At 39.5% G+C, this 144,179-nt stretch overlaps 2 protein-coding genes across 5 annotated transcripts in view; one reads left to right on the forward strand and one right to left on the reverse strand.

Moving 5' to 3' along the window:
• Nucleotides 1-12,949: 12,949 nt before the first annotated feature.
• LOC137618082 (long-chain specific acyl-CoA dehydrogenase, mitochondrial-like) lies at nucleotides 12,950-67,971 on the reverse strand. 3 transcript variants are annotated; one of them, XM_068348055.1, is made up of 10 exons: nucleotides 67,913-67,927; nucleotides 54,348-54,563; nucleotides 47,733-47,912; nucleotides 39,995-40,132; nucleotides 27,913-28,077; nucleotides 26,580-26,811; nucleotides 25,459-25,560; nucleotides 24,589-24,702; nucleotides 18,704-18,831; nucleotides 12,950-13,553 (listed from the first exon to the last, which is right to left on the reverse strand). In XM_068348055.1, the coding sequence occupies exons 2-10, from the start codon at nucleotides 54,443-54,445 to the stop codon at nucleotides 13,367-13,369; spliced, it is 1,344 nt and encodes a 447-aa protein (XP_068204156.1). In that variant the 5' UTR covers nucleotides 54,446-54,563; nucleotides 67,913-67,927; the 3' UTR covers nucleotides 12,950-13,366. The 3 variants fall into 3 exon arrangements, with proteins under 3 accessions (XP_068204156.1, XP_068204158.1, XP_068204157.1); XM_068348057.1 differs by lacking the exon at nucleotides 54,348-54,563 and having other exon boundaries at nucleotides 67,913-67,971; XM_068348056.1 differs by lacking the exons at nucleotides 54,348-54,563; nucleotides 67,913-67,927 and adding an exon at nucleotides 53,015-53,067.
• Nucleotides 67,972-83,741: 15,770 nt separating this feature from the next.
• The window catches only part of LOC137618083 (uncharacterized), an 82,840-nt gene continuing 22,402 nt past the window's right edge, over nucleotides 83,742-144,179 (forward strand). Inside the window, exons 1-7 of one of the 2 annotated variants that reach the window (XM_068348059.1) lie at nucleotides 83,742-83,942; nucleotides 99,868-99,992; nucleotides 120,632-120,813; nucleotides 130,016-130,208; nucleotides 131,833-133,073; nucleotides 133,316-133,535; nucleotides 140,544-140,730. In XM_068348059.1, the coding sequence (XP_068204160.1) occupies nucleotides 99,912-99,992; nucleotides 120,632-120,813; nucleotides 130,016-130,208; nucleotides 131,833-133,073; nucleotides 133,316-133,535; nucleotides 140,544-140,730 (2,104 nt within the window). In that variant the 5' untranslated portion in view covers nucleotides 83,742-83,942; nucleotides 99,868-99,911. Of the gene's footprint in view, nucleotides 83,943-99,867; nucleotides 99,993-120,631; nucleotides 120,814-130,012; nucleotides 130,209-131,832; nucleotides 133,074-133,315; nucleotides 133,536-140,543; nucleotides 140,731-144,179 lie in introns of both variants that reach the window. The other variant, XM_068348058.1, reaches the window with a different exon arrangement.

The following is a 144,179-nucleotide window of genomic DNA, read 5'->3' on the forward strand; positions in this document are numbered from 1 at the left end:
CCTCCCCCGGGGGGGAGAGGTGGAGCTGCCTCGCTAGGGGAGGCAACGCCATCTCTCGAACCCCGAGTTTGGGAAACAGAACCACGGTCTACGCTACCACTCGACGGTCTCTCGAAAGAGGCCGCTCGAGCGGAAGCTTCGGAGGAGGTTTGGGCAACGGAAGAAGTGTCCTTGGGATTTTCTCCTTTCAAAGAAACCTTCGAAGGAGAAATATCCCACTTAGACTTCTTACGTCGCCGAGAAAACCTCTCCCACTGGGAGGTAGACCACTCCCTACACTCACCACACTTATTACCACTATCACACCGTTGGCCTCTACAGTAAGGGCAAAGTGTGTGAGGGTCCGTCTCGACTGCTGACATGAATGTTCCGCAGGGGCGGTCGGGTAATCCAGGACAGGTGCGCATAATCGCAGAGGCCAACTTCACACTCAAACCTGTCAAAGAAAAAGCAAAAAGGCATTAACGGCTGCCAAGAGCGAGGCGAGGATGAGAGAGGACACGTCCGTCTACCATCCGAGCCGAGAGCAAAGTGAGCTCAAGCACAGGTGTGTGTGAGGGGGGGGGGGGGTGTTTAGCAAGCTACCCTCCCTACCCCCGCTAACTAGCGATGGGGTAGTAAATCCTCGTTAAAATTCTAATGGCTCGTCATTTCAGCTACGCCGAAAGTAATACCCCTATTAAATAGCGTGGTTTGTATGTCAATTACGGAACAAACTCATATTTTGAGTTACTCATATACAGAGGTAATACTGTATTACCATATCTTTCAACATGATTTTTATGTTATCGAATTTTACAGAAACATAGATAGTATGATGTATTTAGAGTATATTCTAATAACAGACTATCATTGCTTAGTAATACTATACTGTACTGCACTCCTCTTTAAGTAGGTTTGACATTGGTCAGTAACTTTAGGATGCTTGAATATTAAATAAATAAAATTCATGCTCTGTCTTTTTCCCTGACCTTAGGTTAGTCGCTATGTCATACACTTAACCAAAAATCAATCAGTCCTTTGGGTTAAGTTTTATCAACGACAGCCAAGTTTTCCATCATAATTTCACCTTGTTAGATGTTCAAAATCTCCAGGTAAAAACAACATGGACTTGTATATCCCATGTACAGTATTATTAAATTCATATTAACAATTAATTTAATTCCTCATCAAAGGATTCAGGTAATGGAAGTTCGGAGGAAAGGAAGCGTCATGAAGCTGGACACCAAAGCTAAACAATGTAAACAGGACAATTTTAAAATATAAATGCACTTGGCAGTAATGGATGCTGAAAAATCACTTTCATAATGCATAAATATTTTGTGAGTTAATTCTATTGAAGTTTATATAGCTAGTTAAAACAATGTAATTTTAGCTTTCCTCTACAATAAATAAATTTGTATGGATTTCAAATAATATTCCCTATAGCAGACAGAACTGAAGGTTCCAATGAACTTCATCCCATATCATAACACTTTAATTTTGTTTTATATCCATACCTTTGGGAAGCAGCTTCCACACACTACTGTATAAACATCCCTGAACTTTACTATAATATTTGTTTACCTTTAAAATCATATATTTCAGTTAACCATATAATTCTAGAAATATCACCTAATGGTCTATTAAAGCTCCTTTGAAATATTATTACTGTTATAATAAAAACAAGAAAACCGAAATCTTGGTTTATCTAGGTTTTTAATATATGAAAAAGGAATTCTATGCACCCGAGAAATTAATGGATTACTGTGTAATGATAATGATTGTCAGGGAAAAGTGTTGGAATGCTAAAAAAAAAAAAAAAAATAATGTTGTAAGTGAGGAGGAATTACCAAATTCTTTACTCGGTGATTGATACATACACAACTACTAAGAGCATTGAAACAAATATTTGACACTGCAGTACTAACGAATATTCAATAACCTACCAGAAAACATCTTCCCATCAAATCAACAAAAATACACAACAGTATTTACAAGCATTACTGCACTACAGTTATGTACCAAAAGGGGACAAAATTCCATTAGTAGTGTACAAGGGTTCCATACTGGGGTGTGCAGCCTAATGAAGGTTTGCCAAGAGTGATTCTAGGGGTTCATAAGACTGTTCTCTCATGAATTAGAATTTAATGGCAGAAGTAGGTCTAGTATTTTACATAGAGCTAGCCTTAAATCAACCAGATCTCTCACTAATGGTGCAACTTACAACAAACTTGGGGAGAGAATGAAGCTCAGCTCATTCAAATGTGAAGATGAAAGGAGATTATGGTGTCCATTGTGTGTACTGGAAAAGTTTACTTTGAAAATTTTAGAACAAGTCAAACATTGTAATCATCACATAAGTATACAATGTAAATAGTACTGTGCGAGGCAGTCAATATTCTGATAATCAATAGGAAAGCTAATTTACAGATTGGTGACTGATAAATTCTTTGTATTGCTTATCAAGAAGTTGGTACAGGTCTCTTGAACTTTCTAAAGAATTTTTCCTATTATAATCAAATTGGCATAACACCAATCATTATTCTAATACAACAAGCATTTTTGTTTCTTTTAGTCTGATTTCATTCATTAATTGTGAAAATCATTAATCGCAATAAAAATATATACTTTTACAAAAAGGGTTCTCATCCTATTGCAACGGCCAGACTTTTAATGACGACTAAGTGGTGTGTGTAGCAAGAGGATTGTTGGAGGCAGCATGAAGAAAGATAGTGAATGGTGGAATCAAGGAATGAAGATAAAAGTTGACGAGAAAAAGAGGGCATTTGAAGAATGGCGGCAGAGTAATAGTGTAAAGAAGTATGAAAAATATAGAGAGAAAAATGTGGAGGTAAAATGTAAGGTAGCCGAGGCAAAGTGGGCGGCTGACTGGGGGTGGGGTTAGGGATTGGGTCATTCATATGAAGAAAATAAGAAGTTTTGGAAACAAATGAAGTGAGTAAGGAAGGGTGGTTCGAGAATTGAAGACAGTGAAAGATGGAAAAGGAAGGTTGTTAAAAGGAGAGAAGGCAAGCATAAGGTGGGTGGAATATTTTGAAAGTTTACTGATGTTGAGGATAATAGGGAGGCAGATATAATTGCAGTTGGAGGTGTTGAGGTGCCGGTGATTGGAGATGAGAATGAGAGATATATTACAAGAAAGGAAGTGAGGAGAGCACTAGATGAAAAGAGAGTAGGAAAAGAACCTGGTATGGATGGTGCGAGAACTGAGATGTTAAAAGAAGGGGGTGTGACTGTACTTATATGGTTGGAGAGATGGATTACATGTGTTTCATGTTGTCAATAGCACCAGTAAACTGGGTGTGTGCATGTATTGTACCACTATATAAAGGTAAGAGAGATGTGTATGAGTATTGTAATTCAAGGGATACTAGTTTGTTGAGTGTGGTTGGGAAAGGGTATGGTAGTATTAATTAATAGGATTAAGGATAAAAAAGAGAATGTAATTTTAGAAGTACAGGGTGGTTTTAGAAGAGGTAGGGATGTATGAATCAGATTTTTACAGTTAGGCAGATATGCGAGAAATATTTAGCATAAGGCAAGGCGGTGTATGTTGCGTTTATGGATCTGGAGAAAGCGAATGATAGAGTTGTTAAGGAAGCGATGCGGAATGTGATGAGGTTATAAGGAATTGGTGTTAGGTTGTTGCAAGCAGTGAAGAATTTCTACACAGGTAGTAAAGCGTGTGTTAGAACAGGAAATGAAGTGAGTTAGTGGTTTCTGGTGAGAGTGGGGCTGAGACAGGGATGTGTGATGTTGCCATGGTTGTTCAATTTGTTTGATGATGGAGTGGTGAGAGAGGTGAATGCTCGAGTGCTTAGTCAAGGATTGAAACCGATAGATGAGAGAGGTGAATGCTCGAGTGCTTAGTCAAGGATTGAAACCGATAGATGAGAGTCATCACAAATGGGAAGTAGATCAGTTATTGTTTGCAGATGATACTGCACTAGTTGTAGACTCGGTAGAAAAGCTTGGTCGATTAGTGACAGACTTTGGAAGGGTATATGAGAGAAGGAAGTTGAGAGTTAATGTGGGTAAGAGTAAAGCTATGAGATGTACAAGAAGGGAGGGGGGCTGCGAGGTTGAATGTCAGGTTGAATGGAGTTACTTGAGGAAGTAAATCAGTTTAAGTACTTAGGGGTCTGTTGTTGAAGCAGATGTGCATTAGAGAGTGAATGAAGGATGCAAAGTGTTGGGGGCAGTGAAGGGAGTGGTGAAGAATAGAGGGTTGGGCATGAATGTAAAGAGAGTTTTGTATGAAAAAGTGATTGTACCAACTGTGAAAGTGACTGAGAGACAGAAATTGAATGCGTTTGAGATGAAGTGTCTAAGGAGTATGGCTGGTGTATCTCGAGTAGATAGGGTTAGGAACGAAGTAGTGAGGGTGAGAATGGGTGTAAGAAATGATTTAGCAGCTAGAGTGGATATGAATGTGTTGAAGTGGTTTGGTCATGTTGAGAGAATGGAAAGTGGCTGTCTGCTAAAGAGGATGATGAATGCAAGAGTTGATGGGAAAAGTAGAGGAAGGCCAAGGTTTGGGTGGATGGATGGAGTGAAGAAAGCTCTGGGTGATAGGAGGATAGATGTGCTAGAGCCAAGAGTGTGTGCTAGAAATAGGAATGAAAGGCGAGCAATTGTGACAGTTCTGTTAGGCCCTGCTGTTTCCTCCAGTCACCTTGGTGACCGTGGAGGTAGCAGCAGTAGGGGATTTAGCGTATGAAACTTCATTTGTGGTGGATAATGGGACAGTGTGGGCAGTGGCACTCTAGCAGTACCAGCCAAACTAGAGAATCCCTTGTCAGGCTGGGAGGAGCGGAGAGAGGAAAGGTCCCCTTTGGTTTCTTTTTTTGATGTCCTCTACCCTCCAAAATTGGGTGATGAGCCTTGGTAAATAGATAGATAGAAGCTTATACTGAAGAGGAATAAGTTTTCATTTTATCATTATACTACTAATCATTAATCACTTGAAATTAGAACTAATTTATGTGAACGATTTATATTGGGAGTAATTGGTGAATGCTTTATATAGGGAAACCTTCGATTTTGATATCATGGAAATACTGTCCTAATCAAGGTAATGATTACAAATGGCAAATGTTACATATATTTGAAATAGATGCATAATATTGTATTGAAAAATGTTATTTTCATTAGTAAAATAAATTTTTGAATATACTTACCCGATAATCATGTAGCTGTCAACTCCGTTGCCCGACAGAATTCTACGGAAGGGATACGCCAGCGATCGCTATACAAGAGGGGGGTGTACTCACAAGCGCCACCTGTGGCCAGGTACTGCAGTACTTCTTGTTGACACCACTTCAATTTTTCCTCGGTCCACTGGTTCTATGGGGAGGAAGGGTGGGTCAATTAAATCATGATTATCGGGTAAGTATATTCAAAAATTTATTTTACTAATGAAAATAACATTTTTCAATATTAAACTTACCCGATAATCATGTAGCTGATTCACACCCAGGGAGGTGGGTGAAAACCAGTGTACATGTATATCAAGAAGCTAAGTATCCCGTATTTCATATTATCAGTTATTCAAAATAACAATGAAATTACAAGTACCTGGTAAGGAAGTCGACTTGAGCCATTACTCTGCCTTAAATAAGTTCGTCTTCCTTACTGAGCGCAGCGTTCCTCTTAGGAGGCTGAACAACTCTAAGGTGCTGAAGTATCAAGGGCTGCAACCCATACTAAAGGACCTCATCACAACCTTTAACCTCGGCGCTTCTCAAGAAAGAATTGACCACCCGCCAAATCAACAAGGATGTGGAAGGCTTCTTAGCCGACCGTACAACCCATAAAAAGTATTCAAGAGAAAGGTTAAAAGGTTATGGGATTATGGGAATGTAGTGGCTGAGCCCTCGCCTACTACTGCATTCGTTGCTACGAATGGTCCCAGGGTGTAGCAGTACTCGTAAAGAGACTGGACATCTTTGAGATAGAATGATGCGAACACTGACTTGCTTCTCCAATAGGTTGCATCCATAACACTCTGCAGAGAATGGTTCTGTTTGAAGGCCACTGAAGTAGCCACAGCTCCCACTTCATGTGTCCTTACCTTCAGCAAAGCAAGGTCTTCTTCCTTCAGATGAGAATGTGCTTCCCTAATCAGAAGCCTGAATAGTAAGAAACTGAGTTCTTAGAACTTGGGAAAGAAGGTTTCTTGATAGCACACCATAAGGCTTCTGATTGTCCTCGTAAAGGTTAAGACCTTTTTAGATAGTACCTAAGAGCTCTAACTGGGCAAAGTACTCTCTCCAGTTCATTCCCCACCAAGTTGGACAGGCTTGGGATCTCGAACGACTTAGGCCAAGGACGTGAAGGAAGCTCGTTTAGCAAAAACCGAGCTGCAAGGAACATGTAGCCGTTTCAGATGTGAAAACAATGATCCTGCTGAAGGCGTGGATCTCACTTACTCTTTTAGCTGTTGTCAAGCACACGAGGAAAAGAGTTTTTAATGTGAGGTCCTAAAAAGAGGCTGATTGGAGAGGTTCAAATCTTGATGACATAAGGAACCTTAGGACCACGTCTAGATTCCAGCCTGGAGTGGACAACCGACGTTCCTTTGAGGTCTCAAAAGACCTAGGGAGGTCCTGTAGATCTTTGTTGGTGGAAAGATCCAAGCCTCTGTGGCGGAAAACCGCTGCCAACATACTTCTGTAACCCTTGATCGTAGGAGCTGAAAGGGATCTTACTTTCCTTAGATGTAACAGGAAGTCAGCAATCTGGGTTACAGTGGTACTGGTTGAGGAAACTGCATTGGTCTTGTACCAGCTACGGAAGACTTCCCCTTGAGACTGATAGATTCTGAGAGTGGATGTTCTCCTTGCTCTGGCTGCCTCCTTCGAAAAGCCCCTAGCTCTTGAGAGTCTTTCGAAAGTCTGAAGGCAGTCAGACGAAGAGCGTGGAGGTTTGGGTGTACCTTCTTTACGTGAGGTTGACGTAGAAGGTTCACTCCTAGAGGAAGAGTTCTGGGAATGTCGACCAGCCATTGCAGTACCTCTATGAACCATTCTCTCGCGGGCCAGAGCGGAGCCAATCCACGTCAGCCGTGTCCCTTTGCGAGAGGAGAACTTCTGAAGTACCCTGTTGACAATCTAAAACGGCGGGAATGCATACAGGTCGAGATGGGACCAATCCAGCAGAAAAGCATCCACGTGAACTGCTGCTGGGTCTGGAATCGGAGAACAATACAACAGGAGTCTCTAGGTTATCGAGGTAGCGAACAGATCTAAGGTTGGCTGACCCCACAGGGCCCAAAGTCTGCTGCAAACACTCTTGTGAAGGGTCCACTCTGTGGGGATGACCTGACCCTTCCGGCTGAGGCGATCTGCCATGACATTCATACCGCCCTGAATGAACCTCGTTACCAGCGTGAGCTTTCGATCTTTTGACCAGATGAGGAGGTCCCTTGCGATCTAGAACAACTTCCACGAAAGAGTCCCTCCCTGCTTGAAGATGTAAGCCAGGGCTGTGGTGTTGTCAGAGTCCACCTCCACCACCTTGTTAAGCTGGAGGGACTTGAAGTTTATCAAGGCCAGAAGAACCGCCAACAACTCCTTGCAATAGATGTGAAGTGTCCTTTGCTCCTGATTCCATGTTCCCGAGCATTCCTGTCCGTCCAAAGTCGCACCCCAGCCCGTGTCTGATGCGTCCGAGAGGAGACGGCGGTCGGGTTTCTGAACAGCCAAAAGTAGACTTCCTTGAGAAGAAAGCTGTTCTTACACCACGCGAGAGAAGACCTCCTCTCTTCGGAAACAAGAACTGAGACCGTCTCTAGCGTCATGTCCTTTATCCAGTGAGCAGCTAGATGATACTGAAGGGGGGGGGGAGGTGGAGTCTCCCTAACACGATGAACAGGGCCAGCGATGAAAGTGTCCCTGTTAGACTCATCCACTACCTGACTGAGCATCGGTTCCTTCTCAGCATGCTCTGGATGCATTCTAGGGCTTGGAAGATCCTTGGGGCCGACGGAAAAGCCCGAAAAGCTCGACTCTGAAGATCCATACCCAGGTAGACAATGGTCTGGGATGGGACGAGCTGAGACTCCTCAAAATTGACCAGGAGGCCCAGTTCCTTGGTCAGATCCATAGTCCATCTGAGAATCTCCAGACAGCGACGACTTGTGGGAGCTCTTAAAAGCCAGTCGTCTGACGGAGCCGGACACAAGATCATGGTACTGCTGCACAGTCTGTGAACTGTCAACCATGGGGAAGCGAGGAAGTACAGTGACAACCCGAAGCTGTCTAGACTGTCTGGGTCGTATAGACAACTCCTTATCGGGTTGCTGAGGTTGCCGCACTGCGTCACAACAAGTCACTTCTGCTGGTTGTTGAACGTCTTCCCAGTGACACACTGACTCCGTAAACAAAAAAATCCTCTAACAAGGACTAAGCTTGGACTGCATGTCTTGCAACACAGCTCAAGGTCTATGGGAGCAGGTGTGGTAACAGACGGGGTTAGCGACTGAGTGGAACCATTACCTTCCCTGGAAGCATGTTATGCTTAAATAAAAGTCCATAGGAGGCTACGCAGCAAAAGGCTCCTCTCCAAATGACAGAGTCCTCAAGGGAATATCAGAAGGAGGGAGAAAAGCACTTTCTCATCTACAGGGACCATATCCGAGAAAAGCTAAGTTCTCTCAGTGAGGGTTTCACTGGTGCAAAAGCAGCAGACTAGAAGGCAACGTTATGAAACTGCTTGACAGTCTAGTGAGTTGGCAACAACCAAAGATGTGTGACTGAGAAGCATGCGGTAAGGTATGCAGAGCATGCTGTATGTAGAGCATGCTGTATGCAGAGCATGCTGTATGTAGAGCATGCTGTAAGAGAAGCAGAGCATGTTGCATGGCGTGTAACATTTCTCAGAAATTCCATGACCAGTGCTAGATTGAGTAATATCGCATTACTGTCCATTGAAAGTGCACGTGCCGAGGGAATTGATTTAGACTGTTTTGTTGATGAATTTGATAGCAGGCATGATAATCGTAGAATTAAGCTGCACTAAATATACGATCTATAATCTACTTCACCTCAGGACAGGGAAACTCGCCCTGTTGGCAACACTGCATTACTTCATGCATGCTTGCATGGGGTTTTAATATCAACATAATATTTACATTACATTCATAACTCATGATTCATTTTTGTTTTGAAGATATTTTGCCATATTTGCGATTTGTTAAAAATATATTGCAAGGAATACATATATATATTTTTTTTTTTTTTTTTTTTTATAGTAATACGAATAACCTCCATTATCATAATGTTTGTGTAGGCATACATGTATATGATTACAAATGCAAGTTATGAAAGTAATGAGGTGTTATTATTGTCATTTGTTATTTCAAAGTTGAATGGGAAGAGGCTCAAGTTGAGGAGAAAGTGGCAGATGCATGCGTTGAGGTGGCTGACTCCTAGCATGAGTTTCTTGTCTCAAGAGTTGCGCTTGCTGTAAGGGTAGCGGATGCGCAGTAGCAGGTTCCTGAGGAACGAGTTGAGGTTCCTGAGGTGTGAGCTGCGAGAGTTGAGGTAGCGGCTGCGCAGAACGCAGTTCTTGTCTCGCGAGTTGAGGTTCCTGAGGTGCTAGCCTAAGGAGTTGAGGCTCTCGCCTTGAGGAGGGTTGAGGTCGCTGCAGCGAGTGCTGAGGTGGCTGCCTCATGGATGGAAGAGGTTGTCGTACCTCAAGAGATTGATGCCTCGCTGGTGGAACTGCAGGCGGAAGCGGAGGAAGTAAGGCATAAGACTCCTGCTCCCATTGCTGAGGTTGCCTTAAGGAAGGCGGAGGTTGCTGCACACCGCTGGTAACTGGCAACTCAGTACGCGGTAAGGTATCCTGAGGAACCTCAACTTCGTACGCCTGGCAGACTGGACTGCGGTGAGGCGGAGCGATCGCAGGAGGAGGTGTAACCTTCTCAGCCTGACACTCACGCATTAAGACCGCAAGCTGTGACTGTATGGACTGCAGCAAAGTCATCTTGGGGTCGACAGACGCTAAGGTCTGCTGAGGCAAAGCCTTAACAGAAGATGAGGTCTGTTGCGGCATCACCTTACCTCTCTTAGGAGGTGTGCAGTCACCTGATGACTGCGGAGAGTCAGAGCTAATCCAATGACTGCAACCAGGTTGTAGAACTCTTGAGATCTGGACTTTGCGTTTGAGAGGTCTTGAGACCTGAGTCCAGCGTTTTCTCCTTGACATTTCTTCTGCAGACGAGTAAAAGACGGGCTCAATCGTCTGCGGGTGGGAGTGACGGTCTCTGTAAGACACGCCCGCAACCACCGAGGATACTTCTGTGCGCCGATCAAGGCCTGCCGAACCCTTTTGCCCTTCGACATTGCTTCTCCCCTGGGCTTGGGAGCTTGCAAGAGGTCCCGGACTGGGAGGACGACTGGCACGCACAGAAGTACCCTCACGCACAACACTGACACACTTTGCGCTAATCACTTATCACTTTTGATTTTCTGTTTGCACTTATTTCACTGAACTCGAAACTTTAAGTGGTTTGTACCTGAAACACGCAATTCTATCCTTCCTTAAAAGTTAGTAATTGCGAAAACAGAATTACAATGTAACAGAAAAATCTAATGAAAGATAAATAATTCAGTGGCTGGAAAGAGACTAAACACTAGATCAAATAAACTACGTTTAAAATCTCTCACCGCATAAAGCTTGAGAACAAGAATAAAACTCATGAAACGTTTACCTTCTTCCCCTAAAGAGACTAGGGAGAAGAGCAAAAACGATAACAACGTTACTCGCTTGAACGAAACGTTTATCCAGCTCTCTCTCCCTCCGTCTCTATCTCTCTCTCTCTCTCTCTCATGACTTAGAACCTGAGAGAAGAGCCCAATCATATATATCGTTAAAACATATTATTGTTAAAGGAAAAAAACTGAAATATTTCCCAAATAAAAAGTTCCTTTATTAGAATTAAAACCATTAAGCTAAGAAAGAATGAACAAAACGCTAAAAACGGTTACTCTTACTGCAACGTGACACCGTGAAAATTCTCTCTCTATCGTAACGATAGAGCGCAAGTTGAACGTTCTGAACGTCAACAACTGCGGAGACAAAACAAAACGTTAGTTCAACTTTGAAAACAGTACGAGACTATCAAAGAAATTCTTTCAAAAACATTAAAATAGCATAATATGTTAACAGGTAAAACCGAAATGACGGGCTCAATGTTAATTAACTTCGGTACCAAGAAAAGACCGCCTACTATTAGGAAAGGTCGAATATAAACAAATATAAAAATTAATTTTAATAAGTTTATAATAAAAGGAAGTTAATCGAAGAGGCCTATAAAAGGCGGAGAGATAAAAAATAAATCTATAACTTTTGTTAAGCAAAATTAAGAAAGAGAGTCTATACTCTCTTAGACACCAACACTTCCGTCTAAGGGAAGGGTCGGCCATTAAAAGGTGAAAGAGAGTTCATACTCTCTTCGTCACCATAATTAATCAAATTAATTCCAAAAGCTAGCTAAGCTAATAATAAAACTTCCTGAATAGCGAAAGCTGAAATCTTAGAGCAATACTTCACCAAAAACCGTGAACAAGACTCCAAAATTATAAGCGTATCCATGAACGTCTTGCCGGAAGCACGACAGAGGAAAAATTGAAGTGGTGTCAACAAGAAGTACTGCAGTACCTGGCCACAGGTGGCGCTTGTGAGTACACCCCCCTCTTGTATAGCGATCGCTGGCGTATCCCTTCCGTAGAATTCTGTCGGGCAACGGAGTTGACAGCTACATGATTATCGGGTAAGTTTAATATTGAAAATATGAATTTGAACTAGAAGCACCCATTTCAACCCTTTGAGCCCCAAAGGATTTGGTCCTGAAGCCCTCTGAACTTTTCTTGAACATTTTACTCAAGTCATCTCAATACAGTACAGTACCATTATATACAAGATGGGACTTTACATCATTCCTCATCATATAGCTAATAAAATTTAATTTTCATTGATACAATGTTGCATACAGTAGTTTATAAAACTTTCATATCGGTAATAAGAGAAAAAACTGATAATTACTGTACGTAGATTGTCATTTGGAGCCGAAGGGAGTAGTTTTCACCTATTGTAAATTATGTCTTCTGGCACTCAAAGGGATAAAGTGTGTCAATAAAAGTATTATACAATGATTGATGGTTAGCAATAACTAACAGACATTAGTATGTTCAGTACAGTACTGTGCAGTATACAACATACCCCTTTTTAAAGAAAATATATATTTCTTTATAGTTTAATGCTGCAACAGCAACATGATTATCTTATATAACATCAAAAAGGAATTTACATCTCTTTGAGCTTTGACAGTTCAAAGAACAGTGAAGGGGCTTATTGTACAGTAATTACCTCTTTTACCATTAGTTCATTCTTATGACTACAGTAATGTAAATGAATAATGCATGTACAACATTTTATATTCTGTTGGGTCTATCATGTTCAAGGTCTCTTTCTATAATATAGTTTAAGACCATGCCACTCAGCCTTCGTGGCTGAGTGGCATGGTCACTGGCATACAGGTATCCTGGACTAGGGTTCAAATCCCGGCCGGTCTGATACTATAGTCTAGAGTGATTTCGCCTGGGGCTCTGATCCCGAGGTCGTTAAGAGAATCCAGACTTTAATGTATTAATATATATGGCTTATTTGATATATATATATTTTTTTTTTTTTTTTTTTTTTTGTGGAGACCATTGTTGCCTCAAATACCCCGCTCTTTGCTAATCATTTGGCAAAATGAGTATTTCTTTGGGTTTCTCCCCACCTAAGCTAAGTTTTTCAACTTTAACTTGCTCCAAATTTTCAGATTTCATTCAAAAGAATTATTCAAGCAAGTTCCATGTCTTGAGATTAACTCAGTGGTCTTATTCTACTGCTTCATTGTAGCTATTTAAAACAACTACATTAATAAAAATTTGGCTTTTAATTAAATATATATTTATTTTGTATTTACAGTAATCAAATAAACTTAATAATAAATTGCATTGCATTTTTTATTACATGTAAAATTACTAGCTTTAAAAAAACTGAAATAATTAATACTGTAATAATGTTAACCAACATGTCTTATCTGCTTACAGATCATAGATTATACATCAAAAACCAATTTAAGAAATACTATAGTACTGATTCAATTAGCATAAGTACATCTAAGTAAAATAATAAAAAGTACTAAAAAAATGGCTTCAGTAATTTGTTGCTTAAACCATATCCCACCAAAATATAAGGAGGGACCCTATTTTGAAGAAAATGTGCAAGGTTTACCAAAACATGCTGTTTCCATAAAAATTGATTGAAATTTGACACCACCAAGTGGATAAAAGTTGCATGGTTAAAATTAAACTCTCTTGTCTGAAACAATCTGGCGAGATATAAGTTCCTTCATAATTTCATTGGAGCCACCATAAATGGTCTGGACCTTAGCATCAACGTAGGCCTTGCAAATTGGATACTCCCACATGTATCCCCAGCCTCCATGGAGTTGCACACACTGATAACCAACACGGTTTTGAAGGTCAGTGAGCCTGGAAAGGAAGGATCATAGCATATAGAAAATTTACTTTTGAAATTTCATTTCTTATACAAAAACCCTCCCGTAAGCATGCTCTTTTTAAGCTCACCTTTCATACCTTCTACTTGGTGTTTTCCCTTCTCTTTAGGATTAATTATAAATGATATTGTAATTAAAAATTGTTTAAACTACTTCCCTGATGGCTGATTTAATAACATGACTTTAAGGGTTTATTAAGAGAGTGCTATCACTATTGTGACCACACTCCTAAAACATGTTCCTCATATGTATGAAAGAATGGTTGGTAATCAAGCACTACAAAAGTTTGGAGTGTGCCATGGCTCATCCAATAACTTTTGGTTATCTCAAACACTTGATTTCTCTGTATGATAGGGACGAACTGCTAGCAATCAAGATATAATTTGATTTCAATCTACATTCATCCGGCATGCCATATATACTAAGACAAATTGCCCCCAAATAACCACATATCCAGTCAGGAACCCTAAAAAGACAGAATGTCATTTCATAAACCTACGTTACAGCAATACTATTATGAAGTAGATTAATGATACCAATAAATCACTTTCAACACTTCATCGGCTTTCTTTGAATTTATCATTTGATGTGAGGTGAAAACTAGAGGAAGGTCAAGTTAAAGAAGTTCGACACTACGGTGGAAAAACAACCAAATGCAGAAGTAAAATGTGAAAAGAGATGCATCTTACAGCTGAAAGGATGATGCTAAGATCTTTGTATTTATTGTGCAAAACAAGGTATAGCAAGATGGTACCTAAAAAGAGTTGATAGGCTGCTCAACTTGTATATCATCAATGTAAAACTCAAAACTTTCTTAAAAGATACCTTCAATAGTACTTCTATAGCAATGACTTTCAAGTTTATAGGGATTTCCTAACAAATATTGTACTACGAACAGTTGCGATACAATACATTCAGCTGTAAAGTTCAAATGGCACCTCTAGAACGCCTTCTCGTAGCATGACATTGCGTGGCCAATGCTGTAAACCTCAATGTTCTATGACAAGAAATCTGGTAAACGATTATATATAAAAATGAGGGGGAGCTGAATGTGTATGAATGTATCTCTGTAAATGGGTCTATCTGAAACATGGAATTCCTTGAGCCTTCAGAACCTTTGTATGCATCCACTCACAGGGAAGGTTGCATATGTAACAATAATAGGCAAGGCTTGCAGTTAGCCACAACAGGCCGAGAGAAGCAGTACTTGCAATTACCTACAATAAGTGGATGGAAACAAGACTTGCAGTTCCCTACAATAGGTGGAGAGAAGCAAGTCTTGCATTTATCCAAAATAGCAAGCAAGCAAGCAAGCCTTCAGTTACTGACAATGGGTGGAGGTAAGCAAGGTTTGCAGTTGCCTACAACATATGGAGGGAAGAAAGGGTTTCACTCACCTACAATAGTTATAAGGGAAAAAGACTTACAGTTACCTACAATAAGTGGAGAGAAGACAGGCTTGTAGTTACCTACAATAAGTGGTGGAAAAAAAGGCTTGCCATTATCCACAATATGTGGAGGAAAGCAAGGTTTGCAGTTACCTATAACAGGTGGATGGAAGCAAGGTTTACAGTTAACTACACTAAGTTGAGGGATGTAAGGCTTACAACTACATACAATTGGGAGGTCTGCAAGATTTACAGTTATCTAAAATATGTGGAAGGAAGCAAGGCTTGCAGTTACCTCCTACCACCCTTACTTCCTTGATGAAAGAAGTCTATTAAACTTGCATTGCTGACCAGGAAGTGCATTATTTAAATCTTTTATGGGAAACATGAGGGGCAATCCTGTCAGTGGCATCATTGACTTTACTCTCACAATCTTACTCAAATACTTTGAGTACTGTGATTAAAAGATACTTTTTCCAGAAATCAGGCCTTGAAGTGAAAAGCATGTTTTATCAATTCTCATTAAATAGTTTGAGAAGCCTCCTAGGTCTGATTTATAGTTTATTCTCATAGGGCTCCTAATGGAGGTGAAAATTGGAGTAATATAAAGTTATATGTGCAGTAGAACTGGGTGGGACGAGACCATAGGCAGCAGACAAAATAAGAGCTTGTAAAACAATACAACTAGGATTGTGTTGTAATCAATGTTATGCTTCTCTACACTATGAAACCTTGCTGGAGATAACTAACAATCGCTTAGGCATGTTGTTTATCGTCATGTTCCTGCGGTATAATGCTGAAGAAAAGGGAACTTTCTGAAAACATAGTGCATAGCCAAAAAGGCCAGAGATTGCATTCTTGTGGTCTGCTTAATCTACATACATATACCAAGGCACTTCCCCCAGTTTTGGGGGGTAGCCAACATCAAACAAAAGAAACAAAAAAAAAAGGGGACCTCTCCTCTATGTTCCTCCCAGCCTGACAAGGGACTCAACCGAGTTCGGCTGGTACTGCTAGGGTGCCACAGCCCACCCTCCCCCATTATCCACCACAGATGAAGCTTCATAATGCTGAATCCCCTACTGCTGCTACCTATCTATTAATATAAAAATACAGGTGGGGGTATCCTGCGATATTGCAATACAAACGGACTGCAGTCCTCTATCCAAAATCTCCAAAACATATAGAGTTAGAAGGCTCTGAGATCTTGAGAGTGTATTCCTACTTGAAAAAAAGTTTCAAAGGGCAACTCGTTTTAACTAGCTTTCAACCTTCTGAATCTGAAATACTCACCAACTTTTAGCTAGGAGATGGGAAACTATCTCGATTTCTATTACAGTCTTGCTTAATAGTCCTTACATAAACAGTAAGCCTCTTTAAATTAAAGGTTTGAGAAATTGTTGATAAGTATGGACGTCACTACCTTCTCTGTTACCGAGAGGTCAGGTATCTAACTCTTGGAAGGAAAACTCTGTGAATACTAATTTCAATTTATTAACCATCCTTTTCCAAGTCTATTGGCAATGGCAGTGGTTCTCTCAACAAATTGCAACACTTGATAACAAAGTAACCCATCAACCCCTATCTCAACATTGACGACTGAGATTTGAAATTGTTCCTTTTTACGGGTGATAATTCAGTGATAAAGTATTGGTATCTTGAAAATATTAAAACATATACCAATTGTATGAAATGGAAAGAAATTGCTAAGGTATTTGTAATTCAAAATATCCCATTAACAGATAAAACCTTGTACTACACAGTATTACTTCATACAGCAAATTTATTGGCTCTATCAAAAAAGGGAAGATTTTTTAGTGGTTATATATCATTTAGTGCCTACAACAGTGTTATTGGGGGAATGAACTTATGAATGAGGATATTACACATTATCTTATACTGAAAAATGCTGATTCTTTTGAATCGGTTATTTTCAACCATGTAATATTACTAATATTTATATTTTGAGTTGATGGCACTTTCTATTGCGTAATGATTGACATTCATAAAATCAGCGCTGAAGTAAGTTTCTTAGGTACATAAGCTGCTGTTAGATTGAAACAGTTGAAAGAGCATAGGTAAAAATAAGTTGTGCTGGGAATATGGAAATTGAAATATGGAAAGACCAATTAACACAATGTAATGTGTTACAAATGGTATTTAAAAAATATTAAACTTGATCAAGAAATTTATAATTATTTATTAGAACAACAATTTAACCTTTTGAACACCATTGGATGTATGCAGTCTGAATATTTCTACAACCTTCAGCAACATTGGACATATTTTATGTCTAATTATTATCAGTTCTTTGTCTGTTACTTAAGGGTATGAAAATTTTACGAAATCTGCAAAAATGGAATTTTAAAAATAGATTTTATTACTTCAGTGGTTCCCTGGCATTCACTGTGTTTCCTTTGGAGCTACCAAAAAGGATGTGTGTTTATCGTTAGTTTCATTTTATCATTCTATAATGCTCTCCATGAGTTTTATCTTTTAATTATTGTTATGTTTCCATGTCATAAAGTGTGTTTTTATGTCCTGAATTATGAATTTACAACTGCATTATCACAGGTACACGATTTCGTGCTTACATACAACATAAAATTTAAAAAAAATAATTTGTACTTTTCCTAGGTATACAAAACTTAAGTCATTTAAAATGGGCAAAAAGTACAGTACAGTACTGTATTTAGATGGGCTATGATCTATTTTAAAACTTGATTTATAACATTTCTTAAAATTGGATTCCGTTGTAAACCAAGGATCTACTGTGCATCATTGGAAAGGAGATTTATTCAGTTATACGATAAAAAAAAAAGGAAAAAGAAAAAAAGATGTAAAGTTCTGTCGATGATAGCGTTTGCGTTAAGATGCCTTAAATAAAATGTACCCCACAAAAAGGTTTGGGGGTTGAGTGGCAAATATTTTTGGCAAGAAGGCGAGATTAAAAGGGTTAACCTATTAGTACTTAAATTAGTTTTAAATGGCTAAACAACACCCAGCTTTTCATGGTTTTCTATAAAAGCTAGACAAATTTCCCGTTAAAACTGCAAAATAATATAAATTCCATGTTCTGAATTTTACAGGATCAAATTTGCCAAATACACCTTTTCCCTTTACAGTACAGTATATCTAAATTCATAAAATTCACTGCACAACTTTCGTTGCTATGAATTCAACCACATATTCTCGTCTGTCTCCTTTTCAACCATATAACCTTCAGTTATCTCTTACTTCCTCAAGAAAGTGTACCATACACCTTCCCAAGAAAGCTATCTAATGACATACCCACACCATTTTTCCTTTCACCACTAAATAGGAGAATTATGTTTTTAATTGGATAAACAGCTACTTTGACTATTTCATCACCAATTTATACTTTTGGTTCAAGAAGATCACACACTTTTAATTCTTCCAAGTTTGGCAGTTTTTCTCTAATATAACAGTAATTAAAGAATCCATTAAATATGGAGCACATTTAAACATTCTGACGACAAATGAAAGAGCTCCTGCAAATCCATACGGAACACACAAAAATATATTTAACACTCCAGTTAATGTATTATTTTTTGGGAGGTTAATGCCTTCTTTTATTATGGCCATTATTTTAATGAAATCAAATCAAGTAATTTATTCGTTTAATCCAAAAAACTATAGAAGGTATTTTCTGCTGTTCAACAAAAACAATCCTATGTAAGAAAATGAATATAAAAAAGTTGCTCAAGTTACTTACCAATATTTATTCATGGATGCCATACCACCATCAAGCTTTCCACTTGTATGCAAGTCTATGCATTGGTCAGTAAACGCACGGCCGACACAGATGTCAGTTTTCAATTCAGCAAGCTTGTGCTGAATAGTCTGCAAATAAATAATTCAATGAGTCCACATTCACAATATCTTAAATAAAAAAGAGGTTATTTCACATCCTGAATGTATATTAAAACATTTCAAGTTGACACAAAAAACTCAATATTCAAATCGGAACAAATCTGTGAAGTGGTCATCACAAATTCTAAACACTTTCTTCTCAAATTAGAATTAGAACAAGCACTCCATAGAAAGCATACGGTTTATCACAAAGATCAGCAATGAATTTCTGTATGCACATTTTGGCACAAGTTTCATTCAAATTGGATAGAAATTGGCACGATTTGGAACAAGGAAATTTTTTATCTTTTCGTTTCCTTGACCTCGACCTTGACCTTAGAACCAATCACTCACAAAATTTAATCAAATTGTCCTTGGATCATGGCCAATCATCCCACCAAATTTCATGAGATTCAGTCAAGACACACAAACACACGCTTATCAAAACATAACCTTTGCAATGAAGTTGGCAAGGGTGAAAAAAAGGAAAAATATTATTTGTATTCCTTTTTTAGCTATCCTTATATTCAACTATCTCATAGGTACAGAACTCTACTAGCTTTCCCTTAGCAAGCCAATAATTATTCATTTTTCATTATACTCCAGCTTTTAGTGAATATTGATACCATACCTAAATAGGCTTAGTCTCTGACTGGTAGAGTTTTTCGTATTTTGCTCCTCCATTTGGAAAAATATCTCACTTTTCCGATTTGGGAAGATATCCAGTTCTCGAGCAATGAATCTAGATGTTAATAAGTTGAAAAAGATCAAGCCATAAACAGTTAAGTAGTTTAGTTCCTTTAGCTTGTGTATGTTTAATTTATCCTGTATTCAGTAATCTGAGGAGTAAGACTTCAATTCCTGATTTTACTCCCTTCTTGTTTTTTTTATGATTCTGTGATGATAGTTGCATTACTTAGTTGTTATAGTTTGGTAAACAAGGTGAGAATTTTTAAAAGTTTGATTCTATCTGCTGCTCTGTTAACTTGAAATTATATATACTTTACAGAATAGATATGAGTGACTTGGATTTCACATGGCAACAAAGATGAGGAGGCCTAAAAGACTGATACAGTAGTAATACTTTTTTTCCCTACATTTGAAAATGTAAAAAAAAAATAATAGTATAATAATACAGCGATATCTAGAGAATTCAGTAATCTTCAACCGCCTTAACAACCTTCACATGTCTTTGGGGTGTTTGGAAAACTAACATATGGCAAAAATATAATATGCAATGACTGACCTAGGTTAGACAACCCGAAAACCTTACCCTGGTCTAGTAATTTCCTCTTCTGAATAGAAAATCATTCAGTTTTAAAAACAAACTGGAGAAACATAAAAATAATGCATAGCCTGATCTTTTGAGAAAAATATGGTCTTTCTTCTTTAATTGCACAAAAAATTTGTTTATTGAAAGTCTTTTAAAATTTTTGTTGCTCAATCTATTCTGAAGAATTTTTTTAATTCTTTCATTCTATCTTGATTCAAGTTTTGTTCTGTCTGGTCTTCAACTGCTGACTTTTATCTTAATTTGTTGGCTAAAAGTTTGCAGTCTATTAAATTTCTTATTCCTGATCTTGAAATTAATCTCTGGCACCATCGTTCAGTTAGTTCTTTATGCACATTTCAAAAGATTTTCCATAATTCTGACTATGCTCTACATTCAGATCTTCCCAGACTGAACCATCCTATACTAGGTGTCAGTTAGTTCTAAGAGTTTTGCCTTCCTTACCATAAGGTTCAATACTTTACTGTATTCTGGAAGTTTTAATCCAGTTGTGACCAGATTATGGAATAATTTTCCTAATTAGGCAATTGAATCAGTGGACCTTCATAAGTTCAAACGAACAGTGAATGTTTTTTTTTCTTTGTTGAACAGGTTGACATCTTTACAGTGTAATTTATATTACATCTATTCTAATGCTATTACTGATCTTGAGATATTTTATATATTTTCATTCATTACTTCTAATATATAGTTTATGTCCCTATTTCCTTTCCTCACTAAGCTATTTTTTCCTGTTGGAGCCATTGGACTTGTAGCATCCTTTTCTTCAGGCTATGGTTGTAGACCAGCTAGTAATAATAATAATAAATAAATAAATAAATAAAATTAGAGGAATAGGTATTAATGAGTAAATCAAAAAGGTTTGCTAATATTAAAAAAAATCTGACGTGTTTGTTATCTTTTAGTGAATCTGGACGCTTGTTTCACAAATTAACCTAACACAATTTTCTCATTGTGACTAAACGTATCACATTTGGTAATCTATTGTAGCACCAACATTTCACAATTGTTTTATATATTTATCCCTAAATTTGAATAAGTCGGTGAGTTTGTCATGAACAGAAAATTATCCAATGAACTAGAACTTTATCATTACTTGTCTTAAACAAAGGATACTAATACCGTATTTCCCGTGTGATAAGACGCTACAAGTGGTAAGATGCATCCTTGAATTAGCAAAGCAGTTGGAAAAAAAAAAAAATGAGGATTTTAAAAACTTCTTGGCAGAAATCCTGGTCAGCGACTCTAGCGTGATTATTGTCTGGCACAGTAACTTTTCTTATTTTGGGTGTATTATGAAATGTTCAAGATAATATTTATTAGGTATATGCCGATTATCCCAATTCTATTACATATTCTTATAAGAAACAACTAAACCACTCGTAGTTTCCACCAAAACTACACGTTTACTCATGGTGCTTGGGGTTTCAAGGGTTGTTTGCCTGATGAAAGCAGTGTCGCCAAAGGTTCTTTATAAAATTTGGGTAAAGATGTAAAATTCTAGTAATAGTAATAGTGAGAGAGAGAGAGAGAGAGAGAGAGAGAGAGAGAGAGAGAGAGAGAGAGAGAGAGAGAGAGAGAGAGAGAGAGAGAGAGAGAGAGAGAGATTAAACAAAAATGTGTTGTGTACATATGATTGTGTACACATTTTTTTTTAATCTCTCTCTCTCTTGGAAAAAAAATAATAGACGTCTCTAACACTATAACAGCGAAGAAGAACAAGAGAGAGAGAGAGAGAGAGAGAGAGAGAGAGAGAGAGAGAGAGAGAGAGAGAGAGAGAGATTTTATTTAAAGAACATGTTAATGCTATGTTTAGAGAGAAATAGAAAAAGAGAGAGGACTTTTTTAAAAGAGCTTGTTAATGCTATCTTGGTTTTCTTTGCTTCACTTTTTTCTTTCTTTCTGTTCATCCCGCTGGCCCTTCTCACAAATGATCGTTGCCAACAATCTCTCTGTCCTTTATCCCTATCAACAAAAGGCGTTCTATCTCTTCCAGGGTATTGCTATGATGTCTTGTAATAATGGTGATCCCCTTTGATGGTTTATCTGCTTTAATGGCTGCCTTCTGCTTGATGATCGTAGAGATCATAGGCCTATTCCGGCCATAATGTTTAGCCATATCACTCACATGCACACTGCTCTCATGTTTTTCTATAATTTCTTGCTTCAATTCTAATGAAAGAATTGCCTTATTCCTTTTCTCACCACTACCTGTACTGAAACTTAGCTTCTTAGGCACCATGATTATAGGTAAAATCAAAAAGGAAATGTGATGAAAGGAAGAAAATAAGTACTGTTAATAACAGACCAAACAGAGAACAACCACACGATACACACAAGAACAGAGAACAGAGCAGTCGACGCTCAATGGCGTCCCTCTTACGTGCTGCCATCTACCGGCGTAAACAAGATCTACATCGGATGTTGGAGCATTACTTCGGGTGTTGAGACAAAAATTTGATGGAATTTTACTTCCGATGTTGGAACAATCTTATGTAAAGACAATCGTATGTAGAGGTTCCACTGTAATATGTCATAGCGTCTTCTACTATGAGACCACTAGTTGGCATGTTACTTGTGGGGGGGGGGGGGGGGGGTGTTAGCGAGTCATCAGCTGATCACCAAAATAAACAAATAATTTGCTACTGTACTTCGTTAAATATAGTGCAACATAAAAATGAATGAATTCATATCATATGAATGATAATTGTAGGTTTATATTCTATCTCTCGTGAGTTTGAGTGCTTGTATGTCAATAGTTTGGTGTCTGAGGTGTGTCAAACTCCCTTATACAACTTTTTCTTAGTGCTAAGACGCAGGGTGATTTTGGGGGGCATTTTTCGTGAAAAAAGGTGCGTCTTATGACACGGAAAATACGGTAATTATTGTCCTTTACCACCCATGAAAAGTGATATTAAGATATAAATCTAATACACATTACATTAGTTTGGGACTGATAAATAATTCAATATCTGTTTAATGGTTAATTTTTTATACAGCATAGTTTTTATCAAATACTTTAACCATCTGTCTTGCATAGCTAATATAACCAAGGTTAAGGAACCTTTTATTAAAGCATTGTGTCTATAGGTGCAGTTAAAGGTAAGGGTAAGAAGTGGTATATGAGGTATTGTAGTGCACACAATGTTCTATAGCAATACTGGACATGAAATGTTACTGGCATTTATTACCAATTAATTATGAACTATCAAATTAGAAGATAATTAAAAATTTGTTTCATGCCTAGTAACACTAGTTACCAACTTCCCATAACCTCCTTATGCTTTAAGAATATTTCTTATATGCTGCCAAGCAAAAATTTTTTTCACTTATTTGTAAACAGATATTCTGTATATATGGGCTATTATATGCTTGTCCATTCATATCTACAGTACTCTATTCCTCTACTGCAGTGTAATTTAATGCAGTTTAATACTGTACTTTTACATTTGCTCTAGATTTTTTTAAATAATATTTTCCAATACAAATGAAGAATGATGATTTGCTAATGTTGACAAAGGTGTTTACATGCAAAGTAGGTTAATGCTACAGACAAACCGTGTTCTTACATAGGCTATGCATATGATTACATGAAATAAAGACTAAATGTACAGAAACGGTATATATACTGAAATTCATAATGGCGGCTGAAAGCAGACGGACAAAAGTTATATCAATGAAGGTTACACCTGACTTAACGATGCCTATTTTAATGGTTTTCTTTAGTAGGTATAATATACTCACGGTAGTATAATAAAGCAAGTACATTTTGTAATATTTTTCAGACTTCAGATTACTGTATATTACCTTCAATAAACTATTTACCCTTAATATAACATAATACATACATATATCAAGGCACTTCCCCCAATTTTGGGGGGTAGCCGACATCAACAAATGAAACAAAACAAAAAAGGGGACCTCTACTCTCTACGTTCCTCCAGCCTAACAAGGGACTCAACCGAGTTCAGCTGGTACTGCTAGGGTGCCACAGCCCACCCTCCCACATTATACACCACAGATGAAGCTTCATAATGCTGAATCCCCTACTGCTGCTACCTCCGCGGTCATCTAAGGCATCGGAGGCAGCAGCAGGGCCTACCGGAACTGCGTCACAATCGCTCGCCATTTATTCCTATTTCTAGCACGCTCTCTTGCCTCTCTCACATCTATCCTCCTATCACCCAGAGCTTCCTTCACTCCATCCATCCACCCAAACCTTGGCCTTCCTCTTGTACTTCTCCCATCAACTTTTGCATTCATCACCTAACTCTTGCATTCATCACCTATAACATAAAAAAAAAAAAAAAAAAAAAAAAAAAAAAAAAAAAAAAAAAAAAAAAAAAAAAAAACCACTACGAGGTTTATGTAACTACAGTACTCAATGATGTGTCTCATAAAAGTGTGGTTCATGTAATTCGATATCACTAAAATTCATAATGGTAAAGGCAACTTACTTGAAGATTTGACAATGTCTTTCCAAAAGCTTTCCTTGCACGGAGATAAGCACGAGTTTCCTCAAATTGCCATTCACAATTGGCACAAGACATGATGCCGATTAGTAGACGTTCCTGAAAGACAAAAATACTGAAAACAAGACACTTTAAGGTCAATTGCTACGACTACAAAATACTTATACATTCATATCCATACAGAATACTTTTTGGCATTAGGCTACTTTGCCCTACATGACTTAGCTCTATAGAAGAAAATACTGCAACCATTAGCTCTATAGATGAAACTACTGTAACCAATGTTTACTGACACAATTTTCTTTAACAACTGAATCAAGAACAAAACTTGCACAGATCACTTCCACAAAATAAGTTGTATCTACATAGAAAAAAAATAACCATAATAAACAGCAAGGGGCTCAACTATCACTCTTGATTGACTTATCTAAAACTGATGTCCTGACAGCCATTTATTCTAGATCTATTGTGTGGATGGTATAAAATCACAAACTTTGTCTTTCTGGTACTCCATGCCCTCACACAGGAAACTTAATTAGTCGGCACAGTACGCTATCAAAAATATGTTGTATGATCTCATTACTTTTTGGTATTATTTCCTATAATTACTGTGTTAAAAAATTGTCCTGGATTACTATTGCATGAAGCCAAATTGACAATTATAAACTTTTACAATTTCCTTATCCTTTCCACAAACACCTTTACTTACTGTACAATAACATAACATGTTTGAAAAGTGTTATAATTTGATCATAGACAGCCGAGCACCTATGTCTATGTATAACTAATATGTAAGGCTAAACTTGTTTACTGTACAGTATAAAATTTGAAAAGTAAACCTTTCCAGTACACTACCTGAGGCAATTCATTCATTAAATAGTAGAATCCATGATTTTCTTTTCCTAACAAGGCAGAAGAAGGAAGTCGCACATCATCAAAGAAGAGTTCAGCTGTATCCTGCAAAAGAGTCAGTTTTAAATCATATCCCCATAACCATAATACTGCTTCAAGTTATCCTTATGACAAAACTTTTTATATGCAGAAAGCAGGCAATGGGAAAGAACAAAAAACAGTTTTAATCAATCTTAACTCAAAATAAAGGAACAGTATAATGATTTAAATATCTCTAATTACATGATATAATGAGTTGGTAGACATGCACTAAACTACAGCATGGATTTTCTTTAATCAATACTTATAACGCCCCCAATATATGAACATAAAAATTAACGTAAAGCAAAGAATGAGGCACAAAATGTGCTCAAGTTTGTAAGCAAATACAATTTGTGAAATTCTACATATTAGATAGAGGAAATATGGGTGTGTGATTTAGTGTCCAATCCTTTAAAAAGTACAACCCATGTGGTATAATTACGTGCATAATAGGATTATGTATTCATTGCCTAACACTCATTGATACAAAAAAAAATTGTGTGAATGAAATGTGTAAAGTGTGCAACATGAAAGGAAGAACAGCAATAATCTTTAAATATATATCTTTTAACAACGCCCATCTGTACCGTATGAATTAAAGAGTAAATTTTACAGGTAACAGTTCCTTCTTTTTGTATGAATACTGTTAAAGTTGTACAGTGCCATGCATCCCTCTCTCAAATGTATACTGTATTATACAACGTACACCACTTGTGGTCGCATTTCATTAAACAATAGTTACTATCACTGATAGTTTACAAAGTTGCAAAAGCTATTCTAATTATCTCATACCTAAAAATTGATAACAAACTACTGTACCTTCTTCTTATTTTTGAATCCCACATTCAAGAAAAATTCAATAGTCTTTTTTATATAATCATGATTATGACTACGTTCAAAATATAATGTAAAGTACTAAACACGTGTAAATTGACCCTAAAAATATTTCTTCTTGTAGTGCTTTGCAATAAAATCGGCCCACTGCTCACTACTCATGAGCAACCACGTACAAACAATCAACAGAATTAAGATGCAAAACTAACCTGTGCTTTCATGCCCATTTTTTCCAGTTTTCTTCCTTTTCTGAATCCTGGCATTCCTTCCTCAACAAGAAACAGGGATATTCCATGAGCTGCTGTCTTTGCGCTAGGATTGGTGACAGCAACAACAAGAACAACATCACTCATGTAACCATTAGTTATGAAAGTTTTGGAACCATTAAGAATCCAGTCATCCCCATCCTTCCGTGCATTTGTCCTTACACCCTGCAAATCACTGCAACCAGAAAATATTAAAATAATGTCAATTTGTTCAGGCAGTCATTATAAGATAAAACAAGGGAAACTTGTCCACACCTGAATTTCACAGAAAAAAAAATCATTATGTCTAACAAAATACCAACTTTCAAAGGATAATTTGATTGCATCTCATATTTTCTCCCCCTAAATTCAAAAAATCCCCTAGCAGTGTCACACTTCCTGGTGATAATAATTTTTCTCATGTCAAGACAAATATGAAATAAGTATTTGGAAACTGCAATCTAACCAGCCACAGATCCCCTTCGCCCTTCTTCTCTCTCCAACATTTTAAATAACTTTTTGCCAGTCACAAGGTTCATCTATTCTCAAAATTTTGTAAAATGAAGCCTACATTATAAAACTTTCAAGACATCAAATAGTTACCAAGAATTCAACATAGTTTCTGGCTTAAACTAGACTGCTTTACACACCTTTCAAGTCAAGAGATTCATCAAAAAAAGTATCAAATCAAACCAGGTAGAAATCTGACAAACTGAGGTCATTCAAATTTAATTGCATGCACATTTGTTGTTTCAAGATCCAATTCACACACTTCAATATCTTTCATCCTCATCTCTTACGCCTATTGACGCAAAGGGGGACTGTTAGATTTTGCCTGTCTTCTCTATCTTGAGCTTTCAATTCAATACTTCTCCACTCATCATCTCCCACTTCACACTTAATGGTTTTCAGCCATGTAGGCCTGGGTCTTTCAACTCTTCTAGTTCCATGTGGAGCCTAGTTATAAGTTTGGCGAACTAATCTCTCTTGGGGAGTGCGAAGAGCATGCCCAAACCATCTCAATCTACCCCTCACCATGATCTCATCCATACATAGCACTCGAGTAATTAAATGTTATAAATAACCAGGAACTAAATTGTAAGCAAGTCTTTTATATACTGTAATTATACAAAGGAAAAACTATAAACTCATTGGATTTTTTTTAGTTTCTATGCTATCCAGTCATTAGAATAAAGTCTTTAGTTTTGTCAGAATGAACCGAAACCAATAAATAATGCCTACTTTTAGATTAAAAGTAACAGTTTCTAATGATTTAAATTAATATTGTGAAACTCACCTTCCTGCACCAGGCTCAGTCATAGCAATGGCACCAATCTTGCGGCCAGCCACCATGTCAGGAATTAGCCTATCAATTTGGTCTTTAGTGCCATAATGTGTTATGTATGGCATAACAATTTGTGAATGAAGGGCAAAGCCTGGACCAGAGCAATTAACGTATGACCTGGAAGAAGAATTTTGTGGATGAGAAAAAAATTAATGGTCTACACAGATCCTTTTTAATTTAAGTATCCCTATACTTTTCTGAAAACATAAACATAAAAGTTATCCAGTATCCTTTGAAGTTAATTCTTATTATAAACAGTACAGTACAGTACTGTATTTCATAATCTTATCCTGATTAAGTCTGCCAAGAAAAATCTTTAGGAGGAAGGTCTCCCCTACATAATTGCTAGAAATCATAATCATAAGTTTAGTAAAATTTCATTTATTTTCATTATCAGTGTGATGGACTTAATAATCAACACTGAAATATAAAGAAATTACACAAAAACAACTTTTACTTTTTTCAATAAAAGGACGATGAAACATATGGAAACACAAAAGGGAATTTATCATAAAGTATGAAATTGTCAATAAAGAGGAAACAAAAAGTGAAAACTACATTATGCTTTTTGGATGTGAAATGTGGACAATTGTCAAGATGCTGGTAGAAACTAATAGTTAAAACTTGGGAGTAGAATGTCACGGGTGCTCTAAATGGACGAGTTTCTGAAAAAATGCACAAAGGAAAATGCTGGAAACCATCATAAAAATCAACTTTTAATTTGTGTGTGGGGGTTGGGGAGACAGAAATATAGTGACGAAAAAAAAAAGGCATTGAACTAATGGGGTGACATGTAAAAAAAAAAAAAAAGTATGTGATCACCAATATCCTCAAAGTCAGGATAAATAAAAGACGACTCTGACCTTGGGTCTTTCACCCTTTAAGACTCATAATAACCACATATAAAAACTATGTTCCTGAAAAATCCAGGCTCAACTTCTAAGTAGGCTGGGAATATAAAGCACAAACCTCCCTTTGGGATTCAGGGTGCTGCTTCAGTTAAGTAGTTGGCCATCCCTTCAATTGGCATTGGCCAGGAGCAGCTCAATTCAATTGGTTTACTAACTGAAACAATTTTCCCCAAAAACTGAACAGCCAAATTTGCTATGAATTTTAGAGTGACCACAGTTGAAACACGTCATATATCATACTTTTCTCAAGGGATTTTGTATAAATGAGAAAAAGTATTCTAGTGCTGTATATTCTATAAACGCAGGCAAATGCTGAAAATTATCTGTCAAGTACAGTAAAACTGTAATTGCAGGGGACCTGCTAACCCACCAGAATATGGCAGAAGAGCTTGACTCTTGAAGAAGCAAATCTAGATACTGTTCGAAAGTAAGGAAGGACACGTTGCAAGAAAAGCGGCTTATAATGGAAAAATTCTCAATTGCCCTAGTCCATGGTCTTACAGAAACTGACCTTCTTGTAAACATAGATTCTGTGAAAAGGATCATGAAGACAAATTATGCCCTCATGATAATGAGGCTCCTTTTAATTGAGATTGAAGACATCAATGGGATGGGCAATTCTTTTCTTAACAATCTAAAGGACCCATTATAGAGCCTGTATCATAATCCATCTTAGCAACTAGCCGTGGTTGATATGACTGTAATGGAAGTTTGCAAAATAAAGAAAATTGATACCCCCATTTAATTTCTTAATCAATGTTTTGATTTAATGCTCTTCTTACCACTGTTTGAGATCATTCGTAGCTGTTGTTGTGGTTAAGGTAATGGCCTAAAAATTCTCAAAATACTTATTACAAGATTTTCACTGAAATTTACATTTAAAATTAATGGCAATGATGTTTTACTAGTTTATTCCAGATAGCTAACAATTTAAAAGTAGCAAAAATATTAACATGAGCGGCCTCCATGTTGATGAAATGCATTTCAAGCAAATATGTGACCACAACTGTTTCATAGTTGTTTTGACTAAACTACAATGTGCCCTGATATTCCTAACCCTACTACAGTAAGACAGCAAATTATCTAGTTATAACTTTTGTTCAGTTTCAAACAGATGCTTTAGACTTCTCACAAAATTTCCTGGAGTGTTGACTTAAGATTTACGAAGAAATGTGTTACTTGTTTCCATTGGAATTGATGTTCTGGTTACTATACTCTATTATAAGCTTATCAAGTTGTGAACCAATATTGTTTGCTTTTTAAAAAAGGAAAAAAGTATACTGTTTTGTACTAAAGGCCTTAGCTAAAAATTACAGCTGGTAATCACTTTGACCCTAAGGTAAAGAAAAAATTATTTATGGTTGATGAACATGAACCGTACTGTTCATAAAAAAAACATTCATAGAAATATCAGCTAAAGATGCAACAACCTGTCCACACCAAAATGTTGATTAAAACTGTAACTCATAGTTTCGTGTTGTTTTCTAACACCAACATTTAACATAACCTACATAAAATTACCTTCAGGATGGAGTTGTAGCATTAAATATCATGAGACCGTCAATCCACACAAGCAATTTCCTAGCATCTATCCATCTGAGGGATGCATAATTTCATAGCCTCAAATATATATCTAAGGTTCACTAACAAGACATACCTCAATAGGCTTGTCCAAGCACCAGAAGTTTCATGAGATCTTTGTGCCTGTTGCTGCACAGGCACAACACCAAGGGATAAGAATTCGGTCACCCAGGACAGACTTATTTTGGCCTCTTCAGGCCAAATATTTCAATAAATGTGCTTACTCAGGCTCACTTCTATTTATTCTCTAAAATGTGACCCTTAAAAGAAAAACTTCATAAGCTCTCCTATCAGTAAGATACACTTCCTTGCAAAGCTCCCAAGTCATCCAAGGCTGCCACCTTCTCAAGTAATTACTTAAGTAAATGCATGGGTGCCCCTGTGGTACTAGGACATACCAACCCATTTGGCAAGAGCAGCAACAAGTAACTCCAGCAGCTTGTTCATTTTGTGTAATTATAAAAATGTCTAAGTGGTTTGCTTGAAGTTTGTATAGTAGATCAGGATAGTAAAGTATTGTACGTTTTTTTCCAAAGTCTTCAAAACTGCACATTTGCTCAGTATGCAGAATTAGATGACTTTTTCAAAAAAATTTTAACCCTCACACTATGAGCAACATATTCCAAGGCACTGTGTTTGATTGAGGAGTGTTATGATGATGGTAGGGACATATAAAAAAAGATATTTTCAAAATAAAATAAATTTTTGAATATACTTCCCCGCTGGTTATATAATGGCTAAAGTCCCTGGACGCCTCGGCAGGAAATTCAAAATCTCGCGCGGCTTAGCGCAGATATGCCAGGTGTACCCTAGCGCCCTTGCGGTACTACAGGTAGAACTATACCCAACCAATTCAGATTTTCCATGCCTCACGGTCTATAGAGGGGAAGAGGGTGGGTTTTAAACTTATATAACCAGCGGGTAAGTATATTCAAAAATTTATTTTATGAAAATATCATTTTTAAATATAAAACTTACCCGCTGGTTATATAATGGCAGATTGACACCCATTGGTGGCGGGTCAGAGACAGCTGCATAATTGGAAATTCACTTAAGAGTTACATAAACAACTTAAGCAGTTCTCACCTGATAAGGAAGCTGACAGCAATGCTCTGCCTCATTCTGTCTGCTATCCTTAGGAGATCCAGCGGTCCACCCAGGGGGCTGATGATCTCTAGGAGCTGTCAAACGGTTCAATAACCTATAACATGGCAGGACCTCAACTAATACCCTTGTTCCGGGCACTCTCTAGGAACAAAATGACCACCTGACTAGATCAAAGATTGCGGAAGAGTGCCGACCAATCTTCACGTACAATCATAAAAAATATATATAACAGTTCCAAGAGAAGAACAAGGGTACTAGGAAATTAGGGAAATGTAGTGGTGGATGTTTCACCTACTACTTCACTCATTACGAGTGATCCCAAAACGTAGACGTCCTCATAAAGAGACTGGATACGGTATAAGTAATGCAAGGCAAATACAGGATTACCCCTTCACAAGGCTGTATACGCGATGCTTTGCAGAGAACAGTTTAGTTTAAAAGTTACAGAAGTTCCTACAGCTCTAACTTCATGAGTCTTTTACTCTTTCGACATCTTATGAGCTGTCACACAACCGTGTGAAAGAACCTTTGTAATTAAAGCCTATACGAGATGATAGTGTGTTTTAGACATAGATAGCGCAGGCTTCTTGACCGTGCACCAAAGAGTCATGAATAGACTCTTAACTTCTTTGGTCCTGTCCCGATAAAACTTCATCATTTTAACTGGGCAAAAAACTCTTCTCAGCCCTTCACAAACCAAATTCGAGAGAATAGTGATCCCGAACGATTTAGGCCATGGATGAGAAGGACGTTTGTTAATGACCAAGAATCCAGGTTGCAAGGCGCCTATGGCTTAACCATTGTGAAGTCCATGTTCTTGCTAAAAGAATGAACTTCACTGACTCTCAACTATGGTAGACTTACTTAGAAAGTCTCCAAAGTTAGGCCTTAAAAAAGAAACCAATTGGAAAGGCTCGGATCTGTCACTACCGCGAAATTCCAGAAACGAACCCTAAATTTCAGGCTGGCGCATCTTGCTGACGCTTCCAAGTCATCTCAAATGATCGGAGAAGATCTATAAGGTCTCTATTTGATAGATCCAATCTTCTGCGTCTGAAGACGGCTGCCCGCATACTACTGTACCCTTTGATGGTCGAGGAGGAAAAAATGTGTTTTCTTCTAAGGTCTAATTAGAAATAGGCCACTTGTGTTGGAGTTACTAAATGAAGAGCCGGCTTTAGCTCTACACCACTCCATAAAACACCCTAATTGGGTTGGAAAACCTTGAGGCAAATGTCCTTTGTACAAGCGCTAGCCTAAGTTGTCTCCTTCGAACAACCCTCTAGATCTTAGGGGTTTTCCAAAATACTGGAGGCAGCTAGACCTAAAGCTTGATGGTTTAAAATAAAGCGTTCGTGATCCTGACACGGGGAAAAGGACTAATGACATGCTTCCAGCATGCACCCAGCATGGTCCCAGCATGAGTCCAGTATGCTTCCAGCATGCTGCCTACGCTCAACATGACGTAAGAGAGAATCAGGATCTAGAACAGCCTCCAAAAACGCGTCCATATCGGTCGTAAGTAACTAATATTAAAGCTAGGCTTGTTGAAAAGAAGCATCAACAACGTGAACCTCATGCTGTGAGGTTAAGACCTGATCGTGTGTAACCCGCGAGTGTTCAACAAACTTAAAGCCAAAGCTTGACGCGAGGGAGCGTTAGCTGCGAGGCCAGAGAGACGCAAAGGAGAGACAATAGTCTGTTTATACTGCTGTGAGAAAAAAGACTTGACTGTATGCGTCTAGCATGCGACCATAATGTCGCATGTGCTTGCATTGCTGTAAGGTGTCAGCGTGCTGTACGCGTTCACCTTGTCGTGTGGATACAGCGCTCTGTATGTGTCCCGCTTGTTGTAAATCTACAGCGTGCTGCGTGGAGGCGACAGCATAGTGTCCGGTCAGTGGCGGAAAGACGTAACTGTTTGCCGAGAGTTGTCCGCGTGTAGCATGCGTCCGCAAGAGAGATAGTCACGTGTCCCACAGACCGCGAAGATGGGACAACTTGTTGAAAGGATCAACTTTGACTGTTAGCGTCCAACATACGACCAGACTGGCGTCTGCGTCTGTGACTGCATGAGGGAGAGACCAGCGAGACGTCTGCCGTAAGAGAGAGACCAGACTGCTACAAGCACCCATTCTAACGCTTCTCGTAACACGAGCATATCTCTGCGAGGAAGCATTACTGAGCATAGGAGAACTATGCTTTCTGACACTAATCGGAAAACCATTTCTTTGGTCTATGGTAGTCCTTAGACTCTTTTAGGAGAAAATCGTAAATGCTAAACACACATGAAATTGACCTCTTTTAGCTCAGACCAAACCTACACTCGCGGGATAGCGTGTGCGCCAACTCAAAACGTGAGCGAAGGCCGGGAGAGAACATCAACTGCAGTCCTGTGAGCGACCTGGGAGAGTCCCTATAACATTTCAAGCGCTCCTTGTGCGCGAACTGAACGTACCCAATGCTGTGAGATACCGTCAAAAGTAGTCGCTAGACCTCAGAAGAAAGTACTAGACATATCCCCAAACTGGGGGAGGAGAAGAAGCGTGAACAGAAGCAAACTGAGCACCTTCTCTCCGGAAGAACTGTGTGTCTTACACGATTCTGGTGCTGACACGTCGCCTTCTTCCGAAAAGAAAAAACTTCCGGCGAATATCAGTTACTGCAGGATAAGTTATTAGAAAACATACGACTCCTGAAAGGTCTTGGACATATTGATTGGTGACTACCAAGTCTAGATTTTGCGTCCTTCGACGAGGACAAAGTCTTTCCTCCCTGAAAGTGCGTCAGATTCCAGAGGAAGAGCTAGGATTGAATGTGACTTGTCTGACTTCCGCTTCTCTCGCGGAAGAAAAAACACACTCGATTGCTTCCTGTTTAAGCATCACAACACGCCTGCTGTGAGGGATAAGTTCTGTTCGCGTGCATACATGACTATTAACTTCCTAGTCTGGTAGACAGGGAAAACGTAGAACGTCATTCTCGTCAGGGAACTGCGTTCTAATAAGCAGAAAAAAGTTACAAGATCCATGATACCATAGCAATGACGAACTGATCGCTTCAAGACATTCCAACTTCGCTCTTTTCAAGATACTATGTCACATGGTTGTGATGTCATAGCTCGACAATCGTAGGCGAAGAAAAGAGCATAACTTCATCATTCCAAAGTGGAGAGGGAACGTCTTGGACTGCATCAACAGTATCGCTCGGCGGAACAAACGTTTATTGCACAAGGTCCGCTAAGTAACTCAGCCTACCGACCTTCCTTCTCCCAGGGGTTGGAACGTAAGGAAGAGGTATAAGGCTAGGGGCAAGGTGAACACGAACAAACAACTCCTCCAGAGCACTGCGCTATGTTTACGAGTCACTAACTAGAGAGGTTTAAAACATAATACATTAAATCATAAAAGATCTGCCCGTGGTGGGAGATATCCTTTTACGTTCTACTCTCATAAAGGCCTTAATGCCCTTCCTGCTGTTGCAGCTGCAGGCGCTGCATCAATCTCTACAGTAAGGTTCGTTCTTTTTCTAAGAATGATTTAATGTTAATTTATTTATTTATTTTCCTATTAATTTACTGGGCCATCATTCCCTAAAGGAGCCCTTTGGGTTAAAGCAGCCTGCTTTCCCAACTAGGGTTGTAGCCTGGCTAGTAAAAAAACTAAAATAAAATAAATAGAGACACCATCAACTCAACTAGTGAAAACTCTGAAGTCGGAAAGAGGAGCAGCAGGTAAAAAATATAAGGGAAACTATTCAGAAAAATTCTCATGAGTTTCTGACAATTATTCCCTTCCTCTTCCAATCTCTATCCTAGGAAGAGAAGTCTTGATTCTTAGGAATCCACTCCTTATGATTCTGAATTCAGACCTCAATGCTTAGAGGTTTTAATTCTAGTTCTCCCAACCAAGAGTTAGCCCAGCAGGCCTTGGTCTGAGAATATAATATCTTTCTAGTCAAGATTTATTTCTTAATATAACGCCTGGAGCAACAATAACTCAACAACACTAGACGGTCATGGTCAGGTAGACATCAAAGTCTATTGTCATAGACCACACTGACGCTGAAGCGTCCACACTGGCGCTGAAAGCGTCCACACTGGCGCTGAAAGCGTCCACACTGGCGCTGAAACGTCCACATTGACGCTGAAACGTCCACATTGACGTGGCGCTTCGCGCCATTCCGTTGACGTTCTGTTCCCGTTGCCGCACCGTTCCGATGACGCTTCGCCGGCTCTGCTGCCTGGCGAACGTCGGTGCGTCTGGATAGACTGATACTAGGCGCTATGAGCGGTCGGTTTGCGTTGAGCAGGTAATCGAAGCATTGCATCCACTTTCTCCCATCGTTGAACATTACGGTTGGTAGGCCGCCTGTGCGACAACGAGTCCTCACCGTTAAAGACACGTCGCCTGTGCGACCGTGTCAAAGACCGGAATCGAGACACCCAACCGCACTGTTAACGGCAGGCTGAAGTGACTGCATAAACGAAGATAGTTGCTGTTTCATGCCTAACAGCAATTTCAAGGATTAACCTAAGGCGAAACGTATTCAGCATTATCTTCGTCGATCCATAGCGCTTGCCACTGTCGAGAGACGACACCCATCAGGTGGAGGCGGCGGCACTAAGTCTGCGCCGCATGAAACGTAACACGCAGAACGAATCTAATTTTGTTTTCAGCTTAGCGCCTGAAGCGCGCGTATGATGTTTGAAAACACTAATACCTCGCTTTAACTATAGCGAGGGTGAGCGTTATGGTGATCGACAGAAAACGCTCGAGAGGACTTCTGATCGCGTCTTAAAAGACTGTAACGCCTGGTTACCCTCTTGATTCCTTTCGCCGTTCGACTTAACTTCTCCCCTGGGTCCGGGAGCTCGACAGAGGTCTAAGGCTAGGATAACGACAGGTCCGAATAGAAGCACTCTCCACTAAATAAAATTCACTGCATAATTCATCACTAAAAAATTTGCACTTTACTCTTTGGTACAGAGATAGTTTCATAATTACCTGAAAACCAAAGTATACGCTCTCTCAAACTAAATGAACTCCGTAGGGAGAGACTTATAATTCTGTCACTGGTTTGAATGGGAATGCAAAAGTACCAAATCCCATATAAATGCAACAAAATATTAAATATCAAATATTACCTTAATAGATATAATATTTACAGTATAAATTAAAATAAACCCTTAAATTAAGGGGTTCCAATATAAGACGAATCATCACTCGCACCATTGGAACCTCTAAAAATAATATACGAACAATTTTAGTATTCCATAAACCACCACGGCCACAACGATACATAGAATCGTGCGCTACATCGATTGTAAAGAATACTGCATCGCATAAAATAAACTGAACTGCAACATCCTTTAATCTCTGACTAAGGAAAAATACTGAAAGGACCAATTAATTGCAAAATAAAATGTTCCTTTTATATATTACAACTTAAAATTTGAGAAGTAAGAAGAATGTACTACAGTATTAAAAAAATCCCTACAATATACTGTAATATCGTAACGATACCGACTACTACGTAACAAAAATAAAGTGAACGCTAGTTAATCTTTGCAAACAGATCGAAGATTATCTAAAGAAAACTATTAAAAGGATAAAATTTTCTCAAAATAATTCTTTTAATTTAATTTATAACTTAATACTTTAAAAGTATATTCACTTATTATTCTTTGTAAAAAAGCAAGACAGACTTTTAGCCTAGGGAAGAGGCTGTGACGTCATCAATGGACGAAATGTTTACAATACGCCCTTATGCTTTTGTGAGGTTTAAAATAGGTTGAATAACCTTCTAATCCCATCTTTTAAGTTATAAATACGTGATCACAAATCAAATAAAACAAATAAGCGAAAGCCCACACTCAAAAACGTTAATACATCACCAAATAACGTACAAAGAGAGTAAGAAAACGAGAGAATTTCCAATAGTACAGCCAGCTATGGCCGGCACGGAAAATCTGAATTGGTTGGGTATAGTTCTACCTGTAGTACCGCGAGGGCGCTAGGGTACACCTGGCATATCTGCGCTAAGCCGCGCGAGATTTTGAATTTCCTGCAGAGGCGTCCAGGGACTTTAGCCATTATATAACCAGTGGTTAAGTTTTATATTTAAAAATGTGATGTAAGTTGATCATAATCATGTAGTGGCTAGGAACAAAGACAAGGAAATTAAGCATAGAAAAGAGCTAGGATTGCACTCTCTAGTATAGAAGAGAACTAGTAACTCTGTAGGAACGACTGGTACTGTTGGAGTAGTAAGATGATATGGAAGAAGGCCAGCACCTAAGGTTGAGATGTCCCTACCTTTACTGACAGACAATTCTATAGAACCTTCATTGATAAGTTATATCGGCAAATGTAGGGAATAGAGTTTACAAAGAGAATTAAGGACAAGACCTTTCAGGTTGGGATTTAATGGATTGTAACGATTGTTAGGTTCTAATGAATTAAAGTGTTTTGCTTCTTGTTGTTCTAGTGGCTGTGGAAAAAACTTTTTTTATTGAGAGTTTGTAGATGCAGGTGCCAAACTTGGCAGTATCAATGATACAATTGATACTATTTTTGCCGTCGACAGACCTGACCCCATTTTACCATTAAACACATTTGGAGGTGGCCATAACACAAGGCCACGTTATAAGACAAGAAAAAATTCCCGACAGGCAGTCCTAAGATCTGCAGACTCATATTTGTTGATGTAAATAGATTACTTTACCAATTGTTAGGACTGAAGATGTGACCGTTAAAGAAAATGGGCTTTGACTTTAGTGTGGTGGCCACAAAGTGCCTATGAATTTAGTGATCACTCAAGGGATGGCTAAACCAGCTTACTATTAGTACTTTTTTAGCCTATTCAATTGACAGGGAAAAGTATTGCAAACTTCAGAAGAGACAAACTGTGAGTCAGCTTATTTGAATCCCTAAATATACAGTAATTATCAACAACCAGAAGTCAAACTTTGGTAACAGCAAGAAAGAGGACTTACTTTAGAATTGCCACAGATACAACATAACAGAGTAAAGGATTCAACATTAGTTCTTCAATTGAAAAGCTCATCCAATAAATGGTGCCCTAAATAAAATGACTGTCAGCTACCATTTCAAATTGGTGAAATTAATCAACAGTAGAAAGTCTTTCCAACCAACTCACTCATGGATTCAGACAATAGAGAAAAATGTTTCATATGTCCCATAAAAAATGGTGTCAACAATGACATGCTTCAGTAGCGAGAGTAATAAAATCTTACATTAGAAAATAACATTAAAATGGGGTTCAATAGCATCAGCTATACATTTAAAAACTGTAGATGTATTCAGTACTTGTCATGAATTAACTTTTGTATTCCACATATTTGAAAGTTTTGAATTGCTCAAAGAGAATAGTTAAAGTAAAAGTTACCAATTTAGAATTACAGTAGTATTTAATCTTTTCTTTTTAAGTAGTATTTGTTACCAAGGTAAACTTGTGCACTCTGCTGCTTCTCATGAAGCTATACTCTCATCTATCCAACCAAGAAAGGATCAACCAATAAAAGTGAGTATTCAAGAGGTTTTGGAAGGGAAAAACTTTGCTGTTAGTCTACATAAATAGGAATAAAATCTATTTCACTCCCTCTCACAAAGCAGACACCTTGTATCAAGACCAGTCATAAACATGACTTCTGTGAACTTAAGATGTGGCATTGAACTGTGTACTGAATGTCGCAGTGTGTCACAAGATGTTCTTTGTATTACAAACTATACATGGAGTGAGATTTTCAATACCAAATATTTGTGAAAAGTGGTCCTTTCGTGGAAGATGGGTGGGTGTTGTAAAGAGCTAAAGCAATGAGAGAATAAATCCAGTTTGAATGAAATTTAGAATGCTAGTAAAACTATTGGTAAATAAAAATGCTCCATGATTAGAGACAGCAAAACTTTGTAATAAACATATATGGGTAATGTGAAAGGAAAATTAATACAGTATCTTAAAAGTTGTGATTTTATAATGTTAATGTTCATGGTTGGAGTATGGAAAGATGATCACACCATGAATGATGAAAGGTTGGCGAGTGATAGAGTTCTGATATTTGAAAAAAAGGCTGATATTTCAATGACTGAGATGGTATGGACATGTGATGAGAAGTCATGAACAGCTGTTGATCAGGAAGGCAATAGATATAGAAATACTAGTATAAACTGTAGGGAGGCCCAAGAAATCTTGGGAAAAATAACAGATGAAAACCTAAAACTGATGGAATTTCATGAAGACAGAGCACAGGACATAAGAGAATGGAGAGAACTAATTTTTTGTCCAACCTCATTAAGGGAAAAACTGATGTGAAAATATTTATGATGATGAAGAGGAAGATGAACTCAAATTGAGAATATTAGAATTTCTTATAATCAAACTTAAATAATTGGAATTCAAAAATATATATTTACTGTTCTTCCATGATTATAGCAGCATCCTTAAAGTCTCCTCCAATGCCTCCCACGTCGTCAGGTGTATCTGTTCCCAAGAGTCCTTGTTCACCTGCTTTTAGCCAACACTCTCGACTGATTTGGCCATCTTTCTCCCATCTAAAAATAGAGAAAAAGAAAATTATCAATAACCATAACTTTTGATATATAATCAATTAAAATCACAAATTTTAAGTAATTTGTATTTTTCCTAACAATACTTACCTCGAACTACTTTCTTAGGAGTATCTGGGATCTCCTCCCAACCGACCAGAGTTTTGTGTAGTTTACCCTAGTCCCGTTTTCTATGAGGGGTAACCTCAGGTGGAGTGGAACACGCCCTGAGGCTATCCCCAGGTCAGAGAGCATGCTTGCTCAGGTCTTGATCTCCAGGAAGTTCTTGATAGCTTAGGTATCTATGAAGTCCAGCAAGGCACTCGGGGTAGGATGGGCGGGCCATTACCCGAAAGTAGTTCGAGGTAAGTATTGTTAGGAAAAATTCAAATTACTTATAATTTGTGATTTGTTCCAACACAGAGTACTTACCTCGAACTACTTTCTTAGGAGACTTATACCTTAGGAGGTGGGAGTGTCCTTCAGGACCTAGAGACCGTGACGAGAATAGAAGAGGAACCTAGGTAGGAGACTAGGTTCTGCTGACCTCAAAGAAAACACAAGAAAATAGGGAAAACTACGCAAAAAAAAAAAAAAAAACCCATCTTAGTGTCTAAGTAACTCACTTCTGCAAGAATCCTAGGAGACATGTTCTTCCAATGATAGTGTATCCCATGGCAGTTTCAGGGGGCTACCCGAGTCATTTCCGGTAAGGGAATAGGGGAAGGAAGAACAAGGGGGCTCAGGAAGGAACCTGTGTCTCTTGGACTCGCTACCCGCAGTTACCACTGGGGCTACACCATTAAACCGTTTGGAGCGCGGAAATGATGGGACCGAGCGAGAACCCGCCCAGGGACTCTCTCGAGTAGTCCTTCAAGCAGTGAGCCGTAAAGGTCGACTGGTTAGACCAAGTACCTGCCCTCAGGATTTGGCCCACTGCCATGTTCTTCTCAAACGCCAAAGAAGTATTTTGACTCCTAATGCTGTGGGGTCTCGGCTTTCCTGGAAAGGGGACCCCTACACTACTGTAGGGCCTGACGATCACTTGCCTTATCCAGAAGAAGAAAGTGTTCTTGGAGACTGGCTCCTTCACAGTCCCGAGGAAAATGAACAGACTCTTGATCTCGGGATGAAGTCTAGCTGTCCTTTCTAAATACTGCCATACGTACTGCAAGTCCCTCGGGTTGTCCGAGCGAGGGATAGCTGGCACTGAGAACAATTCCACTTTGGGGTCCCAAACAGCTGGATTCTGAGTCTTGGCTACGAAGGAGGGTAAGAATCTGAATGTAGTTTCTCGCCAGCCCTTCTAGTGTGAGATCTCGTACGACAGGCCAAGAATCTCACCTACTCTTTGCTGATGCTAGAGCTAAACGAAAGACTGCCTTGAGGGTGAGTTCCTTGTCTAGACTGTCTTTTAGAGGCTCGAAGGGAGGTTCCAAAAGCATCTTCAAGTACCCTAGCCACATCCCCCTGGGGGGCACTAACGGCTTGGGGGAAAAACGACTGCTCGAAGCTCTTGAAGAGCGTCGAGATCTACCTGGAGGCACCCAGGTCTATGTCCTTCAGGAGGAAGACTTGGGATGGACATGTGCCCACTTCATCCCGGAGATAGACCAGGAAGTCTGCTATCTCGTGAATGGAGGCCCCTAACGGCCTGATGTTCTTCGAGGAGCACCCCTTAGAAAAGGTAGCCCACTACGCCTGGTACACCTCGAGGAGCACCCCTTAGAAAAGGTAGCCCACTACGCCTGGTACACCTCGAGGAGCACCCCTTAGAAAAGGTAGCCCACTACGCCTGGTACACCTCGAGGAGCACCCCTTAGAAAAGGTAGCCCACTACACCTGGTACACCTCGAGGAGCACCCCTTAGAAAAGGTAGCCCACTACGCCTGGTACACCTCGACTGACGAACGCCTCAGGTACCCTGACATCCTTGATGCCGTCCTCGACGGAAATCTTTCCTTTTTCAGGAGACGCTCGATAACCTCCACGCGTGAAGGAGGGACCAAGGGTTTTCTTGGAACCTCTGGAAGTGAGGCTGCCGGAGAAGGTCTGGTCAGTCTGGAAGTGGCTCAGGTGTAAGGCATGGCAGTTCCTTTAGATCCGCGAACCACTCTCTCTCTGGCCACCAGGGCGCTACCAAAGTCACCCACAGGTTGGCCGTCCGTCTCGTTGGAAGGCGTCCTCGAATGCTGCTGCTGGATCTGGCACAGGAAAACAAAACACGGGGAGCTGTGCGTTTAGTCTCGTGGCGAAGAGGTCTATCACCGGCGAGCCCCACTTTAGAGAGAGGGTTTTGACTACTTCTGGGTGTAGGGACCACTCGGGCCCTACCACTCGACCCTTCCTGTTGAGGCCGTCGGCCAGGACGTTCCTCTTCCCCGGAGAGAACCTGGCTGAAAAATGAATTTGTTCCACTTCAGCCCATTCTAGGAACTCCATCGTGAGACTGCACCGTTCCTTTGACTTCAGTCCTCCTTGCTCTTTCACATAGGCCACCACCGTGGCGTTGTCGCACCCCGGATCCACGGAGCTTCCCCAGGGTAGATGGACATCTCTAGGCACGCTCTTTGTACGGTCCTCATCTCCAGCACGTATATGTGCAGGTTCGTCTCCTCGACTTCCCATTTACCTTTTGCCGTTTTGTCGAGAAGATGGGCACCCCAGCTCTCCTTGGATACGTCCGTGAACAGGAGCATCTCCGGAGGGTCGGCAGCAAAGGGCATTCCCTTGAGGGTGTTCATTCCGATTGCTACCACCCCAGGACTTCCTTCGTCTCCAGGGACACCAGGACTATCTTGTGCGGGGAGTCCTATCAGTCTTTGCCAGACCTTGGCTCTCCTGGGCTGGCCCGACAGGAAGGGCCAGAGTATCTGTTTCAGGGTGTCCAGTTTCTCCGCGGAGGGGAAGGCCCTCGCCATCCGGGAGTCTAGAACCAACCCTAGGTAGGTCATCCTGGTGGAGGAAATCAGCCGGGACTTCTCCAGGTTGATGATGATACTCAAGACGTTGTAGAACTGCAGGAGCATCTCGCCTTGCTCCCTCAGTACTTCCTCTGAGACTGAAAGCAACAACCAGTCATCTAGGTACCGAATCTGGCAGACGTCCTGTTCGTGCGCCCAGCCTGAAACTGTTGCGAAGACCTTCGTGAAGCCCTGAGGACTGTCGACAGTCTGAAGCATAGGGTTTTGAACTGCCACGTTTTGGTACTCCATTTTACCCTTAGGAACCTCCTGTTGGAGGGATGAACAGTGACCTGGAAGTAGACGTCTTTGAGGCCTATGGACCTCATGAAGTCCTCCTCCTTCAAGGTCGCTAGGACCGACTTCGGAGTGTCCATCTTGAAGTCGGTGTTGCACACGAATTGTTGAGAGCTGAAAGGTCTATGACTGGTCTCCAGAACCCTGTCGCCTTCTCCACCAGGAAGAGCCTGTTGTAGAACCCTAGACTCGGTTTTTCGACTGGTTCTACTGCCCCTTTCGCCAGCATTGCCGAGCATTCTTCCTGCAATACTGCTACTCTCAAGGGGTCGTTGGGTGCCAACCACTCCGCCTGTTGATCTGGGATCCGAGGTGGGGGTCCGCTAGGAAGGGCAGCTTGTACCCCTCCTTTAGTACTGCTACGGTCCACGGATCCGCTCCGTGGTCCCGCCATGCTTGCCAAGATCGTTTGAGGCATCCCCCCACCTGAGGCGCCAGCAGGAGTAGGGGGCCTCCCCTCCTGACTCCTTCGAGAGCCGCGGCCTGAACGCCCTCTCCTGGAGCCCGAGTAGGAGGGTCTGAAGGTTAACTGAGGAGTCGAAGCTCCCCTACGGGGGGCAAGGCAAGGGAAAGATTACGTGTGCCAACTTCTACATCCGACGGGCGGACGGAGCCGAAGAGGCACTGGGCAAAGGTGCGGGGGTCTCTCTCCAGCGGCCACTGAGGCAGGCACTGGAGAGGCAATAGCCCCGTTCAACCCGCTAGGGGGAAAACCACTTTGCCTTCGTCACGGATGGAGCCGTCAGGAATGGGGTTATCAGTCATGGGTCTACCCCCTCCCGGGGAAATCCGCGGGGTTTAAGTACCCTGCCATGTCAGCGGCCTCTTTCGATGCTTGGATGGGGCTGGCTCCATCACGGATGGAGCCGCCAGGACGGAGGTAGCCGTCATGGGTGTGTCAGCGGCCACCTCCAATGCTTGGATGGGGTTGGCCGGGACGATGGAGCGGCTATCTCCATCACGGATGAAGCCACTGGGACGGAGGTAGCCGTCATGGGTCTACCCCCTCCCGGGGAATCCGTGGGGTGTGCGTACTGTAATGTAAAAGTGAAATATATAAAGAATAAGTTAATAAGGTTCAGTGACTTGGGACGAGAATAAAAAACTAGATCGCGAAGAACTACGTTTTCTCTCTCTCTCTCCCTGTACAGTGACTTGGGACGAGAATAAAAAACTAGATCGTGAAAAACTACGTTTTCTATCTCTCTCCCTGTACAGTGACTTGAGACGAGAATAAAAAACTAGATCGCGAAGAACTACGTTTTCTATCTCGCTCCCTGTACAGTGACTTGGGACGAGAATAAATATCTGGATCGCGAGGAACTACGCGCTCTCTCTCTCTCTCTCTCTCTCTCTGTAAGTTACGAGAGTAATGGCTCAAGCCACTCACTCTCCGATAAATAAAAGGCTATTTTACTAAAGAAAAATACTAAAAGGACTAATTACAGGTAATTGCAAAATAACATGTTCCTTTTATCTAGTACAAGTTAAAAACTTCAGTTTGTAAGAAGAATGTACTAATCGTAAAAATCGATACAAAGTGAAAACGTAATATCGTGACGATAGACTGAAAACTGCGTAGCATAAATAAACTGAACGCTAGTTAATCTTTGAAAACAGATCGAAGACTATCCAAAGAAAAAAATTTTAAAAAGACAAAAATTTTCTTAAAATATTTTCTTAAAATATTCATCACATCGATCCATAAAAATACATAACTTACTCGGCATTTAGTACAAATGGAGTGGGGATCGATTGAGGCCTAAGGAAGGCGGGAGAGACTTTGGACTCTTAAAGCCTTTCACACACTTCCTATACACAGGGGAAGGGTCGGCCATTATGGAAAATCCAGAGAGAGATCAAACAAGCAAGGGTCAAAATAGTCAAAACAAAAAGAGTTTCAGGAAAAATCGTAAGAAAATCCAATAAAGCGAAAGCCATTAACCAAAACACAAGTACTTCACCAAAGCTGTTGCAAACTTGAAGGTTATGCGCAAGCATGAAATTCCAATGTTGTCGCCACAGCGGCAGAGAAGAACTGAGGACTTGAGAAATGGTTCTAGTATCCTGGCGAGTGGTGGCGCTAGTAGTACACCTAGCTACTCAATCTTCGATTGCGTGCGAGTTTTGAATTTTCTGCCCGACGTCAGAGACGTTAGCTATATATATATATATATATATATCCACCGGCTAAGTTAAATGTTTAAAAATATATTCCTTTTATATTATAAAAACTTAAATACTTTTGGTTTGTAAGAAGAATTTAATTTTTCATTCTCTGCATAGAAAAAGAAATGAATATGCAAGTCATGCTACGTAGTACTGTAACTACATAGTTTACGTCATATGATTGTGACGTCATAGTGTTGGCGGAGTGTTTTCCTTCCACCATCATGTTTTTAAGAGTAGGTTCGTTATTTCTACAGTAGGTGGAAAAAACTCCTAATCCTACCCCTTTCAAGTTATGAACATATCGATCATAACCCAACCACTACTCTGTCAAAATAAAACCAAACGAGCGAAAGCCAACAGTAAATTGTACATCACCAGGATGACAGCAATTATACAGGTTACAGCGAGTGAAAAATCCAACGATGTTGCCGACAAGAGCGGCAGGGAAGATCTGAGGAATCATGGAATGATTCCAGGTACCTCGCTAGAGGGCGCGCAGGTGGTACACCTGGCTACCCAATCTGCGATTGCCGCAAGTTTTGAAATTTCTGCCGGACGTCAGGGACGTATAGCTATATATATAACTACCGGCTAAGTCAGATGTTTAAAAAAGCATATCTTACAGATGCATATTTAAAAGTGCTTTGGGTGGGCAAGCAAATATGCTTCTAAAGTATTTAAAACAAACAAGGAGGGCATGACAGCATTAGTTAGTACAAATTACTATCTGATAAGCTAAAAGTATATTATGATGCATATGGTAAAATCTTAATAACCCCAGAAGTCTCTACTTACAGGTTTCATTAATACTTTATTTCTGTGGTGATGGTTAACTTAATCAGAGAGGGGGTGGTGTTCTTATACCCTACAATTGTCTGTCCTTTTTATTAAACAGCTCTTATACCAGAAGACTAGTCAATGGAGCAACATCATTGCTGTTTATTGTTGGAATGCCGTATTTCATACTTTAATCCCCCCATGGCTCAAGGTGTCAAATTAGAATTTTTGTAACTTATATGTATCCTTTGCACAAACAACATTTAATGCTAGAACTACTACATGCTTCTCGGGCGACTGTATGAGGGACTGCTAAAAGCCTCTTCAGAGCACCATTTTCTATTTATTCTCAAAAGATTTACTCAGGATATTACTTGACTTGTATTATTTTTTCTTGATAAAACTACTTGTCTGGTACAAGTTTTAATGTTTAGAACCATTCTACTATATATTTTTTTTTTCTTAATTGCATAACTGTTCTTGCTTTCTTCCTCAAATAGTTACTGACTAATATTTAAGATATAAAACTTTCAAATAAATTTCTTATCAACATTTCACTTGTTTTCTTGCGATTGTGACATGTTTTGCTAGACTTCTTCCTTCATTGAGTAAAGGATGAATTTACGAGATTCAACCATATTGGCAGGCACTGGGGCCTTGAAGGCCATTCAACACGCATACTACTGGGAGTTTAACTACATAGTTCCACTTAGAAGTAAATGAAGAAAAAGGCTGGACACCAAGATGCAAGAAAGAAAGCAAGAATGGAGTACATTATAGTAAAAGGTTACAAAGCAAGTACAGTAGATGCAAAAGTTAGGATAGAATAGTTTACAAGGAGAATCATAAGTGATCTTGTTTCTTTGTGTTAAGTTACAATGGGTTCGTATATAATTTTCTCTTCTGCTATTATTGGTTGCTTTATTTTCTCATCTCTATGTCATATTTCGAGCTGGAAAACACGTGAAAGAGAAATTGTGATACGACAGTCACTAGGAAAGAAGTCCATATCCTGCTACAGTGAGTGGTTTCTAAAAAGATGGCGATTAAAATCACAATTCAAAACATAAATGTCTACTGTACTTATAGAGTATATTTGCATGAATGCCATGTATTTGCTGAATATAAGACCAGACTAACAACATGGTATTACTAATACTTTTTTAAAGTTGATTGAATTCAACCCATGAAGAGAAGTAGTTATAATACAAAAATATCTTTGTTTAACAAAGTAAAGCAATATAGTATTCTATAATGTAAAAGGCTTAAGACGACTGTATAGGGGTGGACTGCTATTACATTAGATTAGGTGCTTATGAGAAGGCATATACCCAGATTATAATGATAATACACATCATGAAACATCATCTTGAACCTATCAGGTACTCTATACTTACTGGGAATGGTATGGCACAACTTCTTCGTTGAAAAATTTTCGAACGGAAGTTCTAAACATATCGTGATCTTCGTTGAATATTGTTCGAGTGCCAATATCCATCATGGTTGGTGCCTGGGATGTTGTTGGTCGGTAGGTGACAAGGGTCTCCTCTGCATCAGCGGAAGGTTCTCCATCACGTCTGAAATAAACATTTGTTACAATAAAAGACAATCAGCAATGTATCTACAAAAACTGAATTGGGAGTGTTGATAAATCTTTTAAAGAGGCAACTATTCTTCTTCAAAGCAACAGCAACAATGTACAATACTATAATTTAGTTTGTATTGTGGGATTTTCCAGGGAGAAAAAAAAAAAAAAAAAAAAATTTCGCACTGGAAACACTTCTAGCAAATGAAATGTAAACCTTTCATAAGTACAGTAAATTAAAGACTCCAGTGCTTAAGAAAAATATATCTGGATGAATGATAATCCTATATAATAATCACCATAACTCCAAAAATGGTACTGCCAATGAAAATGTCAAAGAAAAAAATATTAGTTCTACCTTAATAAATATACAAGGACTCCGAAAGTTTATTATCTCTTTGCCGGATATAAAGTTTTTTATTACCTAAGAGATTATGTAACTTGAAAGCAGTTATCAATTAGTACCATAATTATTACTGCACCAGACAAGATAAACAACAAATTCAAGGTTAGTAAACCAGAAGTGAATGCAAGATAAAAATCATGTAAGATAAAGAGATAATGATGTCTTTTTAAGAAAATGCTATACATCATTTAAAGGACCAGCATGGGAAGGCTCTGGAAATTCAAAAGACAATATTCAGGGGCATATATTCACAATTATATAATATGCATTATAAAATGCATCTTGATAAAGATATTAGGCCATTACAGTATTATAAAATAACTTAAAAATGCACTTGTTTAAAAAAATACTGCATAGGCAAAACAGTATGCATTTATTTTGCTATTTAGAACTGTATGGTTTACAACTGGAACTGATCTACAGGAAAATCTATATACAGGTAATTGCTTATGGAAGCTTTTTCAAAACAGTTATGCAAATTTCAAATACTGTACCAAGTTCAAAACTTTTTTATGTGGAGTAGTAGTTAGCAAAACTCCGAGAATAAATGTAGTGTAAATTATTTTATCGACAAATCTGGTATACTGCTTGAGAAGATTAACAAGGGAAAAATTAAATTTTTGATCAGCCAAAATTTCAATCTTTAGACAGACATTACATCTACTGTAATTATGATGCAGTTGTCTTGGTGAACTATTAGAATCATACCCATCAATGTTAATTGTACATCAATTTTCAATGGACATATTTTGGATTTAAAAGAATGAATAATAGCACAGCAGATAATAGTCAAGTACATCATTTCTCCTCTTTATAAGCTAATAATTCTAGATTACCTTTATTAAAAAGCAGTGATAAAGAAGATAAATGAAGACAATAATATTCCCTATGGCCCTGTCTATACTAACTGTATATAATAGGGTGAATAAAATGAATATGACAAGAATTACTAACAATAAATCTCAAGGGCTCAATGGAAAGATTTAAGAGAATAAAAAGACTTGAAGAAGGAAAGTGGCATTGGTTAAAATCAGCAAGTGCATGAAAGGAATATAAAATTGTAAAGTTTCAATACAATCAATGGGTTAAGAAAATAAAATCCATAGGCAAATCCAATAGCAAACAAATGGCAGGAATATAAATAAATCATATTGTCTCACTATCGTATTGAGTTTTGAGACACCAATTTCCATAAGTAAATCACTTCACTGTGGCTGCTAAACTGCAATTACCGGACAATATTTTCAAACCACTCACCAATGTATCATTGCTTAGTACAGTCAGCTAATGTAAAGTTATGTTTCAAGTAAAAGTAATGCTGGTTTAAAGACTGAAAGGGTTTTCCCATTTCCCCTTCTTTACTATTTTCTTTTGATTTGTTATTTACACAGTTTTGGACATGTAAATTTGTAAATGACTCTCTTAAAATGCTCACTTTGTAAAAGCAACTTACATATTTCTAAGTGTTCTCCAACTACCGAGTGTGCTGGATTACTGAGAGGGAGACCCGTTCTGCTCGACTTTCCAATATGATCATCAGTCCTGACTTTGAAGGCACAATAAGTGCTCCCAAATCAGCTAACTTGGTAGTTTGGACATGTAAATTTGTAAATGACCGATGATCTAATGGCAGTCGGCAGGCGGTCTTTGAAACGAAAAAAAAACGATCTAATTTTAAACGGTTATCTAAGACAATATCACAAATTGCTTCTCGGTTTACTTTTGTAAACAAGTTTAAAATTAGATAGATTTTTCGTTTCAAAGACCACTTGCTGACAGCCATTAGATCATCGGACATTTACAAATTTACATGTCCAACCTGCCAAGTTTGCTATTTTGAGAGCAATTATCGTGCCTTCAAAGTCAGGACCGATGATCATACTGGAAAGTCGAACAGAACGGGTCTCCCTCTCAGTAATCCAGCACATTCGGTAGTTGGGGAACACTTAGAAATATGTAAGTTCGTTTTACAAAGTGAGCATTTTAAGATAGTCGACTCTTATTCTTCAGTAAGTGACTTAAGAATTTTAGAGTTTCTTCACATAATATATTTTAGGCCTTACCTCAATTGTAATAACATATGATATGGGGTTTGACCAAGAAAACAAACTTATTGCATATGCAGGTGATGGTACTCCCTTTGCATTAATTTCATCTCCGGAATGTATCCCTATCGTAATCTTCTCAAACAAATAATTGGGTCTGAGAAACCTGGAAAATTCAAAACTCGGTGCAAGTGTTTTTTCCATTAAGCTGATTAGTTGTTTTATTTACCTTTTATAGTTATCTTTTACTTCTCCATTTCATTTCTGCACTGGGATACTTTCCCTAGTGTAGCATTTATCTTTTCAGATTAATGTTGCAGCTTTGCTGGTAATATATATCAATACTGGCTAACAAACCAACATTTATGGAAATTAAAATGCAAAACATTAAGTTAAACACCAGCAGTAATAATAATGACACAAAGGAATAAATAATTGAAAAATGAAGACGTACAGTAATTACTAGAAACTTCATATTAAATAGATTGAAGAACATATGTAAACTTACATTGAACCGAGATCTATTGGCTTGAATTCCCTGAGGTCTCAGTTGGCAATAACCCAATTGGCAATGAGAAGACTGATATACCCATATGACATGAGGGAGATTACAGTATGATTTTTTCCTAACATTGGCCAACTTACATATGTATGTGTTGATTTACACAATCATCACTATATACTGAATTAAATTGAGTTCATACTTAAATTATGTTGTAAGTCTCATCCATGCAATTCCAAAAAATATGATGAATAAATTTATTTGATTAAAAGACTCAATTCAAAGGAAAACAATAATTTTAGAGGAAAGCAAATAATGAATGATCATAAAAAAAACTTTTCAAAGATTTTTCACTGTTTTCCCTACTAAATTAATGAGTATGCTGTGCTGTACTGTATTTGGCTTTGTGTACTTGATACTTTAACATTAAGTATTTTCCCATTAATATTATCATCATTATTACCAACCAAGCTAAAACCCTGGTTGGAAAAGCAGAATGCTACATGTCCAAGGGCTCCAACGAGTAAAAGAAATAAGGGAAGAATAAAACTTATGTTAGTAATGAATGAAAAATATAAAAGATTTAACATAAGTAACTATGTAAAAATAGATCGGTCATATGTAAAATATAAAGGCTAATGTCAACCTCCTCAATAAAAAGGCATTTGTAAAAAGTTTAAACTTCTTTAGTTCCACTGATTCAACTGCCTGATGAAGATTATTCCACAACCTGGTCAAAGCTGGAATAAAATTCTAGAATACTGTGTAGTAATGTAATTTAAGATTGAGAAGGCATAGCTGTTAGAATTAACTGAGTACCTAGAACTACGTACAGTGTATGATGGTACAGTCTGGGAAGATCGGAGTGCAATGGAAATCTAAATTACGATAAATCTCATGTAACATGCATGAATAACTAACTGAACAAGGGTGCCAGAGAAAAATATCCAGATCAGGAATAAAAAAATTAATAGACCGAGGGTTTCTATCCAACAAATTATTTGATCTAACAGCTGAAGACAAGAATGGCAAACAATCCACAGCAGAATGAATGAATGAAAACATTTTGTAAGGATAGACTAAATCACCAAAAATTTTAAAAGACCACCTCAATAAACCATTCTTTTTTTTGTGAAATTGAAGAAGAAACAGACCAAATGTTTCTCAAAAGAGTTATCGTCAATGCAAAGATCTAGATGTTGAGGAGCCACTGTCCTTGACCAGTTTTGTTAGGGTTCAACTTTATGCACTAATTTTAACTAGATTCTATTGAGGGATACTGCAATCATGGGTCTACATTCCAGAGATGGAATTAATGCAAAGGGAGTACCATCACCTGCATATGCAATAAGTTTGTTTTCTTGGTTAAACCCCATATCATATGTTAAATAATAGAACACCACCCTGAGAAACACCAAATGCTACATTTCTATACAACAGTCACTACAGTGCCCATCAACGACTACTCCCTGCAATCTATTACTCAAAACATTCAATAACAACGTTTGATAACTATGAATATACCTTAACTGATAAGACAAAATGCATCAGATTATATAAGACCAAGCACAGCATGCTGAACTCTGCTTATGTAATAGGGAAAACAAAATGAGACAATTGAATTTTGAAGATCTTGTGAAACAATGACATTTTGTCTTTTCTATTTGGTGTTACTGTATCCTTATCTTTACTTTTCTATATTATTTTTTACTTATTCTATAAATAAATAAAGGGTCTGAGAATGTCATTAAGAATGGATTAATATTTCACATTTTTTTTCTATTTGGTGGTACCTGTTACCTCACTCCCATAAACTGCAAGGTCTAATTTTAATAATAAACATAAGGAAATGACACACTGCAGTACAGTACTGTAATAAATATAATACACATCACAGTAGTCCCTCGATACAAACGTTACACATGTTAACTATCCAAGTTGCTTGTGCAATCATTCTAAATTAAGTGCAAAATCCAAAATCACGGTGGAAACTCAAAATGCGTGATAATGTGGTAGGTTAGTTTATGCCTTTAGCACTCGGAGAAGTTTAGAAGTGTCTTACTCTATCTTTTACATTCAACTCATGTGCAGACTTTATTACCAAGTGGCTGCTGCGTTATCAACTGCATACAGTATTGTACCTCAATTTTCGTGGAATTATTGTGCTATTTAAAACCATGATGGTTATTTAGCATAAAAGCAGCAATGATCTCGCTGGTACTTCTTAGGATAAGGTCAAATCAACGAATACTGAAATATAAATAATAGAGAAATGGGAACAAGTCAAAATACCTTTTTGACATTGTACTTTCATATAACATGAACAAATCCATTATCAGCCTAATAATCAAGAACATAGAAGTTTGTTGATCATTTAAATGCAAGGTAAATAACAGTGGGAAAAAATTATGTATTATTAGTTTCAACAAAATTCTGATATCTAATATCTTTTACTTTAAAAATATATTTTTGAGAAGATTCATATGAAAGTGTTGCTTGAATCTTCCGCAAATCAAGGGTTACGGAAATATTTGCCGACGAAGTTTCTAGGATTGATAATTAATGCCAATGTACTAGACGGAGGGGCTAACGCACATAGCAAAACAGTCCGCTTGCCAGAACATAGAATAAATGAGGTAATGTTCAATCGGGAGTAAAATTAGCATACGGCAGAGAAAAACCAATAAATGATTACCTCAATTAAGTAACGAGGTATTTATAATATGATGAAGACTGCGAAGAACACCTCGATTACATGGAAAATGGGATGGAATATCATGTATGCTACATGTCCATAAGTCTGGCAAACAAAACCTCCCGTGTTTCATTAATATTTTTCGATTTTGATTACAGTAGCTACTTGTATTACAATGATTGGTGTGTTCAAGTGTTATCACAAAATGATCTAATTTAGAAAAAATATATTTTCATACCTGATATACGAGTTTGGTTGCAACTTTAATATTACCATAAATCATTTTTTAAAAGTAATAATACCAGAGTGATATGGTAAGGTGGTGAGGGTTGAAAGGAAGCTGCCAAGACCCTTATGTAATGCCATGGAGCTTATGGCATACACAAAGTATGAAGGAAAGGTTACCCTGACGGTAAGTAGAGTAATACCTGGATTTCCAACAACAATCTGCTTAATAAATGTTCAAAGAACCTATAAATAGTTCTTGAATACGTCTTACACTATGTTGGGGTTACTGTGCTATTATGCAAATTTAGCAGGGGATGGGGTCAGCAAATACATATTTATTTACTTATTACGATTAAGTTGGGTAAATTAATTTCTGACAATAATACAGGACAGAATATGTAATACATATATTACTAGATCTGCTAAGACTTCTAAATAATCACCCAAGAAAACGGCAGTCTACCCTAGTTAAGTCGAAACCCCTTGTTATGCTAAAATAGACTTGCGTAATTGAAAGTTTGGACAGAAAAACTAATAACTTATTGCATTACCTTCCAGTTGTCCCAACGGCTCTAGCCCCAGTTGCTCTTCCCATATACAAGCGGCTTACGCTGCTTAGACGGGAGATATTTTTGACCAGAGCACTCATTTTGATGATGACAGACGACAAATTACTTTCTCTTCGCCTACTTCGTTTATATGGACAAGAAGTCGTAGTCACGGAAGATCTACTAAGTCTACCCAGTAGAATAAGGGCCAAAGTACACCTGATACATAACAAAGACAGTAATAGAAAAATCGGAAAGCTGATATAGAAAACGTATGACCCAATTGTTAGATAAACGTCATCTATTGACAAATAACTAAACTAAAATTTACTGAAACCCTTTACGGACGTATCGCAACTATCTAAATTTAAGCCTTTGATGGTAGTATACTGTACACTACTTACGGTGTTGTTTTTTGCATAAAAACTTGTTTTTAAGAATCATATGTTTTAACATTATCTAACAGTAGTGATAAACGTAATTCATGACGAGTGCTCAAATTACATAAAATAAGCGAACTTATTAGCGACATCTGTTGCCGATACGCCCTACTAACTAGGTAAAACAATCACAGATATTCCTGCGACTCTCTGGTCTGATATTTACTATCTTTGATAAACATATAATCTTAGTTTGATAATACTTCTTTAAAAGCTCCTTGGACAATAGTGTCATAAAACTGAAATTGTATAAAAATACTTATTGATATGCTAAAAAAAATTGTTTTATTACTTTTTATAACAATGAACCTTTTTAAATAATTTATCCAGTAATAAAAGAAACCCTACTAAAATTATATCTAATCGCAAAAGGTGATATTATGCGAAAGAAATATATATTTTACATCAGATGTGGAGAAAAAGACAAAATAGTTATAAACGAAAGAAAAACTAAAATTCAAATTACATAGCAAGATTGGTATGACACGATCCTTAACTTGGATCTATTATTATTATTATTATTATTATTATTATTATTATTATTATTATTATTATTATTATTATTAGTCAAGTTTCAACCACAATTGGAAACTCAGGATGCTATAAGTCCAAGTGTTCTATAACAGGGAAAATAGCCCAGTGAGAAAAGGAAATAAGGAAATAAACCACAAGAGAAGTGAGAACAATAAAAAAGAATATATTTTAAGAAGAGTAACAACATTAATCTAAATATTTCATATACAAAATATAAAAAAAAGATAAAAATAAGAGAAATAACACAGAATAGTAGGTAGGTAGTAGGTTGGCCAGGAAACCAGCAACCCGTTGAGATACTACCATTAGAGAGTAATAGGATTTTTCTTTACCTACACATACACCGAAGAATCTGGTCTATTCTTTCCACTTTCTCCTCAGTGCTCATACATCTGACAGCACTGAGATTACCAAATAATTATTCTTCGATTAAGGGGTTAACTACTGCGCTGTCATTGTTCAGTGGCTACTTTCCTCTTGGTAGGGGTAGAGGAGACTCATTAGATGTGCTAAACAGCTCTTGTAGAAGAAAAACACTACAAAATCAAACCATTGTTCTTTTGTCTTGGGTAATGCCGTAGCCTCTATACCATGGTCTTCCACTGACTTGGGGGTAGAGTTCTCTTGTTTGAGGGTACACTCGGACATACTATTCAATCTTATTTCTCTTCCTGTTATTCTCTTTTTTGTATTTTTTTATAGTTTATATTTGAAATGTCTATTTTAATGCTGTTATTGTTCTTAAAATATATTTTAATTGTTCGTGACTTCTATTGTTTAATTATTTTCTTGATTTCTTGCCTCACTGGGCTATTATCCCTGTTGGAGCCCTCGAGCATGGGCTATAGAATCTTGCTTTTCCAACCAGGGTTGTAGCTTAGCTAATAATAATAATAATAATAATAATAATAATAATAATAATAATAATAATAATAATAATAATGACTCCGATTGTTTTTAGCTAAAGGTCACAAAAGTGACAGCCAGGGAATGCCTATAGCAGGTATGAACATGAAAATTGGCAGAAACAAAGCCTATATATCTAACTAATCCCTTAAAATTTAATTTGAATATATTTATTGGTGTAGGAGTTATTGGCCCCACTGCCGAAAATATCAGCTGCTCCCCCACCCACCCGGCGATGGTAATAAAAGGGAATGACTGGGCTATGTGTTGGGTGAGATTCGTTCGCGAAAATGTTGTCATCTCATATAAGGTCACTTACTTCGTTCGCGACAATAATAATGATAATGTCTCCGATTGTACCCTCAATCTAGAGGACTCTACCCAAGACAGTGGAAGACCATGATACAAAGACTATGGCACGGCACTACCCAAGACTAGAGAACAATGGTTAGAGTTTGGAGTGTCCTTTACTTAGATGAGCTGCTTACCATACCTTAAGAGTCTCTTCTATCCTTACCAAGAGGAAGGTAGCCCATGAAAAATTACAGTGCAGTAGTTAATCTTTGAACGATGAAGAATTGTTTAGTTATCTCAGTGTTGTCAAGGTGTATGAGGATGAGGAGAGAGGAAAATGTGGAAAAAATAGTTCAGACTATTCGGTGTAAGTGTAGGCAAAGTGAAAAATTAGCTGTTACCAGAGAAAAGGATCCACCCAAGATCAGAGAACAATGGTTTGATTTTGGAGTGTCCTTTTCCTAGAAGAGCTGCTTACCACAGCAAAAGAGTCTCTTCTACCCTTGCCAAGAGGAAAGTGGCCACTGAACAATTACAGTGCTTTAGTTAACCCCTTGGGTGAAGAAGAATTGTTTGGTAATCACAGTGTTGTTAGTTGAATGAGAACAGAAGAGAATCTGTAAAGAATAGGCCAGACTATTCGGTGTATGTGTAGGCAAGGGAAAATGAACCGTAACCTGAAAGAAGGATCCAACGTAGTACTGTCTGGTCAGTTAAATGACCCAATAACTCTCTCTTTTGTTATATGATCAAATCTCGTTAATATTATCTGTGCAGCTTGTACAGCACCAATCTGATATGGAATATATGTAAAAGACCTAATTATATTTTCTATTTTGCTTTTAAGAAATTTTTGAAGTTTATTAACCAGTTCTTGGTCCCTACATGTACCTATCTGGCACCTTTGTTTTCATCTACATTTCCCATTATGACTTATTCATGTCTGATGCTGCTTCCCGGATCTTTTTCTTACAATGTTCATTGCTTTTCCCACAAAAGGTAATTTTATTGGACCTTTACTGGTTTTGGACTCTTCCCGTGCAATTTCAGTTTTTAATCGACTCCACTTTCTTTCTTTAGGCATTTTCCACCTTTTTCTCTAAAGCCTCCCCCATCAAATCAAGGAGATTTAACCATAACAGTTATAGTTTTTTTCCATTAGTTGGCCTATGGTATCTTACTCAATTTTTCTCACCCTATTATATACAGCTATAAGGCATTCAACACACATAGAGCCTAATAAACGTTGCTTCTCATGGCCACAAGGATTATTGATAAATAATTTATTATCTTTGTTACTTTATCAATAAACAGACAAGGAGATAAATTTGATTTATGACTAAAGCTTATTTTCTTTATCCCTGCGTGTTTCGGCAAAGGTAATCTAAAAGTTATAATTTTGGGCACGTCTCTTCCACATTAATATCTATTGCAATACAATTCATTCTATTACTTAAAACCAGGTACAGTCAAAATTGTTGCGCAGTAAACGTTATAAACCAATTAATATGATTCCAATAACTCACTAAAGGCTGAAGCATCACGATTTGATGAGTCATCCATCCAAAGATTATAATCCACACATGTAACTAATTTCGTTTTATCCAATCATCTCATTTAGCATACTGAACTCCTCAAAAAGATATTTGTATCTGACTCGGAGGTTTGTAAAGCATTACGATAGACTTTATTTTGTTTTTGTGTAAAGTTCATTTTCATATATTCAAAACTTGTTACACTAGATTTTTTTTATCATCTTGTGATTAGAATAGCCTTTGAAAACGAAAAGCCAGACTCCACCTTGCCCTCTCACAATATGAAATAAAGCATGTTGTGTATTGGGGGTCATTTCAGCTATCCTAGCCTTGTCGAAGTCATTTAATCATGTTTCAGATAATGCTAATGTGTCGAAAAATTTCTAATTTATCAATTCTCATATTTGAATGGTTATATTACCAAGAGATTGAATGTTCACATAGCCGCAATTTATAACATTCTTAGTCTCCATGGTCCGTATTTTCTGCTAATCTCATCAATTCCAATCCTAAAGCTTTGCCATTTCTTGAATTAATTATATGATTTTTTTTTCAAGTTAGTGCTGTTTATACATGTCATCACTTAAGAGTTACACTTCTTGATGACGTATTTTCCTAAACATTTCCCACACACTTCATCATCGGTCCTGAACTTGCAATTTTTTTTTTTTTTTTCAAAATGTCCATACCTTTGACAGTGAAAGCAGGGGATCACATGGTACCTATCACGTATGTTATAAGTACCACAACGTAACCTAATTTTGTTCCCATTATCATGAATAGCCTTCCGAACTTCAGGATCACATTTTAACAAGTAGTGGGTAGTCCCACCTGTAGCACTTTTCTTGAAAAACAGACTTATCTTCTCTTCTACGTTTGAATCTAAATTAAAGTATTAACTACATCATCTTCATCATTGTATACATTACATATCATTATGTTTTAATATTCCAATTCTCCTCGTTTCGGTGCCAGCAACCATATGGTTCGATTCTTATTTACTGTTGCATCTCTAATCCTATCATCAGCAAAATTCACGACAACATTTTCATTTGAAGTTGACCTCGTATGGGAAATTGACATATCTCCAAAGGTCTTTTCAACCTCATTTTCCTGTCGGTGATTCTAGCTAATGCTTGTGTTGATTTAATTGCTAGTAGATTTTTTTTTCTTAGATTTTCAGCATATGTCATTTTCTCCTTTTTTTAGGGCAATTAGCGTTTGAAGTGTTACTTTACTTGGTTTCATATTCTTCGCTAGATTATCTACCTTCTCAGTAAGATCATTTGCTTTTGGGTCAGCAGTCTGGGTAGAATTCGCTGAGTCAACGGTGAACGTCAGAAGGTTGTTTTCCAATTCAGCAATTCTTTTTATTAATGTTCTCCTATTGTAAAGTTTTTAGTCTATAGTTCTTCCATTTTTGAGATTCTCATCTCGACATTATCCTGTTTCTCCATTGCAAATTTGCTTCATCTACACACACACAAGGTAAAGCCATTTCATTTTCTCTAAACTTGCGCCACTGGTGTTAGTATCGATATACTGTAGACACACTTCTTGTGGTAGAAATTTTCACAGAATTTGCTTAGAGTTCTCTTGCTTGAGGGTACACTCGGCCTCACTGTTCTGTTTGGTTTCTCTTCTTCCTGTTTTGTTAAATTATTTATATAGTTTACTGTTCTTATAATATTTTATTTTCCTTGTTTCCTTTCCTCACTGGGCTATTTTCCTTGTTGGGGCCTCTGGGCTTATAGCATCCTGCTTTTCCAACTAGGATTGTAGCTTAATAATAATAATAATAATAATAATAATAATAATAATGATAATAATAATAATAATAATAATAATGTAGTTTTATTTTCACTCATGTTCCTCCATAAGAAAAATAGTATTTTAGAGTTTTTACCTAGGGAATTAAAAGAGAACAACTCAGAGAGAGAGAGAGAGAGAGAGAGAGAGAGAGAGAGAGAGAGAGAGAGAGAGAGAGAGAGAGACGTATCGTCTACACTCTACACTCTAGCCGCTAGCATAACTCAACTTAGCATATATGTTGAGCAAGATTCGAAATTAAGCCTACATATAAATGTGTGCCTGATGCCCAAAAAAGAGTCAATAAAAAAGCCAAGAAATAACAAAAATTGCAAAATATCATGTACTGCTAAAAGTCAAAACTAGTAAGAATGACAAAGTTTTGATGTTTTCTTGCTATAATAGCAGAAATGACTTAAATATGAGAAAAATTAAAGGAAAACCATTCCGGTGTACCTGAACTGTGAGGAATGATTGCTGAGAAATTCACTCAATATTCCTCCTTTAAACAACTAATTTATATCTACTCTCGGGTTCCGGCTGAAAAAGCTTAGTGGTGAACTCTAGTTAAGATCATTAGAATTGCAAAATAAAAGGAGAGAGAATATCTAGGTTTACTCGAGTTTATCTAGATATCTTACGTGCAAGTGATATTATCTACATTATCAATTAAAAAGCCCTCATAATTGCAAGAAGATGAGATAATACTGTGACGGGCCGAGAGCAAGGTTGTGACTCAAAGGCAGGAAGCAATCAACTGAGTTGTTTATTATAGAACACTCTCCTTTATATACAAAATCTCAAGGCAACAAGCTTTTTCATGTTCACAAGACAGACAATGTTACAGAGGAAAACCGGAGACATGATTATTCAGGTTCTTTTTAGTGCGAGGGAAGAGCACAGATACAAGCATAATATATACAAAATAATTTATGTACGATCGTGTGACACACGGTTGGTACATGGCTCCCCCCCCTAAAAATTACATACTGTACATGTTAAATAGGGCGCCCTGATCTAGAGAGGCGAATTGTAGGCGGGTCATCTGGCAGAAGATAAGCAGGTTTTAGACGCTCAATGGAGACCCAGTCTTCTTTGCCACGAATGTTTAGTAGGAATGCTTTCGGACTGCGTCGGATCACAAGGAAAGGGCTCGTGTAAGGGGGCGTTAGCGGTTGCTTGCTAGTGTCGTTGCGCAGGAAGACGTGCGTTGCAGAGTGCAAGTCCGTTGGTATGTGATGCTTCGCTGGGGGCTTGTAAGTCTGGCGGCACGGAGTAAATTTTCCCACGACGTGACGTATGCGCTGGAGATCGTCGGAGGAGGTTGTAGAAGGAAAAAATTCGGCAGGGACGACCAACGGGTCGCCATACACCATTTCAGCTGCCGAGACGTCGAGGGCGTCTTTAGGAGTGGTCCTCAGTCCCAGGAGGACCCAGGGAAGCTGAGTAAACCAGTTGCAATCCTTGCAGCGGGACATCAAAGCTGCTTTGAGGGTGCGATGAAAACGTTCAACCATTCCATTGGCAGCGGGGTTGTAGGCCGTTGTCTGATGTAGGGTGATGCCCAGGAGATTCGCTAATGATGTCCACAATTGAGAGGTGAAAGTGGTTCCCCTGTCAGAAGTAATATGCTCAGGGATACCAAATCTTGAAATCCATCCAGAGAGTAAGGCAGATGTACATGAGGCGGACGTTGCAGTTTCCATGGGAATGGCTTCAGGCCAACGAGTGGAGCGGTCGATGACGGTAAACAGGTAACGATGTCCTTGTGATGTGAGTAGTGGGCCTACAACGTCGACGTGAATGTGTACGAAACGACGCTAAGGTTGAGGAAAGGTGCCCACTCCTGAATCCATGTGTCGATGTACTTTGGAAGTTTGGCAAGAAGTACAGGCGCGGACCCAATCCTTAGCATCCTTAGAAATGCCGTGCCAAATGAACTTTGCCTTCAGCAGCTGTGCAGTAGAACGGCACGAGGGATGTGAAAGGCCTGCCGTCGCATGGGAGCAGGAATCCAAGGTCGCGGTCTACCAGTACTGACGTCACAGAGGAGGATGGTGTTGGAGTCGTCGAGGGGGAAGTCTTCCCAACGGAGGGACGTACAGGATGTCCTACATGCTTGACACTCTGGATCCTGTCGTTGGGCTTCAGCCAGGGCATTGTAATCCAATCCCAGTTGAACGGCAGCCAACGTGTTTCTTGACAGGGTATCGGCAACGGGATTCATTTTCCCAGGGACGTATTGAAGGGTGCAATTGTATTCAGCCACGGCAGAGAGATGACGGCGTTGACGGGCGGACCAGGCATCAGACTGTCGAGTGAAGGCGTGCACCAGAGGCATGTGGTCTGTGCGAATGACGAAGGGCGTACCTTCTAAGAAATGGCAAAAGTGACGGACAGCCAAGTGCACCGCCAGCAATTCTTGATCGAAGGTAGAATAACCTGATTCCGCCTTGGACAGTTTTCTGCTGAAGAAGGCCAATGGGCGGGGCGAGCCGTTGACCACCTGCTCGAGTACTGCACCAATAGCGATGTCGCTGGCATCGGTGGAGAGAAGGAGAGGGGCATGTGGGATAGGAAAAGTGAGAGCCACAGCAGTTGAAAGGGCCTTCTTTGCATTGCAGAAGGCTGCTTCTTGAAGGGGACCCCACTTCAGGTCCTTTGGCTTACCCTTGAGGGAGGCGTAGAGGGGAGCAAGAGTGGCGGCAATGGCTGGCAGAAAACGGTGATAATAGTTGATCATGCCCAAGAATTCCTGCAGAGCTTTGACGGTCGAGGGCGCGGGGAAGTTCTGAACGGCTGCTACCTTCTCAGGGAGGGGATGGACTCCTTCAGGAGTGATGCGGTGCCCTAAGAACGACACTTCGTTGGCGCCAAAGGTACACTTGTCGTACTGGACTACAAGGCCATTTTGTTGCAGGCGGTCGAGCACGATGCGCAGGTGACGGAGGTGTTCCTCTTTTGAGGAGGAGAACACAAGTATGTCGTCCACATAACATACACAGAAAGGGAGGTGGCTGTAGAAGTCGTTCGTTGGGGCGCGAGCGATTGGTGGGTGGTGGGTGGCTTTGTCGCCGCTTCGACACGTCACGGGGTAGGCGTGTATGTCCTACGGCATTCATGTCAGCTTCAGTTGACGTTGAATAGGCATCCTCTTCGTCTGGGGTGGAGGCGTTGATGGAGGTCTGGAAGTGGCTGTCCATAAGGGGGTCGGCTTTGGTCATCAAGTCCTTTTTGGGTAAACTATCGACATCGGGTATGGCAGCGCGTATAGGTCCAGGTAAACGGCGTATCCAAAGGGCACGAAGTAGGTTCACCTCACGAGGAGAGCCGTCTGCGGCAGGTTGAAGGCGAGCGATACTGGTCATTTCCTTGAGGGCAAGCGAAGCCCTTTGGTCCCCCAACGGTTGTTGCGAGAGCTGAAAAAGCTTTGCTATACGGGCGGCTCGAGTACTGCTGCAGAAGGTATGTTTTGAGGGTGTCATACTCTATTGGGGTGTCTCCTTGTTCACAAAGCCAGTCGGATATTTCTGGGAAGGTGTCCTTGGGTATCGCCGCGAGAACATAATCTGCTTTGGTGGTTGAGCGAGTCACACCCTTGATGCGAAACTGGACTTCTGCGCGCTGAAACCAAGCAAACGCATCTCTGCTGGCAAACGATGAAAGTTTGAACGGGCCAGCCGCAGCACCAACTACCGTAGAGTCCGTCATAGTACCAACGATGGAAGGGCGAGGGGGGTGGGGGTGGAAGGCGGTGGGAGCGAGTCGACTTCCGGGTCACCAATGTGACGGGCCGAGAGCAAGGTTGTGACTCAAAGGCAGGAAGCAATCAACTGAGTTGTTTATTATAGAACACTCTCCTTTATATACAAAACCTCAAGGCAACAGGCTTTTTCATGTTCACAAGACAGACAATGTTACAGAGGAAAACCGGAGACATGATTATTCAGGTTCTTTTTAGTGCAAGGGAAGAGCACAGATACAAGCATAATATATACAAAATAATTTATGTACGATCGTGTGACACACGGTTGGTACAATACACAGGTTTACTCGAGTTTATCTGGATCTCTTACGAGTGCCTTAGTCTCTGTACCATGGTCTTCAACTGTCTTGGGTTAAAGTTCTCCTGCTTGAGGGTACACTCGGGCACACTATTTCATCTAATTTCTCTTCTCTTGTTTTGTTAAAGTTTACATAGTTTATATAGGAGATATTTATTTTAATGTTACTCTTCTTAAAATATTTTATTTTTTCTATTTTCCTTTCCTCACTGGGCCATATTCCCTGTTGGAGCCCATGGGCTTATAGCATCCTGCTTTTCCAACTAGGGTTGTAGCTTGGCAAGTCATAATAATAACAATAATAAGTAATGATATCTGCATTATCATTTGCCTAATGTATACGCAGACTGAATTATGTTATGGTTACTTTATTGTTGTATTATGTTTTATGTTTATTATTCAACCGGGAGCCTTCCTATTGTCAACACTGTCGCCATGAAAGAAAGTGGATGTGTTTTTTAAATTGTTTTCACACCTACTAAGGATGAGTTTAGATTGAAATAATTTCTAAGACAATTTTTATAATTAATTTCCTTCGAATAATTCTTATAAAAAGGTTAACTAAGGATGGGCATATTTCTTTGTTGCCTGACTCTTGAGACAAACAAGAGATGATCAGCGTTTATTCAGTTAGACTAGATCCAAGAAGGGACTCCACACATTATTGGTGGCTTTAATGTGTCAGTCTCTCTCAAAGGGCAGATTCATGGATGCTTTTGCAAGATTCAAGAACACACCTAAACTTTCGAGAGAAAATAGAACGAATTAATATATCGTAAGAAAATCTGATTATTGGGAAAATAACCGCATCAACAAAAAGATATCACGGCTTTAGGATACTGGCAACCACTCATTCGAGTCACCAATACTCCTCTTAGCCTTTCACCCATGCTGGCTGCTGCCACTCCAGTGCCGCTGTCCCACTGACACTACACCATCAACATTCCCTTCTTTCTCTTTATTACCCAACTCCTCCTCTAACCAGTCTACCATTCCTCCAACATCTAGGATGTATAATGCTACACCATTAACAGCGATGTTATTTTAGGAATGGACGTCCATCACTCTACTTCTTTCCTAATGGGGTATAAATTGAGCATTTGGTGGTTACACCCATATTTTATCCCTGATTTTAACAGCTGCAGGCCCTTCCATCTCCCTGATATATATAACTGTTGAACTAGGGTGACACCATTCATACTGGGACACTGGCTTTGAGGGGCAGGTCCTTTATCCTGTCACGATATATTTGACATGCTATACCAGAAAACCATCTCAATCAAGGAGATCTGACCTTCTTCAGTTTAGGCCTTGATCTTCTTATGGTGCCTCTCGATATTACCTTTTCCCCTCTTCCTTTAAGCTATTTGAAAGACTGCCTAGCAATTCGATTGTTAGCATCTCCTTGAGAGCATCTGAAAGAAAGGAGGTACTGTTGTCCATCAACGCTTTGTCCACAGTCCCCCTCACAATATAAAGCCCATTTTGCACAACTGCAATTTCGAGCTACACGTTCAATCACAGTTCTCTCCTCCATCTTGTCATTTTGCCGAGCCCATGATCAATCATTGAAGGAAACAGACTTTGCTGATATTGTATTATGTCTACAGCTAGCCTCTTCCATTTGGGTTTTACCCAAATCTCTTTTGCCTCTTAGACCAAAGGTGACGGGTCAATCAATTAGTACTTGTTACAGCTTCTGACTACTCACTGCGCAGTTTCCCTTGTGATACCAAAATCACTGTTCCTATGATGATCTTAGAACAAACAAGGTTTCAGACCAAACAACGAATTTCTTTCTTATCATCCATGATTTATTACACATGTCGTCAGGTCTTGTAGATCCTGCAATATTTGTCAGAAAACTGTAAAGTACCAGTGAGAAAGACGCTGTTATTAGAGGAGCCAGTCAAGAGAGTAGCAGTGGGTCTATAGGGCCTTTATCTCCACTGTCAGAAAGGGATTACAAGTATATTATGATAATGGAGGATTTTCATATATTTAGAGGCAGAGGCACAATCGATGGTAGAAAACGAGCTTGGAATAGAAGCTCTATTTGAATTTGAATTTAGGTAAGATTCTCGAAAGAAACTCTCATCTTCATATGATCATCTTGACAGGTTATATGAAATTCAACAGCAAAACAAAGGGTTTGTTAAAACATAAAGAGATTTGACAAACAACGTCAATGATCTCGTGGATAAAAGGGGTTAGTCAAATGCATAAAATTCAACAGGAACTTTTGGCGAAGGGTCTTCTTGATTGTCTCATAAATTAGGGGGTTTAGTCAAACAAGTGGATGACGATCAGTTGAATAGTGATCGACGTCTATAAGGTTTTGATATCAAAATAATGATATCAAAATGACAACAAACTCCACATACACACCTGAATGATCTAGAATCGAGCAAACTGTATCTAATTTAAAGGGAAATGTGGCCGCATATTAACACCTTTGACTCACGTGTTATAGATCCCAATGGCCAAGGCGCACTCCAAACTGGGTGCTTCCTGAGGTCAATTGTAGTTCATTTGAGTCCGCTTTTGAGATTCCCCTTGTAACAACTGTCATTAGGATAAAGGGAGCCCCGTTGATGCTACAGGTAGGATTTTTAATTTCTTCCTCTTCCGGATACACGAGACAAGGGGGGAAGCTGTTCACAGAATACGGGCCATATGGGTCCCCAACTTATTTCAACATTCAACTCAGCGCTATCGTCGTAGAGTGGGCAGTTTGCAAGGGAGAGGTCTTCCACGTCTGCCCAAACAGCAGAAAAAGGGGATACATCCTTCAAGGTCTATTCAGTCTTAAGGTACCATATCGGGATCAGAAAACATGATTATTCTATCTGTAGAAGTAGAGATCTTATCGGGTGTCTCTACAGAATACAAGGAGTAATCTTGCGGCTCCAGAGGAATGCACCGAAGAATAGAACCTGTGTGGCATATACAATAATTGATTTAGTGAAAGAAAAATCGGCGAAGGTAATGCATGGCAATCAATGAATTTTCTAGCGAAACAAAATTGAAGGTCATGTGGAGAGATATGAATAAAATAACATAAATTCTAATGTATAATTTGCAACCAAAATAAGAAAAAAATATTTCTTCTAGAATACGCTGCTCAATGAAATAGGAACCGTCTACTGTTGTCATGAACAGATATCTCAATAGACAGGATAGAAATCGGAAAAGAGTAACTAACCTACAGTATCCATGAGATAAAATAGAAATTAAAATACAGATAGAAATAGAAAGTGAAGATAATTCTTCTCAGTAGTTATTAACCCATACACGAAATAATTCAGCCATACATGGCTGAGGACTATGAAGCGCAAAGTCTGAGATGATGAATGGAGAAGTATTGAATTAAAAGCTGAAGGTAGAGACGACTGGGGAAATCTAACCAAGGCCCTTTGCTTCAATAGGCGTAGTAGGAGATGATGATGATGACGATGTCACTAAACAATTAACACGGGGAGTGAGGTGCAAAGGAAGAACACATTATGAACATGATGATGATGATGAGGATGGCGATGTCACTGAACAATTAACACGGGGAGTGAGGTGCAAAGGAAGAACAAATTATGAACATGATGATGATGATGAGGATGGCGATGTCACTGAACAATTAACACGGGGAGTGAGGTGCAAAGGAAGAACACATTATGAACATGATGATGATGATGGAGTGAGGTGCAAAGGAAGGACACATTACGAACATGATGAGGATGATGATGATGACGATGTCACTAAACAATTAACACGGGGAGTGAGGTGCAAAGGAAGAACAAATTATGAACATGATGATGATGATGATGACGATATCACTAAACAATTAACACGGGGAGTGAGGTGCAAAGGAAGAACAAATTATGAACATGATGATGATGATGATGACGATATCACTAAACAATTAACACGGGGAGTGAGGTGCAAAGGAAAAACAAATTATGAACATGAATTAAAAATTGAACAAAGATTACCTGAACGAATGGAAGTTATAAAGAGAACCAAATGCTGCACATTAAAAGTAACGAATTATACTTATGACTGATGAATTAAAGAGGTTATGAACAAAAAAAATATTCATATCATATTGCTGACTAGACATAGATAAGAAATAACACAAACAGTAAAATTTGAAATTGTGTTCGATATGAAAAAGGAGATAACAGATATGCATTGTTCGATATGAAAAAAAGAGGTAACACATATGATTTGCAGACAAAAGCAGTTCATCATGTGGTATATAGGCTACATCATAATCACCCACTACCTTGCTTGATCACAAAAACAGCTAAACTCCGTGCACGTGTGCGGTGGTAGGGGGACAAAAAAGAAAAGAAAAGAAAAGAAAAAGAACCAAAACAAACAGGGAAATGGCTGCATTGTTTCGATAGTAGGACTCAAACGTGCCTTATCAAGGTGCAATCGGTACAATATCTTTGTTTTTTTTCTTTTATTATCTAGCTATCTGTTACACTCATAATCTGTGTCAATGAGATAAACAAGGGGGAGATTATAATGAGTTGGACTTCACTCTCAGAGAGCCTGAGTAAGAGGCTTTGCACTCCATTGTAACTCGTTTTTAGTGAAGTGAAAAAGAAACACCAACGGATATCTACTAATAAAGGCTGCTGTCCCAATTAGTAAATATATATAAAAAGTATAACATAAAAGGCATAGATTAATTTTTTTTTTCTAGATAAGTAAGGAGAAAAGGGGTAAAGAATTTGTGGAAAAATTAATTGGACGAGTCAGATATTTTTAGAATTAGATATCGAGACACAACTGATTTTGATTTCATGAGAAACTCGTTGCTGGGCAAAATCAAGTCCTCTCACGTCGATTTAGCGGGCCTATTGAGTTCTCTTTAGATTTTGTAGAGGGAGAATTTCCTTTAAAATGTTTCTTTGCGAAGAAGAGATCACTGGTGCTGAGCAAAATACCTGAGAGAGTTCGGCTTCATAGAGTCTAGAAGTTTTTCTTCAAATAATTTTTTTTTTTGCTCTAAAGCTATCATAAGAATTTCCTCCTGGAGATATCTTGATATCATTAGAGACTTGGATCAAAGGCAGCAACAGCGTGGCCACCGAGAGATTGAATCCCTAGGGGGCCGTGGCTACAGGTGCTGTACCTGGAACGGAAATACAGAAATCGGTACCTACGGTTGACACTTTATCACTTCGGACCACTTGCGTGATCATAGTAATGGCTTTAAGTAGGTCACGATATAGTTAGGTTCTCTTGATTATTCTATTAATTAATTTTGTCTACTTTAAAACATGTTTTCATCATTCTAATTCTTCCTTTTGCCAAAATAAACATTAAACTCTAGATACCTTAGATTACTAAAATGTTTAATAAACTTTTTAAGTGTAGTTGATTGTTGATTGTTTTATATATTTCCATTATATTTCGAAGTGAATTATTTATATAATAAATGTCTTAGGGTTGCGGTGGCCTATGGGAAACGTCCCTACCTGGCGATCGTCAGACTGGGGTTCGAGTCTCACTCAAACTCGTTTGTTTCTTGTGACTTCACCATCCTTGTGAGCTAAGGATGCGGGGTTTGAGGGGAGGCTATAGGTCTACCTGCTGAGTCACCAGTAGCCACTACCTGGCCCTTACCGGTCCTAGCTTGAGTGGAGAGGGGCCTTTACACATGGTCAGTCTCTAGGGCATTGTCTTGCTAGACAGGGCAATGTCACTGTCCTTTTCCTCTGTCATTCATGAGTGGTCTTTAGAACTTCAAAAGAGAAGCATAGTTGAAGACTTGGCACGAAATTTCACAGGGCAGAGAGAATGGAGACATTTCAATAGACTCCGAAGGATTAGACTTATAACGAAGATTCCTACTTCATAATACGGGTGATCGGTTCTGCTATGTTATCTATAGTTTCCCTCTTTAATGTGATTAGAAAGAAAAATATTTCTCTCGTCACGTTTTATCGTCTGACCGGGGATCAAGTCATAGAAGGTCAAGACATTAATTATCAAAGATAATTTCTCGCAACTCACTTGATAAGGCTTATATCTTAGTTCACTGACTTTATATTTGTTTCTTAATTATTTTGCTTCACTAAAATGGAAATTCATTGTTTCGTTATATCTTTACACTTAGGTAGATTAACAGAGTACGCAGAGTTCTATAAAAAGAAATCCTATGTATTCTAAAGTATCTGATCATTTTAGACGTAAGAATATATAAAAGATGAAATTATTTTCCTATTCTTTGATAAAAGAAGATAATAGCATTATATAAAAAAATCTAAAGGAACATAAAGACTAGAACACAAATTATCACAAGAAAGAATAAAACTAACTTGAAAACACACATACACACACACACACACACACACACATATATATATATATATATATATATATATATATATATATATATATATATAATATATATATATATATATATATATATATATATATATATATATATATATATATATATATATATATATATACATATATATATATATATATATATATATATATATATATATATATATATATATATATATATATAAACGATGCATGTAAAAGTAAGGTCTTATCTCTACGATAAAGAAGAAGCAAAGCAGAGTTAGGGATCACAGGTGACATTCTTTAAGTGAGTATCCTTAGATAAAAATTAGACAACATTCTAAGGCCAAGTAGAATGAAAAGACATTGACCTTTTAAATCTCTTTACAAAGGTTAAATATACAGTTATACTTGATTCTTCAAAAAAGAAAAAAAAAACTATTGACAACGCATTTTAGGAAGAATACTGGGAAATATTCGAAAATGTGTTCATTATTATTATCATTATTATTATTATTATTATTATTATTATTATTATTATTATTATTATTATTATTATTATTATCATTATTATTATTATTATTATTATTATCTTGGAAAAGCAAGATGCTATAATCCCAAGGGGTCCAACAAGGAAAAATAGCCTAATGAGTAAAGGAAATAAGGAAATAAATAAACGATATGAGAAATAATGAAAAATTAAAATAAGATATTTCAAAAACAGTAGCAACATCAAAACACATATTTCATATATAAACTATAAAAAGACCTATTTGCTACAAGTTTGAACTTTTGAAATTCTACCGATTCAACTACCCGATTAGGAAAATCATTACAACTTAGTCACAGCTGGGAGATCAGACAGGAGAACAATACTCGAAACGAGGTAGAATGAAAGAATTAAAACACTTCAGAATAGACTGATCACCAAAACTCTTAAAAGACTTTCTTAATTAGCCAATTTTTGTACATTTGAAGAAGATGCACATCTAAAGTGTTTCTCAAAGTAATTTTGCTGTCGAGAATCACACCTAAAATTCAAGTCATACAGAGTTAAAGAAACATTATCAATGCTGAGTTCTAGATGTTGAGGAGCCACAGTCCTTGACCTACTTTGAGTTTTCTTAGGATTCAACTTCATACCTCATAAATTGTACCATGCATTAATTTTAACTAGATCTCTATTAGGGGATTCAGCAACTTGGATCTATATTCAGAAGATGGAATTGATGCAAAGAGAGTAGCTTCACCTACATATGAAACAAGATTGTTTTCTAGGCCAAACCACATGTCATATGTATATAATATGAAAATTAATGGGCCAAGAACACTACCCTGGTTAACACCAGATATCACATTCCTATACTCACTATGGTGGCCATCAACAACTTTCCGTGATTTATTACTTGAAAATTCAATAATGATGCTAAGAAACGACTCGCCCACTCCAACTGTTCGAGTTTGAAAAGAAGGGCTTCGTGACTAACACGGTCAAAGGTAGTACTAAAATCAAAGCCAAACATACGAACTTCCTGACTACAATCAAGGGATCTCTGTACAGCATTGGTGATTGTAAGAAGGGTATCACATACTCCAAGGCCTTTACGAAAACCAGAAAGATGCAGAGATAGGGAACCCTTTTTTGGATGAAGGCCATCTTGTAATTCCACAATGTTCCTTAAGGCCGCATAGAATTTTGTTGGTTATTTTATCCTCCAAGTAATTTATTAGTAATCTAAAGAAAGAGCGACAAGTTTATAAGAATTTAAAGCATCACAATATCAAATATTTTAATTAAGTACTTTTTATACAAGTAATCAGGAAATGAATTATATTTAAAACTAAATTTTAAAATATTTCATTCGAATTTGGGTAGTTTTCAAACTACCATAAGTAAATGAATAATATCGAAAGCATGTCATTTTCAAATTAATTTAGTTAAGCAAGTAGGTTTTTTGTATTGAATTGATAAATAAAACAATATTAATCTTTTGGAATAGATAGCTTATAAATATCAACAATATAACCTTTTCAAATATTTTATATGGCAAGTAGGTACGTTTTAAACAATCACATCTCATAAAAATGCAACATCCCAGTAAAAAAATTAGCTGTTTTCATTGAAAAAATCAATTATTTACTTTCTTAAGATGTTCAATAAATCCCTTGTTTTTAGCCATCATAGCTGGAATACCATCAGTGCATAACCTATTATAATAAGGAAGTAAAATTTAGTCCTCCTTTGTGACATTGCTTATTGAAGGAGTTAAAATGTCTGTTCCTCTTATCCTTGCGTTAAGGTTACTTAAGGGAAGCTGGTTTTCATACAATCAAAACTCATTAGTGAAAGCACAAATATAATATTTTTATGCCAAAAATCTGGAACCTGTTGACTCATCTATAATTAATATAGATCACAGTGAGGAGATGGACAAAACAGGAACTCTCTCTCGTCCAACATACGTTAAATCACTCACTCATTGCGACTAGCATTTTTCCTTGTCAGCTACAACAGCTGTTGCAGCTGACAAGGAAAAACTGCTAGTTGTATTAAGTTAGGATTCATTGAATTCATGGAAAAATTGCTTCCATTCTCTGGGAGATACATCACTGAACACAACTTTCCTATTGTCTGTGTGTACATATTTGTATGTGTGTATATACACTAGAATGATTTCAAACACAAAATATTCACTGTCAAAGCAGAAATATACTATACATACTGTACATATATCAAAGGCCGTAGAAGGCCGCACTTGATGGTCTAGAAGGCCATATGCAGCCTTAAGGCAGCAGGTTCCCCATCCCTGAGTCACTGTAGCCTAATGTCTTAAGGTTTAGATCAAGATATCCTCATTCTGCGTCCATTGGGATGGCCCCTGACTGGACGACGGCAAGTATAAAAACGAAGTTAATCGTGTGGAAACTATAGTTACTAAGCATTATATGGATACACATTACACTTTATATATTAAAATTATTAGAATAAATAAATGTATCCCATTTCAGGTCACATGTTTATATGGTTTGGGATTGGCCTTGAATGTTTGACAAAAAACCAATGCAAAGAAATTAGAAAACGATGGAATGGAAGGTAGCATTAGTAAAAAAAATAAGCATACGACTTTTTCAAGTGCTGTCCTGGTAGAAAAGCACAAAGGATACTGTGAGACTTGGAACAATTTAATGTTTTAAGAAGATCAGCAAACTAATCTGATCATCAGTAAAATTTGCATCTTGTGAGCGATACCGACAGAGTCCTCAATATTTGAATCCGCGTAAGTGTATGTTGGTGCTCTTACCAACATTAATCTTTGAGTGTGCACATTCATTTATGCGAAGTAACGGTGATAAAACATGGCTCCTCAGTGTGACAAATTATTGAAAGATTTATGAGCGATAGAGATAGCCTACAAGTGGTGACAATCTGAATTTTGAGTCTTATTTATCATTCATGCTCTGTACCCAGATTTATCATTATTGTCTTACTTTCCTCCAGAATATGATCTTTTGTAATGTGAAGTGTATCCATTAGTTTTATGGTTATGAGCGCATCAAGGAGGTCTTCTGAAATTCTCCTTCCTTAAACCCCTACAAATTTACATCAGATATCATAAACGGTAGAAATCGAAACATCTGGTGGTAATGATTATACCGCAACTATATACATAGCATTGAGAAGTACACTGGGTTGGATTGAAAGGTCTCTCATCAGTTTTCCTATACCCCAGATTCGTGTACAGGATGGCAGAAGAGATGCAGCAAATATTATATGGACCTCCTGCTGTTCCAAATTTTAAGCACAGAGGTTTTGAATTTTATATCTCTATTCAAGAAGAAGCAAATGATGACTGGTCCATCTAAAGGGGACTGATTACCCTCTACTGCACGACCAACAACGTAATAGTTTCTGCAGTTTTAGAATGATGACTGGTATGTGACCCACAGGGTACAGGTGTTCACTTTAGCTGAGAGTATTTGTGCATGCACCATAGCTACAGGTAAAAAAGTTCATGATCATCATCTACTTCTATGACAATTGACGCAAAATTCCTCGGTTAGATTTCGCCCGTCGTCTCTATCTTGAGTTTTTAAATCAATACTTCGCCATTCATCATCTCCTACTTCACGCTTCATAGTCCTCAGCCATGTAGGCCTGTGTCTTCCAACTTTTCTAGTGCATTGTGAAGCCCAGTTGAAAGTTTGGTGAACTAATCTCTCTTGGGGAGTGTTTTGTAATGAGCTCATGAATCTCTAATATTTGGCCCAAAAATTTCAGCTTAAAGTGTACTACACACATTTCTATCCAGTTAATGGAGTTAATCAGATTTTCTGTTGGTAAGCTTCTACAACTGACGATGCTCCATACTGATAAAGGGAGATTATCAACCAAAAAAGTGGAAAAGGACAACACAGGACCTGAGGCATGACCATTAAACCAAGTAATTCATTAATTACAGTTTTCATAAGTGCAACATTTTACATTTCAAGAAATCTAAAACAGAAAACATTAGTTTGGAGTAACTCTAATTATTGGTGATTGCTAATATTAATTAAGTGTAGAGTTACCCCTGTACGTTAACTGCTTAAAGGAGACCTTAGATGTGATCGCCTAATGATTTTGATGGAGTGCAGACTCATATTCCACTTATAGATCAGTTCTAAATCTTTGTTAAAGCTAGCAGCTAATCTGTTGATAATTTAGAAACAACAAATAACTGCTGTAGCCAGTACTATGTGTCCAAACAAACAGTAAATTCGTCAGAAAAGGCCCCGAAATATAATATTAAAGAATAATAGATATTAGATAGGACAGGTTTAGACTTAGTAAGAACACCATCATGACTCTTCTATTTTGGGTGATTTTTTTTTTCTTTTTTTTTGCATTTAGATTAGTGATACTTGTACAAAGAGGACGAACCTGTTGTTCTCTTTTTCACTATTCTATTTTGTTAACAAAGTTGATAAGCTTATTACCTCTTTCTTATCATGGACAAAGTCGTGTTTAAAGACGATCACAGACTTACGTATTCTAAGAAGCAGGAGACATTATCTTTGGAAAAGAAATAGATCTGAATTGACTTGGAATACCTACAGTTTACACAGTTATAAGACCTTACTTGGAGAGTTTATCCTTCAGCTTAAGATTAGTATAATTTTCTTTAAAAGAAACCGTCTCTTGTATAACTCAAGAACTTGAATGTTGGGCTACATTCAAGTCAATATTATTTGATGTAGACTTGACATTCCTTCTTAGCTTAATACATGACAGCTCTGTTATTCATTGTCCAAAAGAGAATACTATCTTTTTGAGTTATTTATTTGACAGTAAGCAATAAGAAAGTCTATTTTATTCATTCCTCTTTTCCTAACACTAATAAGTTTGGTTATCTTTCTGGTGTCATGATATTAACTTTCAAGACCTTGATGCTTATGGAAGTGTAGACCCAATTGGTATGTTTCCTTTTTTGTAAGCTTTCAGTGATTTTTCATAGGTTAGAAAGAATTTGTTCTTTTTATAGGCCCTACTTGTTAGATAATTTTCAGTAATATTATATTAGGTAAATGTGGTTATATCTATAGTTTAACCCATGACCCAATTTCCAGTAAGCTCGAATTCATATGCTGAAATAGATAGTCTGTTCCTTAATTTGTAGTTTAGCTTTCATAAGGGCCTAGGGGCTTATAATGCTCTCCGTACAATTTATGGTATTGCACATAAATCCCTTGATTTAGGTCACGAAGTTGTATGATGGGTCTAGATTTCATTGCTGTTTTTGACCATGTTAATTTTGAAGACGTTGTTTTCAAAATTAAACACATGAGAGTTAGTGGGTCATTCCTTAGTATCATTACTAACATTTTAACTAATAGATCACAATGAGCATTGATTACAACAACGCAATATCTGGTGTTCCTCAAGGTAGTGTTAATTAACCTCTTATATTATATAGCCTAAATATGATATGGGGTTTGACCTTGATATAAAACTTTGTTGCTTATGCAGATGATGTTACTCTCTTTGCATTAACCATATCTCCTGAGTGTAGACTTCTGGTTGAGGAATTATTTAACAGAGTTCTAGTTTTAAATGAATAAAATGGGTAATACAAATTAGACGAATAAAGTTAAACTCTAGCCATACTAGAGGTATGACTGTCAGGAGGTCAAGGAAACATGATCCTTTCCACCCATATCTTTTCATCAATAGTGTATCTTTAAATATATACATTTCATTCAAAATTCTAGGTGTGAATCTTCGTTACAAATTTACCTTTGAGAAACACATCTAGAGTATCTTCTTTAATTGCACAAAATACTATTATATCAAGAGCATCTTTCAAGATTTTTTGAAGACATGTCTATCCCGAGGAAATGTTTTAATTCTAAAATGTTTGCCCTGTTGCGAAAACTTTCTCCTGTATTATCTTCATCAGTTGACTCTCATCTGAACTTGTTGGACAAAAGCTTTCTATATCGAATTCCTTATCCACGATCTATTCTATAAGGATGAAAAATCTTCAATGGCATTCCCAAAGAGTAAATTGGATAATGGTGCCAAAGTTTAATATCTAAATTCTAGATATTAAACTCTTCCACTGTCATGGGTTAGAGATCTCTTGCTTGAGGGTACACTCGGCACACTATTCTATCTTATTTCTCTTTCTCTTGTTTTGATAAAGTTTTTATAATTTATAGAGTGATATTTATTTTAATGTTGTTACTCTTCTTAAAATAGTTTATTTTTCCTTGTTTCCTTTACCCGCTGGGCTATTTTCCATATTTCGGTAGTAGGTTGACCAGGGCACAAGCCACCCGTTGAGATACTACCGCTAGAGAGTTATGGGTTCTTCTGGCTAGTCAGACAGTACTAGATTGGATCCTTCTATCTGGTTACAGTTCATTTTCCCTTTGCCTACACACACACAGCGAATAGTCTGGCCTATTCTTTACTTATTCTCCTCTGTCCTCATACACCTGACAACACATATTACCAAACATTTCTTCTTCACCCAAGAGGTTACTGCACTGTAATTGTTCAGAGGCCACTTGCCTCTTGTTAAGGGTAGAAGAGACTCTTTAGCTATGGTAAGCAGCTCTTCTAGGAGAAGAACACTCCAAAATCAAACCATTGTTCTCTAGTCTTGGGTAGTGTCATAGCTTCTGTACCATGGTCTTCCTCTGTCTTGGGTTAGATTTCTCTTGCTTGAAGGTACACTCAGGGACGCTGTTCTATCTTATTTCTCTTCCTCTAGTTTTGTTAATGCTTTTATAGTTTATATGGGCATGCTCTTCGCACTCCCCAAGAAAAATTACGTTCAGCTGGGCTCCACAATGTACTAGAAGAGTTGGAAGACCCAGGCCTATATGGCTGAGGACTATGAAGCTCGAAGTAGGAGATGATGAATGGAGAAGTGTTGAAGATAGAGACGATTGGCGAAATCTAACCGAGGCTCTTTGCGTCAATAGGCGTAAGAGGAGATGATGATGATATAGGAGATATCTGTTTTAATGTTGGTACTCTTAAAAATTTTATTTTACCTTGTTTCCTTTCCTCACTGGGGTATTTTCCCTGTTGGACCCCCTGGACTTATAGCGTCCTGCTTTTCTAACTAGGGTTGTAGCTTAGCAAGTAATAATAATAATAATAATAATAATAATAATAATAATAATAATAATAATAATAATAATAATAATAATAATAATAATAATAATAATAAAGATTTATCATCATTCAGACCATCCTTTGCATTCAGATTTCCCTAGACTATGCCATCACTTAAAATTAAATTTCATTTTAGAAGTTTCGTTGTGGCTGAAATCAAATAGCTGAATCGGGGAACTTCAAACTTCACAGAAATGCTTTTCTGTTGAGTAGATTTATATGTTATTTATCTATTTATAATTGCTATTTACCAGCCATCCGTTGAGATACTACCGCTGGAGAGTTATTTGGGTCCTTGACTGGCCAGACAGTACTACATTAGATCCCTCTATCTGGTTACGGCTCATTTATTCTTTGCCGACACATAAAAAGAATAATCTGGCCTATTCTTTACATATTCTCCTCTTTCCTTATACACTTGACAACCCTGAAAACACCAAATTATTCTTCCTCAGGCAAAGGGTTAACTACTGCACTGGAATTGTTCAGTGGCCACTTTCTTCTTGTTAAGGGTAGAAGAGACTCTGTAGCTATGGTAAGCAGCTCTTCTAGGAGAAGGACATTCCAAAATCAAACCATTGTTCTCTAGTCTTGGGTAGTGCCATAGCCTCTGTACCATAGTCTTCCATTGTCTTGGCTTAGAGATCTCTTCCTTGAGGGTACACTTAGGCACACTATCCTATCTTATTTCTCTTCATCGTTATTTTCAAGTTTTTATAGTTTATATATGACAGATTTATTTTGATATTATTGTTCTTAAATTTCTCTTGAAGTTTTCCTTATTTCCTTTCCTCACTGTGCTATTTTTCCTGTTGGAGCCCTTGGGCTTATAGCATCCTGCTTTCCAAAATAGGGTTGTAGCTTAGCAAGTAATTATAATAATGATAATAAATATATATGTAATTTCTACAGCTCATTCTTTAATTCTCAGTTTCTTTTCCACATTGAGCTACTATAACTATTTTGAGCCTTGGAATTTCAGTATTCTGGTGTTCAAGTAGGGTTGCAGTTTAGCTTGCAATAATAATAATAATAATAATAATAATAATAATAATAATAATAATAATAATAATAATAATAATAGCAATACAGTAATAATAATAATAAAAATAATAATAATATAAATAATGATAATAATAATAAAAATAATAATAATAAAAATAACGATAATAATAATAATAGTAATAATAATAATAACAATGATAATAATAATGATAATGGTAACAACAACAACAACAACAATAATAACAGTAATAATAATAATGATAATGATAATAATAATGATAATAACAACAACAACAACATCATCAACAACAACAACAATAATAATAATAATAATAATAATAATAATAATAATAATAAGAACAACAACAACAACAATAATAATAATAGTAATAATGATAATAATAATGATAATAATAATAATAACAACAAGAACAACAACAGCAACAACAACAACAACAACAATAATAATAATAATAATAATAATAATAATAATAATAATAATAATAATAATGATATGGTTGATAAAACCAGAGATTTTCATTTCCTAGACATTTCTTTATTGATTGATATTTCTAGGGGATATATTGTAATATGTAATAAATTTTCAATACTATTTGATAATGTATTTCACCTTATTTTAGCCATAATCTATTTTCTTGTTCCAGGACTTTTCAATCAGTTTTATAAAGTCTTATTAATCTGTCGTTAACATCTTTTGTCTAGATCTAAAGTGTTTTTTTCTGTAGATTTATCACCAACAAAAGCCCATTGCACTCAAGTTTTCCTAAAAAAAATAATGTCATTTTCTTATTGTCTTTATTTTGTCTCTTGGTATTTATTAAAAGCTTTTTTTGCTATATCTATACAGGGTATAGATTTTGTAATTTTTCCTACCTTCCATATTTTCAAATGGCTACTTTTTCTGATGTGCCATATCTTTCCATGGACACATCCTTTACTTTAATTACCACAAAATCAATTATTGCATCACAAGTGTAAAACAAATATGTATGTAAACACAGAATTATATATATATATATATATATATATATATATATATATATATATATATATATATATATATATATATATATACAGTCAAACCTCTAGCTACGAAAGGATCGGCTTACAAAATTTTCACTTTATGAAAGGAGATGCGAAGAATTTTACGACTCGGATCACGAAAAATGTTTCGGACAACGAAAGGCAGTACGGAACAGGAGCCCGACCGTATTCGAGATGGATTTTAAAATTCACACGCCACCAGCCCGTAAACTCGCTACCATCCTCTTATGTTCCCATTGGTTATCTCCCTACTCGGATGCTAGTTACCACCATGAGATCCTGCGCTCCTATTGGTCGGCATCTACTGTACTATATCCCATCGAGCATATACGCATTGGCGTTCCTATGTCTTTTTGTTCCAGCAGCGGTATCGTATGCATTGATTTAGTGTTTGTGATTTTGCTTTCGTAACAATTTTACATTATGTATTGTTATCGTATGTGATACTTACAATACATCATTGGCCATGGGTCTCAAGAAAGTCGCTGATGTCAAGGGAAAGAAGAGGATGATGCTTTCTAAGGAGAAGAAGATGGAAATAATCAAGAAATACGAGGCTGGCATGCGGTTAAGTGTATACGCGAAGGAATATGGCTGAAATCCTTCTACGATAGGAACGATCCTGAAGCAAAAGGAAGCTATCAAAGCAGCAATACCTTCTAAGGGCGTGACTGTTTTCTCCAGCAAAAGGAACTACCTCCACGATGAGATGGAGAGACTGCTGCTTGGCTGGATAAAGGACAAAGAAATGGTTGAAGACACTATCACCGAAGCAATAATCTGCCAGAGAGCCAGCGCCATTTGCGGTGATCTCGTGCTTGCTCAGGCCGAAGCCGACGCAGGAGAAGGAACATCGATGCAGGAACCCCCAGAGTCCAAGGCTTCTCGTGGGTGGTTTGAAAAATTTAAGAGACGCTCAGACATTCATTCAGTGGTGTATCATGGGGAGGCTGCAAGCTCGGACACGAAAGCGGCCGAAGCCTTTGTTAAGACGTTCGACGAGTTGACTGTCTGGGAAGGCTACAGTCCCCAGCAAGTCTTCAATTGCGACGAGACTGGGATTTTTTGGAAAAAAAAATGCCTCGTCGAACGTGCATCATGGCAGAAGAAAAGAGGCTACCTGGGCATAAGCCTATGAAGGACAGGTTTACCCTTGCACTCTGTATAAATGCCAGTAGGGATTGCAAGGTGAAACCCCTGCTGTTGTATCATTTTGATACTCCTTGAGCCTTCAAGACCCACAAAGTCACTAAGGAACATATAAACGTGTTGTGGAGGGCTAATGGAAAAGCCTGGGTAACAAGACAATTGTTTATCAAATGGATAAATATTTGTTTTGGGCCGACTGTGAAAAAGTATTTGGAAGAGAAGCGCCTCCCTGTGAAATGCCTGCTGGTGCTGGACAATGCCCCTGCTCACCCTCCTTCCCTCCATGAAGATATTGCAGCACAATATTCCTTCATCAAGATTCTCTATCTTCCACTGAACACCACCCCTCTCCTCTAGCCCATGGACTAGCAAGTGATTTCAAACTTCAAGAAGCTTTATACGAAATATCTCTTCAAGAGATGTTTCAAAATCTTTGAGAGCACAAACCTTACCCTTCGTCAATTTTGGAAGGAGCATTTTGATATTGTCATATGCCTCAAAATGATCAATCAAGCTGGGCAGGAGGTTTTGAGGCACACCTTGAACTCTGCTTGGAAGAAGCTGTGGCCTGATGCTATCTCCTTACGTAATTTTGAGGGCTTCCACGCAGACCAAACTGAAGACGATTTCAAAAATGTTGACGATCCTGAACCTGTCGCTCAATCTGAAGTTGCCGAGATTGTTACACTTGGGAAGTCCATGGGTTTAGAAGTTGATGAGGCTGACATTAATGAGCTTATCCAGGAGTACCAAGAGGAACTTACAATGGATGACCTTAATGAGTTGGAGGCCATGCGAGTGAACGTCGTTCAGGAAGAGTACAGCGGGCGGGGGAAGGATGACCCGCTGACAACGACAGAAATTAAAGAGGGTCCAGATGGCTCCTTTAAAATACTGGCTCTCGTAGAAAAGAGACACCCAGAAAAAATTCTCACAGGTTGTGCGCTTGAGTACTGTAATGACGTTTTTCTGAGTTATTTCAGGAAAATTTTAAGAAGCAGGGAGAAACAAGCTTCTTTGGACGAATATTTTAGTAAGGCGCCTTTGGTAGAAGCAGGCCAAGTGTCAGCTAAGAAACGAAAGAGAAGTGGCAGTGATTGAGAAAATATGTAGTGCAATTAAATTTAGTAAGAAAATGTAAAGTAAAAAATTAGAGAAAGGAGAAAAAAAAATGAAATTTTATTTCAAATTTATCATAAAGTTAAGTGTTAATGTTTCCAGTCATTCGTAGATGCGTTTCCTGAAATAAAGTGTTAATGTCTTCTGTTATTTATAAATCTGTTTTGTAAAGTTGAGCATTTACATTTTCTGCTACTTGTATATAAACGTTTTCTGCCGTTTTCATCCTCCTCTACAGCCCCGCACTTCGCTCTCGGACATCGCCTCACTCCAAAGGTAAGGTTCCCCATTTTTGTTACTGTATTTTTACTGTTTGCTCCAATTAAACACTTCTTTTTCAGGTTATCAATGTTAATTTATTGTTAAATGATCAAAATACAGTACTTTTCATATATTTAGTACTGTTTAGTGGTGCATATCCTTTTTATAATAATTTAATGTGTTTTTTTCCTAGCGTCTGGAACGAATTAGGCTATTTAGCCTACATGTAAAAGGCGACTCGCTACACGAAAAAATCACTTTACGAAAGCCCTTACGCAACCAATTAATTTCGTGTTGCAAGGCTTCACAGTGTATATATATATATATATATATATATATATATATATATATATATATACGTATATAATATATATATATATATATATATATATATATATATATATATATATATATATATATATATATATATATATATATCATATATTATATATTATATATATCATATATATACAAAACTAAACAAATAGAAAAAAAATACAATGAGGAATAGGTTTAAAGGTTTAAGAGATGTTTTTCCCCTTCTATACTCTGCAGCTGCATACATGTACCCTATAACAATTACCCCCCCCCCACACACATATATAGCCTACATATATATATATATATATATATATATATATATATATATATATATATATATATATATATATATATATATATATATAAACACACGCACACACACACACACACACACACACACACACACATATATATATATATATATATATATATATATATATATATATATATATATATATATATATATATATATATATATATGTATATATATATATATTCTGTCAATTTACAATATCATCACATCCTGCAAGCTATAACATAGTAGACTATACCTGTGGCCAATTGTCTAATCTTAAACTGCGCAGAATATTCTAAAATAAAAAGGTATTTTTTTCTTAAATCCTGAAAGTATACTAGGTAATTGTATTGTGAATTTGAAAATTATTGAAAAGCTTAAGCATAAAATTAAAAGTAATAAGCTATTATCATGGGAAGACATTTTGTTACATTTTATCCCCAGAATAACCTTTTAATTTATTTTCATATCTATGATTTTATTTTTTTTTAAGTTCGCTGGAACCTCCGATCACTTTTGTGTATGGTGTTCTAATAGAGTATGAACCGCCCCACAATAATGATGGTATTTTCATAAATATCCACTTTTAGAATCTTACTTATTGCTCTAAATATTTTTAAAATTTCTGAATATTATAATTTTAAAGCACAAAAGATAATAGCTGCTTCGTTTCCCTTAAAACTGTTAAAATATTTCGACTGCATCCTTAAAGAGGGAGGTAAAAAGAACAGCCGCTATGCGCAGTACTAAAGATGGTCAGTGACTTTACAGATGTTACGTGAATGACGGACATAATACTGCAAATTTACAGGTAAATACGATTATCTTTAATCTTGAAATCTGGCAGAGATATGCCTACGGATCTTATGGAATATAAAGCTGATAACGGGAATGTCTTGAGTCATTTCATAGAGAAGAAACGGAGGCGAGAAATGAGAGGCCGGTGATGTGGGTCGAAGGGCCCAACTCTAAGATGAAAGTTATTCACAATAAAACCATATTTATCAGAGCCTCGCCTCGGTTTTATTTATATTGGTGAATAAATGTGGGTTAAAATTCAATTATAGTCTTAAGGAACTTCTATCTATCTTTATAAAGGGTTAGAATTGATTTAGATTAGCTTTATCCCCCACCTTGACCTGGCAGGTCACGGTAGGTGGACACAGACGCTAATGGTAAATTGTGCCTCTGTTGTATTTGACAGTTGTTGCTTTGTTCATATGGAAATCAACTGGAGTTAACCCCTGTTATTGGTGTAGGTAATTTCCTATGCTACTTAATTTTGGAAACTTTGTCCTTTGTTCAATTGACTGGTACAGTGTGACCTACTCCAAAGTAGTTGTGTTTGCCGTAGGCTTCAATTCAAATTTGTTTAATCTAAAGTCAGGAATTCATCTCATTGAAATATGTGTTTATTGTGACCATACGGTATGGTAATGGTGAAACGATAAGCTGCATATAACTTTACCAGTTATACTATATTATCCCACAGTAAGGCTACGTATGTATAGTCTGATCTGCTGTAGCCTACTATACTTGAGCCTACTATACTTTGGCATATAGGTTAAGCCCCTATGCTGTTTGGGATAAACGCCTTTTTTATTTCAGGGTTTGAGGTCATTTAGATAGTAATAATAATAATAAAAAAAAATAGGTTTCGTTCAGAATTTGTTTAGTGAAATTCTGATTTTGATGAATATAGTGGTCACTTAGCATCTCTAAATTCTTTACAGCCTAAAAGTATGTCAAAGCATATTTTTCTTTACTTTTTCCCTAAGTTTCCAGTACAATCTACGCACAAGTTCTTCACAACTTTCTGATAACCGTCATGTTCCGAGTATCCCCTTTCTTATTTAAGCATTTCCCTGTACTGTTTTACCATTTTCCAATAGTCAGTAATTGTTCTTCACATATCAATCATTTTTTTAACATAACTACACTATGGCCTGTCAATTTTGGTTTTGACTGCTGGCATATTTCTATTCTGCCTTGTCATTCTTCAGTTACTAACATAATGGGTCTGTTCTTGTCCACTGAATGATATTGGTCCTTTGCAAGGAGTAAGATAACTTGCCTTAGTTTATCTTTTAAGGAAATTAAAGAAGGAATGTCAAAATTGGAAGGAATTTGACATTGGTTGAAAAGGGTGTGGTCGAAGTCTGATGTGCATGTAACCATTGCTGTGTCAGTGATTGATAAAGACATCTTCAACACTTCTCTAGTCGTTGTAAAGCCCTTCTTCTTTATGGCAATGATAATTGTTTGTATAAAAACAAAAATCGTCACGTTAGTATCACTTGTCACTTCGATGAACTAGAGTACAAATGTGAAAATATTGTACATAAGAAAAAGAGGCATTTGTCTAATAAATATATAACAACTTTCTTACCCATCCCAACACTGTAGGTTTATGCTACGGGCTTAATTCGTGCTTACTTGTTTCTCGTCTCTTTATTTCCCGTTGCTAAACACAAATGATGTTTTGATTGTTTAACATTTTGTTAACTTTTTATGCATCAGTTTATAGAATCTACAGAATAGATGTAGCAATGTCTTATGCTTGTTAAAATTGAATTGTTAAAATATATTTTGTCCAATGGGAAATATAGATCTGATTTTATTTTCTACAGATATAATTCAAATGCAGGTTTTTATGAATACAGTAGTACTTACCTGGCAGTTATGTATATATAGCTGATATCTCTAAATCGGCAGAATTTTTCAAAACGAGGCAACCGCCTTGTGGTGGTTGGGAGGTAGGAGGTAACACCCGTCACAGGGTGGTCCAAGGAATCATTCCCGTGTCCAAGACTTCAGTTCATCTCTGCCGGCTGGATCGGAAACAACATCGGTCCACCATTGAGAGTTTTTCGAATCTTTTTCCCTTCTTCGCTTTTTTGGACTTCGTTTGGTGAAGTACACTGATTTAGGGATTTGGCAATCGTGTTTTGTTATTTTTATTGTACTATTTACTTTGTTTATCATGAGTGAAAACTTAATTTTTGTTTGTGCACTATATTTTAGGTGCAAAGGTTTTAATCCTGATGACGGAAATATGTTCCGCCAACTCTATGACGTCACAGTCGTATGACTTAATCTTCATTGTATGACTTGCAATTCTCTTTATATGTTTTTTCATGTTAAGAATGGGAGGATTTCCACTTATATAAGTTTTTTACTTTTAATGTAAAATTTTAAAGGAATAATTGTCCATTTAGTATTCGTTCTTTAAATCATCGATCTAATTTCATAAATTAAATAGAACTAGCGTATGGTTAATTTACGCTGTTAGTTCTCGTTACTATCGATGCAGTCCCAAGATGCCTTGGTAGCGTTCTTTTCGATATGGGAATTAAAGTGTTGGCTATAATACTCCAACAACAATGATATGGGAATTCTAGTTTCAGTAGTATTTTCATTTATATGTTCCTATTGTTTACATTTATATATATAGATACGTTATTGCTACAGTATATCTGTTCTTTTTATCATTACAACTCGGTTGTTTTTGAAAACCCTTTGAATTAATTGTGGATTACATTTGTTTTCCCATTTTCTGTTCATTATAATCTTTAACGTATAACTTTCCCGGCGTTTGTATGTAACTACCGGGTAGGTATTTATGACATTTAATTTTACCGGTGGTTATATGTAACTACCGGGTGAGTGTGTTCAACATTTATTTTTAATCTCAACTCTTGCCCGGTGGTTTTTCTTTTTGTGACCGCCGTTTAAGTATGTTTGAAAGTTTATTTTATTATGGAAATGTCAGTTTAATATTTTATAAAAATATTTTGTTACAGTTTATATAGCAAGTATTAGAGACGATATTGCTTTCTCATTCAAGCCCGTGGCAGCAGAATAAGTTCTTTCACAACGGGCAGGACTAATTATGGTCTTTTGTGTAAGAGGTTAATAGTGCAAGTTTCAGTGCTAAATTAGGCATTGGATTCATTCAGCACAGTGGACGTCGTTTTCCTAGCCTTAGACCTCTTCCAAGCTCCCCGGCCCATGGGAGAAGGAACGTCGATCGGCGAAAGGAAACGAGAGGCGTTAGCTCACGAGCAAACGCCCTCGCGAGCGTTCCTGTAAACGTTCCCAAGAATGCTCGCCCTTGCCATGGGAAAGCAAAGAGCGTTGGACGTTAAGATTCTTACACTGCTTTTAGAGTTTCGCATTGCATCACTTTTGATTTTAATGGCAATACTATAAGTCATAGATATTCGCTGATAATATCAATGCTTACAAACCATCATTGACTCGGTTTTTGTCCCAGAGCGCCAGTCGGCCTTATGAACCCTCTGGTCGGAACCGAACGCGCCGAGCGGCATAATGAATATCATTTTGCCTTAACGCTCGGCGTTAAGTCTTTTAAGACAGGACGATCGGCGCCTCGTCTTTCAAGACGATCGCCTCCTCGTCTTTCAGGGTGAATGCAGCCTCGTCTTTCAGGGCGAATGCAGCCTCGTCTTTCAGGGCGAATGCAGCCTCGTCTTTGAGGGCGAATGCAACCTCGTCTTTCAGGGCGAGTGCAGCCTCGTCTTTCAGGGCGAGTGCAGCCTCGTCTTTCAGGGCGAATGCAGCCTCGTCTTTCAGGGCGAGTGCAACCTCGTCTTTCAGGGCGAGTGCAGCCTCGTCCTTCAGGACGAGTGCAGCCTCGTCTTTCAGGGCGAGTGCAGCCTCGTCTTTCAGGGCGAGTGCAGCCTCGTCTTTCATGGCGAGTGCAGCCTCGTCTTTCAGGGTGAGTGCAGACTCGTCTTTCAGGGCGAGTGCAGCCTCGTCTTTCAGGGCGAGTGCAGCCTCGTCTTTCAGGGCGAATGCAGCCTCGTCTCTCAGAACGATAGGACGATCGCCGCCTCGTTCTTTCAGGGCGACGCCACGTCTTATAAGATCTTTGTCAAAGGATGACTTTAGTGATCAGTTTTCTCCTGTTGAATTATTTGAGGTTAACAGAAGGAGAGGATCCTAAGTTCTGTTGCTCCATGTTCCCCACCCTCTGAGTTTTCACGTGGTCATTAATGGAGCTTTAAGAATATATTAATTTTGATTTCTTAAAACAGAAACCTATAATGCCAGCTTCCTTATCAGATAGGCCAGGATAGCAAGGGTGGAGGTCTAGCCACGTTTAGGTCGAAGACCTTGTGGCAGCCCCACAGAGATTTTTTACGGCCCCCTTGGTGGATTGCTGAGTCTCTTAAGGAATACAGGCAATGAGGCTGGATAATTTTGAAATCAGAGGTTATAATTAAGGTACGTTCTCCTTTTTTCTTTCTCTCTTCTCCCTCAAGAGTTGGTCAAAGACAGGTTTTGGTGTCTTAATCATCAAGAAATTTTCTGCATGCTTTTTCTCTAACCGAACTAACAACAGTAGGAGCCAGACTTAGCTACTTCTGGCGAGCCTGGGAGAGGAGAGGAGCAGACCTTTGGTCCGTGTTTTTACTAAGGATGGATGCGAAATCTTTTTCCTAGTGAATCCTCCTTTGTTAGTTACTCCGATAAGACTTTTCTGCCTAACCGACTTTGCAACTTCAATGTCTCTTTTGGGAGAGAGTCTTTTGTCCGGTCCTGGACGTAAATGCTCTTTACGCCTTCGTTCAGAAGTCAAAGTTCTCCATGGAGACATCAAAATCTTTGGAGAAGAGGGGAGCAGACCTTTGGTCAGTACTTCTTCTGAAGGAGGATTACTTTTTCCTTTTATAGGGAAACCTCCTTTAGTTTTTAGCTACAACGATTCTCTCTCCCAGTTCTAGAGAGGAGTCTAAGTGGCAGGCTATGCAATTAAACTTTATCTGAGGTTTGTTTACAAGAAAGAACGGGTGTAGAATGGGTCAGTTTCGGGCCGTGTGTTTTGGTCTCGGCTCCGCCCCTCTAATGTTCACGTAACTTTTGCTTAATGTAGCAGAATACTGCACTCAAGAGAAATCAGAGCGTCCCTGTATCTGGATTTTTAGATAACGTTGAGCCTATCAAATAATTAGGTCTTCCTGTCAATAAGAGTAGTCTCTTCTGACTCCAGGACGCTCAGCACCACGTCTTTTAGAACGTTCAGCATCTCGCTCTGTTAACCTCTCGGCTCCACATCTTACAGGCTCCACGTCTTACAGGACTTTCGGCACCACGTCTTACAGGACTTTCGGCGCCACGTCTTACAGGACTATCGGCGCCACGTCTTACAGGACGATCGGCGCCTCATCTTTCAGGACGCTCGACGTCGAAGTTCTAGCATGAGGCATGACTTTGAACATGAGAATCTAGGACTTCGTGATGACACTAGTCGAATCGTTTGTCGAGATCAAGGACGCCTTCGTTCTGATCTTTTGGATCTAGAAAGGAGGTTTGTTCGAGGGCAAGAAACATCGGGGCAAACATGCTCAGCAGGAAGAGACTTGTTTTTCCCTCAGAATGGTCTCTCAACCCGCAAGTCTGTCAGTCTCTGGATGTTGTGGGGTAGACCTGTAACAGACCTTTTTGCCTCCAACTGGAAGAAGAGGATCCCCTACTGCTGCTCCCTAGTCCCGGACGAGGAAGCTGTAGCAGTGGACTCCTTCTTGATGGATTGGACGGGGGTGGACATGTTTGCGTTGCCCCCGTTCGAGATCATCAATCTGGTCTTCAGGAAATTCGCTCTCCTCGATTCGGGGCGAATGATCCTAGCGGCTCCATTCTGGCCTGCAAGGGAATGGTTTTCGGAAGTGATGGGCATGTTGATGGACTTCCCAAGAAGACTTCGGCAAGTCCAGATCTTCTCAAACAGCCCCACTTCGAGAGGTATCATCAAACCCCCCTTGCTCTCAACTGACTTCCTTCAGACTGACTAGAAGCTTGTCAGATCTCGAGGCTTTTCGGCACAAGCGACGAAAGCTATCGCCAGAGCAAGGAGGATCTCTTCACAAAGAGTCTACCAATCTAAGTGGGAGACCTTTAGAGCTTGGTGCAGGCGGCACAAGTTTTCCTCAACCACTATCTCTCTGAGCCAGATTGCAGACTTCTTCTTGTACCTCAGACAGGATGCTAAAGCTGGCTGTATCTACCATCAATGGATACAACAGTATGCTCTCGGCCATCTTTAGGCATAGAGGCCTAGAGTTGTCCACAAATAAAGATTTGCAGGACCTCATTGGGTCTTTTCAGATGATGTAATAGGTACTCTTAAACCTGGATGTGGTGTCTAAGTTTCTGTGCTCCAAGAAATTTGAACCTATCTCGCTAGCCTCTCTTCGAGTTGTAACGAAGAAAACCCTCTTCCTTATGACTAGCGAATGCCAAAAGGTCAGCGAAGTCCAGGCGATTGAGAAAAGGGTGAGCTTCAATTAGGATAGGGCAGTTTGTGCCTTAAGGTTCATCTTTCTCGTAAAGAGCGAGAACCCTTCATAACCCTGTCCTACGTCGTTTGATGTCATTATCCTCATGAACCTAGTGGGTCAAGAGAAGGAAAGACTCCTCTGCCCAGTTAGGTCCCTCAAGCTTTTTTGGCTCACACTATGAACGTGAGCTGTGCATCCAACTTGTTATGGTGTTAAGTGAAAGATCCACCAAAAACCCATATCTAAGAATGTTTTGTCCTTTTTCCTGGGGGAAAAAATTAGGGAAGCCCACCTCTTATGTGAGGAGGAACACTTCGCCCTGTTGAAATTACGGGCTCACGAAGTGAGGGCCATTGCTACCTCTCTGGCATATCAGGAATATATGTTTGTTAGGCTATTCATGGATGCAATTTTCTGGAGGAGCAACTCTGTCTTTGCTTCTCATTAACTTAGAGAGGTGAGAGTAGACTTTGGCAAGTGCTATACCTTGGGCCCATACATAGCTGCGGTTTCTGTATTAGGCAAAGGAGTTAATAACCCCACTCAACCTTAGTTTATATGCATGTATGAGGGTTGGTGTTTTTATGATAGTCTGAGGACTTCGTCTTGTGGTACGGTTCCCTCAGTCTAGATAGATAGTTTATGTCTATGTTGCAGGGTTAGGTGGTTAGTTTTAGTAAGGTTGCAGTTTTTATTATATGGGGCGAAGGTAGTTTTTACTAGTCAAGTTGTTGGTCTTATCCCTTTAACAGACTCGATTGAGTTTTTTGCAGCATTGCAGGCTTACTCCTGGATAAACACTCCTAAGGGAAAGCCACTCTAGAGGCTGTACCTTTGAAATCAGCTACCTTAGCAGGCAAGGAATCAAGGTTGTTTTTATCTCCTACAACTCTTTTGTTGTTTCCTCAACGATGTTTACTGTCTGTTTCCCTCCTCCAAATGTGTGAATCAGCTATATATATATATAACTGCCAGGTAAGTACTATTCATAAAAATGGAGTTTTTATGATAAAACAAAGTTTTATGAATACTTACCTGGCAGTTATATATATATATTCGAAGGCCCACCCACCTCCCCTCAGGAGACAGGTCGGGCATAGATGAACTGAAGTCTTGGACACGGGAATGATTCCTTGTACCACCCTGTGACGGGTGTGGCCACCTACCTCCCAACCACCACAAGGCGGTTGCCTCGTTTTGAAAAATTCTGCCGATTTAGATATATCAGCTATATATATATAACTGCCAGGTAAGTATTCATAAAACTTTGTTTTATCATAAAAACTCCATTTTGCTAGGCGCCTTCTCTACTTCTGCCTCAACATCTGGAGTATCTAGCCATGATATTGACTCCTTCTCCGAGCCTTCCCTTCAGTTGACTGTGGCAAGGCTGAGGAGAGTCGCAGTACCTGTTCTCAGTCAAGGAGAGCTTTCAGCCCTATCTTGGAACGTTTCCTGGGTCTCTTTTCCTCATTGACCCGTCTAGTTCCGAATGGTCGCCTCAGGATAAGTTCCCTGTGAGGCGGCCCAAGTTCCGGTGGTATCCAAGCAACGATTAACCGGATTTTCTGGTCCTATGGGACCAGCGGAACGTTTAGACCGGCAATGGGTGTTGACCTATGGAACCTCTTGCATGGGAGTGGATATTCTTGTCCTTTCCCCACATTTGATGCTGTTCTCGGACTCGTCAAAGAAAAGGGGGGGCATGTTCCGGTTCAGGCCTATGGTCAGGACCTGAAGGGTACCTCCCCATCATTCAGGCAGGCTTAGGGCCCGTAGTCTAGCCCCTCTACAGATCCTACAGACCCTGCCGAGTCGCTCCGGGCGCGACAACTTCATGGTACTGGCGTATTCCAACCAGCAGGGAGGCGCATTTTCATACTTTCGCATCTTGCAGTAGAGATACTGAGATGATCCGAGGTCCTCTTAATACCACTATCGGCTCGCTCATTCCGGGCAGAGGAATGTTCTCTCCGACTATCTGAGCAGAGCCTCACAGATAGAGAGTACCTGGGGGTCTTTGGCCTATAGTAACCAGCAAGTCCTGGCCTGGGGGACCTGATCACGACAGCCTGGAACTTCAAGCTTCCGCTGTTCTTCCCCCCCAGTCTCAGACCCCAAGACTCTTTGGCAAGATGCTTTCTGGTGACGGTGGGATAACATCGACGCCTGCGTCTTCCCACCATTGTTGTCTGTTGAGAAGGGGTCTCAACAAGACCAGGTTGTCTGTCAACCTTTCGATGGCCCTTAGAGCTCCGCTGTGACTATACGCAGAACGGTTTCCGGACCCTCTGCTTTCCATGACGGAACTCCCGGGAGAGCTTCTTCCACGACAGAGGCTACTCAAACAACCACCACTTGCTTTTGGTTCTGGACACGGGGACCCACAAGCAAATAACCTCAGGTGAATTTTTTTGTACAGTTTCAATGCATTGAATTGCTAAATGATTGAAAATCAGGGTGAGATTACGAAAATGAAATGAAAAAACATTATAGAAAATTGATTTTATAAAGTAAATAACAAAACTAGTATCCCTATAATCTTCGAGAAGTTGATAAATATGAAAAAATAATAAAATGAAAATAATCATATGGTTACACATTAACAGGCACTACAGCAATATTTACTTTGAAAAGAAGGAGAAAAATCTGGAATACTGTTAAACTCTGAAGACAAAATTTGTTATAGAATACATTAAAATATTTTATAAATTGCAAAGGCTTTTGCAAAAAGAGCACCTGAAATCAAAATACACACTGTTACAGTGGTATGTACCACATTAGGTCTTTAACTAGGAAACCCCCAGGCATTTGTTATCACAGAAAGGAACATTTTACATTTGATTTTAACATGAGCATAAGCTTCTTTATATCTCTAGGGAATGGAAAAGCATGGCTTATCTTTGTTTTCTGTAAAGAAATCTGAGGCTGGATGACAACTTTTCCACAGACACGTCACAACGTATGCACACAAAAACTTCCTGATGTAGTGACATGAATTAGACAGCATTTTAGTTAATTGTGTGCTTACTCAGATAGAGCTGTGCCAGTGTGCAGTATTATTGTTGTTATTATTAGAGTTAGTGGCTTTTGTCAATACTTGTTCTAGCACCTCAACAGTTATTAGTGGAAGAGGCTCTTGAGTCTTTTGTGGATAATAGTTTCTAACCAGTGTCTCAGAAGCAACTTATGATGGTCTGTTGTCTCGTAATTATTCTCCAATACACATCAACTGTAGTTCCTGGTTCTAGTTCCTAATTGATCGTGGTCAAAAGACGAAAAATTATTGCAGTCAGTTTATCAAATACTATACTCTCATTGTTCTCTACTGGGTGTAGGGCATTGCACAGACCTGAAACAAAACATAAAACAAATAGATGGCTCATGAGTGGAGTAAGTCTAAATCAACTGTATAAGTTCATGCAATGCAATAAAATTTGAATAAATATTAGTTGTATACTGTACTAAATCCACGATCATTATACTGCTCTCTGAAAAAGGCTCTGCATGAAGCTTTGAGGCAAAGATCTGACAAGGATCTGACTCTGAAGGCTTCAGCGAAACTGGTAGGTCATATACTGTACTATTACTGTACTGTACGCATACTGAGGGATAGAGAAAGTTCTCCATTTCTTCATTCCTAAGGTTGTAGCCAAAGCTCAGAACTTGGCTTTACACGACCCCAGGTTTGAGATCTCCATATCCTCACTCTGGGAAGCAACCGTTGATCCGGGTGATTTACTTCTTTGCCATGTGAAGGCGCTACTGTAAATATACTCAACTCTGCAGGCCTTAGCTCTAAAAATTACTCATTAGTACAGGAAGGTGTCAGAAAATAAATCAACAGGAACACCGTCTCGTGGCTTAAAGAGACAATGATTAGAATACAGGGACAAACAGCTTATAGACCTGAACAGCCTATACATGCAAGCGCTCATGAATTCAGAGGGGTAGGGGCGATACTAGCCTTTAGGAAGAACCTGTCGGTGGGACAAGTTTTGAAGGTAGGAGTCTAGACAATCTTCACAGCCCATTACCTAAGTGAATGTACCCATTAGTCCTTTGATATGTTTGTTCCGTTACTAAGTACAAACTATTTTGCTCTATAGGGAATTTACTTTCAGCGAAGCTGGAAACGAGCCATGAAACTTTTACCGAGGTATAACTATCCACCACTAGTTAGCAGGGGATAGGGGTAGTACCGGCTACCCCCCTCACATTAGTCCGTCGATATGTATGTTTCATCACTAAATACACTGTACAGTACAAACCATTTCGCTCATTATAGGGAATATACTATCGGCAAAGCTGGAAACTAGCCATAAGACTTTTAGCGAAGTATACTGTAACTAGCCTACTCACCACTAGTTTGTGGGGTGGTAGGGGTTAGTACTGGCTACCCCGCTCACACTAGTCCTTTGATATGTATGTTCCGTCACTAAATAGAAACCATTTCACTTTATAGGGAATATACTTTCGGAAAATCTGGAAACTAGCCTTAAGACTTTTAGCGAGGTGTAACTACCCACCGCTAATTAGGGGCCCCGCAGTAGGGGATACTACAGGCTACCCCGCTCACACAGACACCATTGTTCTACCACCATTTTTGCTTATAGCTCGGGGGAGTGAGGACGTTATGTTCTCTCTCCCCTGTTAACAAACTAGCTTTAACACTCGTTCTGGAGCATCTTGCATGCAGTCTCTCTGCTTGTAGGACTCTATTGGACTCTTTTCATCTGGGCTACTTATCCGTAACCAGATATATGCATATAACTACCCAACTGACTTAGGTGTGACGGAAGATAAGTCTTAATCTCGTCCTTTGGAAGTAGTTGCTTGTGACCGATCGTTGGCGCCTTTGAGTTTGCTTGACAGCGAGCAACTAAGGAGGTTCACTGAATGCAGTTATTCGCTAGAGATAGATGACTACTCTGGTATTTACCGGTCTGTAAGCGGATATACACGACCAACTCCCATTCCAGCAAAGGCAGTTGGTGGACAAGATTCAGCATCCCTTTGTAGAGACAGTTGCTTGCAACCGATCGTATGACATGTCAATGATCGACTTGAAATGTTTACCTGTTAAGCAACCACTCGCCACCCTCAGGCATTCAGTTGAGAATTGATCTTTCGCTTGGAAGGCAAATGATCCGGGTTCCTCTTAATTGAAACATCTGACCCTACGGGGTTTGTCAATAGACACAATCCCTGCACGGTACTGGCCGCCCTACAGGTAGCTCAGAGTCTGTCCCAGCTTCCGAGGGAATCAAAAGGCAAAACTCAGATTTTACCTGGAATGGTTGCTTGTACAACATGTCTCCCTTTTTCTTCGAGTCAGGATATGAGCTAGGGCTTGCTGGATCACGCTCCATGGGGGGAAAGTCAACCCCTTCCTTTGACTCAACATCAGGGACTTTTACCATTGGTTATCACTGAAGATTATCCTCTAAGGATACAGTATACTTATAGTCATTCTTTTAGTGTCAATCTTCCAGTACAGGGTACGAGACTCTGGCCTACGCTCAACCCCGCAAGTTCTCAAAAGAATGTTCACTTGCAACCTGGGTGAATGCCAATAGAGGCCGTTCCTCCTCGTCCCTTGGATGAGTCGGTAAATTCTAGCAGATGTTGGTCTGACACCTGGGTTTTTTTTCCTTGTCTCGAGATAAAACTGCTAGAATTCATCCTAGCAAGCTCCATGAGAACGGGCAGATTTAGAAAGTCTTAAGACCTTTTAGAGACAAAGTGCTCCATCCAACCAGGGAAAAAGACTCAGGGAATCGAAATTTCCTCTCCTCAAGCGAAGACTTTTCAGGCACACTGATGACTATGCCTGCTGGGGTAACTGAACTTTGAAGTTCTTCGGCTTTGGTGAAAATCATAGCTTAAGTCCTCTCCAGTGGCAACTGGTCCTGTCGGTGTTAGCAGGGATTCTACGGACTTACGAGTCTGATATGAACAGAGGGAGAATAGACCCCCTTTCTCCTTCCCCGCAGTTGACGCTCTGGAGTTAGGCATCAAAGGAAAAGGGTGGGTGTCTTCACCTGTCATGACACATGACCTCTGAGCTATGTGCCAAAATAAATCGGCGATGCCACACAAGTCTGCCCGGATTAGAGTGCAAGGATGCTGGCTTTTAATCCCTTCCAATAACTCCCTTCTTGTTGCACTGCAGTGTTTCATCAAAGCACAGTGGTGGTAGGATACCCGGACAAAGGTAGTTTGGGCACGTCATAGAGCATCCAAAGATATTCTTTGTATGACTACTGTAATGTTCGTCTAGCCGTTAGTAGATGGAATTGGAAATGAAACAACTCCATTGTCATCTTTAATCCGATTCACTGCAGTCAAGGAGAACTTACTTAACAGTCATTCTGACCAGGCGGACTCAGATAGTGAGCGTCGAGGGATCTTTCACTCCCTTAGCCACCTGAGGCCTGACCCGGGTAAGATTTGAGGACGAGATGTCAAATCAGGACGTCTTATGTCTGAAAATTTTTTAAAGTACTGTTAACCAGTATTGGGTAACCACCCCAGCTCTTGGATTACGACGCATTCCCTCAGCCAGGTATGATCAACGTGCGGAGGGTCTGCGAAGCTTGATGAATCAAGCTGAATCTCTCAAGGACAAACACCTTTTTGCTTCACGAGATAAATCTTCCCTTGAGTAGTTGCCTCCATTTGGTACGAGGTAAAGAGTGCTGGATTCCTTCAGTTCTCTTTTCAGGCCGGTCGAGCTCTTCGGAGCGAGACGATGAGGTGGTATGAAGATGGTGCTTGGTCTTGATCCCTCAGCATTGTGGGCACAACAGACCTCTTCCAGCTCTATCAAGCCGGAACCTCCGGGTTCTGCACTGAGGGTTGTTATCCCCCCGGGGAAAGAACCCAGTGGTCATGGTATGCACACGGTATCACACGTATCTGAAGTAACTCCTAATGTTGGACCGCCCCAGACTACACGTCAAACTTCTGCTGGAGCATTAGAGAGTACACATGCTTCGCATACCCATCCACCTGTTGAGGTGCGGGAGCAAACTTTTCTCGCTGACAATGGTTGTTTGCGAACCAGTTTGGTTTCAAACCCCAACTCATGGCCGAATAGACCCAAGTCCATCGATAAAGTCTCACGCAATGTGTACCCATCCACCTGTTGAGGTGTGAGGGCGAGCTTCTCTTGTTGACGAGAGTATATACAACAGTAGCGCTTTCCTCCTCTGCTTCGGCAGCCTATGATCCCTTTACATTGGAATGTGAGAGCACAGTGCTTCAGCAGTGCTAGGTCACAAGCAAGGTAATGCAACCTTGCGACCACCAGTTCGCCCGAAAAAGAGAATCCACTCGCACGTAATGGAATGACCTACCACAGTAGCTCACTCCCGAGTTAACAGAATGTTTGTTAGCACAGGGAGTGTAAAAAGGAGTCGCAAGGAATACGATCCCCACAAGGGTGTAGACCCAGAGTTCATAACGCTAGGGGCAGGAGCAGGTCCCTAGCTTCTAAAAAGAACAACTCTGTGGTGAAGGTACTTAGAGCAGGTGTGCGGACGCATCAGACGACCTTCACTGGCCACTACTTGCAAGACGTAACCCACAGGAACACGGAGATATTCTCCATCGGTCCTGTGGTGGCTGCACAATAAGTGGTCTAAATACCTCGAATCTCCTTGATTGGAGAAGTAGCAGGTAGTTGAGGGCAGACGTTACCAGGATTAAGTCTGGGATGAAGGACAAGAAAGACTGGCCTCTTCTTTCCTTCATCTTCCTCTCACTTGGGGTACAGCTCCTTTGGTACGCTGCAAGCTGGCCTCCTCCCTTGTGTAACCTGATACATGTATATGTTCATATATTTGTTGCATCCCCATACCCCTAATGAGGTGGGAATTGGGCAATGTCTAATGGTTAGTTCAATGGAGCCCTACTGCAAGAATTCTTACCTGGACAAGTCACAGTGCTTCGTAATCACATCATGGGTCAAAAACTACCAGTTGGTTAGGACTTCCGCCCACCTAAGGGTGAGTCTTTCCCTTTAAAGAGCAAAATGGTTTGTATTTAGTTATGGAACAAATGACAAATTTGTAAGTAATTTAGCTTTTATTTTTTTCTAACGATAAAAAGCTTGAGATCTTCATGCAGTACAGATTTGTCCTGCCATCATCTATCCCCTTGCAAGTCCTGCCTGTAATCAAAAGTGTCAATATGACACAGATGTGTGTGTGTGTGAGCTAGGTAGCCGGTATTTCCCCCCCCCCTGCTAACTAGCGGTGGGTAGTTATATCTTGCTTAATGTCTTATGCTAGTTTCCAGCTTTGCAAAAAGTACATTCCCTATAAAGAGCTCAAGGTTTGTATCGTTAGGAAAAATGCAAATTACTTTCAGATTTGTCAGGTTCCCTTGGTTCTGTGGTAACTGCTCGCCAGGTTGTGTAGCGTACCTTGCTTCCTCATAGGGCAAGAATCATCGCGTCTCAGATAGCGCTTGTGACATTAGGATGAGAGTAAGAATGTCTGTCCTTTTTTTTTTTTCTTTTTTCTTTTTTTATGTTGCTCCCCTCCTGCTTCTTCCTCCAAAGAGGGAAAGAAACAGAAATCTTCTCTTAAGAGTTCTAAATTTTTCCTATCCGACCCATCATTATCCGAATTCCCAAAGGCTCTGATAACAAAGTATGGTGGCCATTTGTTTAGGCAGCAATATGTAGAGGTTTTATCTCTGTCCTAATTGAGCCAGAAAATTCACAGTTATTATGCCCCTCTGGCTTCGGCACTTAACCAACCAGAGCAGGATTCATACAGGAATCGTTGATATCTCCAGAGTTTGTGAACCCTAACAGGTTCTCATCCCCATTAACAACTGTGCTAATCTCAGGGAATAACCTCAATTCAGATGTAGGAGACAAAGAGATTTTATATCCAGGATGCAGGGGATTTCTCCAATTAATTTGCATAACTAGGAAAGATACAAATTACAGTACTTGAATAATTTATATTTCTCCTAACTATGCAAAGTCCTGAGTTTCCACTCTGTAATTCTTAAATGAAGGTCAAAGTGGCTACTCATTGAGCTCGCAGGGGCCTTGTGCATTTCAACCACCCACCAGTAACTACTGACATCTTCATTACAAATTTTAAGTCGAGTTTCCTACTTTACTGAAATTATACTCATATTAAAGGACTTGGTTTGTTTATTTAGGAAAAATACAAATGATTTTCAAAATTTGTGATTTTCTGTTGATGAAGAAATGTACATTCATATGTGAGTTTCTTCCCCTTGAGTGGTTTTAAATTTTTTGGTTGTCTTACATTCTTACAAACTACAGATAAGGTTTCTCAAGTGTTATTATTGATTTGGATATGTATAATATACAGTATAATCATATTGAAAATAAATTGGATTTAAGTGGTCATTTTGATCTAAAACCTTAAATTTTGATTTCAGAGTGAGCACAGGATGCCGCTAGGACTAGCACATAATCTTTCGTCATGCTGATGGACCAGGAGCCAGTGAGCTTATTTTCCCCATGGGCTTCATACGACCTTGGTACCTCTCTACTCAACAAACAGGTCAGTATCAGTTTCATGCTGAGATATTCTCATGTAGTTCATTTTGTTCATGTAGAAATAGCTTCCCTATTTTACATTATTATACAGTATAATTCTTTTTGACTTTTGCCAATAAATACTTCATCATCATCATCTCCTGCGCCTGTTGATGGAAAGGGCCTCGATTAGATTTCGCCAGTCCCTATTTTGAGCTTTTAGTTAAATACTTACGTTGATAAAAATGAAATTTTCAATATTTAACTTAGCCGGTGATTATAATAGCTGCAACTCTGTTGCTCGACAGAAAACTCTAAGGTAAAATTCGCCAGCGATCGCTACACAGGTTGCGGGTGTGCCCAACAGCGCCATCTGTCGTCCAGATACCCAGTACTCAATGTAAACAAAGAACTCAATTTTCTCTCTGTCGTGCTACCGACAAGACGTGCTTATTCGCTGTTGCTAAACTGGATTTGTTTTCACAACTAATTGGTGAAGTACACTATTCTAGTTTTGAGCTTTCGCTGTGCAGGCTTTCTCTTCGCAATTCCTTGAACTCTTTTTGATTACGGATTCTTTGTTGATGACTTTTTGATAGTTTTTGAATTCCCCTTTGACCAATTCAAAATGGCTGACCCTTCACAAGTCCCAAAATTTAGGAAGTGCAATGCTAGGGACTGTTCAAGGCGTCTTCCGAAGGCCTCTATCGACCCTCACACTGTTTGTTCCAATTGTCGGGATAAAACCTGTCAATTGGAAGATCGATGTGAGGAGTGCGTTGGGCTTTCGGAATTCGATTTTATCGAATTCCAAAAGTATACACGTAGGCTAGAGAGAGATAGAGTTAGGAGAAGTTCCTCTCGTTCTATTGACATTTCCTCTCCTCATGCCCCACAACCTATTCCTTCCCCTGTAGTGGTTGCTCCTAATCCCCTTCTGGCACTCAGGAACCTTCGATGGCTGATATGATGCGTGCCATCCAAGCTCTGGGTGAGAGAGTTGAGTCCCTGGCAAGTGACCGTAATCAGCTCATGGCGGATGTGAAGGAGCTGAAGTGTAAAAGTGCAGTGGGAAGTGTTAAAGTGAGTGATAGTGTTGTGGATAGTGTTGCGCTTGAGGGTTCGTCTGTTCGTGCCTGTCGTCGTCCTAGTCCGGGACCTCTTGCAAGCTCCCAAGTCCAGGGGAGAAGCAATGTCGTACGACAAATGGGTTCGAGAGGCTTTAATCAGCGAACAGACGTTCCCTCCGTGGTATCGGGCGTATCTACCCAAGATCGCCCCTGCCCAACAAAGACGAGAGAGCCCATTTATACCTCGTCTTCGGAAGGTGTTTCTCGCAAGAAACCATGGACCAAGGTCTCACGACCGTTGAAGCGCAAGTCGGTCCCTTCCGCGCAAGTCCAACGGCCCAGCTGTAGCCACTGGGTCAGTTCGGACTCGCTGCAGTCATCCGATGACTGCTCACCTCCTAAGAGAGGCAAAGCGGTACCGCTTCAGACAGTTACACCGTCTGTCGCCGCACCTGCTCCTGTAGACCCTAAGTGGTCTTTACTGCAAGACATGCAGTCTCAACTAACGTCGCTTATGCAGGACTTTCGTGCGGAGAAGGTTGCTGCCGCACCAGCTAGTGCAGCTCCTTGCCTACAACCACCCACACGCTCGGTTGTGCGTCCTGGGGACGCTGAGGTAACCTTCTCACGCACTCCAGTTGAGAGAGTTCCGCCACCCATGCGTTCCAGTGTGATCTGCCAGCCGCATGTTGACGTTCAGCGACGCACGGAGGTATCCGTTGACGTTCGTGAGGTTCAACAACCGTCAGAGTTGTTTTGTTTTGACGCGGTGCGTCAACCTCCGCAACCCAGTGTGGTTGCCACTGCTCACCCACATCAGTCTAGACAGTCTGGAGTAGACGCTGTGCGTCCCCGCGCTGCTATGGTTGTTGCCAGCTCACAGACTGGGCAACAGTTCCATGACGTTGCGTCCGGCTCAGTCACGCATGCACCCGTGCGACCGGACTCAGCTAACCAGCCGTTACCCACTACGTTGCCGCTTCCTCCTCAATACTCGGATGAGGGACTTTCTGATGATGATGGTGCTGCTCACGTAGATGAACCTCATTCAGAACTGGACGAGCCTAAGTCTACGCAACCCTCTTTGGACTTTAGGAAAGTTTTGGCCCTGTTCAAAGAGATGTTTCCGGACCAGTTTGTGTCTGTGGCTCCGCGCTCTCCTCCGTCAGAGTTTGTGTTAGGCATGCCGTCAACCACTCCTGCCTTTACTAGACTCGTCCTCGCACGCTCGTCCAAGAGAGCTTTACGAGTGATAGGAGAATGGCTGCAGTCCAAAAAGAGTTTAGGGAAGACAGCCTTTATGTTTCCCCCTGCTAGACTCTCTTCTAGATCGAGCGTCTGGTATGCCACGGGAGAAGTTCTCGGCTTGGGAGTTCCTGCCTCTGCCCAGGGCGACTTCTCAAGTCTAGTAGACTCTCCCCGCAGGCTGGCCATGAGACGCTCTAAGATTTGTTGGTCTCCTTCAGACTGAGACCATCTGTTGAAAGGAGTGTTTAGAGCCTTCGAGGTCTTTAACTTTTTGGACTGGTGTCTGGGAGCTTTGAGCAGGAAGATCTCCCCTTCTGACAAGGAAGCTTCCTTGCTCATTATGTCCTGTATGGACAAGGCCATACGTGACGGATCCAGTGAGCTTGCGGCTTCGTTCGTTTCCGGGGTCCTCAAGAAACGGGAAAACCTTTGCTCTTTCCTGTCAGCTGGAGTAACACCGTGTCAGAGATCGGAACTTCTGTTTGCTCCTCTCTCAAAGTGCCTTTTCCCAGAGGACTTGATAAAGGAGATTGCTGCCTCCTTGATTCAAAAAGACACTCATGACCTGGTTGCATCCTCTGCCCGCAAAGCCACCCCTTTGCCTACCTTGTCTAGACCCAGGATGGACACTCCAGCGTCCAGATTCATTCCGCCCTTTCGTGGCAGAGCCTCCAGCAGAGGAGGTGCTCGTGCCGAAGGGAGACGTGGGAAGAAGAAAGGTTCCAAGTCCTTTAAGGGCAGAGTCTGACTGCCACCTTCTTCAGACAGCAGTTGGAGCCAGACTCAAGAACTTCTGGCAGACCTGGGAAAAGAGAGGCGCAGATGCACAATCTGTGAAGTTGCTCAGAGAGGGGTACAAGATCCCGTTTGTACGAAAACCCCCTCTAGCAACGTCTCCTATCGATCTCTCTCCCAGGTACAGAGAGGAAGACAAGAGACGAGCATTGAAACAGGAAGTGTCTCTCTTACTAGAGAAGGGAGCGGTAGTCAAAGTCCTGGACCATCAAACCCCGGGATTCTACAACCGTCTCTTCTTGGTGTCAAAGAAGACAGGAGGGTGGAGGCCGGTGCTAGACGTCAGTGCGCTGAATGTCTTTGTCACAAAGCAGACGTTCTCCATGGAGACCACAAAGTCGGTTCTAGCAGCGGTCAGAAGGGAAGACTGGATGGTCTCGTTAGACCTAAGGGACGCCTACTTCCACGTCCCCATCCACCCGGACTCCCAACCTTTTCTGAGATTCGTTTTCGAAAAGGTTGTCTACCAGTTTCAAGCCCTGTGCTTTGGCCTAAGCACAGCTCCTCTTGTGTTTACGAGGCTGATGAGGAATGTAGCCAAATTCCTTCATTTAGCGGACATCCGAGCCTCCCTCTATTTGGACAACTGGCTTCTAAGAGCTTCTTCCAGTCGTCGCTGTCTGAAGGATCTAAAGTGGAATCTAGATCTGACCAAGGAATTGGGTCTCCTTGTCAATATGGAAAAGTCACAAGTGGTCCCATCCCAAACTATTGTATATTTAGGGATGGAGATTCACAGTCTAGCTTTTCGGGCTTTTCCGTCGGCCCCCAGAACAAGCCAAGCCCAGTTATGCATCCAGAACCTGCTGAAGAAGGAACGATGTTCAGTCAGGAAGTGGATGAGTCTGACAGGGACGCTATCATCCCTGGAACAGTTAGTTTCATTAGGAAGACTACACCTCCGTCCTCTTCAATATCACCTAGCATTTCACTGGAAAAAGGACAAGACGCTAGAAGCGGTCTCGATCCCCATTTCCGAGAAGATGAAGTCTTGCCTGACATGGTGGAAGGACAGTATCAGCCTCAGAGAGGGTCTGCCCCTGGCTGTTCAGACTCCCAACCACGTTCTCTTCTCGGACGCATCGGACGTAGGCTGGGGCGCGACATTAGACGGTCGGGAATGCTCGGGAATATGGAACTCGAGTCAAAGGACAATGCATATCAACTGCAAGGAGCTACTGGCAGTACATCTGGCCTTGAAAAGCTTCAAGTCTCTCCTTCAAGGCAAAGTGGTGGAGGTGAACTCGGACAACACCACGGCTTTGGCGTACATCTCCAAGCAAGGAGGGACCCACTCACTGACGTTGTACGAGATCGCAAGGGACCTCCTCACCTGGTCAAAAGGTCTAAACATTTCGCTAGTAACGAGGTTCATCCAAGGCAACTTGAATGTCATGGCAGATTGTCTCAGTCGGAAGGGACAAATCATTCCAACAGAATGGACCCTCCACAAGGATGTATGCAAGAGACTTTGGGCCACCTGGGGCCAGCCAACCATAGATCTCTTCGCAACCTCGATGACCAAGAGGCTCCCAATATATTGCTCACCAATCCCGGACCCAGCAGCAGTTCATATAGATACTTTTCTCCTAGATTGGTCACATCTAGACCTATATGCATTCCCTCCGTTCAAGATTGTCAACAAGGTACTGCAGAAGTTTGCCTCTCACGAAGGGACAAGGTTGACGTTGGTTGCTCCCCTCTGGCCCGCGAGAGAATGGTTCACCGAGGTACTTTGATGGCTAGTAGACGTTCCCAGAACTCTTCCTCTAAGGGTGGACCTTCTACGTCAGCCACACGTAAAGAAGGTACACCAAGGCCTCCACGCTCTTCGTCTGACTGCCTTCAGACTATCGAAAGACTCTCGAGAGCTAGAGGCTTTTCGAAGGAGGCAGCCAGAGCGATTGCTAGAGCAAGGAGAACATCCACCCTTAGAGTCTACCAATCGAAGTGGGAAGTCTTCCGAAACTGGTGCAAGTCAGTATCTGTATCCTCGACCAGTACCTCTGTAACTCAAATAGCTGACTTCCTTTTATACCTGAGGAAAGAACGATCTCTTTCAGCTCCCACTATCAAGGGTTACAGAAGCATGTTGGCATCAGTCTTCCGTCACAGAGGCTTAGATCTTTCCAACAATAAAGATCTACAGGACCTCCTTAAGTCTTTTGAGACCACGAAGGAGCGTCGTTTGGTTACACCTGGTTGGAATTTAGACGTGGTACTAAGATTCCTCATGTCAGACAGGTTCGAGCCGCTACAATCAGCCTCCCTAAAAGATCTCACCTTAAAGACTCTTTTCCTGGTATGCTTAGCCACAGCTAAAAGAGTCAGTGAGATTCATGCCTTCAGCAAGAACATCGGATTTTCATCTGAAACGGCTACATGTTCTCTACAACTTGGTTTTCTAGCCAAAAACGAGCTGCCTTCTCGACCTTGGCCGAAATCGTTCGATATTCCAAGCTTATCGAATATGGTTGGAAATGAACTAGAAAGAGTCTTATGCCCTGTGAGAGCTCTTAAGTTCTATTTAAAACGAACTAAACCTTTACGAGGCCTGTCTGAAGCTTTATGGTGCTCAGTTAAGAAACCATCTTTGCCTATGTCAAAGAATGCTTTATCCTATTTTATCAGACTGTTAATACGAGAAGCTCATTCCCATCTGAGTGAGGAAGACCAAGCTTTGCTGAAGGTAAGGACACACGAAGTTAGAGCTGTCGCAACTTCCGTGGCCTTTAAACAAAATAGATCTCTGCGAAGTATAATGGACGCAACCTATTGGAGAAGCAAGTCAGTGTTCGCGTCTTTTTATCTTAAGGATGTCAGTCTCTTTACGAGGACTGCTACACTCTGGGACCATTCGTAGCAGCGAGTGCAGTAGTGGGTGAGGGCTCAACCTCTACAATTCCCTAATTCCATAACCTTTTTAATCTTTCTCTTGAAATGTTTTTATTGTTGTTTTTGGGTTGTCCGGAAGGCTAAGAAGCCTTTCGCTTCCTGGTTGATTTGGCGGGTGGTCAAAGTCATTTCTTGAGAAGCGCCTAGATTAGGGGTTTTGATGAGGTCCTGTTGTATGGGTTGCAACCCTTGATACTTCAGATCCTAGGGGTCGATCAGCATCCTAAGAGGATCGCGAGGCTCCGTAAGGAAGACGTACTTAAAAAGGCAGAGTAATTGTTCAAGTCGACTTCCTTACCAGGTACCTATTTATTTTGTTTTTGTTATTTTGATAACTTCTAAAATGAAATAAAAATTCTTAGCTCATAATAATGTAAACATATTTTGCTGGTCTCTACCCACCTCCCTGGGTGTGAATCAGCTATTATAATCACCGGCTAAGTTAAATATTGAAAAATGTTATTTTGATAATAAAATAAATTTTTGAATATACTTACCCGGTGATTATAAATTAAAGGACCCTCCCTTCCTCCCCAATAGAGACGCAGTGGAATGAGGAGAAAATTGAGTTCTTTGTTTACATTGAGTACTGGGTATCTGGACGACAGATGGCGCTGTTGGGCACACCCGCAACCTGTGTAGCGATCGCTGGCGAATTTTACCTTAGAGTTTACTGTCGAGCAACAGAGTTGCAGCTATTATAATCACCGGGTAAGTATATTCAAAAATTTATTTTATTATCAAAATAACATTTCTCAATTAAGGGCTGAAGTCATTGTTATTAGAAAAATATCCACTGGAAAAGCGCAAACCTAAAATATTTCATCGGGCATGCTGATACCGTTAGATCCCTCTAATGTTTTGTAGGTTTCAATTTTACCTTTACTTTATTTAGATATGGCAGGCATGTCCTCTAAGTCTTGACTTTCAGATTTTGTGATTCCTATTCATCTACATGGTAAAATAATGATTTAAGAGTTTTGCACTATGGTTTTCTTGTCAGGGAAGATCATGTTGAATGGTTGATTTTTGTGATCTGCATGTAAATTGAGTCACAAATTTCTTTTATCTTACGTGTAGAGCTAGAAGATGGAGAATTTCTTGGATAATTTTCACATTGAGGCTTATAAATAATATGCAGCACCCTATTTTTGTAGCATATAAAAAATGTTAAAACCAAAAAATTTCAGTGAGCTTTAGCAAGAATACCAGTCCTGTTGACTTTCTTGAAAGCAGAATTAGAACTTGTGGACATTTTTGTTGTTTTGTGAGAGGATTCAAATTCTTGAAATGATACTTGTTCCTACATGAATACAAACCCTTGTCCTTTAATAAGATGTCAAAATTTATAATGAGGTTATGATTATTACTGTCCCCCAGGTAGTACAATGAGTAGTCACATTTTTTTAGCTACCAAAAAGTATGGACATACTCCTTGCAGCTCCGCTGACTGAATGTCTTGATTGTTTTTTCTTGTAGTATATTGTGTGTAAGGGAATTTAAGCAAGAATGAAAGTTTTGTAGTTATTAGATAACTGGAGCTGACTGACAGTTTTGATGTATCCTGTCAGTATGCACTTGCTCCTGTTTAATAGCATTCTTGTTATTTTTTATTCTCTCGAGTGTGGACTAAAGACACAATGTCATTGTAACTGACGAATGAAACATTGTTGCACATTGCTGATAGAAGAAGAGTTTAAAGTTATTCCTCTAGCACAATTTTCTCTCTTAGCATTGATAGCTGATCCACTTATTTGACTTGAACACTACCGGTTGGAAGAAAAAGGATTTTGCCCCTTTTTCCCCGTTTTTGGTGATTATTCTTTTAAGACTGATCAATAGGAGTTTTCATAAATGTAACTTCTACAGTTTCTCTCCCAGTGGGAGAAACTGTTGCCCAATCCTTCACTGAGGACAAATAAAAAAAACAACAAAACTACGTGCTACTTTGCACTCCACTTCAACTGTTCACACGTGTTCTCATCAGTATGTTACTGTACTATTACAATTATCATCATTACTGTATTATTATTTTCATCAATATTATTATTTTTACTAGCTAAGCAACAACTATAGTTTGAAAAGTTGGATGCTATAAGCCCAAGGGCTCCAACACAGAGAAATAGCCCAGTGAGGAAAGGAAATAAATGAACCGGATGTAATGAACATTTAGAATAAAATATTTTAAGAAAAGTAACAACATTAGAACAGATCTTTAATATATAAAGTACAAAAGACTTATGTTAGCGTGTTCAACATGAAAACATTCACTGGAGGTTTGAACTTTTGAAGTTCTGCCAATTCAATTACCTGGTTAGGAATATCATTCCACAATCTGGTCACATCTGGAATAAAACTTCTAGAATACTTTGGAGTATTGAGCCTTATGATGGCAAAGGCATAACTAGAATTAACTACATACCTAGTATTACGAACAGTATGGTACTTTTAGGGAAGATCTGAATGCAGAGGATGGTCAGAATTTTGAAAAATCTTATGCAACATGCATAATAAACTAATTGAATAATGGTGCCAGAGATTAATATCTAGATCAGGAACAAGAAATTTAATATTATTATTACTAGCTAAGCTACAACCGCATTTGGAAAAGCAAGATGCTATAAGCCCAAGGGCTCCAACAGGGGAAAATAGCTTGGTGAGGAAAGGAAATAAGGAAATAAACTATAAAAAGTAATTAAAATTAAAATAAAATACTTTAAAAACATTAACAACATTACAACATATTTAATTTATAAACTATAAAAGGACTTATGCAAGCCTGTTCAACATAAAAACATTTGCTGCGAGTTTGAACTTCTGAAGTTCTACTGATTCAACTACCCAATTAGGAAGATCATTCCACAACTTGGTCACAACTGGAATAAAACTTCTAGTGTACTGTGTACAGTAGTATTGAGCCTCATGATGGAGAAGGCCTGACTATTAGAATTAACTGCATACCTGTCCAACAAATAAAATGAGATTCAGCAGTTGAAGACCAGAAAGAAGAACAATTCTTGAAACAAGGTAGAATGGAAGAATTAAAACTTCTTTATAATAGATTGGTCACTGAAAACCTTGAAAGACTTTCTCAGTAAGCCAGTTTTTTTGTGCAATTGAAGAAGAAACAGACCTAATGTGTTCCTCAAAAGTAAAATTGCTATCAAGAATCTCACCTAAAATTTTAAAAGAGTCATACTGAGTTAAAGAAACATTATCAATGCTGAGATCCGGATGTTGAGGAGCCACTATCCTTGACCTACTTACAATTATACTTAGTTTTGTTATGATTCAACTTCATGCCCCATAATTTGCACCATGCACTAGTTTTGGATAGATCTCTGTTACAGGATTCAGCAACCTCAGATCTATATTCAGGAGGTAGAGTTGATATAAAGAGAGTAGCATCATGTTTTCTATGCCAAACCACTATGGACCAAGAACACTACCATGAGGAAAACCAGATATCACATTCCTATACTCACTATGGTGTCCATCAGTAACAACTCTTTGTGATCTGTTACTTAAAGATTCAATAATGATGCTATGAAAAGACTCACCCACTCCCAACTGTTTGAGTTTGAAAACAATGTCCTCATGATTAACACAATTTAAAGCTGCGCTAAAATCAAGGGCAATCATTCGAACTTCCTGACTACAATCAAGGGATACTCTACAGCATTGGAGATTGTAAGAAGGGCATCACATGCTCCAAGGCCTATGCTTTAAAGGTTTTAAAGGTTGCACATTAATGGCAAAGCCAAGGGACAGGTAGTAAGTTGGCCAGGCACCAGCCACCTGTTGAGATACTACTGCGAGAGAGTTATTGGGTCCTTTGACTGGTCAGACAGTACTACAGTACATTGGATCCCCCTGTCTCGTTACGGTTCATTTTTCCTTTGCCTACACATACACCGAATAGTCTGTCCTATTCTTTCCACGTTTTCTTCTGTCCTCATACATTTGACAACATTGAGATTACCGAACAATTCTTCATTCAAGGGGTTGACTATCGCATTGTAATGGTTTAGTGGTTACTTTCCTCTTGGTAAGGTAGAAGAGTGACTTAAGGTATGGTAACCAGCTTTTCTAAGACGACACTCCATAACCAAACATTGTTCTCTAGTCTTGGGTAGTGCTATAGCCTCTGTACCATGGTCTGCCACTGTCTTGGGTTAGAGTTCTCTTGCTTGAGGGTACAATTGGGCATACTATTTTATCTTATTTCTCTTCCTATTTTTTTTTTGAAGTTTTTCTAGTTTAAAAATGAAAGATTTATTTTAATGCTGTTACTGTTCTTAAAATATTTTATTGTTCATTACTTCTTTTGTAGTTTATTTCCATATTTCCTTTCCTCACTGGGCTGTTTTTCTCTTTTGGAGTCCTTGGTCGTATAGCATCCTGCTTTTCCAACTAGGGTTGTAGCTTAGCTACTAATAATCATAATAATAATGCCCTAGCAGGACAGTGACCTAGAGACTGACCGCATATACATATGATCAGCACTCAAGCCCTCTCCAAGCTTGGACCAGGTAAGGCCAGGTAATGGCTGCTGATGACTCTCCAGGTTGACCTATAGATTTCTCCCCCCTGCCCATAGCTCAAAAAAGATATCAAAGTTGCAGACACGACGAGACACTATTAAGCTTGAGCGGATTTCGTAACTCCAGTCCAGCAGATCGCTAGGCAGGTTTGTTTCCAATTTTGCAAAATGGCCTCCTACAGGAACACCACCTCAGCTGTTTGCGATTGCATGCTCCTACTGGAGTGTCAGTTACCAGATTGCACTTTTTCATTGAAGTGCCACCTCACCTGTTTGTAAATGCTAGACAATCCAAGATCAATCAATCAATTAGTCACCTGTTCCCGATTGCCCACTCCTACAAGAGAGCCATCTCAGCCGCTCATGAATGTGCACTCCTACAGGAGCATGACCTCACCTGTTGGGTAATTCCGCTCATAAGGGAGTGCCACTTCATCTGTTTGCAACCGTGCGCTCCGGCGGGAGTGCTACTTCACCTGCTTGTGATCGTGCGTTCCTATGGGAGGGGCACCTCTCCTATTCACTACCACACCCTCCTGTGGGAGCTCCACCTCACCTTATAGTTTGCTCTTATGGCAGCACCACTTCACCTGTATTAAAAATAGCCAAAGAATGCAAGTCAAAATTTAAAACTTAAGAGTCAAAAATTGGCAAGTAATGCTGCATAAGTTAGGAGATTATATAAACAATACTCTCTTAATTATATGCCTCCGGAGAATATGTGGCCATAGATGTATTCAGGGAGGGATGGGCTACCCACCTGTGTATCTTAATTGTATTAGGGATTTGATATACAGAAAAAAATTCACCTGCTTTTCAACCTACTAATAACACATGTACTGCTGTTACTTTACAAGCCATCCAAAATAGCATTGATGAATGGCAATTCTTCTGTTCGTGACTGTCAACTATGGGCTTTTTTCACAAGTGGTACACTCTTGGGAAGTCGGCAACATGGTAGAGATGTTCGTAAAAGTTCAGTCCATGCTGGAACCCTACATCATTGCTTGACAGAAAGGCTTCGTACTTCAGGTTTCCACCGTCGCTTGACCAGCTCATCATTCAGCTGAACAAGAAACTCAGTTTTCCCCAGTTTCAGTCAACAGTTCCAGTCAATTAGCAGCATTCGTGGATACCTACCAACAATCCCTTCTGCTCATTTTCCTGTTTCACCAATTACTCAGCAATTGGTAAACTAAACTCTGCATGATCCTGAGCTGACCAGCCCCCCCCCCCTTTTTTTTTTTGGGGGGGGGGGGCGTGTGGGGAAGCTCCTCAATCTCTACAATGAAGAATGGTGCTGAGCTCCTGATACAAGTTTTAATTAAGACTTATACTTTGTCAAACTTTCCCAAGATTGCTCTGGTGTGGCCAGTACAGAAAGCCTACATTGCCAATTTTATATTATGGTAATCATATTAGCGTTAAGGAATCTATTGAAATTTCTTGAAATGTAGTGTTTTTGTTTTCAACAGATATTTTGAATTTATCTTATATTGTCTATTGTTGGTTAAAACCAAAGTTTCATTATTAGAAAAATAGATGTGGCATATATTTTGCCCGGCTTTTGCAGATCTGAATCTAAGGATCTTATGCTCTGCACTAGGATTTAAAAGGTCTTGATCAATGACATTAAGGGTCACTCACTTTTGATCATCTACTGTGATAACAATGGACTCTGCGAGAATTGTGTAAGAGTCATCAAGAGCTTTTAGGGAGCCCAAGGTGCAGGGAAAATTTTGCAAATTCGTAGGTCTCTCAAGTGATCGTGCTCGAACTCGAGTGATGAATGGCAGATACAGCTTCGACCCTAGAGACTGTCTTATACTAGCCTAGTCCTAACAAAGTAAGTAGGAAATGACATGGCTTATCTCAAGTCATTCTGGAGGATAGAACATTTCCATCACCTTGCTTCAGGAGTTTATGGTCAGGACCTAGAACCTAGCCTTGTCTAGCAGGGACCAGTATGACTCGCTTTTATGTTCTGCTAGGACACTATGACTTCCTACAGTGACGCAAATAAAAAGAGAAAAGATCCTAGAATGTTGTTGCTTTCTGACTTTGTGGGATATTCAGACATGCTTCTCTGGCTGGCAAAGTGATGGAAGGAGCATCCCGAAAGCTTTTGCACGAAGTTAGACAAAATGCATCGAGACAAAATGCATCAATCCCACCTCTCAGGTAAAAGCTGTCAGGAATGCAATATGTGAAGACAGGATTCTGTTAATGACAGAACCGTCTCTGTCCATTTCCTACGGGAGTACCCAGAGATCCATGGATACTGGTATGTGCAGCCTCTTGGTAGGCATTTAACAGATTGTGAAGTAAGTCTCCATCACAGGACAAGAAACGTCTCTTTTAGGATAGCCGTTGTGAAGTAAATGGAATGAGAGGTAGATTGATTGGACTTTTTATCCCTTCATTCTTCCCGTTTGCTTCATTATTCGCTGGATCGGTTGCTAGGTGTAGGGGAGCCACTAAGTTTTATTTTAGAATTTTCTCCCTATCTTCCCAAAGGAGGATGAGGATTGTCAAATGTATGGAACATATTTTCATTATGACCGTTTGGTGATAATGAAAATATGTTCCATACATTTGACAATCCTCATCCTCCTTTGGGAAGATAGGGAGAAAATTCTAAAATAAAACTTAGTGGCTCCCCTACACCTAGCAACCGATCCAGCGAATAATGAAGCAAACGGGAAGAATGAAGGGATAAAAAGTCCAATCAATCTACCTCTCATTCCATTTACTTCACAACGGCTATCCTAAAAGAGACGTTTCTTGTCCTGTGATGGAGACTTACTTCACAATCTGTTAAGTGACTACCACAAGGCTGCACATACCAGTATCCATCTTCTCCACATGGCTATAGGCTTTTCCCTGACCATCTAGCAGTTCCTGGTGGTGACTTAGTTTAACACCTGCTGCATCTTTATGACTAGGTCTTTAGGAGGTTGACAGGTGTCATTGCTTTTGCTCCTACACATTACTAGGTGCTTGAACTTCCCAGGATAGTAAACCAGCTAGTTGTGTTGTAGGAACTTCCTCCTGCCTAAGCATAAGTTTCCTGGATAGTAAACCAGGTAGTTGTGTTATAGAAACTTCCTTCTGCCTAAGGATAAGTTTCCTATTAAAGCACAAGGGTTTGTATTGGTCTAGGAACAAATCACAAATTTTTAAAGTACTGAAATATGTGTTTTTATGAATAGTACTTACCTGGCAGTTATATATATATATATAGCTGAGTCTCCGACTGCGGCAGAATTTAATCGAAAATCGCGGCAACCGCCTTGTGGTGGTTGTGTGGTTAGATGGTTAACAACCCTTACAGGGTGGTACTTGGAATCATTCCCGTTTTCTGTTCCTCAGATTATCTCTGCCGGCCGGATCGACAACATCGTTTGTCCGCCCTTTAGAGTTTTTTCGTATCGTTTTCCCTTCATCGCCTTTTTGGACTTCGTTTTTGGTGAAGTACATTGTGTTGGGATTTGGCAATCGTGTTTGTTTTTTGTTTTTTGTCTTTTTTCCTTTCTTATCATGAGTGAAAAAATTCATTATTGTATTTGTGCGAATGATATTTCCAAGGTGAGGTTGCCGAAAGTGTCGGTTGACCCTCACACTATCTGTATGGGTTGCAGGGGGTGTGAATGTGCTTTAGATAATAAGTGCAAGGAATGCGAGGTTTTAAGTGATGATAATTGGTTAGCTATGAAGCGCTATGTGCGTAAACTTGAGATTGATAGAGTTAGAAGAGCTAAATCAAAGTCAAAGTCTGCTAGTGAGCCTAGCTTAGATTTATCTATTGACCCTTTGCTTGTAACCTCTTTGGAAGTTATTCCTTCCCCGAATGTTGTAACTCCTGCCCCTTCTACAGGATCTGTGCCTACGGATGACCCTGGGTATGCTAAATTAGGTGCTGAATTAGAGGCCATTAAAGCACAATTGGAGGCCTTTAAAGGTAAGGGTGTAGGTGAAATTAGTGCTTGTGAAAGTGCAGTGGAGGTGACGACTAATCGAATCTGTCATACCCCTAGGTCTAGACCTCTACCAAGCTCCCAGGACCAAGGGAGAAGGTACGTCGAAAGCCGAAAGGGGGTGAGAGGTGCTTATCCTCGGTTAGTCGTCGCCTCAGACAGTCCTGTTGCGATCTCCCAGGCTGCTCTTGACCGCCGTAGGAAAGGCGTGTCGGATACGTTTGTGTCTTCGCCTGATCGTTCTCCCAGACGTAATTGGCGTTACGAATCAAGACCAATGAAGAGAGGGTGGAACCGGGACGTGCAGTCTCGCTCTCCCTCTCCCGGTTCGAGTAGCCGAGATCCTGATCCTTCGGAAGACGATTTCGATGTTGTTCCTGTTAAAAGGGCGAAGCAGAGAGTTCTTAGCCCAGTTAATCCTGCTAGACTCCCTACTACTTCTGCTAGCGCTCCCAGTCAAGCCGTACGACAACTGCTGTCTTCGGCACCGCGAGAGCCAGCGGAGGTTGCTAAAGCTTTCATGGTTGTTATGCAGGAACAACTTTCATCGTTAGTTCAAGCTTTCAGCTACCCTTCTCAGTCCGTCAGACGTAAGGACGTCTCTTTGACTGTTAAGAGATCTTCTTCTAAGAGAGATCTTAGTATCTCTCCCAAGAAACCTCTGCGCACTTCGTCGGCCGTACGACAACGCACACCCTCTTCATCGGCACGCTACCAGGAATTTCCTTCCCCCCTCTCCCGGCGCCAGGACGATACTGCCTCTCGTTCTCGGCGCCGTGACGATTCCTTTTCTCTTTCGAAACGCCAGGACGTTACTGCCTTGTTTCTTAGGAAACAGGATGAATGCAGTCTGCATTTTCAAGGCTACGGCAGCCTGCATCTTCAGGACGCTTCCGTTTCTCGTCATCGTGACGATACTGCTTCTCGTCATCGTGACGATACCGCTTCTCGTCATCGTGACGATACCGCTTCTCGTCATCGTGACGATACCGCTTCTCGCCGACTGGATGTTAGCGGCGCTCGGCGCCAGGATTCAAACAGCTCTCGGTGCCAGACTGCTGGCAGCCCAACTCTTCAGGATGTAATCCTTGAGCAGGACCTCGAAGATATTTCGGAAGAGGAAGAAAAACCTGCCGACTCTTCTAGTGATTACAAGGTTCTTTCTCGCTCTCTTTTGGAACTTTATGGGGAGGAATTTCAACCTTCGGCCCCTCGTTCTCCTCAGTCTCAATTTACCAGGAAGAAAGCTACTAAGTCTTCGGCCTTCATCAAAATGAAACTTTCAATTTCGGCCAAGAAAGCTCTCGCTAAGGTGGATGATTGGATGAAGGAACGGAGACAAGCTGTCAAGACCACCTTTTCTTTTCCACCGTCTCGGCTCGCTTCCAAGGCCGGTATGTGGTATGAGACAGGGGAACCTTTGGGGTTAGGAGTGCCTGCCTCCTCCCAAGGTGACTTCTCGGCTCTTGTGGACTCGCAAGAAGGCATGCTTTAAACTCTGCCAAGGTGATGTGGTCCATGTCGGAGCTTGATCACCTCGTCAAGGGAATTTTCAGGGTTTTCGAGGTTTTCAGCTTCCTGGACTGGTCTCTCGGGACTCTGGCCAGGAAGTCTGAACTCCTGGAGGACATGAAGGACCTGACGAGTATCATGTCCTGCATGGACAAAGCTCTAAGGGATGGAGCTAATGAATTGGCTTCCCTTTTCTCAGCAGGGGTCTTAAAGAAGAGGGCCCTATTGTGCTCCTTCACCTCCAGGTCTGTGACTGTTGCCCAGAAGTCGGAGCTGCTTTACGCCCCTTTTTCACGTCATCTTTTTCCTGAAGCTGTGGTCAGAGATATCTCCCTTTCTCTGGCTCACAAGGCTACTCAGGACCTTTTGTCTCGGTCGGCTAGAAAGACCTTACCTGTTGCTCCTGCTCCTCTGAAGAAGGAAGAGAAGAAGTTTCAACAGCCCTTTCGGGGCAGGATCTCCTCGAGAGCGGATTTTAGGGGGAGAAGGCAAGAGTCAGGGCCAAGGACCAGCAGGGGTGAGTTTAGGCCCCGGTCCCAAAAATGAGATGGAAGTCCTCCAGACACCAGTAGGGGCAAGACTGTCTCGTTTTTGGCAGTCTTGGGAAAGGAGAGGGGCGGACACCTGGTCCCTCTCAGTCGTCAAGGAAGGTTACAAGATCCCCTTTTTAAAGAAACCACCTCTCTCAGACTCTCCCCTAGCCTTAGTGGCTCAGTACACCGATGCGGGGAAACGAGAGGCTCTTCTGGTGCTAGTCGACCAGATGTTGGTCAAGGGAGCAATAGAGCCGGTTCAAGACCTCGCCTCCCCAGGCTTTTACAATCGCCTGTTTCTGGTTCCCAAGAACTCGGGTGGATGGAGACCAGTCCTAGATGTCAGCTCTCTGAACGCCTTCGTGGAGAAAACAAAGTTCTCCAAGGAGACGACTCAGTCAGTGCTGGCTGCAGTTTGTCCAGGAGACTGGATGGTTTCTCTCGACCTGCAGGACGCTTATTTTCACGTCCCCATTCATCCGTCTTCGAGGAGATATCTGAGGTTTTGTGTTCCAGGACAAGTGCTTCCAATTCAGGGCACTTTGCTTCGGTCTCAGCACAGCTCCCCAAGTTTTCACCAGACTAATGGCAAAGGTGGCAGGATGGTTACACCAGGAGGGGATAAGGGTCTCCTTCTATCTAGACGACTGGCTGATCTGGTCACAGTCGAAAGAGAAATGTCTGGAGGACCTAATGATGACTCAGGACCTGGGACTCATCGTCAACTGGGGAAGTCTCAGACCGAGCCGAATCAGACTATTCTCTATTTGGGGATAGTTCTGAATTCAGTTCTTTTTCAGGCTTCTCCCTCTCAGGAGAGGCAGACCAGGTGCCTGGACAAAGTCAAAGACTTTTTGAGGAAGCAGGAATGCTCAGCGAAGGATTGGATGAGCCTGCTGGGAACTCTCCCTGGAGCAGTTTGTCCTGTTGGGGAGACTGCACCTAAGGCCTCTGCAACACTTCCTCGCAAAGGTTTGGAACAGAAAGATCCAGGAGGACACTTTTTCTTTTCCCATTCCGACAAAGATCAAGGATCTTTTGATGTGGTGGCTGGACCCAGCTCTGTTGGGAAAAGGGATCTCCTTGTTCAAGTGGAACCCCGACCTAGTGTTATTCTCAGACGCGTCCGAGTCAGGCTGGGGAGCAACACTAGGGAACAAAGAGGTCTCAGGTATTTGGGAAGGGAGTCAGATCAGTTGGCATATCAACAGGTAGGAATTGATGGCCATTTTGTTAGGGCTCAAGGCCTTCAAAACCTCGGTGTCAGGAAAGACTGTGGAGATCAATTCCGACAACACCACAGCTCTCGCGTACATAAGGAAGCAAGGGGAAACTCACTCCCTCTCTCTGTTCTCAACTGCGAGAGAGCTTCTCCTTTGGGCGAACGAGAACGAGACCCAGCTGTTGACAAGGTTTGTTCAAGGGCAGAGAAACATCAGGGCAGACATGCTCAGCAGGAGGGGACAAGTCCTTCCCACAGAGTGGACTCTCAACCCGCATGTCTGTCGGAGCCTCTGGAAGTTGTGGGGCAGACCTGTAATAGACCTTTTCGCCTCCGGTCTAAACAAGAGGATCCCCAACTACTGCTCCCTAGTCCCGGACGAGGAAGCTGTTGCAGTGGACGCCTTCTTAGTGGATTGGACGGGGCTGGACATGTATGCCTTTCCCCCGTTCAAGATCATCAATCTGGTTGTCAGGAAATTCGCTCTCCTCGATTCGGGACGAATGATCCTAGTGGCTCCATTCTGGCCTGCGAGGGAATGGTTCACCGAAGTGGTAGGGTTGCTGATGGACTTAACAAGAAGACTCCCGGCAAGTCCAGATCTTCTCAGACAACCCCACTTCGAGAGATTTCACCAAAACCCCCTCGCTCTCAATCTGACTGCCTTCAGACTGTCGAGAAGCTCGTTAGATCTCGAGGCTTTTCGGCACAAGCGGCGAAAGCTATTGCCAGGGCAAGGAGGATCTCTTCACAAAGAGTCTACCAGTCAAAGTGGGAGACCTTTAGAGCTTGGTGCAGGAGGCGCAAGGTTTCCTCGTCCTCTACCTCTCTAAGCCAGATTGCAGACTTTCTTTTGTACCTCAGGCAGGATGCTAAGCTGGCTGTGTCTACCATTAAAGGATACAGGAGCATGCTCTCAACCGTCTTTAGGCATAGAGGCTTAGAGTTATCTCAGAATAAGGACTTGCAGGACCTCATTAGGTCTTTTGAGACAACGAAGCAGGTGCACTTAAGACCCCCTTCTTGGAACCTAGATGTGGTGCTCAAGTTTTTGTGCTCCAGGAAGTTTGAGCCTATCTCGCAAGCTTCTCTGCGAGATGTGACTAAGAAAACCCTCTTCCGTTTGACTCTAGCGACTGCCAGGAGGATCAGCGAGGTCCAGGCAATCGAGAAGCGTGTAGGCTTCACCCTAAATGGAGCGGTTTGTGCCTTGAGGTTCGACTTTCTCGCCAAGAATGAGAACCCTTCGAAACCCTGGCCCAGGAATTTTGAAGTCCCTAACCTCATGAATCTAGTGGGTCAGGAACAGGAAAGCCTCCTCTGCCCGGTTAGGGCTCTCAAGGCTTATTTGACCCACACTAAGAGTGTGAGGGGTGCTTCCAACTCCTTATGGTGTTAGGTGAAGGATCCTCAAAAACCCGTCAAAGAACGCTTTGTCCTTTTTCCTGAGGGAAACTATTAGGGAAGCCCACCTCTTTTGTGAGGAAGAAAACTTCGCCCTGTTAAATGTACGGGCTCACGAAGTAAGGGCCATTGCTGCTTCGCTGGCATACCGGAAAAATATGTCAGTTAGGCAGATCATGGACGCAACGTTCTGGAGGAGCAACTCTGTCTTCGCTTCTCATTACCTCAGAGAGGTAAGAGTGGACTATGACAAGTGTTATACCTTGGGACCATACGTAGCTGCGGCTTCTGTATTAGGCAAAGGAGTTACTACCCCCACTCAACCTTAGTTTATGTACTTGTAATTGGGTTTGTGTTTTTTATGGTTGTCTGAGGTCCTTGTCTTGTGGTACGATTCCCTCAGTCCAGATAGATAGTTTATATCTATTTCTGCAAGGTTAGGTGGTTAGCTTTAGTAAGGTTGCAGGTTTTTATTATATGGGAAGGTAGTTTCTGAAGTCTAGTCAATTTGTTGGTCCTACCCCTTTGACAGACTCGATTGAGTTGTCTGCAGCGTAGCAGGTCTACTCCTGGCTGAACACTCCTAAGGGAAAGCGACTCTAGAGGCAGTTACCTTTGAAGTCAGCTACCTTAGCAGGTAAGGAATCAAGGTGTCTGTTCTCCTACAACTCTTTTGTTGTTTCCCCAACTATGTTTTTCTGTCTGTTTCCCTCCTCCAAATGTGTGAATCAGCTATATATATATAACTGCCAGGTAAGTACTATTCATAAAAATGGAGTTTTTATGATAAAACAAAGTTTTATGAATACTTACCTGGCAGTTATATATATATATTTTAAAGCCCACCCATCTCCCCTCAGGAGACAGGTCGGGCAAAGATAATCTGAGGAACAGAAAACGGGAATGATTCCAAGTACCACCCTGTAAGGGTTGTTAACCATCTAACCTCACAACCACCACAAGGCGGTTGCCGCGATTTTCGATTAAATTCTGCCGCAGTCGGAGACTCAGCTATATATATATAACTGCCAGGTAAGTATTCATAAAACTTTGTTTTATCATAAAAACTCCATATTTCCTAACTATGCAAACTTGAGTCCTTTAAGTTGAACTTCAACCACCCTACTGTAGAAGTTGCAGGCGGGAATTTGTAGTGAGAGCTCAGTGGCCTGTCTACTTATCTGAAAGCATACTCCTATTTAAGGACTCAAGTTTGTACTGTATAGTTAGAAAAAATGCAAGTTACTTTAAAAAATGTGATTTTAATATTTTTATAAGGTAAAATAAATACTCTTTGATAAGTTTATTTAGGCTTTTTACAACTTTCTTTAAAACAGTATGCATATATTTATAATGTGACTACATACTGTAGTATACAAGCACCTTGGAAATTTTATTTTATCAATTTTTGAAGAGTTTTTTTGATAGGGAGTTGATGTGTTAATGAATAAAATTTTCCCAACAGAGTTGCCGTGTAAGAACTGGAACAGTAGACAAGAACGGTGGAATTGGAGGAGGGGGAGATGGAGGTGGTGGAGGTGGAAACGGGGCCTTAGGTGGCTTCCGCCTTGTGGATGCACTGATATCTAGTGTGCTAGATGAGACAGACCAATTAGGTCTGGCTCATCTCCAAGATAAGCCAGATAAGTATGTATTAATTTTTATTGTTTGTTTTCAGTTTTGCTTTTGTTCCGATAAAATTACAAACCTTCGTCCTTTACATAGGAGAGATACTGTAACAGCGGAGCTGGAGAATATGGCAATTAAAGCTTTTATAGTGGGGTGTAAACAGGTGGCTGGTATCTACCAGTTGGGAGCAGGTAAACACTGCCCCTCTGCTTGATCACTGAACAGTCATATTTATAGCAGCCACCAGTGAGAACAGAAGTTCTTCTACTGTCTAGAGATTTTGGCAGTTAATTCTCTCCAGCACATTTTCTACCTTACTCTTGGACTCTACCTTTTTTTTTTCTTCTATTTTGTTTTGTTGACGATGCAATGTCTTGGGACATTGTCTTTGAGTCTGAGACGTGCTTAATGCTAGCATGTCTCTCATAACTTTCGACAGCTTATACGTCACCCTTGAGTCAGACTTCTTCTGAGTTGGATACATGTGCTCATGAGCATTATTTCTCGCAGCGAGTGCTGTTGAATCAGTGTTTCCTAATTTGATTGAATTAGAACGTTGATTTCCGGACTTTTTCAGTGAGCAGCTCGCCTTTTTGTAAAGTTGAGCGTGCTTATCAAGTGAACATGGCTGACCCTTGTGGAGGAGACATGCTTAATGTTAGCATGTCTCCCACACACCTTCCTTTGGGACGTGCACCTCACTGAAGGATCCCTGTGTTGATGAGCAACATGTATCTCAACACAAACAGCGTGGGCTCTAGTGTGAACGTGTTCTCTCACCTAAATGGACGCTCTCGCCTGAGCACTATAGCTCTTTGGAGGGTGTGCATGTCTTCCTTAACACGCACTGGCTTAGTTGCACACACTTGAACGCTGCGCCTATAAACGTACGTGTGGGGTGACTAATCTTGCTAGATCCCTGGTGTGTGCTACGCCTGTTTGAAGTTTTGAACAGGTGGGTTACAATCACTCACCATTGCGTGAATCACGCTTAAGCACAGTGTAAGATCTAAGACGTGCCCTTATAGTGCACGCGTCCAGGATTGAGTGCAAGTTTTAACTCTTTTAGAAAAAATTTACGCCTGCGAGAGCTAGAACGCACGCCCTAATGTGTGCGCTTCCCGGCCCTCCTGCATAATTATGACTGGCAGGTCTATCCAGTAGACTTCGCGGCCACACGCTCGCTTGCAAATATGTTCACAATGTTATGACTTGTGATCAATCAATTCCTTTTGAGCAATGACTGGGCAGGCGTGTTCCTACTGCTGACGAAGGCTGCCTGCTTCGCTAGTTGCATGCGCTACCTCGCGGGCGGGCGCGCCCACACTCATGAGGAATAGCAGGGGCAACTTACCATTACACAGACCTACTGACTTACCTTCGTTCGCGAAGGACATTCTTGGGTTCAGCCAATTGAAGCTGTTAATTAGACAAATTGGAACCCTGGTCCAATGCATCAATAGCTCTTGTTCATAGTTGATGATTATATCTTTTCGGGGAAATTAGGTTCTCCAAAGAGCCGCTACCTTCCCATAGACCACACGCATAGAAGGTCTGCCCTCAAGTGGGCTCCTCAATCATTCCCGTCAGGTACTCCCTAATATCTCCGGAATGTACGCATAAGTATTAAAGGTACTTGGACTCCAAAACTTTGCAAAAGTAAGTCTGTTCCCTTGGGGGGGAAGAATTGGAGCTTATTCCAGATAATTTGATTAGGAACGGAGAGATCCAAGACATGATTCGCCTCTTTTCTAAGGGATACCTGTCACCAGAGAGAAGGATGTCTTGTTTACGAACATTTATTGATGTTCGCTAATTGAGTTTTGGTGTTACAAACCATTTGTGGCACTCCCAGATCTTCGGTCTGGCCCGGGGGACCCATCACAGGATTCCTGCCTTAAGATCAGGGGGAATATTTACCTTCTATAGAGGTAGTTTCTCCTGCCTGTGTTTATTGGTCCGTGGCTGGACTTGCGCACACAACTGCCTTCCAGACAAATGTGATTGAAGATACATTTCAATCTTGTCTTTTGGAAGTAGTTGCTTGCGACCAATCTTCTGCTTGACAGTGATCAGCTTTGGATGTTCGCTGTAATACCAATATCAGCCAGAGATTGTTGGTTACTTTGTTGTTTACCGGTCTTTGGGAGGACATACCCAAACAACTCTTATCCTAGCGAGGGCAATTGGAGGGCAGGGTTTCATCTTCCTTTTACAGAAACAGTTGCTTGCAACTGATTGCATAACTTGCATATCATTACAGATGTGGGCAGGATGATTCCCTATTTTGTTGATCTGAGCTCGAACAGGCGGGTTTAGCTTACACTTATACTTCTGTATCTGTGTTGGTGTTATCCCACGGTTAGTGGACCATTTGGGAAGTGTGCTCTTGCTGTGCCGATAGTGGAGAATGCAAATTTCCTTTCCAATGTGTGATACTTAATATTCTCAAGCAGGTTAACCAAACAACCAATTAATCAACCAACCAGTCACGACCCCTGCTTTATGGATTCTTCAAGTAATGAACCCCCATCCCCTGTATACGCTGACTCTCCCCTGGCACTGTGGATGACCTCTGCTAATTTAATCAAGGAAAATTCTGTTAACCATGGAACTAGAAAAGACCACTCTACTGATGTTAAATAAAATAATTTGGGTAACATAAGGAAAATGCGAATCCTTTATGTTACCCAAATTCCGTTAGAGAAATTATGAGGAGATACATAAAGCATTTGAGTTTTATGGGTTAATAAAGGAAATAAGATGAGACTTGAAGATGAAAAATTGGATTCATGGATATCTTTTGACACCCATGACAAAGCGTTAAATGCAATATGTGATGTTATGAATATTAGAATATCTTGGGGGGCTCCTTGTGATAAGGTCCCAAAGGAATTGGATGTATACAAACTTGCTGATTGGTTTGAAAAAGATATCAATATACTGTACTTATGTCTTCCCAGAGAAAGCCAAAACCCCTAATGTGGCTTGTGGCTGAACGTAAAGGGGTAGTAGGGAATTATTTAAATTATGCAAATTTATTCAGAAAAAGTATGAACCAATGCACCTGGTGATATATCTCGTTTATATGCCCCCTGTGGCCCGGGGGCATATAAAAATTAGAATAACGTTATCCCTGCGTGTCGTAAGAGGCGACTAAAAGGGACGGGACGAGGGGGCTGGGAACCCCCTCTCCTGTATCTACATCCTGTGAGACATCAACAAAGAGATGGAGCTGGGGGGAGAGTGACTGCTCCCCGTACTCTAGTTTTGGGGTGTTTGAATGTGCGTGGATGTAGTACGATAGAGAGTAAAAGATGTGAAATTGGAAGTATGTTTAGGAATAGAAGGATGGATGTATTGGCCTTGTGTGAGACTAAGATAAAAGGAAAGGGTGAAGTTATGTTTGGTGAAAGGTCTGGTAGAGTGTCTGGGATTGAAAGGGGAAGAGCAAGAGAGGGTGTGGCTTTATTGCTAAGTGAATGGATGACAGGTAAAGTAGTGGAATGGAAGGAGATATCATCTAGGTTAATGTGGGTAAGGGTTAGGTTGGGTAGGGAATGTTGGGCGTTTGTCAGTGCGTATGGGCCAGGTAGTGAGAAAAATGAAGAAGAGCGGAATGAGTTCTGGAATGAATTAACTAGGTGTGTAGAAGGACTGGGTAGAAGGAATTATGTAGTTGTCATGGGTGACTTGAATGCTAGAGTGGGTGCTGGAGAGGTAGAAGGTGTCATTGGGAAGTATGGCGTACCAGGTGAAAATGAGAGTGGTGAGAGACTGGTAGATATGTGTGTTGAGCAAGAGATGGTGATAAGTAATAGCTTTTTCAAAAAGAAGGATAAAAATAAGTATACATGGGTAAGAGTGGCAAATGGAAGAGTAGTAGAAAGGGCATTAATGGATTATGTGTTGATAACTAAAAGAATGTTTGGAAGATTGAAAGACGTGCACGTGTTTAGGGGTATGGCTAACGGTATGTCTGATCATTTTTTGGTGGAAGGAAAATTAGTTGTAGCAAAAGAGTGGGGGAATAGAGTAGGTGGATGTAAAAGGGAGCTAGTGAGGGTTGAAGAGCTAATAAAACCAGGGGTAAAAAGTAAATATCAGGAAAGGTTGAAAATGACATATGACGAAGTGAAAGTAAGAGAAACTGGCAATTTAGAGGAGGAGTGGAAGTTAGTAAAAGAAAATTTTGTTGGGATTGCAAGTGATGTGTGTGGCAAGAAGTTTGTTGGAGGCAGCATGAGGAAGGGCAGTGAATGGTGGAATGAAGGAGTGAAGGTAAAAGTGGAAGAGAAAAAGAGGGCTTTTGAAGAATGGCTGCAGAGTAATAGTATAGAGAAGTATGAAAAATATAGAGAGGAAAATGTGGAAGTAAAGCGCAAGGTACGTGAGGCAAAGAGGGCAGCTGACCTGAGGTGGGGTCAGGGATTAGGTTATTAATATGAAGAGAATAAGAAGTTGTTTTGGAAAGAAGTGAAGAGAGTAAGGAAGGCTGGCTCAAGAATTGAAGAGACCGTGAAAGATGGAAATGGAAGGTGGTTAAAAGGAGAGGAGGCAAGGAAAAGATGGGCGGAATATTTTGAAAGTTTACTGAATGTTGAGCATAATAGGGAGGCAGATATAATTGCTGTTGCAGGTGTTGAGGTGCCAGTGATGGGAGATGAGAATGAGAGAGAGATTACAATAGATGAAGTGAGGAGAGCACTAGATGAAACGAGAGTAGGAAAAGCGTCTGGTATGGATGGTGTGAGAGCTGAGATGTTGAAGGAAGGGGGTGTAACTGTACTTGAATGGTTGGTGAGATTGTTTAATATGTGTTTTGTGTTGTCAATGGTACCAGTAGATTGGGTTTGTGCATGTATTGTACCACTATATAAGGGTAAGGGAGATGTGCATGAGTGTTGTAATTCAAGAGGTATTAGTTTGTTAAGCGTAGTTGGAAAAGTGTATGGTAGAGTAATGATTAATAGGATTAAGGATAAAACAGAGAATGCAATCTTAGAAATACAGGGTGGTTTTAGAAGAGGTAGGGGTTGTATGAATCAGATTTTTACAGTAAGGCAGATATGCGAGAAATATTTAGCAAAAGGTAAGGTGTATGTTGCTTTTATGGATCTGGAGAAAGCGTATGATAGAGTTGATAGGGAAGCAATGTGGAATGTGATGAGGTTATATGGAGTTGGTGGAAGGTTGTTGCAAGCAGTGAAAAGTTTCTACAAAGGTAGTAAGCATGTGTTAGGGTAGGAAATGAAGCGAGTGATTGGTTTCCGGTGAGAGTGGGGCTGAGACAGGGATGTGTGATGTCACCGTGGTTGTTTAACTTGTATGTTGATGGAGTGGTGAGAGAGGTGAATGCTGGAGTGCTTGGACGAGGATTAAAACTGGTAGACGAGAATGACCATGAATGGGAGGTAAATCAGTTGTTGTTTGCGGATGATACTGTACTGGTTGCAGACACACAAGAGAAGCTAGGCCGATTAGTGACAGAATTTGGAAGAGTGTGTGAGAGAAGGAAGTTGAGAGTTAATGTGGGTAAGAGTAAGGTTATGAGATGTACGAGAAGGGAAGGTGGTGCAAGGTTGAATGTCATGTTGAATGGAGAGTTACTTGAGGAGGTGGATCAGTTTAAGTACTTGGGGTCTATTGTTGCAGCAAATGGTGGAGTGGAAGCAGATGTACGTCAGAGAGTGAATGAAGGTTGCAAAGTGTTGGGAGCAGTTAAGGGAGTAGTAAAAAATAGAGGGTTGGGCATGAATGTAAAGAGAGTTCTATGTGAGAAAGTGATTGTACCAACTGTGATATATGGATCGGAGTTGTGGGGAATGAAAGTGATGGAGAGACAGAAATTGAATGTGTTTGAGATGAAGTGTCTAAGGAGTATGGCTGGTGTATCTCGAGTAGATAGGGTTAGGAACGAAGTGGTGAGAGCGAGAACGGGTGTAAGAAATGAGTTAGCAGCTAGAGTGGATATGAATGTGTTGAGGTGGTTTGGCCATGTTGAGAGAATAGAAAATGGCTGTCTGTTAAAGATGATGATGAATGCAAGAGTTGATGGGAGAAGTACAAGAGGAAAGCCAAGGTTTGGGTGGATGGATGGAGTGAAGGAAGCTCTGGGTGATAGGAGGATAGATGTGAGCGAGGCAAGAGAGCGTGCTAGAAATAGGAATGAATGGCGAGCGATTGTGACGCAGTTCCGGTAGGCCCTGCTGCTGCCTCCGATGCCTTAGATGACCGCGGAGGTAGCAGCAGTAGGAGATTCAGCATTATGAAGCTTCATCTGTGGTGGATAATGTGGGAGGGTGGGCTGTGGCACCCTAGCAGTACCAGCTGAACTCGGTTGAGTCCCTTGTTAGGCTGGAGGAACGTAGAGAGTAGAGGTCCCCTTTTTTGTTTTTGTTTCATTTGTTGATGTCGGCTACCCCCCAAAATTGGGTGAAGTGCCTTGGTATATGTATGTATGTATCTATGGAAAATCGACACTGTCTGTAGTACTTTCTAACATACAGACAAGCAGTGATGATATTACATTAGAAATCAAACCCCATCTAAATATTAGTTATGGAAGGGGAGTAGTCTTCAGTAAAGACCTGCACGAAATTACAGAGGAGGAGATACTTTCCATGTGTCCATTAAATGTATGGAAAGTACATAAAGTTCCTGGAACATCAATGATTATACTTACTTTCCAGGGTGCTGATGTGCCTTTTCATATTATTATTGAAAATTAAAAGATTAATGTTTGTCCTTTCAAGCAGAAGCCACTGCAATGTTATTGTTTTAAACTTGGACACTCATCTAAAGTTTGTAAATATGGAAAAATGTGTAGCACTTGTTCCAAATCTTACCATGGATGGTAATACTTCCTGTCCTCGAGAGTATGTTAGCTGTAGGACACCGTATGATCAATGAGCAGGGAGCCATGGCGGAAGTCTTATGTATATCTGTCGAGATGTTCCCCAAATATACACTATATGCCTGTCTGTGCTCCTCTGCAGGCAGTGGTTGTCCAAATTGCTATTGGGAGAAAATACACAATTTGCTCTCTTCACTTGCCTCCAAATAACATCTCATATAATAATTAAGTAGAGGTGATTCAACAACCCCCTCAACCATTTCTATTACTAGGAGATTTGAATGGTAGACATCCTTTATGGGATAATGTTTTTTAGCAAATGCAAGGGGTATTATTGTATCATCAGTTATGGAGAATGAAGATGTAGGGCTCCTTAATACAGGAGAGCTCACAAACTTTCATGTCCAGACAGGTACCTTATCTTGCATTAACCTTCCAATTGCAAGCTCTTACTACCGTCTCGATTTTGATTGGAGAACAGTAGATTATTGGCATATTAATGATCATGCACCAATCATTATAAACCCCAACAGCTTGAAAGTGTTGAGGATGTCATAGACTTACTGAACAGAACTCTCCATACAGCAGGAGTCAATTCGGTTCCCAATACCACAGAGTTATTCAGACGGTGACCAGTCCCCTGGTGGTCTTCCAAACTAATTGCCCTGCACAGAGCCACAAGAAAATCTTTGACTCTGTTGCATAGGTGAAGTACAGTCGAGAATTTGATAACATAAAAAAAATGTAGAGCACAGTTCCGTCGTGCCATGAAAGAAGCTAGGCGGCAGTCTTGGATATCTTTTGTTTCCTCCATCAACAGTGGATCACCATCATCTTCTGTATGGAGGAAAGGAAAAAAGATAGTAGGCAAATTTACCCCCAATCCTCCACCAGCGTTGAAGCTGAATGGTCAGTATGTGACTGGAGCAACTGAGGTTAGCAATACTTTGGCTAATCATTTCTACAATGTATCATGCAAGTGTGACGCAACCCCTGGTCACCAGTGTAGATGCATTGAGTAAAAGAAAATTTTAAATTTTGCAACAGAAAAGGAGGAATCTTACAATGCTCCTTTTACTGAAAGGGAATTTGATTCTGCACTTAACTGCAATGTTAGCCCTTAAACTCGATGGAATTCCATATGCAATGATTTAAATATGTACCTGTTAATACTAAGCTTTTTAATTATGCATTATTAACAGAATATTGCATGATCATAGTTATCCAAGTGTTTGGGAACTAGCCATTTTTTTTTTTTTAGTTTTTTAAAACTCGGTTAGGATAATTTTATAGTTGCAAATTATTGACCAATTGCATTGAAATCTTGTTTATGTAATATCATGAAGAAGATGGTCAATGCAAGACTGGTGTGGAACCTAGAGAAGAAAGGTATTTTATCATCTATCCAGTGGATTTATAAAAACGCACTCAATGACGGATGTGTTGATATGAGTCGAGTCCTCTTAATCTAATTGTGAAGCCTTTACTTCCAAACAGTACCATGTACTAATCTTTTTAAGAAGCATATGATACTGCATGGAGAAATGGCATACTTAAAATCAATCATAATTTGGGATTGACAGGAGAGCTACCATTGTTCATTCAATCATTTGTATCACATAGATTTTTACCACGTTAGAGTAGGTGAAACTCTGTCAGAGAGGAAGTGTCAGGAAGAAGGAGTTCCCCAGGGTAGTGTGCTAAGCGTAACCCTATTGACATTAGCCATTAATGGGATATCCTCTGTCATTCCCCAAGATATTCTCTCAACGCTATTTGTATTTTATCTCTCCTTGTCATTTGCTGGACCTAGAATGGCAGTGGTTGAGAGAAAACTAAAAACTACAACTCTAAATTGACAAAATTATTCAGTGGTCTGATATGAATGGATTTAAGTTTTCTATAAGTAAAACTGTTGATGTCCATTTCTGTTGTATTTGGGGAATATATCCAGACCCTGATAATATACATCAAACATCGGATCCCATGTGTAAGTGAAGCTAGATATCTAGGGTTGATATTTGATTGTAGTCTTACATTGGTTCCCCACTTGAAAGCCTTAAAAATAAAATATCTCTAGGTTCTGACTCTGAATTTTAAAAGGTTTGTCCCATACATCATGGGTGTGCAGACTGCAAAACTCTTTGTGCCAACTGCAGAGGCCACCTTTGAAGTGTGAAGAATTGTTACTTTTAAAAAGTACACAAAAATGTGCCTGATATATTGGGATATATTTAGGTATAGAATTTAATTTTTTGTCAACTGGTTATTTTAAGTAGAGCTTAAACAGAATTTTGAAGAAGGTTGAAAGCCTTTACATAATTCTCTATTGTCATTTTGATTTTTCTTTTTAATTTTCAGCAGAACTTGTGGAAATAACCTAAGCCACAATTCTAGGAGCTTGGGACGTGATATTGGGGGTGATAATATATTATGGAGTTCGGGAGGCTTAAGCAGGGGAAACCACACAGATGACTTTTATCCTCCTTCGGCCCATCCTCACAATCAGTCAGACTTCATCAACTACTTATATGACTCAGCTGTCCATGAAGAAGAGGTATTGTAGATTTGCTTTTTAAAGTTGTATTGAATTGATTTTAAAAATTTCTTGCCTTATATTTTCTGTGTACAAGTAAGCCACTTTAGATTGTGTACCTGGTCTTGTGTAGATTTGTGTGTGCTTGGAAGCTGTTTTCAGCTAAGATTATTAACAAAGTAGAAAATGTTTTGTATGAGTTATTAAGGTAATGATAGTAATTATCATCATTATTATATTTATTGTTATTATAATTATTATTGATGTAGGAATTAGATAACACTACTTTGAATTGGTTAATTTTTTTATATAATTGACTTAGATTTACGGATCCTTAGTTTTTTGGAATACGCAAATTGTACTCTCAGATTGTGCGGAAACTTCTTCCAGAGTTTCCTGCTTCTTCCTATATAGGAATCAATATTCCCCTCCCCTTTTCCGCATCAATACTGATCAATTAACAAGGGTCCAAGAGATAATCCGTATGAACATAGTTTTGGGGGTGTTGGTCTGTTACAATACAGTACAGTATATACACTATTGTAATTTTTATTGTACTCCTGGAGAATGCTAGTTAATTCTACTTGTATTCTTTTTATTGAAGATATCTAGTTTGGAAAATGGATTACTGTACTGTATTTGTAAAGATTTTGATAGTGTTCTTAAGAGTAACAAATTAAAACGGATTACCTAATCACTGTAAGGTCATTGCAATCATTGTGGGAATTAAATTACCTTGTTTCATTTTTAACCCTTTTACCCCCAAAGGACGTACTGGTACGTTTCACAAACCTCATCCCTTTACCCCCATGGACGTACCGGTATGTCCTTGCAAAAAACTGCTATTTACATTTTTTTTTGCATATTTTTGATAATTTTTTGAGAAACTTCAGGCATTTTTCAAGAGAATGAGACAAACCTGACCTCTCTATGACGAAAATTAAGGCTGTTAGAGCAATTGGAAAAAAATATACTGCAAAATGTGGTTGAAAAAAAAAATAACCCCTGGAGGTTAAGGGTTGGAAAGTTCCAAATAGCCTGGGGGTAAAAGGGTTAAAATATATTAAAATATAAATATAAAGTTTTAATTATCTGGCATGGTCTATCTGTCTTTTCTTGTAGTTACTGTTTATACTGTTTTCTGAATTTTCAATATAATTTTTATTATATTCTTAGGTCTTTAGGTTTTCTTTCAACCACATACAGTAATGTAGTTTGGTATATGCTTGTGAAGTTTCAATAATTCTTCAGTTATCCAGTCAAATTCAGTATGTCTGGCTGCACAAATTTTCATTTTCACAACTTTTAATTATTGGGCACTAGGCAAGAAAGGTTTTATTAGGGTTTTAAACCCAGAATGTTTTGAATATACAGTTTTCTATTTCAGTTCTCTTAGTGTTGTTTGGATAAAAAGTTCTTTAAGCTTTGATGTAGGTCTGGCATATAGCACAATTTTTGTCATGTTCAGGCCTATTCCTTCAGTTATTAGGGTTTGCTTTAGAATAATTTGTGAGGTGAAGCTTTGTAAATACTGAAACTATTTCAAGAATGATTTCTCGTTGATTATAATTAACAGTTTAAGTTACTTTAAGTAAGTTTACTTGCTAAACATCTGTGTTATTAAGCACTTTTGTTTTCATTTCAGGCTGGTGTACAAGGGAACTATGGAGAACTTTTCAGAGAACGTGAATTAAGTGGTAGCTCAAGAGACTCTGGCTATGGTTCCTTTCTTGGGGTTGGAGGGGCTGGCTCCCCACCAGGGATGTCCTGTAGCAGCCAGACTCCTCTGTGTGATGTCCGTAAAGGCCCTAATGATTCTCTTGGTCATCCTTCAAGTAGGGGTGTCAGCCATGATTTTGACCAGTTTACTAGTGAGTTGAATGCTAACAAGAATTTTCTAGATAACTTACAGAGACTGAATCAGTTAAATGGGTTAAATGGTGGAAATTCAGCAGGTTTATCACTTCTCCCTCCATTAGGGGATCTAGACCCACTTCTCCTTGGAGGCTCTGATCTCAGTGATGCTGCAGCCTTGGGGCTTAACCAACTTTTGCCGTCTGCACGTGATCTCACTCATGATCTCTTACCTCCTTCATCCACTCCTACATCAGTTGACCCATTTTCAATATCATCTCTAGGGGTCAAGACAAGTTTAGGAGGTTTAGATGTAATGTGTGGCCAGTCATCTTCCACCAATGGCTCTGGGCCACCAGTCCAGTCAACTCATCAGCCAAATGGTCTAAGTCAGGCTGAGAAGGGTCAGCAGATTGTCAATCTTTTGAATGGAATGAATCTTCATGATGGACTTTCACAAGATACTATTAATAACATTGCCAATCATCCTCTTGGAGCCCTAGCTGTGCTGTGTACACCTAATCTCCCACCTACAAGTGGCCCAAACAATGCAAATTTGAATGGACATTGTCTCCCACTTCGACCTCAATCTTCACCAAAGTTTCTAAACTCCCAACCAACTATCTCAAGTAGTGGGGACATTTCTCCTAATGTGCTTCGTAAGCCTCGATCTCAAGATGAACGCGGCATTGGTTCATGTGTAACATCACAGTCTGGGAGTCAAGGGTCTCCAGCAGAGTCACGATCATCAGACCATCATGCAGGACCACCTAAAGAAGGCCCAGCCCATTGTGGTCCAGTGGGACCACCTCCTAAAGGGCCATTTTTGGTTCCTCCACCTCCAACATTCCCACCAACTGATGGTGTCCCTCCTTGGGAGTTGCTTCCTCCAATGGGGGATATCTTCACTCCACATGGACCCCCTCCACCTCTGCTCCCTCCAAACACAGATATGATGCCCCCTTTTGCTGACCTTCCTCCTCATGCTCTCCTTTCAATCCCTCCTCCCCTACTGGGTTTCAGGCCATTCAGGTAATTATAATTTTTTTCTTTATTTAGTTATAAGTACAGAAATGGGCTTGTGAAAGAAATTGCTTTTATTCCATTCAAACTATATACTGTACTACAGTGAATTTATAAAGATTTCATGGTTTAGTAGGCATCAAGAGTACAGGTAGTGTAATTCAAGACATTTAAATGATTGAGTGCACTATGATATAATTGATGATAAAGTATTTTATAACAGTGTTGTTAATATTTTACTCTTCTATAAGGCGTACTGGAGGCAGTGGTGAATTACACTCTAGGCTAGAGGAATGCTACGACCAGTTTCGTCAGCTCGAACGAGAACGTAAGAAAACAGAGGCGGAGCTTGCTAGGTGCTTTCCAGGGAAGCGAGTGTCATCGGCAAACACAGTCCCTCTTCCACGTCTGCCACCATCCCCTAGTCGTGTTGATAGACTCATTATTGACCACTTGCGAGAGCATGCAAGAGTATGTATAGTTGAGTTTTGTAGTATTGAAAGTTCAAAGAAAATTTATTCTTGTAGAGTTTAACCCTGGATAGGTACGCTCCTCGGACACCCCTTTAAGGGTATACTCGGACGCGAACGACCCCGACGCCAAAAAAAATTCTTGAAAAATCAGTTTTTGCAGTAACCTCCTTTTTTCTTTTGCCAAAAAAAACTTCAATGAATGCTTAAAACAACTGTAAAGATAGATACTACTCATCTGCAGAAAAACTATTTATTATAAATTTTTTAGAAAATTAAGTAGAAAAAAAAAAGACGACATAAAAATTCATAAAAAAAAAGTTTATACATATATACACAAATCCTTTTAGGAATTGATTCTTGAATGTTTAGGACACATCTTGATGTATTTTGGATGAAGTCAGACCCATGGAGGTGAAGATCTGAAATGAGAAAAAAAGGGTAACTTTTTTTGGCCAAAAATATTTGTCCAAATTTCATGAATTTTTTTGGGTACCCAAATGAAATAGGAAGTGGCTAATTTTTTTAGGGAATAAACATATGTTATCCTAAAATAGAAATATGTAAAAAATCTTCATTATTTTGTAAATTACATTTATATCAGGGGCCATATCTAAAGGTAATTTTTTGAGTACTTAGAAATTTCGTAAAAAAATACATATATTTAATATATAATATGATATTTATGCAGGTAAAAATATACCAAAATATCACAAATTCTATAGGGAACAAGAATATATATAGATAGGGCAGCTTACGCTTCGGATATGTCCACAAAATGGCCGCCAACCACACTGACTCAGACTCCCTAATCTGCCACTTGAAATGTAGGAAGGGTATGTCAATTTCAAGGTGTTATTTACTAATCTAATTATTATTGGATATGCATAAAAATTGTATGGTGGGTTGCTGGATAATTGTCGATTATTTTACGACTATAAAATTAAAATTCTGACCCAAAAAAAATTTTTTGAAGGGAAATAAAATCGAAAAAAAAAAAAATGTAAAACAATATAATATTTTAGCTAAAAAAATTTGATGATATTCAATCAAAAAAGAAGTAAACAAAATTTTCCGACAAATAAACATCTAGAGGAATCATTACTCTGTGATAGTTCCTTAGTACGTTGTAATTTTGAAAGAATTGGGAAAAAACGAAAAAATGGCAATCACCGGAAAATCGAACACATACCTATATATACGCCATATCTGGCTAAAAAAAAGATAGGCATGGGTAGTCTGATCATCTAGAAACACTTTCCAACACTATAAAAATATAAGTTTTGCGACACTACTTGCCAATTCCTTACGGTAACATGACTAAGCAAAAAAATGCAAAACAAATAAAAAGGGGCACTCGCGGAAAAATGGCTAACATTCTAATATACGGCATTTCAGAAAAAAAAAAATTCAGCCACGTGCTAGGCAAACCATCAAGGCACATTTTCCGACAAATAAACATCTAAATGAATCATTACTCTGTGATAGTTCCTTAGTACGTAGTAATTTTGAAAGAAATGGGAAAAAACGAAAAAATGGCAATCACAGGAAAATCGAACACATACCTATATATACGCCATATCTGGCTAAAAAAAAAAGATAGGCATGGGTAGCCAGATCATCTAGAAACACTTTCCAACACTATAAAATTATAAGTTTTGCGACACTACTTGCCAATTCCTTACGGTAACATGACTAAGCAAAAAAAATGCAAAACAAATAAAAAGGGGCACTCGTGGAAAAATGGCCATTCTAATATACGGCATTTCAGAAAAAAAAATTTCAGCCACGTGCTAGGCAAACCATCAAGGCACATTTTCCGACAAATAAACATATAAATGAATCATTACTCTGTGATAGTTCCTTAGTACGTAGTAATTTTGAAAGAAATGGGAAAAAACGAAAAAATGGCAATCACAGGAAAATCGAACACATACTTATATATACGCCATATCTGGCTAAAAAAAAAATAGGCATGGGTAGCCAGATCATCTAGAAACACTTTCCAACACTATAAAAATATAAGTTTTGCAACACTACTTGCCAATTCCTTACGGTAACATGACTAAGCAAAAAAATGCAAAACAAATAAAAAGGGGCACTCGCGGAAAAATGCCCAACATTCTAATATACGGCATCTCAGATAAAAAAAAAGACATGCACGTGTTAGCCCAACCATCAAGGCACACTTTCTAACACATAAACATGAAAAAAAAATCAATAATATACGGCAATTCCTTACTACGTAGTAAATTTTTACAAATATTGAAAAAAAAACAGAAATTGGCAACCGCAGTTAAATACCCAATATACCAATAACTACGTCGTATCTGACAAAAACAAAATCACGCATGGGTAGCCAGATCATCTAGACACACTTTCCAACACTAAAAAAGCAAAAGTTTTACCACACTATTTGGCAATATCAAACGGAAAAATGACTTGGCAAAAAAATGAAAAAAAATGAAAAAGGGGCACTCGCGGTAAAATGCCCGACATTCTAATATACGGCATCTCAGATAAAAAAAAAGACATGCACGTGTTAGCCCAACCATCAAGGCACACTTTCTAACACATAAACATGAAAAAAAAAATGAATAATATACGGCAATTCCTTACTACGTAGTAATTTTTACAAATATTGAAAAAAAAACAGAAATTGGTAACCGCAGTTAAATACCCAATATACCAATAACTACGTCGTATCTGACAAAAACAAAGTCACGCATGGGTAGCCAGATCATCTAGACACACTTTCCAACACTAAACAAGCAAAAGTTTTACGACACTATTTGGCAATATCTTACGGAAAAATGACTTGGCAAAAAAATGAAAAAAAATGAAAAAGGGGCACTCGCGGTAAAATGGTCCTCGTGGTGATGAACGATATTTTAACTAAAAAAAAAATCATGCACATGGTAGCCAAACAATCCACCAAGACTTTCCACAACTGATAACCTATACAAGTAGCACCATTCTACGACAATTTCATAATACGTAATAACTTTGATAATTAGGCAAATTACCTTAGAAGGGTAAACTCGGTCGCGCTCGACCCCGACGCGTCTCAGAAATCGGGGAAGGAGTACAGCTACAGCAATGCACATCTGGACACTACTAGAGCGTGTAGGGGAGACACCTCCTGCAGGTCGATCACCCACAAATTCAGTCACGGGGGTGAGTCACGTGAGAAAAACCTGTTTTTTTTTGACGCTCGGGGTCGCGAACGACCCACCGTACCTATCCAGGGTTAAGGAGGCTGATCAATACATATTTGGCTGTAGTAGTTGTAATGAATTGTAAATAGGTTTGGGGATTGTTGAAAACAATTTAACAGATTCTGGAAAAGTTTTTCTTATTCTTGGTCATGACTGGTCTAGGTTATCATAGGAACAGTATATAAGTATTAGCAGTACTGTACTCTGCTTTTATAACAAAGGTATTGTCATACAAGTATCTTACATATGCTGATAGATATATCTAATATGTTCCAATTTCACCAATTTCTATTTGTCAGACTGAAGGTAGTTGAACTGTTTTTACACATTTGTCACTTAGATATAACTCGATTGCCTCCCATACTTTTTAGTGTAAACTGTGGGAAGCAGCAAGATTTTTGGGTCATGGAGGGGCCACTCACTACATAATGTGTTTTATGAAAGAAATATTGTTATACAGTACTGTACTGTATATGCATAGTTTATTTTGTCTAAATCCCATTGATATTATATATCTCTGCTAGTTTGATAGGAGGAAGGCAGTTGAAAATTCACAAGTTTGGAACCAAATCTGATAACAAAAGTTTGCAAGTAGTATGACCAAAACCATTATTTTTTAAGTAAAGTGATTGTATCAAGACCCATACACATGACCCGATTCTACAATCCAGACCAATCAGAGAATTTTATGAAGTCTCACAGAATATTTCAGTCTATTAAGCTTTTAGATGGGCTTAAGGACTCACGAATTAGGGAATTTTTTTCCTCTGGTCAAATCGTTATTGTGTCTTTTTACTTTTTCTATTTTTCATTATTGCTTAAACTTACAGTATTCTATATTTTATCAGATTTGAAAAGGGTACAATTTGGTGTGAATAGTATGGACTCCAAATTTGTCCAAATTAATTTTTTTATGAATAGGAGAAGGGGTCATGCTTAGTAGTAAAAGTTGGTCAATGCACCAGCCACCTGTTGAGATACTACTAGAAAGCTTTCAAGGCCATTGACTGGCCAGATGTGTACATTATTGGATATCACTCTGGTTATGACACTTTTTGTGATACACTACTAAGAATAGTCTGTTTCATACATTTAAACTGAATAGTCTGGCATATTTCTTAATCATTCTCCTCTTTCATCATATTCCTTATAGCAAACTACACCTCTCTTCTTTGCTCAAGTGGCTAACTGCTCTAATTGTTCAATGCTTACTCTGTTAGGTAGGGGTACAAGTGTCTTTAGCAATGGTAATTAGTTCCTCCACTGTCTTTGGTTAGAGTTCTCCTGCTTGAGGGAACAGTCAGGTACACTATTCTATAAATTTTCTCTTCCTTTTGTTTTTTTAACTAGTGTTTGGCAGGCTTAATAGAAAGTTGAAAGATAAGATGCCTGATGGTTTATCAGGAGGTTGCCTTTTCCCTATCTGTTTCTTTATTATCTTCTATGGTTTTCATTTTCAAAATCATTGTTGCTGTCCTTCCATCAGTTGAAAGTGGCTATCCTGGAGAGAACTAATCCTTACTTGAGGTGTCGGATCTGCTATATTGACCAATTTTGTGTAACATTTTGTCTTTTGAGTTATGGGTTATTTTCTTATTTTCTCAGTACTTAGTCGTGAGTATTTTGTTTTTGTTATCATTATTACTATTTGTTCCCTTACTAACAAATCTGTCATTATATATTTGGATTATCTTTCGGTGGAGCTGGAAGGTAGCCATTAGACTTCAATTGCGAGGTGGCAACCCTGCCTAACCCCAGCCACCTCTATATATACTCTCATGTCAGTGAGATACGTCACCTTTTCTTTGGCTTGGTAGAGATCGGATGTGTCCTCTCTCTCCCTGACTGTTATTGGACTCTTGATTTTGCTCTCTCTTTTTCTGGTGTGCGTGTTCTCTCAATGATCGCCTTCATGCGAACCTGTCCAGGGCGCAAGGGTTCCGCGTGCTGTACTCTCATTTCTTGGTTGGAGATCGACCCCCACTTTCTGTGTCCTTCCTGAGAGGGCATCGCTGTGAGCAGGGTTCGCCCTGCACAGAGTGTAGAAAGTGGCCTGCCTCCCAATGGGAGAAATTTGGACGGCGCCACCTCACAATTAAAGTGTAATGGCTATCTTCTAGTTCCGCCGAAAGATAATCCAAATAAATAACTCCAGCTTTGTACTAGTTAGGGAAAAACATAAATAATCTCCGAATTTGCCATGTTTATTTACAAATCTGATAAAACCAGTTTGTTTTAATTCCTAATCTGTCTTGAAATATTGAGAAAAATCCAGTACTAGTTCATCCCAGACTGTATTTCACTATTTTTGGACATTATTATAAACCTCACAGTTGCCCTCAGACGTTGTGATCTATTATGTTCAAAAACTGGTTTCTTAAAAGATGCACTCGTTTGAGCTGCTTATTCTGGGTCTTAAGAAACCAATGATTTTAGAATGGGATATGGCAGTGTATATTAGGTCTAAATATCCTGCTTTGCATAAGTCCTGCAATAAATGTGATTTCATGAGATTCAGGTGATAAAAGTTTGTAAGTGAACTTTTATTCAGGTTCCATCTATCTGACTTCACCCCATGGAGTAGTTTCTGCAATAGGGCTTGAGAAAGCTAGAATGATCCCATACATTCATGCGTTCACTGGATATGATGTCGTGTCTGCCTTCCATGGGGAAAGGAAGAAATTTGCATGGCTGACTAGAATGTATTTGTTTTCAAAACATTAAATAATCTTGGCTAGTATCGAACATTGATTCATGATCTTGACCTGCAGAGGCTGGAGAGATTCATTGTCCTCATGTGTGACAGATCAAACTAAGATTTTTCAAACAGCTGGTCAAGAGTAGCTGCTGAAGAAGAAGGAAATAGAGGTGATTGATCCGTCAGAGAAGTCCACTGTTAACTTCTTCTAGTTCATAAAGGCACTGGAATATTGAGACCAGTTCTGATTATATCAATACCAACTGGTTTTTAATTTAAACCTGATTATCAATACAATCTCCAGCTTTGGAACTTAATGTAAACTGAAAGAGGATTGAATGTTTTCAATAGTTTTAGTAGACGATCATTTCCATATCCCAGTTCATCTCCAGTTGAGAAAGTTCCTTGGTTATTATAAGTGGAGAAAAGATTTACCAAATAATTTGCTGATGTTGCAGACTGAATATGGTTTCGGTTCTTGTAGACCACCGGATAATGATAGATTCTAACAAGGGAAAGGTTCTTGCGTCTTGAGATTACTTGGGAATCTTCTAGGTCATTTTATTTTTATTGTCTAGTGTTCGCCAAATGTGGTTTACAACCAGGTTGACAGATTGCTGATTTGGATTTGAAGATAACTTCAAGCTATTTGGGAGTCTAATTCTTTGAAATCTTACCTGTGTAAGGTTCTTAATTTGGTTTAGAATGCTTTGTGACACCAGTTAGAGAATAAAATCACTCACACAATGTATATATATGCTTTGTTTCTCACCTTTTTTTTTTTTTGGATGTGACCAAATTACCTCTGTACTTGATTAGTGTCAGAAGTTCATTACTTTTGTCAGGGCTTATAGAGCCTGATGATTTAGTGTGATTATTTTTAATCAACATTCACAAAGATTTAGATCATTTTTGTTGTTACATAGATCTAAACCTCGACTTGAAAGTATTATATTATGCAGGTGAGACATTTGTTTATTCTCCACATCTTGCTTTGGTATCCATTACATGTCTAGTTTGTTCTTTGTAATGTTAAATTTTTAAGTTTTTTGTGTTTAAATCATAGTGATTGAGACAAAATTTTGATTTGCAGGTGGTAACATTAGTAGGGAAGATGGAGCGTTTAAGAGGGGCTCCATTGCAGCCTGGAATTCATCGGTCAATAGTTGCGTGGCAAGAAGCTGTGACTACAGTGCAGGAGCGCAGAAGGGATGAGGTTGTGAATGCTATCACGCAACACCACAATCCCCTCCCCAATGCTCATCACACAAGTGAACAAGGTAGGTTGCCCAATATTAGACATTTTGTATCAGATATTTGTGTCAAAAGACTAGCAAATATTGTAGGGAAAGAGTTTTATTATAGACTAAATAAATTTTTTCTTACAAACCCAATTCTTATTATTATTACCTCCACCAATGAAGTTGGGAGGTTATGGTTTCGCCCCTGTTTGTCTGTTTGTAAACAACTTACTGGCTACAATTTTAATTATAGAGTACTGAAACTTTCAGGGATTAATTGTTATGTTGAGATGTAGAAGTGATTCAATTCTGAAAATTCTAAGTCTAAGGTTAAGGTTGAGGTCGAGCAAAAGGTCGACTGAAAAATATGCCTTCAGTCTAAATTGATTTTGGGAAAGGCAAGCTGGTTTTGAGAAATAGGCTGCCATGATGGAAGTTTGCAGGGTGGTTTTCTAGTTATTATTATTATTATTATTATTATTATTATAATTATTATTATTATTATTATTATTATTATTATTATTATAGCTACAACCCTAGTTGGAAAAGCAGGCAGCTACAATAAGTGTAATGGAAAAAATAGCCCAGTAAAGGAAGGAAATAAGGAAATAAAATACGAGAGAAGTAATGAACAATTAGAATAAAATATTTTAAGAACACTAACATGAAAACAGATCTCTCATGTATAAACTATAAAAAGAGACTTATGTGAGCCTGTTCAACATAAAAAAAATGCTCTGGAAGTTTGAACTTTTGAAGTTCCACTGACTCAGCTGGAATAAAACTTTTAGAATACTGTGTAATATTGACCCTTATGATGGATTAGTATGACTATTAGAATTAACTGCATACCTATTATTACGAACAGGATTGTACACTCCGGGAAAATCTGAGTGCAAAGGATGGTCAGAAGTATGACAAATTTTATGTAACATACATAACGAACTTATTGAACGACGGTGCCAGTGAATAATTATTTCAAGAATAAAAAATTTAATGAACCGTAAGATATTTCCAACAAAGTAAATTAAGATGAGATTCAGCAGCTGAAGACCAGACACGAGAATAATACTTGAATTAAGGCAGAATGAAAGAATTAAAACACTTCTTCAGAATAGATTTATCACCAAAAATCTTAAAAGACTTTCTCAATAAGCTAATTTTTTGTGTTAATTGAAGAAGAGACCTATGGTGTTTCTCAAAAGCATACTTACTGTCAAGAATCACACAAAATTTTAAATGTCATATAAAGTTAAACGTTATCAATACTGAGATCTGGATGTCCTCAACCTACTTGCAATCATGCTTTGAGTTTTGTTAGAATTCAACTTCATGCTCCATAATTTGCATCATGTACTAATTTTAGCTACATCTTTGTTGAGGGATTCAGCAACCCCAGATCTACATTCAGAATATGGAATTGATGCAAGGAGAGTAGCATCATCTGCATATGCAACGAACTTAATTTTTAGGCCAATCTATATGTCGTGTATATAGTACATACATCATCCATATACCAAGGCCTTTCCCCCCCATTTTGGGGGTGGCCGACATCAAACAAATGAAAAAAGGGCATCTTTCCTCTATACGTTCCTCCAAGCCTGACAAGGGACTCAACTGAGTTTGGCTGGTACTGCTAGGGTGCCACAGCCCACCCTCCCCTGTTATCCATCACAGATGAAGCTTCATAACGCTGAATCCCTGCAGGGCCTACCGGAACTGCGTCACAATCGCTTGCCATTCATTCCTATTACTAGCACGCTCTCTTGCCTCTCTCACATCTATCCTCCTATCACCCAGAGCTTTCTTCACTCCGTCCATCCACCCAAACCTTGGCCTTCCTCTTGTACTTCTCCCATCAACTCTTGTATTCATCACCTTCTTTAGCATACAGCCATTTTCTATTCTCTCAACATGGTCAAACCACCTCAACACATTCATATCCACTCTAGCTGCTAACTCATTTCTTACATCCGTTTTCACCCTCACTACTTTGTTTCTAACCCTATCTACTCGAGATACACCAGCCATACACTTTAGACACTTCATCTCAAACACATTCAATTTCTGTCTCCACCACTTTCATTCCCCACAACTCCGATCCATACATCACAGTCAGTACAATCACTTTCTCATACAGAACTCTCTCTACATTCATGCCCAATCCTTTATTCTTTACCACTCCCTTTACTGCCCCCAACACTTTGCATCCTTCATTCACTCTTTGACATACATCATCTTCCACTCCACCATTTGCTGCAACAACAGACCCTAAGTACTTAAACTGATCCACCTCCTCAAGTAACTCTCCATTCAACATGACATTCAACCTTGCACCACCTTCCCTTCTCGTACATCTCATACCCTTACTCTTACCAACATTACCTCTCAACTTCCTTCTCTCACATACCCTTCCAAATTCTGTCACTAATCGGCCAAACTTCTCTTTCGCATCTGCAACCGTACAGTATCATCCGCAAATAACAACTGGTTTGCCTCCCTTTCATGATCATTCTCGTCTACCAGTTTCAATCCTCGTCCAAGCACTCCAGCATTCACCTCTCTCACCACTCCATCAACATACAAATTAAACATGCATGGTGACATCACACATCCCTGTCTCAGCCCCACTCTCACCGGAAACCAATCGCTTACTTCGTTTCCTATCCTAACGCACGCTTTACTACCTTTGTAGAAACTTTTCACTGCTTGCAACAACCTTCCACTAATTCCCTATAACCTCATCACATTCTATGTCGCTTCCCTATCAACTCTATCATACTCTTTCTCCAGATCCATAAACGCAACATACACCTCCTTACCTTTTGCTAAATATTTCTCGCATATCTGCCTAACTGTAAAAATCTGATTCATACATCCCCCTGCCTCTTCTAAAACCACCCTGTACTTCTAAGATTGCATTCTCTGTTTTATCCTTAATCTCATTAATCAGTAACCTACCATACACTTTTCCAACTACACTCAACAAACTAATACCCCTTGAATTACAACACTCATGTACATCCCTGACCCCACCTCAGGTCAGTCGCCCTCTTTGCCTCGGTTACCTTTCGCTTTACTTTCACACTTTTCTCTCTATATCTTTCATACTTCTCTACACTATTACTCTGCAGCCACTCTTCAAATACCCTCTTTTTCTTTTCCACTTTCACCTTCACCCCGTTATTCCACCATTCACTGCCCTTCCTCATGCTGCCTCCAACAAACTTCTTGCCACACATCACTTGCAATCCCAACAAAATTTTCTTTTACTAACTTCCACTCCTCCTCTAAATTACCAGTTTCTCTTACTTTCACTCTGTCATATGCCATTATCAACCTTTCTTAATATTAACTTTTTAACTCGGTTTTATTAACTTCAACCCTCACTAGCTCCCTTTTACATCCCCTCACACTCTTGCTATAACTAATTTTCCTTCCACCAAAAAATTATAAGACATACCGTTAGCCATACCCCTAAACACGTG

This window comes from Palaemon carinicauda, chromosome 24, assembly GCF_036898095.1.
Source record: "Palaemon carinicauda isolate YSFRI2023 chromosome 24, ASM3689809v2, whole genome shotgun sequence".
NCBI lineage: Eukaryota > Metazoa > Arthropoda > Malacostraca > Decapoda > Palaemonidae > Palaemon > Palaemon carinicauda.

What these genes read in the sequence shown, in the direction of transcription:
- LOC137618082 (XM_068348055.1), bottom strand. Translation starts at nt 54,445, where the DNA reads ATGAGTGCTCTGGTCAAAAATATCTCCCGTCTAAGCAGCGTAAGCCGC. An exon ending in ACTGAGCCTGGTGCAGGAAG is followed by an intron (nt 26,812 to 27,912) that starts GTGAGTTTCACA and finishes TTCTGGTTGCAG; the next exon opens with TGATTTGCAGGGTGTAAGGA. An exon ending in AGACATTGTCAAATCTTCAA is followed by an intron (nt 18,832 to 24,588) that starts GTAAGTTGCCTT and finishes ATTTATTTGCAG; the next exon opens with ACTATTCAGCACAAGCTTGC.